Source organism: Quercus robur, chromosome 6 (assembly GCF_932294415.1).
Source record: "Quercus robur chromosome 6, dhQueRobu3.1, whole genome shotgun sequence".
NCBI classification, from domain to species: Eukaryota; Viridiplantae; Streptophyta; class Magnoliopsida; order Fagales; family Fagaceae; genus Quercus; species Quercus robur.
The window spans coordinates 11097164-11241342 of NC_065539.1; the positions used below are offsets into that span (position 1 = coordinate 11097164).

Here is a 144179-nt window from a genome sequence, read left to right on the forward strand (position 1 = left end):
CTTACCAATTGTATTCGTACTAAAGAATTTGAAATTGGTAGTAATAATATTTTAAAATTAAATTAGGCTGTAAACCACGATTAGTTAGTTGCAGAAACATTCAATAAAGTGATCTTATATAAGTAAACCGTGAATGAGGTGGTTATCTTAGCTGTTATACTAAGTAGTATGAATTGGTCATTTGACATTGAAATTAAAAAAAAAATTGAATTGGACACTGACACAATATTAATTTGTAATTAGAAGCTACACTATACTTCGACTCTGGTATATATGATTAATTTCAAGACTTTAAAAATGAAAAATAACACCTAAACATGTTTGTAATATACACAAGTCAGATTGCTTGATAAATAGGAAGCCTATTCCTTGTTAAAGAAGTAATCTATTATCTATCAAGAAAGGTATTTGTAGTGCACCAACAAATAAGTATTGAAATCTTCTATATGATGGTGTTGCAAAGGTTTGGTGGATTCAGCCCAAAGATCCTCTCCCACGTAGGGAGAGAAGACTTTCATATAAGAACATGAATGAGTTTCTTTCAAAAAATGAATTGGCAGTTTTTTTGGGGTTGACAGATATCCACGCGTGAGTTAGTGAGTTTGTTTATTGTATGAGTGTGAGAGATGTATTGGGATTTTGGGATTGTAAGTTTTTGTGTGTGAAGCTTGTGAGAGACTTTGAGAGTGCTTGTGTTTGTGAGTGTGTTAGATTGTTTGCATGGTTTGGTTAAGAGTGGTTTTAATTTATATTTTTGATAGTGGATTTTAGTTGACATTGCTCGTGCATGGATGTAGGTTTGAAGTTGGTTGAACCATGTTAAATATTGTTGTTTTATATGAGCTTTGTTAATGAGTTTGTTTTTTGAGAGTTTTTGTTTTTGTTTGTGTTTGTTTTTGCGTGTTTTGTAGGTATTGTCGTGATAATCTGTGATTTTGAATTGAGAAGTTTTATTGAAAGTAATTAGAATTCATATGATTGATAATGGGTTTTTTTTTTTTTTTTTTTTTTTTTTTTTGTGTTGCTTGTGGTCGTAACCTTGGACTCAGTTGATTCATGTTAAGTATTGTTGTCTTGTGTGGATACTTAGGGTATGTTTGGTAATTGTTTTTTCTCCTTATTTTCTGTTTTAAAAAACAATTTTCTATTTTTGAGACTAAAAAACTTGTTTGGCAACACAAAATGAAAAGAAAACAAAAACTGTTCTCAAAACTCAATTTGTAAAGGAAACTGAAAACATGCAAAACGCTGTTTTCAGTTTCTAATTTTCAAAAATTAATGAAAACACGCATTTAATTTAATGAATTTATCTCATTTAATGAGTTAACATTAGAGTTCAAATCCTAGTAATAACATATTTTAATATTTTCTATTTTTTTCTTCAAAATTTTTTTTTTCTTTAAATTCAACTAACCAAATATGTTTTTGATTTTAAAAATACAAGAAAATATTTTTTCTTTATATTTCCAAAAACCAGTTTTTAAAAATAGAAAACAAAAATTATTACCAAACATAACCTATACCTTTTATTTGTGTAAATGCACTTCCCCTATTCACAAATCACAACAATAACAATTTATATTATATTTGAGTTATAAGAGAAAAAAAAGGGTTTACAAATCACTTATATTATGAATTTGAATCTATAATCATTTGAAATTCACATATTGTTGATGCCTAAATAATTTGTTAATGAATTTTATGAATATAAATAATTTATGTATGTCAGTCTTCATTCAAGCCATGTGAACTGAAAATTAAAATATTTTTAAGTGCTTTCATCCAGTTTATGTAATTGTCTCATATGGTAACATATGGGAACTTGTTACTAGTAATTTTGGGGACCTCTAAAATACCCAAGCAACGTCAACATTGTATAACAGTTAACAACAAACAGCAAACAACAATGTGTTTTATTTACGTTTCTATCTTTCTCTGGTATGCTGACTGATTTGACAGTTAGAATTATTATTAAAAGGTTAAATTCATATTATCATGGTATCAGAGTCATTGATGCCTTGAACAAAGTAGTTGGCTTTTAAGTCAATATTGTTTCCTACAAGATCATGTAGAGAATAAATTGATTTTGTAATTAAGTCCTTAACTTGATTCTTTAGCCTGATTTTTTTCCCCACACGTATTAATTATGAATTATTCATAAAAACATATTTTATGATACTATAATATTGCTTCTTTATTTTGCATGGAAGTCATATATATGCCAGAGGTTTCATGATATCCTTTTGTTCAACTGGCTATGTATATCACTATATATAAAGCTACGAAAATGATGTGGGGGTTTAGCCAAATTTGGCCATATATGTGGAAATGTTCTCTACAAAGATATATCAATCTCAATATCTCATCAATGGCCTTTGGGTCAACGAGACATCCAAGCCCCATAAGTATTGGTAGGTGAGTGAAGCTGAGGGTTATGAAAGTAAATCTTTCAAATAAAAAAAAAGAGTTATAAATTTACCAAGTAAAAAAGAAGTGCATAAACCTTGAGAGAGTTGTGGAATACAGATAACATAGCAACAAAACAAACTATATATATAAGAGAACAAGCCTGAGTACAGCAAGAACTATTTAAATAAAAGGTCCAAATACAAGACGAAGAAAAAAAAAAAAAAACACGAAGTGCAAACATCTACTAGAAATCCAAATACAACACATTGATTATTAATGACCTGCAATACTACGTACAACTGTTACACCATGCTATCCAAATCTTGCAAATCAAATGCTTTAGTTTTGAATGGAATGACCAACTCCCGGACTATGCCCTGGGGTTGTGGGTCGGAAAGCATCAACGTAATCATTTGTGGTTTTCGCACTGCTTGGGCTTGCAGCAATTTTTCTTGGCTTCGTTGCAATGCCTTTAGTATTTGGACTCAAGCATTTTGCACATTTCAACTTCTTCCTTGGGTTCAAGTTCCTCCCTTCAATGCAGAGAAGTTCGTGGCATAAAATGATCAAAAGGAAAAATAAGCAAGTGCGAGTTGCATTGGCCATGAATTCAGAACTAGATGTATGAAAGTGAACTCAAGCTTAAAGATGAATGTGCGAGTGTGATAGGTAGGAGAAGGGCTGAGGGGTAATGTGTTTAGAAGGGAAGGAATGAATGCTGAAAACCCATCACTTACGTTGGTATTTATGGAGTTAAAAAGCTAGAGCATGCATGTGATATGAGGCCCCAAACTCTCTGAAGAATTAAAAAAAAAATTAAAAGTATAAAGAAAATAGTGAACCCAAGCATTAAGGAAGAATCCACATCTACAATTGGCTGCGCCTACATTGAAGGAAATAAATTTGAATTTGGACCACAAACCTTGATCATGGTCTTTTCCTTTGGAATCCGGATTCACCTTTGGAAAGTTTTTTTTTTTTTTTTTTTTTTAATTTTATTTTTTAAAATAGAATTTTTTCACTACAAAGTTCAAACCACAAAAGCTTAATTTATCTGGCCATTAACAATAATTTTTCTAACTACCTCTACAAACTCCCATATATAAGGTATTTATTATTTAGCACGACATAAAATCAGGTTAGTTAGGGCTTGTTTGGATCATTTTTTTTCATCACTCAATTTCCGTCACTCATCACTCATCACTCATCACTCAATTTCTGTCACTCATCACTCATTACTCATCATTCATCACTCATCACTTAAAACACCCCACCCCGTTTGACACCATCACTCACTTCTCATCACTCAATATTTTTCACACTATTTGTGGGTCTCATACCTGTTACTTGGTCAGAGCAAAACTGTTTTGTGGGCTCCACCATTTTCTCTTTTCTCATTTCCCCTCCTTCACCCCTATTACTCTCCCAAAACTCAAACCCGAACCCAGCTCCAACCACAATAACAAAAACAGCAACAACAACAACAACAACAACAACAAAATGCGGCCAATTAGACGGCTAATTCCACCTCCACCTCAGCCGGTGACAACGAGCCGATACAGAACTAATATAGCGATGGTCTTCGTCCACGGTCCACGGTCTTCATCCATCAACAGATACAGAATCGATGTGAGATCTTTGTCCACGGTCTCAACTGGCACACCACACCGAAACCCCAACTGCCGTGTTCAAGGAATGAGTATTTTGAAACCCATTTGTGTGGGTATTTTGAAACCCCAAATCCAAATCCAAACCTATCCATACCTGGTCATGGAGTGCAGCTTCAGACCAAAAAATTCTGTGATGAAGAACAAAAAAAAAAAAAAAAAAAAAAAGAAACCCAGAAACCAGAAGCTAGTGATAGAAGAAGGAAAAAAAGAAAAAGAAAAAGGAAGAACTGAAGACCGAACCCAGTGAAAGAAGAAGAAGAAGAAGAAAAAAAAAAGAAACCTAGAAACCCGAACCCAGTGAAAGAAGAAGGGAAAAAAAAAAAGGAAGAACAATGGAGACCAAACCCAAGAGAAGAAAGAGAGAGAAAAAGAAGGAGATAGTGTCAGGAGTTGAGTTGACAATACAACGTAATGGGTCCCACCATGTGTGTTTAATTACAAAAATGCCATTGAGTTATTAGTTATGGAAACTGAAAACATACTGTTTTCAGTTTCCATAACTCATAACTCAAAAATCAAAGAATTGAGCGATGGAAACAGAGTTATGGAAACAGAGTTATCATGCAGCCAAACGGATATTGAGCTATAGGTCCCACCATTTTTGAGTTATGAGTTATGGAAACTGAGAATTGAGTTACGGAAACAGGCCATCAAAACAGCCTCTTAATTTTATAAAAAACAAGACCTCAATAGCATTGTTTGGTCTTATTGAAAAAAAAGACTTAAGTTAGTAATAATATAACTAGTTTTACTTATATCCATCCCAATCAACTTCACTACTATATATAACTAGTTTTAATCATCGACTAAAACTAAAGGTGCTAAGAGTGGATTTTAATTAGTTTAATGGGTAAAATTTTTTGTCGTTAAAAATTTTTTTTGAATTTCAAACTCCGCCTATAATATTAAAAACCAATATTTTGTGTTTTAATGTAATAACTAAGATTAATTATTATAGAGTGGATGTCATTTGATAAAACTTCATTATATTTATAAAAAAAACTAAATAAAAAGCTACTAAGAATTTACTGATAAGTATTTTAAAAGGGCTCAAAGTTTGTTTTAATTCTTTGAAAAAAAAAAGTACTAAGAGTGTGTTTGACTTGAACTTATAAGCTTAGTTTTTAGTTTTTTTTTTTTTTTTTTTTTTTTTTTAATTTTTATATACAACTTTTTAAAACCTTATTAGTATACTTTAGTACGCTTTCAGTAAAAATTTTCAATTTTAGTTAAATAAGCTATTTGGACCTTATATATAGCCTATTTACTTTTTATTTTTAATATTTCCCTGTAGCAATCTCTTTTAGTAAAAAACAAAAGAAAAAAAAAAGTACTTGAGTCATTCGCACGTGACAACGAATTTTTTTTTAAATATTTATTTTAAATTTCATCCCAATTTTAGTGGACAAAATCTGACCAAAGCAAAGTTGTTAGGTAGGATTCATTTTAGGGCAATTATTCTGGTCAGATTTGGCATTATCACACAAGGGCCCAATTCCCTATGAGAGGGCGAGGTGTACCTCGACAAAATAGTTTCTTTTTATTTTGGCATTCCCGCTACCGATTTGCAGAAAATATAGGAAATTGCCGGGATTATAGAAAATATTACAACTTTGTGTCACATTTTGGCATGTAGTTACTTGTGATTGATAAAAATGTATCCTTACATGATCCACAGATACGTAATGAGTTGTGCCACAAAATTGTACACTTTTTAGGTCCTGTTTGGTGAGTAAGTTCTAACACATATTTTCACATTTTAAACAACTTTACACATATTTCAACACACTTTTTTACCTACATGTATATAAAAAACACTCAAACAACATTAGTGGTCCTAGCACAACTCGAAAATATAACCTACGGTATTATGGGAAAAAAATGGAAGGTATTGGTTAGAGCAATATAATTAAATAATTTAGAGCTCATTTGATAATGTTTTTCTAATAACATTATTTAATTTTTTTGAAAATACGTGTGGGTAAAAAAGTATTAAACGTTTTATGTTTTTGAAAATACTAATTTAAACGTTTTGTGTTTTTAATATTCCTAAATATGTGTCTATTTTCTAAAAGTGGAAGTTGTGCTTTTAATTTTTAACCTATTTGAAAGCAACAAAAAAATTTGTCAAAAGCTGTGTCATCTGCATGAACTAAAAGTATTTTTAAGAAAATCATATATTTTTACCTGTTTTTTTTTTATTTAAATTATTATAACTATGTCAGTTCAGATATATTAAGATATATAAATTAGAAGGGAGGGGTGTTGTTATTTAAAACTTTCAAGAATTTTTTCACAAATTTTCGTATATCTTATCCAAATTTTAAATTAAAAACACAAAGTTATAGTGGCTAAAGTTTTTACGAGAGTAAAAAAGAAAAAGTTTTTACGAGAGTCAACTTAGAATTTGTCATGACTTGTACTAGTACTAGGCTTAAAATTATACATGGTAAATGGGTCGGGTTTGATTATGATAGGTTCAAGTTAGAAATAAGCTGGATTAAACCAAGTTGCATAACTAATGACTCTTACCCTTTTGTTTTTTGATAGCTAAGTTGCAGAACTAATGACCCTTATACCCAGTTTTTTTTTGTCAGTTGAATCAATCTAGTATGTCCTATATATTTTCGCATAAATAAATAAAAGTTGATTATTTTATTTCTTTTCTTCTTTCTTTTGAATATAAAAAAATGATAACATTCACAAATAATTTTTTTTAAAAAAAATAATACATAAATTACAACTTAAATTTTTGGCATGGAATTTAGCCATCACAAAATATCTTAACAAAAATAAATTACTATCAAGGTTGACAGCCGAATGCAATGACAGATTGATAGTCAATGGGTAGTGGCCCTGGAAAAGAAAAGTTGGAGATCAACAAATTCATGGTTGCTAATCGAAATTGCAAGATTAAAGAGAAGAAGACTAGGCACGATGTTGGTAGAGGGAGATCAACCATCATCAAACTCGGAGAAAGGTAGATTAAAGAATGAAGAGAAGAATATGAGAAATTGAAGAGTGAAGAGAATAATCTGAAAAAAGTGAGAATAGAAGATAAAAACATTTGAGAGTCTAAAAGAGCCAGTGAAACAAATAAATTAAAGTTTATGTCAAACATAAGAAAAAAGACTTATTTTTCCTCACAAAAAAGGTCGATAGTGGTATGGATTTTAGTTGATCCATTTTTACGAGTTCAAAATACCTTATTCGTACCCATTTTTATCCTTCGAATTTAGACGGGTCAATAAGTACAGATCCAATTTTACCCAGTTTAGATATGCTAGGGTTAGATACTATGTACCCTAGCTGCCGGTTGTACTATATTCTTTGCATATATAAAATAACTATAGGGTTAAATAAAAATACAATAATAACTACATGGCCACCTTTACTTTTGAAGATTTAGGGCACACATAGAAAGACTGTTATGAGGACTGCACATGGTAGGATTTCCAAAACTCTCTCTCCCGCGATTCCCTTTGTCTTCGATTACCCCAAAAAAAAAAAAAAAAAAAAAAAGATTCCCTTTGTCTTCTGCAATTTTAAGCTGTACAGAACTAGAAGAAAAGTGGTATTGAGGAAAAAGTTAAAAATCTCTTAGCACACTCTCTCCCAGGAATCTAGCAAAGTACAGCAACTGTATTGATTCCAAAGGATATCCCATGCACCCTTCTCAATTTTGCGGCTGGAAATTTTATATACCCCAGCTGAACAGAGATCTAATTAGTTATGGAGGATGTCAGAAGTCACGCCTATTTTGTTTAATTGCTAAGATATATGGTGCTGCACATGGTTTCTGATTATCTTTCCAATTAAGTTTGATTAGTTACAACTTACAACTAAATTACAACGTACGTACCCCGAATATCCTTGCTTGGTAGTGTGCTTCATGCATCTGGTAAACAAGTACCCCCATAAAAAAAGATTGTTTCTATTTTGTTTTTTAATAGGATAAAAGAGTAGAAGAGGTGCTGGCACTGGCAATCTGGCATCCTCACATGCGGCTAGAGATGCTAATGGAGAGGAATTATATATTTTTCTATATAGGGTATCCATAATCCTCATGTCGTTTCTTCTTTAATTCATCTGAATACTTACATGTGATTTTAAAATCCATATCCCTGCACAGCTCTTCATGCACAAGCACAACAAAGCTTCCTGGTTTTGAAATCTAAGACTTTTTCCAAATTTTAAGTAGGAATTAATATTTTAGTGCAGTGTATGCCCTTCTTGGCCTTGTGTTTGCAAGCGAATTCTTTGAGTTGGGACTGAAATGTGTCGAGCTAGTCCTTTATTAAAAATAGTGCCATTCTTGGCCACATTTTCACTGCATGAGATTATGCGATTGTTTGGGTATGTGGGGGTGTTTAAATTTTGTTGTTTTTTTTGCCATTTTGAGTTGTTTGGATTTTAGGCTTTTGAGGGTTTCGACTGTGTGTGGGGATTGCTTTGTTACGATTAGTAGGTAAAACGCGATTGTTTGTGATTTAATTGACTCAGAGATCCAACTTTTATTTGCGCTAGCAAGTTAGTAGGGTTATTAGTTATTACCATGAATGGTAAGCAAAGTTTAATTAACCTAAGTTAAGGAAGATTTTCACTGTTTTCTCGAATTAGAAGCTTAAAAACCTTATCACCCTTTAAATTATGCTAGATTTAATTAGTTATTGAAGTGAAAAAAAAAAAAAAGAAAAAGGAAGAAGAAGAAGGGAAATGAAAAGAGAATTTTATTTGTATTGAGTCTATAAAAATTGGGTTTTCGAGGCTAGAATTTTACTGTCGATTGATTTTTTTTTTTTTTAAATAGAAATAAAAAATATGATATAAACGTCCTACCTCTCTTGCAAAGTCAATGTTGCAACTATTATTATGAAATTTTGTATAATCTATGTAAAGGCACTAGTTTAAGGGACAGAGTAATAAAATTCAAGAATACTGATGAAACTCTGAACGTACAATGAGGTGTATACTTATTGATGAAGTCGAAAATAATACCACCAGTGAGTCACACGTTCCTCGTACGATCGCAAATGGCACCTGCACAACGAAAATGAATAACCTAGCAGAGAGTACCGGTGTGGTACCGGCCAAACACCCTCCGAAGGTCAAGTTAGAACTATTCTCACTGCTCTAAAGTGCTAGAGAGGGTAAATTAGGCGTACCTTGGTTTGTGAGGGTGCTTGGGTTTTTATAGTAGCGAGGGCTGCCCCTCTTTTCCTTGGAGTAGAAGTCTTTTTCTTATAGGAGTCCTCTTGGGCGTATTTTGCGGGATTCTTTCCATATAGGAGTCCTCAGATTTCGTGAGGCGTGGGGAGCAAGTTGTTTATTTATACACGCAAACGTGGCGATCACGCATTCCATGGCTGACGCCGTCAGTATACGTTGTTTCGTCAGGTCCGGCACCGTCAGCTTCAGGATGTCCATCGTCACGGCACTTTACATGTGTAGTTTCTTCACTCTATTTCACCATCAGCCTTTCAGGAATGCTGACGGTAAAAACCATCCCGTCACCCATGTCCAAAACTTGTCCTGTCACTTTTGTCCACTTATTTTATCCTCATCACTTGCCCCCTACTCCATACCTCCGTCAGTATTCATACTGACGGGTTATGGAGTTGTTTTCCAGAGAGGCAGGGATATCGTTCACCTGGATCTGTATTTAATGCTTTGGACAGATGGCTCGTTCCTATTGGCTCTGCTTCTGTCGAGGCGTCGCTTCGTCTTCCGCGCCCTTTTTCCCCATATATAAACAGCATCTCCCCTTCATTTCCACTATTTCAAACCTGCTGATCTTTTGGAAAGAGAGAGACCGTCACTCACATCTCGTCAGTTTTTGGTCCGTTAGCTCAAACGTCGCTGTCATTAGAGCCATCCAGAAAGTCACCATACCGGTAAGTTTTCATCTCCACTTCTTTCTTCTCTCTTTTTTATTTCTGCTTCATTAGTGAGAACATCAGTCTAGGTACTTAGATTGGATCCGTCACTTATAAGTAGTCTGATGTCAAGTGACGCGTCTTGTGAGGAGTCGTCAGCCCGCGAAGGAGTGGGCTACGACGAGACCTATGGTTTTGGAGATGAGTCAGACTTTTCCCTTTTGTCAGAGAGAGAGACGTCGGTACAATCTCCTGACGTTGATGAGAGTTTGGCTGAGGGGGATAAGGATGAGGAGAGAGGGGATGGAACGGATGTTGACGGAGAGGAGAGCGACGGGGATGAGGGATCCAGTGAAGGAACCTCGGAGGGTACCGGAGATAACCGTCCCTTTATTCTTCCTGAGGATTGGGCCGTCAACAAATTTGTGCCTAGGATGAGTGGTAAAGTTTTTAGGGAGTTACGTGTTCGTTATCAAATCCCAGACCACATCCCAATCCATCTCCCTCGAGAGGACGAGAGGTGTTACTCTGGGAGGATAGCTGACGTTGGCATGTATGATGCCATGTTCGCTGCGGGACTTAGGCTACCATTGACGGCCCTACACCGTCAACTTGCAGACTTCCTAGGCATATCCGTCACCCAAATTGCCCCTAACGCCTGGAGGACTTTCATAGGAGCTGAAATCCTATGGGGCAATCTTAGTGGAGGACACCGTCAGCTTACGCTAGACGAATTCTTTTATTGCTATAGGCCCCATCATATTGCCTCGTCCAAGGGGACATACCATTTCAACGCCAGGGAGAAAGGGTTACAGCTTGTATCAGACATGTCAGATTCAAATAGGAACTGGAAGAGTAGGTACTTTTTTGTTGAAGGAACGGATTGGGTTTGCCGTCAGGAAGAGTGGGCGACGATGCCTCGCGGCTATTTTGACAACACCTGGGCCTTTGTCAAGGACTCAGGTTGACCCCGTCAGCTATGCTCTTTTTGTTTATTTCTGAGGTGACGTCATTAACACTGCTTTTTGTTTCTTTCAGCTTATACCCGTCCGCACGTAACTGACGAGCAAGAGGAGTTCATCCAACGGATTCTGGAAATCCCTTTGGAAGATCGTAAGTGCAGGGATTTGATCACCCTCAACACGCTCCATTTATATTGTAGGGGTCCAGAATCGTCAGCGGCAGCCTGAAGGTTGGAGCAATTTGCACGCCGACGTGAGTAAACTTTTATTAATCTCGTCAGTTTTATTCCTCTGTTACTTGTCCTAACGGTGTTCTTTGTATTGTAGAAATGGACTCTGCGAAGCAAAGGATAAGGGCTGCCGCAGCTCGTCAGAAGGAGGAGAGAAAAAATAAGGAGGCAGGAGGGGAGGCCTCATCAACCCCAAAGGCCGTCGCTAAGGTGACGAAGAGGAAGCCTGACGGGAGTGATAGCCGGCCCACAAAAAAGGCTGCCGTCACCCCTGGGGACGAACTGCTGAAGGAGAAATCCCCTCCTAAGTCTAGCCATGGCGCGGGCAAGGGGGTGATGACTTCTACTGGTCCCGTCAACGAAGGTCCCTGCCGTCTCCTAACCCATAAGGAATACGCCGTCGGGGAGGTTGAATCCCTGATAAAACCGACGGACATAGAGCCCTGTGACCAGGTGGGGATGGAGGATTTAGGGGCGTCGGCCCTCTTCGATCTCTCCAGGGTATGTTTATCACATTTTTTGGTTGAACAAGCTTTATCTTGTTTTGGTATACTTTTTGACTGACGGATATGTTCTTTTAGGCCTTGGTGCGCGTCAAGGCCCTTCGCGACCGTTGTGTGGCGAAGGAGGGGGTCGTCACCCGAGTTCGTAAGCATAATACGAACTTGTTGAATCAGCAAGCTCAATACAAGGAAGTCGTCCGTATCCTCAACAAGGAGCTGCAGGAGGTTAAGGAAAAACTGACGGAGGTCAGCGGTCAGAATGACAAGCTCCAGGGAGAGGTGATGGCTCTGGGGGAGAAGTTACAGACGGCGGAGACTGACGCGATTAGAGACTTCAAAGCGTCGTAGTCTTTTATTGACTCATGTGCTCAATATTACGGCACTGGGTTCGATGATTGCCTTCGGCAGGTCGCGTCGGCCTTCCCGGAACTGGACTTGTCTGGGATTACCATGGATGATGGAGACGACGGCTCTCCTCAGCCCGACCCTACTCCGGAGCATGACGGCAGTGTAGTCCTGGCACAGCCTGCTGCTAATCCTGCAGCTTCTGATTCTCCAGCCGTGATTGTGGAAGTTGAAGACCATCAGGCTGACGGCGACCCTGCTGACGTTCCTGCTGCTTAGTTTTTATGCTGCATTGTAGCTATGTACAAAACAGTTGCTTTTTAAATATTTGGAAAACAGTTGTAATTTTAAACAATGTTTAAGTGCCCTTTTGGTTTTCTTCGTTTATGTACAGTTGCGTATGTGTTTAATTTTCGTAGCTTTTATATCTCTCTATTGATGATGACCTTATACGAAATTTTGGTAAAAATTCTCGTCTGCTTGGAATACGTCAGTTTTTTGAACTGTTGGAAACCCTCGTTGGCACGACATCGTGCCTAGTCTCCGAGCCCCGTCAGCTTGGTGACCGTTGGTTTACAGCTCTTGGTTGGTCGCACCTTTTTAAAGTCGTCAATCTCTTCAGACCGTCAGTTTTTTTTAGCTTTAGCCTTTCCAGACCGTCATTTTCTCGGCCTTAGCCTTGATGTCTTTGACATCTTTTTTTGTCCGTCAGTTGTTCGGCTTTGATGTTTTTGACATCTTTGTTGGTCCGTCAGTTTTGAGGACCTTGTCCATATGATGGTTGCTTCATCTTATTGGACCGTCAGCTTTTTAGCTTTTAGCCTTTTCGGACCGTCATTTTCTCGGCCTTAGCCTTGATGTCTTTGACACCTTTTTTGGTCCGTCAGTTTTTAGGCGTTGATGTCTTTGACATCTTTGTTGGTCCGTCAGTTTTGAGGACCTTGTCCATATGATGGTTGCTTCATCTTATTGGACCGTCAGCTTTATAGCTTTTAGCCTTTTCGGACCGTCATTTTCTCGGCCTTAGCCTTGATGTCTTTGACACCTTTTTTGGTCCGTCAGTTTTTAGGCGTTGATGTCTTTGACATCTTTGTTGGTCCGTCAGTTTTAGTCCGTGTGTTATGGACTTAGTCGTTTTGGGATGTGAACTTAGTGGACCGTAGAAAAAATAGATACTCCAGCAATTTCTGAATAAACTCCTCTTATTGCCATGCATTTAAATAAAAAGTAATTAAAACCAAATCCTGCCCTTCGGGCTAAAAAGTATTTGTTGCAAAAAAAAAAAAAACTAAAGTAAATGATAAATCTGAGGAGTAAAACTAAAGTTTGCTGGAATAAAAAATAGGTTGGTATTCATGCTGCCGCTCCTATTGGTAATACTTTCGTAGGTGCTCGGTGTTCCATGGGTGTGGTAGCTTCTGTCCTTCCAATGTTTCTAGGTGGTAAGTACCTTTTCTCTGCCACGACGTAACTCGGTAAGGTCCTTCCCAATTGGGGCCGAGTTTCCCTTGAGTAGGGTCCTTAGCGGCGCCCATGACCTTTCTAAGAACAAGGTCTCCAACTTGGAAGTCTCTATGTCGAACTCGAGAGTTGTAGTGTTTGGCCATGCGGTTCTGGTACCTAACGAGCCTTTGTTCTGCTGCTGCTCTGATCTCGTCCACTAGGTCGAGCTGTAGTCGCATAGCCTCGTCGTTTTTGTTCTCATCATGGTTGTGCACCCTGTAGCTTGTGAGTCCAACTTCGGCCGGGATGACTGCTTCGCCTCCGTACGTCAGTCGGAACGGTGTCTCTCCTGTGGGTGTTCTTGCCGTCGTCCTGTATGCCAATAGTATACTTGGCAATTCTTCGGGCCATATACCCTTTGCCCCCTCGAGCCGAGTCTTGATAATCTTAAATAAGGATCGGTTCGTGACTTCGACCTGTCCATTAGCTTGAGGGTGGGCGGGGGAGGAGTAGTGGTTCTTTATTCCTAACTGTGAGCAAAAATCTCGGAAGGGATCGTTGTCGTATTGTCTCCCGTTGTTTGAGACAAAGACTCTAGGAATGCCAAACTTGCATATGATGCATCTCCAGACAAAGCTCCGCACGTTCTTCTCTGTAATCGTTGCCAAAGCTTCAGCTTCCACCCATTTTGTGAAATAGTCGATGCCTACTACCAGAAATTTCAGCTGTCGTACGGCTGTAGGGAATGGTCTCATAATATCTAATCCCCACTGTGCGAACGGCCATGGGGCCGTCATCGGGGTCAGCTCTTCCGTTGGTTGTCTAATAATATTGCTGAACCTTTGGCATTTGTCGTAGGCCCTGACATAGGCTTCGGCGTCCTTCTGCATGGTGGGCCAATAGTACCCTGCTCGCACAAGCTTGTGTACCAACGATCTAGACCCTGAGTGGTTTCCGCAGATTCCTTCATGTACCTTTCTCATGACGTAATCTGCCTCTTCCGTACCCAAGCATCTCAGATATGGTCGGGAGAAACCTCTTTTATACAGGACGTCTTTTATCAGGACGAACCTCGCCGCCTGGACTTTAAGTTTCCTTGCGGCTTCCTTTTCGTCTGGTAAGACCCCATTTTTTAGGTATGAAACTAACGGCGTTGTCCAGCTACTGTTGGAGCATATTTCCTGCATGTTGCTGAGATCTATTAGCGGGGAAAGCTGTACGAAAGAGAGTACATTACCAGGGATGACCATTTGTTCAGCTGAAGCGGCCTTTGCGAGACGGTCGGCTCGCTCGTTTTCTTCTCTAGGAATTTGGACAACTTTGGCTTCTAGGTCACCCACTCTCGCCCTTACTTCATCAAGGTACCTCTTCATCTTTTCGCCCTTGCACTCGTAGTCTCCATTTATTTGGTTAGTGATGACCTGTGAATCGCAGTAGATGACTACCCTCGCGGCTCCTGCTGCTTTGGCGAGGTCGAGCCCTGCTATTAGAGCCTCATACTCTGATTCATTGTTGGTGGTAGGGAAGTCGAGACGGACCATACATTCAATGGTGTCTCCTTCGGGCGATAGTAGCATAATGCCGGCCCCTGCGGCTTGCCTGTTGGACGATCCGTCCGTATATATGCTCCATTGAGGGGACTCTGCTGCCCCCTTGTCTTCGTCATGAGTGAACTCAGCTATAAAGTCGGCGACGATCTGTCCCTTGATGGTGGTCCGCGGGCGATACTGAATGTCAAATTCGCTCAGCTCTATTGCCCATAACGCCAATCGTCCCGTGGCCTCGGGGCTGCTCATTGCCCGCCGTAAGGGCTTGTCAGTCAGGACGTTTACCGTATGAGCTTGGAAGTACGATTTGAGCTTACGGGCTGCCGTAACTAATGCGAAGGCAAGTTTTTCCATGGGCGGGTATCTTTCTTCGGCACCGTGAAGCGCTCGGCTTGCGTAGTACACGGGTTTTTGCACTGTCTCTTCTTCTCTGACCAAGGCCGCGCTAACGGATGCAGGGGAGACGACTAGATAGAGAAAAAGCTCTTCTCCTGGCTGCGACGGGCTCAGCAATGGTGGGGAGGAGAGGTAAGTCTTTAATTCTTCGAAGGCTTGCTGGCATTCGCCAGTCCACTCGAAGGATTTCTTCAATGTTCGGAAGAAGGGAAAACATTTTTCCGTCGCCCTTGACACGAACCTATTCAGTGCCGCTATCTTTCCATTGAGGCTTTGCACCTCCTACACATTTCTTGGTGGTGCCATATCTATAATGGCCCGTATCTTGTCCGGGTTTACCTCGATTCCCCTTTGAGATACCATGAATCCCAAGAATTTTCCTACTGTTACTCCAAAGGCACATTTTCCTGGATTGAGCTTCATGTTGTAGGAGCGAAGTGTGTCGAATGTTTCTTTGAGATCTCCTAGATGATCTTCCTCCCTCCGGCTTTTGACTAGCATGTTGTCCACGTAGACCTGGACATTCCTCCCAATTTGTTGCACGAACATTTTGTTCATGAGCCTTTGGTACGTTGCGCTTGCGTTCTTCAGGCTGAAGGGCATGACCTTGTAATAGAAGAGGCCTTGGCTGGTCACGAACGACGTTTTCTCCTGGTCGGCTTCGTGCATTCGGATTTGGTTGTACCCTGAGAAAGCGTCCATGAAGCTCAGCAACTGGTGTCGGGCCGTAGAGTCTACTAGGACATCAACCTTCGGGAGGGGGTAGCTATCCTTGGGGCAGGCCTTGTTAAGGTCGGTGAAGTCCACATACATCCACCATTTCCCGCGAGCTTTTTTGACCATTACTACATTTGCTAACCAGTTGGGATAGTATACTTCCCTAATGAAGCTCGCTTCATGTAGCTTTCTGACTTCCTCTGCTATGGCTCGGTCTCACTCGGGGGCAAACACCCTCTTCTTTTGTCTGATAGGTGGAAAGGCGGGCGATACATTATACCTGTGCACCATGACTGAAGGATCTATTCCCGGCATATCTTCATGACCCCATGCGAATACGTCTCGATTGCGTTTGAGGAAGGTTATGAGCTCCTGACGGACCGTGGGGTTAGCGAGCGTTCCAATTTTGGTCGTCTGGCCAGGATCGGAACTGTCAAGGGGTATCTCTTCTAACTTCTCAACCGGCTCCGTTACCGTCCGGTGCTCTTCTATACTTAAGGCCTGAACCTGATCCTCCATTTCCATCATGGTTATGTAGCATTCGCGCGCGGCCATCTGACTCCCGCGCAGCTCCCTTACTCCGTAGTCAGTTGGGAACTTTATCATCAGGTGGTAGGTGGAAGTTACCGTCTTCCATGAGTTGAGCGTGGGTCGCCCGAGGATAGCGTTGTAGGCTGACGAGCAATCAACTACCAATAATGTCACGTCCCTGGCTATCTGTTGAGGGTAATCACCCACAATTACGGATAATGTGACCGCGCCCAGTGGGAATACTCGGCTCCCGCCGAAGCCAACAAGCAGGGCATTTGTTGGGATCAGTCGCTCCCTGTCGATCCTCATCTGCTGGAACGCTGTGTAGTACAAGACATCTGCTGAACTGCCATTGTCGATCAGCACCCGGTGCATATTGTAGTCTCCTACACGCAAGCTGACGACGAGTGCATCGTCATGTGGATGGTGAAGGCGTCGCGCGTCTTCTTCTGAGAATCCGATTACGGGACCTTCTCTCCGTGCTATCTTCGGCGCGACTCCCGTCAGCTGAACATTTTGTACCATTCGAAGATAGGTCTTGCGGGCCTTCTTGGATGACCCGGCGGCAGCCGTTCCTCCTACGATCATCCTTATATCCCCGATCGGGGGCCTCGGTCGCTCATTGTCCCGTCGGGGGTGTTGGTCTTGTGCGGGGGGATCCGCTTTCTCCTTGCTAACGAATCTCTGCAGCTTTCCTTGTTTGATAAGGGCCTCAATCTACTGCTTGAGGTCATAGCAATTAGCCGTGTCGTGGCCGTAGTTGCGGTGGAATGGCAATACTTGTCCCGGGGACGTTTGTTGGGGTCACTTTTCAGCTTTCCCGGGAACGTCAGAGCCTCTTCGTCCTTAATTTGCATAAGGACTTGATCTATCGGGGCTGTTAGTGGAGTGAAGCTCGTGAACCTTCCCCCCAGGGGCTTAGGGCGCCTTTCGTCCCTTTGGTCTCCTGTTCTTGCCTTCTTTCGGCCTTGGTCCTGCCGATTGTCTTCCTACCTTTCTCTTTTCCTGGGTCTCTCTTCCCGAGCTAACAGCGCATCTTCAGCGTTCATATACTTTGTGGCGCGATAAAGTACTTCCGACATGGTCTTTGGGTCGTTTTCGTATAGGGAAAACAGAAACTTGCCCTTCTTCAAGCCATTCGTGAATGCCGCAACAAGTATCTTATCGTCGGCTTCGTCTATCGAGAGTGCCTCTTTGTTGAAGCGGGAGATGTAGGCTCTTAAAGTTTCATCTTCTCGCTGCTTCATACTCATCAAGCAAGCCGTAGACTTCTTGTATCGATGGCCTCCGATGAAGTGTGCGGTAAACTGAGCGCTAAGTTCTTTGAAGGTGCTGATAGAGTTTGGTGTCAGTCGGCTGAACCAAATTCTCGCTGCGCCCTTCAGCGTTGTAGGGAAGGCCCTACACATGATGGCGTCCGCTACTCCTTGAAGGTGCATTAGGGTCTTGAAGGTCTCCAGGTGGTCCAGTGGGTCCTTGACCCCGTCATAACTGTCTATCTGTGGCATGCGGAACTTACTTGGTAAAGGGTAGGAGTTGACGGTGGCGGTGAACGGTGAGTCAGTTCGGTTGACAAGGTCATCAAGGTCGCTTGATACTCGTCCCTTGAGAGCATTCATCATAACCTCCATTTGTTCCTTCATGGCTTGCATCTCCGCGATAACAAGTGGCGGAGTGGTTTCTGCGAGGGAGGGGATGCTTGTGTTCTGTCGTTCTGGTTTGCTCGGGGCGTTGCTGGTCTGGGGTCCTTCCTGGTTTCTTCTGTCGGCACTGGTTCCTTCTTGATCTGCTCCTTGGTTGTTGGGAGCTGCATTTTTCTGTTTCAGTTGCTCTTCTAGGTCGTGGTTTTGTTTGGTGAGGCGCTCCACGGCAGTGGCGAGTGTCCTCACCTGTCTTTCAAACGCAGTCGTAGGGGCTTCTTCTTCTTGAACGTCGTTAGTGGTCGCCATTGAGCGAGTGAGTACCATGTAACTCTTTTGTCTAGGAAGCGAGAATGTGCTACGATTCCCACAGACGGCACCAACTGATGAAGCCGAAAATAATACCACCAGTGAGTCACACGTTCCTCGTATGATCGCAAATGGCACCTGCACAACGAAAAGGAATAACCTAGCAGAGAGTACCGGTGTGGTACCGGCCAAACACCCTCCGAAGGTCAAGTTAGAACTATTCTCACTGCTCTAAAGTGCTAGAGAGGGTAAATTAGGCGTAACTTGATTTGTGAGGGTGCTTGGGTTTTTATAGTAGCGAGGGCTGCCCCTCTTTTCCTTGGAGTAGAAGTCTTTTCCTTATAGGAGTCCTCTTGGGCGTATTTTGCGGGATTCTTTCCATATAGGAGTCCTCAGATTTTGTGAGGCGTGGGGAGCAAGTTGTTTATTTATACACGCAAACGTGGCGATCACGCATTCCATGGCTGACGCCGTCAGTATACGTTGTTTTGTCAGGTCCGGCACCGTCAGCTTCAGGATGTCCATCGTCACGGCACTTTACATGTGTAGTTTCTTCACTCTATTTCACCATCAGCCCTTCAGGAATGCTGACAGTAAAAACCATCCCATCACCCATGTCCAAAACTTGTCCCGTCACTTTTGTCCACTTATTTTATCCTCATCACTTATTATAAGTATCATGGTCTGGTTGCCTCTTAAAAGTATTTACATCAATCTCCTCACATTTTTTACTAAACTAATCCAAAAAATTCTATTTTCTTTTAGTTTAGCTATCTACTATTTTTCAACAAATACATCAGCCTCAATACTACTTCACTATTTCAATTAAATATTATATTAATTTTAAGAAAAAATCCTTTACATGTACAAACCCAAAAATATTTCACAGGCCACTCCAATTCACCACAATCGGTGGTCACCCAAGAAAGATCCAAATTTTAGACTTGTTCTTCTGGCTTCCCCAATTTTAGATCTCCTGATGAAACAAAACCCCAATTCAAAGTTCCAAATTCAAACCCAGATCAATTAAAACTCTCATGAGTCAACTGTAAACCAAACAAAAACCCAAATCAATGAAAATTCCCATAAGTTGAAAGAAAGAAAGAAAGAAAGAAAAAAGAAGTTAATAATTTTTTTTTTCTAATTCTTTTTGAATTAATGGGCAGAAATAATGGACTTCAGAGGTTAACTCGCTAATGCGTTTCCGAAATTGATCTCATCTGAAAAACGGAAATCGGTATCCTTGACTAATGACTATAGAAATGATGGTGCATCATTTTCATTCCTTTATAGGTAGAACTATTTGCTTTTCTTCTTTTTCAATTATTTAAGAAAGAAAGGCATAAAAGAGAATAATTTGTTTATATGCTTCTTTCTTATGAGGCTATTCTTTAACAAAGAAATCAAAAAGGGAAGTGATAACCGTTGGTTTTCATGTGCCTTCTATTGCCTTTGGGTATATGCTGTTCAATTCTTTGTCCCACTCTCAATATAGTAATGTGAAAAAGTGCTGGATTGGCTTTTCCTACCTGGGCACTTTTGCCTCCACTGCATAAAGTCTATATACTATAACCAAGCTTGGTAGGGTTCCTTGAAATACTATTTCTAGTTATGATTCGGATTGTCCCTTGACGCATATGAAGGGCTTACATTCTTCTGGTGCTAACTTTTTGCCAACTCTTTATTCCTTAAATGATGATATAGATGAACTCCTATCAACTTTGATAGAGCTATATTTATTTTTACGTAAAATGTTGGCTTTTGTAATTAACTACTTAGAGCATTTAGTCGTTGTGACTATTGTATAAGAGGTGATGATTGTCGTAATAAAAGTATAAATTATATATATGTTTTTTATAAATAAAAATGTTTTAGTTAATTTTTGGTTTGTGTATAATATACTTGTTAGTTATTGGTTAAATATAAATTAAGATATAACTCGTTTTACTTTATTAATTCATTTAAACAAAATGTGGAAGATATTTACTTTTATGATTTGGAAATTTATTTGAATCACTTGGATCAATAAATTTCCATTTGATATTAAAATGGATGACAAAAACTAGGCATCACCTACTGTAATTTATCCTTATATCTATATTATACAAATGTATGAATAGGTGTGAAGTTTTTTATTTTTATTTTAATTATCTAATATTTTTAAAAGATTACTAACACATCCAAGTAATACGTACCCCTATGCCTTTTTTATTAATTTCTAATTTAGCTAAATATTTCCCCTTTTTTTTGGCTCTTGTATTGCATCTAACTAAATTGATTAGAAATCGAAGGCAATGGATCAAGAATCCCGTGGCAATCATTTTTTGTTTATTTTTAATATATATATATATATATATATCCTTTTTTTTTTGGTTTAATACATAGATTTTTTTTCCCTTCCACTTTTGCTTTAAGGGGTTTGAAGGAATTTACAAAATTTTAAAAAGAGATTTTTTTATACCCAAAAATATTTTTCTCCCCATATATAGTTTGGCTCTGATACCCACATGCACCCAAACCCCTCCTTCCCCACCCCCAGCCCCCACCCCCTTTTTTTGGGTTTAATACATAGATTTTTTTCCCTTCCACTTTTGCTTTTAGGGGTTTGAAGGAATATTGATGCGTTATACTTATGGTATTATTCAAAGAAATATGACAAATTTTCAAAAGTTTTGTAGCTCAATTGACACTTTATGATATTTTTAAAAAAAATATTAAGGGTTCAAATTCTTTCCCTCAATTATGAAATCTATATATATATATATATATATATATATATTAAAAGCCAAACTTAGAGAATATCAAATTAGAATCCAAATTGAATTTCAATTGCAGTCCAATTGTACGCCATGTGTCCCATCTAATTTTTAATTTGTATGCTGAGTGAATTATTGAGTGCAAAAATAGAAAATTCCAAATCCAATTAGATTCTAAGTTGAATTTTAATTGGAGTCCAATTTTACACCACATGTTCATCTACTTTTTAAATTCTTGTGGCAAGTTGTGCAAAAATTGAAGAGTCTAAATTCAATTAAATTATAAATCACATATATACAAATAATGAGAAACCATTACATATTTTAGAAATCTATGGTTTAAAAAATGTGTAAACTAATACAATGTATAATTTCAATATTTTCTATAAAAAAATGTATAATTTAAACAGTGTAAATGTGATTGTTTTTAATTGTACCTGTATATACGCACAATATTACACACTTGTTATATATAAGAGCAAGGTGCAACTAGAGTATAAAGTAATTGGAAAGGAATTTTTTTACATGATTTAAATTGACTTTCTTTTTGTTAGAATTATGGTTAGGTATGTAATTAAATTCATCATTTTCAAATAGTATAAGTTTTTGGGAGAATAAGTAATTTATCATACTATCAGAGTAGGATGTTTTGAGTTTGATCATTGTCTTCACTCTCTCTCATTTAAAATGTTAAAACATCATGTGTTGGGCTTCACTTATTAAGGGGGATTTTGTTCTCAAACATGAAGGAGAGTGTTAGAATTGTGATTAAGCGACTAAATTCAGAATTTTATAATAGTTTAAGTTTTTGAGAGAATCGATAATTTATTATTTTTTCGTAAGTTTAAAAAATGGTATAAAATTTTTTCATTGGTTGTGCAACTCCTTGGGAGATAAGATAATGGTTTTAATACTTGCAAAGGGATATTCTTTTCATAGACCATAGTCCACAATTAATTACATGAACTCAAACTAAAGCTTAATGTCGTTTGAGGAAAATTATTGAATACTTTGGGAGTACAATAAATGCGTACTCTTCTCTCACATGAATTGTGGGTCCCACCATAAAATTAATTAGTAGGACTCACAATTATGTGAGAGGGGGGAGTATACATTTATGATACTCTGAGAGTATTCAATAATTATCCGTCGTTTGATAGAACAAATATCAAAATAACATTTAGCAAGAACATTTACAACCACAGCTAAAGAAAAATTCTTCAAAAAAAAAAAAATTCTTCAAAAAAAAAAAAAATTCTTTACGACGGACAATTAGCAATTCATACATTTAATTATCTTGAATTTACATTACATATTAGATGCGGTCTTTCACGAAAGAATAACAATCTTTTTCAAAGCATATTTCTTTCTTCTCGCTTGAAAATAAGTAATTTTTTTTGCTAATATTGAAAACTATTCATTTACTTATGTTTATATAATACAAATTGTAATTTTCCTCATTTCTCATGATTTGTTTTACATAAAACCATATATACCCACGTCACGTACGTGTCAGTTTATATGTTGAGGTGCAGGTGCGAAGATGTGACTGTAAACTTGTAAATGCATGCATATGTGGAAGTGTAAATATATTTACGCAATTGACCAATTTCATACACAAAAGGATACGATGTCATGAAATTGCTTTTATAGTTCTTTGTTTTTGCCACGATAATTAATTTTGTGACAATGATATATTTATGTAATGGTTTTCTTCACTTTTCGTCATGTGGTTTTCTCTCTTCATCACCTTGTATATATTTAGTACTCCATTGTCTTCTACTTTTTAGTTTTTATCCTTTTATACTGTCTATAATGTCATCATTGACTGACTGTCATTTTTTATTTATTTTTTTGATTTAGGGTGTGCTTGCGCACATGCACATAAATATGGAAAGATAGATATCGTTATGCAAAGATTTTTGTTGTTACATATTTATAAGAGAAATTTTAGGAACATGATTCTTTTTTAATAATAATAATAATAATAAACTTTAGGAATATAATTTTTCTTTAAAAATTTTAATATGATTAACTGTGAATGTCTAAATGATGAAGAAAAAATTATAGGTCATATGAAAGTAATTTTCCATCATTCGCAATCAACTACTTTAATAGTTATCCACTTTAGCAAATTTTAAAAAAAGTTATAATCATAGAGTGACTGTCACTGACTTAGTATATATCTTCATATTTGCAGTCATCCACTTTAATAAATGGTAACAAATGTTGCCATCGAAGAAGAACTGTCCTTAACTCATTATATATATTCATGTTTGCTTGAACTAAGTTATTGTGAAAGCTGTTATTTATTCATAACTTTTAGTTTCTTTTTTCTTTTTCCCTATCCAACTTGAGAGAGAGAGAGAGAGATTTATTTATTTATTTTATATATGACATATTTGCAAAAGAAGCCACATACAGTTGACAGCGATCACACGTAAATAGATAGTTTACAGTAAATACAAATTCCAGTCTCCATCAATGGCCAAATACAGTAGACAGTTTACTTGCAACTTGAAAGTACGAAACTAAGAAACAGCAATCTTGTGGTTTATACATATTTTTAAAACTAATATCAATGACCAAATATTAAAATCCTATATGTGTGCGTACATATATGTCTATGCATTTGGTTCTGCAGATTTATGCTGAAGAACATGGCCAATACCAGGGCTGTGTCCGGGCGATGTGGGCCTGAAATCATCTTTGAATTCTGTAAGGGAATGTGTAGTATTACCAGGGCTCTTATTACCTTTATTTACTACCTTTGATTCCATATCTGCTTCCTGATTTGGAAAAGAATGGCCAACACCGGGACTATTCCCTGGTGTTGTAGGTCGAAAATCTTTTCTGTAAGCTGCATCTGTGTCATGGAAATTAAAGCTGTATTTTTTGGGTGTCATGGGTGGGAACACTTCTTTCTTTCTTGCCTCAGTATTAGGAATGTGGCTTGGGCTTGTAGGCTGATCATGGTGCTGTGGGGTATTGTCAATGGAGTTGAGAGATTGGCTACCTTCTCTCTTTTCTGTTATGGACTTCAATTGCCTTCCCTCAATAGGCAGAATCTCGTGGAAAGCAACCAGTGCAAGAAGAATAAAAATTTTATGCACGGCTTTGAAGTTCTCCATTGGTGAAGAAGGAAAGTAATTGAATGGTTTAAGGTTTTTGTTGTATGATAGAAAGTGATAGCTAGCCCAGAGAAAATAAAGGGTGCTAGAGGGAGAAGGAGGAGGGATAAAGAGGTATAGAGGCAAACCCCACGATGACAATTAAGTTATGGTTTGCGTGGTATTTATAATGTTGGAGTGAGCCTTCTAATTAGAATCTTAACCGCTAGTTTATTCCATAACCTTGGTGGATTGATTTAAAATTTGAACGGTTTGTATGGAGATTATAGACTTTCGAAAGTGACCTTAGCATATTTTAATTCCAAAATCTTGCTCCATAATTGTTTTATATAAAAAATACTATCCTAACATTTGATCAAACTATTCTAGTTCCTGTTTCAAAAAAAATTCTGAAAACCCCATAAATCAACAGTGTCTTAGACTAATAAATCCACACCCAAGTACTCAATTCCGTGGGGTTCCCCCATAATTTATTTGGTTTTTCCTTGTTCTCTTTTGTTCTATACCTCTCCTATTTTTAAAATTATCTTTTCTTGATAATAATAATACTTATATATATATATATATATATATATGTGTGTGTGTCTAAGTGAAACGGTCACACACCCACACTGATGACATGCTGAACAATATATCATTTGAACATACGCATTGAAGTGTGAAGCTTAGTCCTTGACCTTATGATGACTTCTCCTCATACTATATTGTTGCTACTTGCTACATTGATTGTTTAAATGTTAGTGGGTTGGCAATCTATTTGATCAATTCTTCTTTGATAAGTGGGGCTTACCCACCACCGAAATGAATGCACCAAAAAGATAGGGATTCTCTGCATTCTCCACTACAGAGTACTAGTATTTTATGTGTATGGTTGGTTTACAAGCTTAAGATTTTCTTTGGTCAAATAAATTCAAAGCAAAAAAAAAAATCTGTCTTTTGTTACTAATAATAATAAAAAAAGCTTTCGGCACTCTGTACTATGAAATTCTTTGTTAATTGTATGTGCAAATGTTAAAACGGGTTGAATGATTAGTGGCGGCTAAATAGTTAAGATTCCTCGCTCGTTGTGTGAATAAACCATGCATAAGGAAAATCTCTCTTAAACTACATCGATCGGACTATAAAAATAGTGGAAACAAAGAGAGGAGAGAAAGAAAAGTAAAGAAATTAGAGATTAAATTTTATAAGAATACACTGTAAAACTCAAGTTTTACATCATCTAATCCCAACATGTTACGTCATCATATCACATATTAAAAAGAATAAACACAATTACGCCTAATCATTTCTAATAAGAATCTGAAAATAAAACACATCTAGAAGTTTATTGAGATATTATTAAGTTTGGTAGGATGTATTAAGTTTTAAATAAAAAAATAATTTTACACCTCATCTTTGAGAAATTTGAACTCAAGAAATGAACATGTAATATACATATATCACAATAAATATTTGTGCAGTACAAGTAATAGAAGTGCAGGACAAATAGAGTATATTGGACCTAAGCAGGTTAAGACTTATATCAATAAACTAATATACATACTAACAAAAATCTAGAACTAAACTAATTAATTAACTTGACAAAAGGAACCTAATTTAATTAAGGGTTCGACTGATAGCCTGGTTGTCGGAGACGGATCTACATTGAGACCAAGGGGGCCATGTCCCCTAGTCCCATCAACATTTAGTTATTTTATATATGTGTTATTTTTCAAAATAATATCTTTTGAAAGTTTGGCTTCCAAAAAATATGAATTGCCCTTCCCCCCTAAAAAAAAACTTTTCCTTTAAGGAACTTAAACAAAATATTTTTTAAAAACATTGTAGTATCTCGTAAAAAAAAAAAAAAAAAGATTGCAAATAGATTATACAAGTTTTACAATAACTCCACTCAAATTCATTACTTTTGTGAAAATAATACAAGAAATTTCTTTAGTGGTTCTAATACAATTTTTATTTAAGGCATGTGGCTAAAGAAATTCATTATCAAAACCAAAATAAAATACTTATTTAAATTGAGCAGTAAAATGTTATTTAAGAAGTTAGGTTTTGTCAACCCAGTTCCAATAGTGCAGTTTTTGGACTGAGTTCAATATACTTAGTTTTATAGTTTTATTGGCTTCTCAAATATTGTTTCTTCAATTGTTATTTATTTTTTGTAGTATTTTGTTGATTATTGTGACAATAAAGAGTGCACAATCACATTAGATGTTAGTTGAAAAGAAAGTCAATTTTTTTTAGAGATTGACTAGAATGATATTTTTCTAAAATGAATCTTTATTGGTGTATTGCTTAGCTTTGTCATTTGTAGGTAAAATAATTGTTATATAGGCTTAGCATCTAGTGTGTTCCAAAGTTTGTTAGTATTGTGAATGGTAAAAAAAGTTTTTTATTTTATTTTTTCGAAATAAACTTTCAAAAGTTAAAGAAGTTAAAAATTTCAAATAAAGAAAAAATTATCTTATAGCACATGAATAAAACTAAAAATATATTACAGTCACATAAAAAAAAAATTACAGATACCAAATAAATTACTAGATTTAAATACAATTTTTAATATAACACTTATAGATCTTTGAATTACTCAATATTGTATGATTTATTCAATTTTCTATCAAAGATAGTATTCAAACAAAATTTATATATGATATTAAAAAATTTAAAAAAAAATTGAAAAATTCCCTATAATTTTGTAGTTGAGATAAAGCTAATCTTAAAATTTGAACAAATACTTTTACTAATAATCTAGTTAATTCTGTTCTGGAAGACGGGTACAACTTACATAGAAAGTTTGATAATATGAATTTGCCGCAGTTGTAGAAAACATACGAATCCTTCAAGGAGAGTTTTGATCTCATCGACAAATATAAGAATAATCTAATATATGACCGGACATTTTACTATTTGGTCGAGAGGAAAGCCGATTCGTTGGGCGGAATAAGTAGAGGAAAGAAAGAGAACACTTACTTACTCTTACTGCTGATTTCATTCAAAAGCGAAAGAAGAAAGTTAGTCGACCAAAACATTTACTCACAATTTTAAGTAAATAGCAAACACATACATAACTACATATGAGCATGTGTGTGTGAATCTATTACAAAATCTTCAAGGTAATTTTGGGAAGGAATCTTAAGGCATTTAAACATAATTTTTCCTTTCAGTTAGAATTTATCTGACATTTGAATATTATAGAGAAGAGCAGAAAATGGAATAAAATTTATTTGTTCAAAGTTTTGTTGTCTATATTTTGGCTAGGGCAAAATTTCAGGTTTGTATTGTGGATAATTAACCTTTCGAAGTCATATATGTTTTGTTGATATTCTATTACTCCTTTCTATTTATATCACCCACATATTCTGTTTATCACATGAATTTCCATGTGCTGTTAATGATTAAAGACCTGAATTTTGTTAACTAAAACTTTGTTAGAGAAAAACATTACATCGCTAGGCGTGAATATGGAATTTTTTTTTTGGTTGCATTTTAGCTATACTTAAATATTTTCAAATTTTCCTATAAATTTTTTTTCAAATTTCAATATGTTGTTTCTTTACTCTTTGGGATATCTTCCACAAATTTAACTGATACTACTGGGAATCTGAAATATACATATTCTATGTAACAGTAAAAGCACTGTCGGCCTAGTGCAAATTTGAATGATTTCATATCGTAACACTAATGGAAAAGATTTATTGGTTACTGATGTATGGTTCATATCATTTTCGAAATTTGACCACTATCCTTAATTATTTGGATTTTGCCTTTTCAGATTTTTGGTTTGACTCTCACCAGAGCTGGGTTTGTCACCAATAACAGTGTGCCACATAAAGATCTATTGAAATGCTTACTTTCATTGTAAATTTAAGATTCTCTTGATAATCAAATTATATTCCAGTATTTGACGTTATAATAATAATAATAATAACAAGTCATTATGATGAAAGCCTGTTGCTAAAATCCTACTAAAGAGTATACACTGCAGATCATGATTTTGTTCGGAACTGCATCAATTCCAGTCTTGGTTTGGGTCTTTCCGCATAGTGAAATGAAAGTTTATTTCTTATTAAAGATGTAAAATGATATTCCCTATCTGCTACAGCATCTATTCCTAGTCCACAATTGAAACACAAATTGTTTTGAATGAATTATATCATTCTCACGAAAAGTAAAGTGCTGTATGTAACTCAATTAGTTAGAATTTTCTAGTATTTTCAACAGAGATATTTAGAATTTAAAATTTTCTAACTCTATTGTAACTATTAAATTATCAACAAAAGAAGAAGAAGAAAAAAAAAAGGTATTGTATATATTATATTTATATATTTAAGGTAACAAAATAGGTTTGACTGATAAAGATTATAAAAATTGTTTTATTTATTTATTTTTTTACTTCATCATCTAGTCTTTCACAATGTCGGCTTGAAACTTCTAGTTAGGGTTTCAACTTACCCAGAACGAACTTGTAGGTGCCTATCTTTTTCTTCTTGGACTTCTTGCTTCTCAAGTACTGTTGGGCGCCGGTCTGTTCCTCATTTTCTTCCAATTTCTCCTCCTTTTGAATCGATAGTGGGCAAACTTAAAACTACAACTATCTTCCACCTCCCATTTTGCCTACAACTCTAGCAATATTAGGCGCATTCCACATATGCGATCAAACGTCCAATATGTTTTTCCTTCCTCAATTCAGATTTTGCATGCTCCCTTCTCTTGTCTACCACAAAGTCGATTTGAAACTTTTAGTTAGGGTTTTAACTTATTTAGAAACAACTTTTCAGTGCCTATCTTCTTCTTCTTCTTGGTGTTCCTGATTGATACAAATTTATGGGTAGAACTCATTCTTGAAAATTGACTTATAAGGAGACGGTGTCCAAAAGCTTATATATATATATATATATATGGTTAAACTTACACTTAAATCATGTAGGACATAAGGATCATAACATTAATCCTCAAATTCTGTTGGCTCCACTTTTTTTTTCCATTATCTTTCTTCTCCTCTTGCATTACTAGTAGATAGAATCCACCTACTGCAAGTGTCTTCCATGTCTACCACAGTTGGGTATTTCACCTCCTGTTTCGCTTCCAGCTCCAGCAATGGGCACATTACACATGAGTGCTGAACATCCAATCCCTTTTCTGTCCTGTAATTCAATTTTTGTTCACTCCATCCTCTAGTCTACCAAAATGTTGAATTGAAACTTCTCATAAGAGTTTTCAACTCACTCAAAAATGACTTGCAAACTCCTTTTTTCCTCTTGCATTGGTAGTGGGTAGAACCCACAACTATAAGTGTCATTGAACTCTACGATAGTTTAGTATTCTACATCCAACTACAACACTGGGCACATTCCACATTGCAATTGAGTTTCCAATCTTGTGTCCTTTTCTTGATTTGAAGATCTGTTCATTACATCCTTGAGCCAACCACATTCTTAGCTTGAAACTTCTAGTTAGGGTTTCAACTAGGGGTGTGCCCCCTAACTCGCCAAAACCAACTTGATTTAACCCAACTTGCTAGGTTGGATTGGTTTTTAGGAGTTGGTGGGTTGGGTTGGGTTGTGAAATTTTTTTTAAAAAGTGGGTCGAGTTAGGTTTGAGTCATAAGATTCACAAATCTGCTTAACCCGACCCGACTCACCTATATTTAATATATATTTAAATTAAAAATATATATTTAAAAATATATTATACAATTTATTTATTTTTTTTACTTTTTTGTCCCTCTTCTTAAATAAAACTCAAACCCTAAGGTTTCCACATTTCAATCTCCTTCTTATCTCACATGTTGGCTTGAACTTTGAAGCACTATTAAAATTTAAAATAGTTCGTGGTGATGTTGTTCTAATGCTCAATTTAATAATAATAGTAGTAGTAGTAGTACCCAACCCAACCTAACCCGTGCACACCCCAAAAATTCATTGAGAAACTGCTTGTAAGTTTCTATTTTCTTCTTCTAGGTGTTTCTGCCCATTTGTGTTGGCTCAAGTTCCTCTTTTTCCTCCTCTTACTCCTTTTTCCCGCACTGACAATGGGTAAAAACCTCAAGTGCAAGTGTCTTCTACCTCTACCACATTTAAATATTGCACCTCTTGCTTTGCCTCCAGCTCTAGCAGTGGAACGTCCAATCCTTCCTCAATTTCAAATCTATTCGCTCCATCCTTTACGCTACCACAATGTTGGCTTGAAACTTTTAGTTTTGGGTTCATCTCACTTAGAAAAGACTTGTTGGTATCTATCTTCTTCGTCTTGGTATTCTTACTTATTAATTTTTGTTGGCTCCGGCTTATCTTCTTCTTCCTCTTTCTCCTCCTATTGCATCAACAATTGGTAGAACCCACAACCAATATTTTAAATCTCGATTAGTTCTAGCTTAACAATTGAAAATGTTTGCTTTGGAGCTTAGATCGGTGCAAAGGATCCCTTGTTCTATATCATTCCAAATGTTGGCCTAAATCAAGATTCCAGGAGAGATTTCACTGTTCCAGGAAAAATCAGTGTTTTACACTAAAACGAGTTTGTGGCAGACTGTCTCATTGTCTCTTGTCCTTTTACAAATCTCTCACACTTTTGTTTAGGTCCATTTAGGTTATATTGCTCTTTTCCATTATCTTCATCTCTACTCTCTTTTGGTAATCAAAGTCACCACAAGCCAACAATAATTGGATCTTGTTTCTTACATTAGCAGTGTTAGAGATATATTAGCCCATTAGTATAAGCCCAAGCCTAATTCTACTCTGTGTGCAAGCCAAATCTCTTACTTGTACGATAAGTCTATTAATCTAAGGTTTAGTCTACTATAGATACCCATGTTATGGTTCATTATAACACAGGTTTTGTACTACACTCTTATATAATAAAGATGTAGCCCTTAAGGGTTTTCTTCGCGGATGTAGGTCATAAGGCTGAACCACGTAACCGTCGTGTTCCTATTTTATGCTTCCCTCTTCCGCATCTATTCAAACATATTAAACATGGAATATATCATAACTAATATTTAACATGGTATCAGAGCCACCTTCTTGTGGCCATGGTTTTCTGTCCTTACAGTGTATTTAAAAGCAATCTTTGTCTTCCTCGATGTTTCTTTGCTGCGTTCATCTTCTTTGACTTCTCATTACTGCCATCAAAACTCTCCACTATAGTCATGCCATCGTTAGAAGTCACATTAACATTGCAAGACTATTGCCTTCCTCAAATCACCGTCATAGAGCCAAACTTCATTCAAGAGATGATCTTCTCAACTTAATCAATTCTCAAACTTTCGTCTTGAGTTTGAGAGAGGGTGTTAAAGATATATTAGCCCATTAGCATAGGCCCAAACCTAATTCTACTTTGTGTGCAAGCCAAATCTCTTACTTATACTAGAAGTCTATTAGTTTAGGGTTTAGTATACTATATATACTTATGTTATGGTTCATTGTAACACAGGTTTTGTACTACACTCTTATATAATAAAAATGTAACCCTAAAGGGTTTTTTCTGTAGACGTAGGTCGTAAGGCTAAACCATATAACCCTTGTATTCTTGTGTTCTTATTTTATGCTTCTCTCTTCTGCATCTATTCAAACATATTTAACATGGAATATATCGTAACTAATATTTAACAAGCAAATTAGTATAAGTTGATTTCTCAAAGGCGGGGCTTTTTTTTAGAAGGTAGAAAATGTATAGGCATGTATAAATCAATATAGAAGTAGGAGTCTTCTCCAACTAAATGTTGGAAACCTACCTGCCAAGCATGCAACAATTTCAACTTTTGTGTACTTTGGGCAGAGAAAATGACAAATACATCTCAAATTCAATACAAAATTAAAGTAAAAAAAAGGTTCTGCCGTTTATCCTAAAAAAAAATAGTAAAAAAAGGTTGGGCATTTTCTATGATTAAAATATTGAATTTACTTTATTTTTGGGTTCATGCATGGATAAGAAACATCGGACGGGGATACATCTAGAACTTGGTTTTCTTGGGTGGGTTTTATTTAAACTTTATTGTTTATTGCAATTTGGATGGTGTATAGTTGTTTAATTACAGAGAAAATGTGGGTGAATGAAAATGTTATTAGGAACACAATCTCTCCTTCAATGGGAGTATTTGTATGGCTGTAGACTTATATTATTGTTGCTTAGATTGTAAACGTATGAGGCAGAGTTAAGGGGGTGTCAAGGGGGGCCATGGCCCCATTTAGTTTTTGAAATTTTTCATTAATTTTCTTTTACATTTGGTAATAAATCTAAAAATTACACAAAAATATATTCACTGACCCCTTAAGAAAATTTTCTTACTCTGTCACGTCCCTATCAATACATCAGATATAAGCATTCATAATTTTGTGAATGTCTCTTCGTCGATTTCAAACTAGGACCAAGATCTCTTGATAGTTCATCAGCACTATCCGATTTCCCCACTTCAATCACTTCCTGATGGGCTCATCTAAACTCATTAGATATTGGTTCCTTTGCAATTAGGTTACAGTTGCCACAAATGGTTGCCCTCTTACCCTTTTTATAATAATAATAATAATAGAACAACAACAAGACTTAGTTTCAAAATTTTGGAGTTGTTTTTGAATTGTTAACAAATTAATTAGAATCGGCTCTTTTCCTTTATTCTATATTGTTTGAAATTATATTTTCTATTACTTTCTTAATTAATAAATATTATTCTATTACTTCTATTATTATTATTTTAATTTTAGAGTCTTCAACAAATAATAAGGGTTCGGTTAATGTGTATATTTAGAGTACACATTAATTATCCATTTTGAAATTTTTTTTATAGAAAATTAAAAAAACTATTAAAACAATGAATTACTTTTTTTATATTTTCATAAAAAATTTTCTAAAATAATTTACTAATAAATGTTTTAAAGACTGACGTTAATAAATCCCTAATAATAATAATAATAATAATAAATCCTTGTGTTAGGAAAGATGCATCGACCCTTTGTGTCAATGGATCCATACCTTTTTCGAACTGTGTAGTTGCCATTGTTTTAATTAGAAAATCATGGTCAAGAATCAAAAAAAGTCAAAGTCAAAAGCACCACAGCCACCAAACTCAAAGGAGGCCCCACCACTAGCCTTTGTCACAAAATAATTACGTTATTACTATTAATTTTTAGTCGAATATGTCAAATCAAAGCAATGATGGAGGCACCCAAAATGCTTGGCCTAAATCCACTCCAGTCCTCTCTCCATCTAGAATAAAATTCAAAATGGAAAATCTTCCAGAAAGTTGCTGCGTGGTTGCCTCCTCATACTAGGGAACCTTTTCTCGCCTGAAGTATATTAAATATTTAAAATAATTTTTTTTTTTTATGTTTATAATATTTTTATAATAAATTTTTAGATAATAATATTTTTTTTATTTTAACTGATGAGTAATAAATTAATTTTATAATAATAGCTTACTGTTTAAAATTATTGTGATAGCATTAGCCTTTAAATTAAATACAGTGATAATCATTTATTTATGTTTTATAGTACTTTTTTTTTTTTTTTTGAGCAATATGTTTTATAGTACTACAATAGAGAACAAAGGGAAATTGATTCTGTTGTGCTAGGCTGTAGTGCACGAGATTGAGCATTAACGTTCGTGGATCCGTAGTGGTTACTAGTTATTTTATTATAAAAATGCAACAAGAAGGTGCAATGGTCATTGTGCGATAGCGACAATGGCGGAAAGGCAGAGAATCTTCATGGTATCTTCGAATCCCAATCGTTTCAAGATCTTCTGTAATCATTCACTACGACTAGTTTTAATTTATTGCGCGGTTAATGCACCTATACTACTTTTTGTCTACGACTGTCATAGCTAGCCAAAGCTATACGTCTTGTTGATTTCCATAAAACTTCAATGAATCTATCAAGTATTTCATTGAACGTTTAAGCGTAAATAGTAATATGGTCGGCAGGGAGACAAAACCTCTGACCATAGCATTTCTACCACTAGGAATTTAAGACAAACATGTTCATGTCAGTCTCTCACAAGGAATTGACGATGTAATAAGAAGTCAGATGGCGTGCAAAATCTCGGCTCATGGAACTTGGAAGAGAGCATGTCATAGCAATAGAAAGTAGAAACCTTGGATTGAAAAGATTTAGTCTAGGTGAAAGTTATTGCAAGGTTTGAAGGAAAGCATCTTAGGTACTTGTTATTGCCTAGGTAACTGTGAGAGAGATTGTTACAATTCATTTTAGAAAAGTTTAGACATTACTTTTATGAAAAATGAAAAAAGTTGTTAAAGTATTAATTGTTTTTTTTTTTTTTTCCATAAAAACTTTCTTTAATTGGATTTTTAACCAGTACTTTAAGAACACCCATTAACATTTTCTTTTAAAATAATATCATTACATAATTTGAAGTAGAAGGTAGAAATTAATGACATGATTTTTTTGGGTAGAAAAAAAAAAAAAAAAATCATGTCATTAATTTCTACCTTCTACTTCAAATTATGTAATGATTTTCAATCATGACATGATTGAACAAATATAGTTGTACTCCAGTTCACATCAATTAGGAAAAAAAAAACTTATACTTTTGATTTGTAGTTTTTATTTTTTTGAAGTTTGTAACTTTATGCAATTGCTGAAACTGCACCTTAAATTAGGCTAACAAATAAGAAAGGGTAAACAAGTGATCTTGACATGACATATCTAAAGTCTAACCAGAGAAATCATCATATGAATGAAGCGATCATTATCATTTTATGAAGGTATATCGCTTGCTTTCAGAGACTAGTGTACAGCAAGTTAAATGCTTTCCTTATTGAAAGCGTTAGCCAATGGAATCTTTGGGCTTCTTTGGGGCCACGATTTTGGATACAGCTGATGGAAAATATTTCTCATTTCATAGTTCATATTAAATAATTATAAATTAAAAAATGTATTTATGTTATGTTATTTAAAATTTTAAATGATGTAATACAAAGTTAAATTTAAGAAATAAAATTTTATAGAGTAGTATAAATGTGATTTTTAAGATGAATTTTTTTTTCAAAATTTGGTAGTTGTTATAGAAAATGAGAAATTTGAAATCCTAACCAGAGACCATTAAGAAGTGTGAGTTATAAGGCTATTGACTGGAAAGCATTAGGTCTAATGTAAATGTGCAAATTTTGTGGTAGATCATGGGGAATATCAAAGAGTAATTGATTAGCATGGTGGGTGCTTCTCAACTACAACGTATATGGTTGCTTCAGTAATAGTGATTTCACAAATAATTACGCACGTCGTACGCTTGGTAATTCTCCATAGCTATATATATGGGTGGCCCACCACCAGGTTGGGTCATGTAAAACAAAGTTTCGCCTAGGAAACTTTTTTTTAGAGAAATAAACTTGTATAAACAGAAAAGCAAAAAAATGAAGGTCGGTTAGAAAATTTTTATGCTCAATCTGTTTCCCTTTAGTTGCTGAACTTGGATATATAAACTGGATGGTTTGGATGTTGAGTTGGTCACTAGTAGTTTCTAGAATTAATTTTCCACCATTAGTTTCATTTGCCACCTTTTTAATGGTGCCCTATTTATGTATTCACATTCACATCAATAAAGTTACGAACCCCACTCGTTCTAGGATGAATAAAAATCCGAAGCCATATATAATAATTTTGATTCCATAAATAGAGGGTAGATTATAAATGCAAACTTTTATTTATTTTCCTTGACACAACCAAGGCCATTAATACAGGAATGAGAAACAGACTGAACGTGCATGGAATGAGAAATTATATATATATGCATGAACATGCAGGAAGTCTAGGACATTAGTAGCCTTAGTTTTGAATGGAATGCCCAGCACCAGGGCTGTGACCTGGAGCTGTGGGTCTGAAGTCATCGACGCCACGATTGGGAGGAGGAGGCAGCTGAGATTCTCTGACGGTTGGTGGTGTAGGAGTAGACTCGCTAGTAATCTCTTCGTTTGATTTGTCATCACCATGCAACACATCGCCATGAATGATAGATTCTGTTTCATAGATTTTAGTTTGAGTTTGGAGGGTTTGGGATTCATTACTCTTCTTCCCTTCACGCAAATGCCTTCCCTCGATGGACTGAATTTGTTGGGAGAGAATGAAAACCAGGAAAAGAAAAGCAGAGATTAACTTGCTTTGGGCCATTTTGGTTTAGACTTGAGAGAGATTGAGAAGAGGGAGTTTTAATTAAATCAGCTAAGCAAGAGCAAAGAAGTTTCCTTGAGCTTAAAACAGCTAGTCAAGTAACTTGCTTAGTGCTTTAGAATCAGCTAAGTAAGCAAGAAATTTTCTTAGATCTTGACTCAACTAAGCATGTGTTGCATAAGCCCTTCCACCTGAGGATGTATTTATAGAAATGCCAGTCCATGTTGGAAGGGGCGGCGCTATTCTATATTCAAGGGGTTCAAATGAATTCCCTGACTTCCAAAAAAAAAAAAATTATATATATAAAATAATTATTTATTTTTGTTAGTTTAATACTTTAATTTATTTTTAAAAATATTTTTATACATCCTGACTTAAATTTTGCATATCTTTATTACAAGTATTTCTAACTCTAAAAATAAAGAGTAAGTGTTTGTGAATTGTAAGTATCACTCTTTTTTATAAATTTATATAATGTGTGTGAGTATGTCTAATATTGATAGTGTGTATTACTTTTTGTTATAATGCTATTTGTGTGAATTATGATGTGTGTGGACATTTGTGTGTACAATATAAATTTATATAATTTAATAATTAGGAAATAGAGATGATTTGTTACATATGTGTGTATTGTTATCATGTTATAATAACTTTTTTTTTTATATAAAATTAGTGAAATTTAAGAAAAAAATTGTAAAGTTAGTGATTATCCAAGCATTTGGCTCGTTAAGTAGACACAAAGTGTATAAGTTTATATATGAAGGAGTGTGGTTGTGTGACTCAATAATTAATACAAAGCTAATGAGTTTAGTTTAGTTATTTAGTTTAAAATATTTTATAAAAACAATAACAAATAGATAATAACAACTGCATAAAAATAAAAATGTTAGATAGATTTAACAAAATAAAATAGTCATAGCTTTATAGTCATAGCTACCCACATTGGGCATAGATACTCATAATGAACTATCATATAACAATTTAAAATTTGAAAACTTGTAGAAGAAAATTATAAAACTTCATGTATTAATTTTATTTTATCGATAATTCAATATATTCAAGTTCTTTTTTATTAAAATTTTTTAATGACCCCCTAAACAAAATTCATGGAGCCGCCACTATATGTTGGAATTCCATACCAGTGGGAAACGTTTTTTAAGTTATAATTAATATAAATTTCAAATCTTTCTCTCATATGGCTAGATTGTATATTGCATACCTTAGGTTAGGATGTCCTGTCAAAAGTGTGCATGGCCCCGTGCAAACCGTTCATTTGCACTCATTTTAACAATACAAGTGTAGTACAGAGCTAGCAGAACATCCAAGGATAATTCTCATGGATACCAATATTATAGGGTTTAATTTCTCTACTTTATAAATAAGGTAATGATTGTTAAAGCAGTTGAGCCGGTATTTGTATAGTCAAGTGTCACGCATCCTTTTTAAGGTGATTTGTTTAGGTCAAATTCTCTTATTTACACTGATCAAAAAATTTATTAAAAAAAAGAAGAATAAAAAAAAAATGCAATATTTATAACCTGGTGTGTGCAAAAATTGTTTTGAAGTCTTGTTTATTAATAAGATCAAAGTTTTGCATGGTAATATTAATTCATCTTATTTTCTACATATTTATACCATCATTTCTCACATAAAACACCTTAATTTATGCTCTTAGTATATTCCTTGACAAAACCCATATATAATCACTAAAACTTTTGTGGATGGCAAGTTGGGTGTTAGCCCCCACTATTCTCGTTTTAAACAAAAAATGTGCGTGCTTCACTCAAGATGTTAAGATTTTTAGCGAGACAAGGTCAGCTTTCCAGCCACATACATGCCTCCGAACTCTGATGAACCCCATTATATATTTTTGTACTTTGCAGACTTTTAATTCCCAATCTAGCGGCTCGACTTTCTTTGACTCTTCGATCACATGAGTCGGCACATGGCTTAATACAACTAACCCTATTTGTTAGGTTTTAGAAAGAGCCTCCTTTCACAAGAGGGAAGCATGTGCAGACACAAAGTGCAGAACTCACACTATTGGGACCCGACTGATACACCACAGTCTAAAACAATTCCTATATATGTACTATACAAAAGCCAAATCCTGAGAAGCTTAGTAAAATAAACTGTTGTAGGTGGCTATACTACAAGAAATTTGGTCTTTAGCGACGGCATATAGTCGTCACTAATGCTTTAAATGATGTCGTCGCTAACTTTCGTTAAACGAATTTGGTTACAAAAAAGTTTTTTAGCGATGATATTAATGTCGTCGCAAATACAATACTATTAACGACAACAAAGTTGTTGCTAATAGTGACAGTTGTCGTCATAAATAACTCGAGACCCCAAGATGAAATGTCGTCGCTACTATCTCATTAGTAGTGACAAATTTTTTTGTCGTCGCTAATAGATTATTATTAATGACGACATGTTTGTGGTCATTGATATATTTTTACTAGCGACAACGCTTGTTGTCATCACAGATAACGATATATAAGTGACCACAAACATGTCATCACTAAAAATTTCATATTAGCGATGATATTGTTTGTCATCACTAATGATATGATAAAATATTAATGATATGATAAAATATTAGTGATGACAATGTCGTCGCTAATAATATTTTACATTTTTTTTTCTTTAAAATTTTACATTCTGAAATTTACATGGGTACCTAATGAGAAATAAAAAAAAATCATAAACCACAATCCCACACATCACAAATCTTCAATCACAAATACTCATGTAAGCTTAACAATGGCTCAATCAATAACTACTAATAAGGAAAAACAATACCCAAGTTCAATATCATATACATAATTTAAATTCAAATCTACCATCTCAAATACAAATCAAATAATAATAAATTCTTCAAGAAGATATACAACCAAGCTTGCAATGAAATGTATCTCCCCTCAAAATCACCAATAGCCCAAGGCATGCGACATTTTAACCTGAAATAAAAGAATAAACAAATGTAAAGGTCAACTAAAGTAAATGACAAAAATGCATACAAAATAGTTTTAATATCCAAATAAAACTTTAACATTTTTATTTTTCAAAAATACCATAGCTAAGAAGATATGAAATCTTTATGTATTTAACAAAACTTAACTTGCATCAAAACTCAACTTAATCTTCATCCCAAAGATCTCCAATAGATTCATCATTGCTAGATAAATCTTTTTCCTGATTTGAGCTTAAAACATCATCATCACTATATATTTCTTCTTCATGGTTGGAGTTTGTATCTCATTCCTCATTAGACAAGTCATCATTGATGAACATACTTTCATCAAGTTGTACATATATATCATCAACAACTATTAAGGCCCCCAAATTTATTGCTGTCACATCATCTCTACGTAACAGAGTTGAGTCTTCATCATTTTCTTGTTGAATTATTACATTAACCCTAATAAATTCACTTTCTTGATATACCTCATCACAATTATCTTCTTTATTTTGTTCATGCATCCAACTTTATTTTATCCATTTTTATGTTCCTATCATAATTTCAACAAACACTTTTTTACTTGAGAAGAAGTGGGTCAATGAGTTAAACAAGTTCTCTAACAATTGAATTTAGTAAGTTATTCTAGAGAATTTTCCATCATTCAAGTATTATCAACAAGAGAGTTTACATGCATTAATATTTCATGTTGTAACAATTAAAACAACTAATAAGATTATTAAAAAGCTAAATGATAGTTCATAGATGCAATAGAAGTGAACTACTTACCAAGTATAACCCAACTTTCTTCACAAGGTTGCTACTTCTTGTAAACTAGCCCGCTTTATAGGAATACCAGCAATAGCTTTGAGTTGAATACAAATCCAAGCATCAAATGAAAAAGTGGGACAAAATAAAGGATAGAGAACTCTATGGTAGCTCCAAGAACCCAACAGTAAGTTAAAAATATAATATTTTTTAAAAGAAAAATTAAAATAATAAATGATCAAATGACTAAGCAATGAGAAGTGAAAATGAATGATGAAGTTTGGAATTTTTGGACCACAAGATTTTCAATTCAGACATACCCATTATTAAAAAAAAAAATGTCAAGGTAAATAAGCCAATGCCAAGCATCATAAGGTCTTATAATAACTACTGAGTATCCCAACCCCAGCGCATACGTGGATTTCAAACAAATTAAAATAAAATTATATACTAGTTACTATACAATGCTCTAGTTAATTAATTTATTTGAGACTTTCGATTATATTTTACACATCTAGGAACAAAGTTGTAACACCATAAAAATGACTTATTTTATAGAATTAATACACATGTAGTAACAAAGTTTTAACACCATGAAAATGATTTCTTTAATAAAATTAATTTTGAGAGAAACATGATCATACCAAATTGAGATAGTCAAGATGAAGGTAACGGCAAGAATGAGATTTAGCTATAGCTGAAAAATGGTGCAGATGTCAATGCCAAGCTCTTATAATGTATAAATTTCATAAAAAAAAAAATAAAAAATAAATAATGTATAAATTTTGAGCTTATAATCCCCTGCAATATTAGTATGTCACTATTTTAGATCCTCATGTAAGTGTGAATTAATTAGGGGAATCCATATAAAAAGAGGATGTATCCAATTACTACCTTAATAGTGCACACAAAGACAATTGGAAGAGTACTGCCCAGGTCAGCTATGGAATGCTTTTCCTGCCAATAGTCAAACTATATATTTATTGTTAGGTGCATCATAGCACCATGGGTCCAGCCCACACCTTATCAAAGCTCTAAATGAGCTTGTCTTGCAAGCTTGTAGAAAAGTCAGCCTTCATTAAATGAGACATGACTTGAGGTGGGACACGTTGGTTTTTGGCTGAAGCAAACAAAGGCCACTTGGCCAGAGTGTGAGAAGAAACACACTGTGAGAGAGAGAGAGCTGAAGTATTGTGAGTTCCACAGAGCAAGCAAGAAACACATAGAGATATTCAGCCATTTGAGGTGCAGTCTGAATGAAGAAATATAGAGATACACAGTGAGAATATGAGAGAGTGAAAAAGAAAAATGTGACATTTTTCTTTGCTCAAGCTACACACATAAGGAAGAAAAATTGGTAGAGTTTTCTTGGAGTTTTTGAGTGCTACAATTAGGGAGAGTGAGAGTATTCAAAGGAAGATTTGGCTATTGATTTTGTGGTGAGATTGTATTTATCCTTGAGATTATTTGTCATATATCCAATTTATTGTGGACTCAAGTTTAGCACAAACTTGAGAGTTGTAATTTCTATTTCACAATGAATATTTTTCAGAGTTGTCCCGTGATTTTTCCCTCCACACTAGGGTATTTCACGTAAAATTTGGTATTCTTTGGTGGATGTGTTTATGTGGTATTTGCTAGAATTTTTTTTGTTTCCATAATATTGCTATTACTTAATAGTCACTCATTTTCACACATAGACATTAAGGGGATTTAAAAAATTTTCCCCAACATTTACATTAAGGGTTTTAGATAGTACAAAGGCAGAAACTTTAGTCAAAAAATTGTGCCTTTTTTTATAAATAGTTATCAAATTCTGGAGTTTCTTGAAATTTCCACACAGTGATGAATACAAACACATTTTAAAGGACCCAAACACGTTTTAAATGACCCTGTCAAACAACTTTTTTTTCTTTTTTTTGGGGTGCAATTGTCAAATATATAAGCAATTGTTTTTTCAGAGTCAATGAAATATATAAGCAGAAGGATTCAGTGACTTGTCTAGGCTTAAGTTGGAATGAAGCACATATTCGTAGTACCATAAGCATTAATTACCAAAAAAAAAAAAAAAACCATTAGCAATTAAGACATGTAGTACGGTAGCTAAATCCCAACTCTATCTTTGATTTATTATATTATATATTTATTAATTTAATGACAAAAACAAAACAAAAAAAGAAAAGTCATACCTAAGGTCCCACTGATTGGAGCAAACTTTAATATGAAATTTGTAAAAAAATTGAAAAGCGAGCCAACATTACTAACACTAATACGAACAAGAAGTGAAGGAAAAAAAAAATGAAAACACAAATGAGAGAAGAGAGAAGAGAGAATAAGACAATACCTGGAAAGTGGCTAAGAGATGGTCAGCGGCAGTGGATCTACAGGTTCTGCAGGTGTTAAAGAGATGGTTCGCAGTAGGCCTACAGGTTCAGTGGGTGTGTGAGAGGGATGGAGAGAGATGATGAGTGATAAGTGGGTAATTGGGTACTGATCGAGAAAGAGTTGGAGATCATGGCTCATGGGACTTTAATTCAATTACTTTATTATTATTATTTTTATTTACATTTCATGAGTTATTGTGACAAAAAAAAACTATATCTTGTGACATTAACTTGTCACAATAGGCCATCTTTTTTTTTTTTTTTTGAGGAACTATCACAATAGGCCATCTATTGTGAGAGACTTAGGTTGCCTTTGTTAAAACACAATATTGTGACAAACTATTTTGTTTAGTCACAATATAGTTTTATATTTTACTAATAAAATTTTTGGTGGAGATACAATAATTTATAAATTGACAAAATTGTCCAAACTAATAAATTTTATTTTACTCTTGAAAATAACTTAAAATTTAAAAAACCAAGAAACCTCTAAAATACCCCGAAACTACTCAAATGAAAAAAAAAAAAAAAAAAAAAATTGGAACAACCAAAATGACTAAAATGTACTGCGAATGTCTAAAATACCCCTAAAACCTTCAAAATGACCACAATACCCCCAAATTTTTTTAAATGACCAAAAAAACCCAAAATCACTAAAATGACCAAAATACTACCAAAATTTCTAAAATGACCCAAAATACTCTTGAAATTTCTAAAATGACCAAAATACCCCTAAACCTCTAAAAGGACCAAAATACTCCTGAAACATAAAAAATAATCAAAATACCTCCGAAACCTCTAAAATAAGCAAAAATACATTGAAACTTCTAAATACCTCAAAACCACTAAAATGACCAAAATACCCTTGGAACCACAAAAATGACTAAAATGTACTGTGAATGTAAAAAAAAACTCCTAAAACCTCCAAAATGACCAAAATACTCTGGAAACAACTAGAATGACCAAAATGCACACAAAACTACTAGAATACCCCTAAACCTAAAAATTTACTAAAATAACCTCAAAACCTCTAAAATATCCAAAATACCCTAAAACCTCTAAAGTGACAAAAATGCCACTGAATCCTCTAAAATGAAAATTTTGGCCTTTTAAGAGTTTAAGGAGTATTTTGTTCATTTTAGTAAATTTTGGTCATTTTAGATATTTCAAGGTTTCAGGGTATTTCAGTCATTTTAAAGATTTCGAGAGTTTTTTTTTTTTTTTTTTGGTGTTAGTTTAGAGGTTTTAGGGTATTTTTAGTTATTTTAGATATTTCACGGGTATTTTTAGTCATTTTAGAGATATCAAGAGTATTTTGGTTATTTTAGAGGTTTGGGGGTATTTGGGTCATTTTAGATATTTTGAGAGTATTTTGGTCATTCTAGTTGTTTTGGGGGTATTTTGATCATTTTAGAATATACTTACATAGCCTTGGGGGCATATGTCTCATTATATCTTACATGCATCAAGAATAAGATGTGTTTAGATTGATGGTTTTGATTTTAGAGGAAAAAAACAAAAATAACTTTAGTTTGAAAACCATTTGAAGACCCCACAATTAGTAAGGGTTAAAGTCAAGATAAATTGGAAATCTCATGTTTGATCCAAGGGAGAACCTACTAGTATCTTCCCTTCAAAAATGAATTTTTGAAAATTAGTATTTTTTATGGAAAATATAATTTTAAAGGTAGTGCTTTGAACTAATACTTCTATCACTCCAATATGTGATTCAAGGGAAAACATAACTTTAAAGGAAGTAATTTGGGGAACATAATTTCAATCGGATGGTTAAATTATGAGAACAAGGATAACTGAATCTTCATAAGACCACATGGCATGTGACCATCATGCTCCAATTCATATTCAAATCTTGATCATTGGATTTCAAGAGTATGATGGTGGCAAATTGATGTTGGTGAAATTTGAGACCAATTGGATGGTCAGATTGAGATAACAGAGCCATACAAGTATGCAACACATGTCCATCATGCGCCATAATTAGATCTAGAATTTGATCATTGGATTTGAAAAGTGTAATGAAAGGTTAATTCTAGCAAATTATGGTCATAATCGAACAGTTGGATTTAGAGAAAGGTGCGGTCAAAGTTTAGTTAAAGTTGGTCAAACTTGGTCAAACTTGGTCAAACTTAATAGATGGTCTTGAGACTGTTGGAAATTTTGACAGTATTTTGGTCATTTTAGAGGTTTGGGGAACATAATTTTAATCGGATGGTTAAATTATGAGAACAAAGATAACTGAATCCTCATGGGGGCATGTGACCATCATGCTCCAATTCATATTCAAATCTTGATCAATGTATTTCAAGAGTATGGTGACATATTGGTGTTGATAAAATTTGAGAACAATTTGATGGTCAGATTGAGAGAACATAATCATACAAGTACACAACATATATCCATCACGCGCCATACTTAGATTTGAAATCTAACCGTTGGATTCGAAGAGTGCAATGAAAGGTTAATTCTAGTAAATTATGGTCACAATCAAATGGTTGGATTTAGAAAAATGTGTGGTCAAAGTTTAGTTAAAGTTTGTCAAACCCGGTCAAACTAAATAGATGGTCACGAGACCACTGGACTTAGTGAAATTCATATTCGAATCTTAATCATTGGGATTGTAGAGTATGGTGATATATTGGTGTTGGTGAAATTTGAGAACAATTAGATGGTAGATTGAGAGGTTATAGCCATATAGGTACACAACACATGTCCATCACAAGCCATCCTTAGATTTGAAATCTAACCGTTGGATTAGAAGAGTGCAATGAAAGGTTAATTCTAGTAAATTATGGTCACAATCAAACAGTTGGATTTAGAGAAATGCACGGTCAAAGTTTAGTTAAAGTTGGTCAAACCTGGTCAAACTTTATAGATGGTCCCGATACCACTGGACTTGGTGAAATTCATATTCAAATCTTGATCATTAGGATTGAAGAGTATGGTGACATGTTGATGTTGATGAAATTTGAGAACAATTGGATGGTCAAATTGAGAGATCATAGCCATAAATGTACACAACATATGTTCATCACATGCCATCCTTAGATTTGAAATCTAACCGGTGGATTCAAAGAGTGTAATGAAAGGTTAATTCTAGTAAATTATAATCACAATCAAACAGCTGGATTTAGAGAAAGAGGCAATAAAAGTTTAGTTAAAGTTGGTCAAACCCGATTAAACTTAATAGATGGTCCTGTGACCACTGGACTTGGTGAAATTTATATTCAAATCTTGATCATTAAGATTGAAGAGTATGGTGACATATTGGTGTTGGTGAAATTTGAGACCAATTGAATGGTCAGATTGAGATAACATAGCCATACAGATACATAATACATATCCATCTCACGCCATACTTAGATTTGAAATCTAACCGTTGGATTTGAAGAGTGCAATGAAAGGTTAATTCTAGTAAATTATGGCCACAATCAAACAGTTGGATTTAGAAAAATGTGCGGTCAAAGTTTAGTTAAAGTTGGTTAAACCCGGTCAAACTAAATAGATGGTCCCGAGACCACTGAACTTAGTGAAATTCATATTCGAATCTTAATCATTGGGATTGTAGAGTATGGTGACATATTGGTGTTGGTGAATTTGAGAACAATTAGATGGTAGATTGAGAGATTATAGCCATATAGGTACACAACACATGTTCATCACACACCATCCTTAGATTTGAAATTTAACTATTGGATTCGAAGAGTGCAATGAAAGGTTAATTTTAGTAAATTATGGTCACAATCAAACGGTTGGATTTAGAGAAATGCACGGTCAAAGTTTAGTTAAAGTTGGTCAAACCTGGTCAAACTTAATAGATGGTCCCAATACCACTGGACTTGGTGAAATTCATATTCAAATCTTGATCATTAGGATTAAAGAGTATGGTGACATATTGATGTTGATGAAATTTAAGAACAATTGGATGGTCAGATTGAGAGATCATAGCCATAAATGTACACAACATATGTTCATCACACGCCATCCTTAGATTTGAAATCTAACCGTTGAATTCAAAGAGTGTAATGAAAGGTTAATTCTAGTAAATTATAATCACAATCAAACGGCTGGATTTAGAGAAAAATGCGGTCAAAGTTTAGTTAAATTTGGTCAAACCCGGTTAAACTTAATAGATGGTTCTATGACCACTGGACTTGGTGAAATTTATATTCAAATCTTGATCATTAGGATTGAAGAGTATGATGACATATTGGTGTTGGTGAAATTTGAGACCAATTGAATGGTCAGATTAAGAGAACATAGCCATACAGATACACAACACATATCCATCTCACGCCATACTTAGATTTGAAATCTAACCGTTGGACTTGAAGAGTGTAATGAAAGGTTAATTCTAGTAAATTATGGTCACAATCAAACTATTAGATTTATAAAAAGGCATAGTTAAAGTTGGTCAAACTCAATCAAACTTAATAGATAGTCTCGAAACTACTAGACTTTGTGAAATTAGGTTTAGTGGGAAGGTTTTCAGTGGATTATTGGGTATTGGAGTAGTTGTTAGAAAATGTTAATAAAGAAATAATTTTGAAAATGATGAACATCTTGTTAACATTGACTTAGATAAAATTGATTAGGCAAAATGATGAAAAAATTTATTATTTTGGCTCATATATCATTTATTATCACTTCTGATTTTAATTAATATGAATATGTATGTTATAAATATATTTTAATTTGATTTATTTACTTACTTTTGGTAAATATCATTACATAATTGATGATTGAATTGGTTATTAGTTGAATATATTATGAATTTATAATGAATATACCTTTCATATATTTATAATGAATTTATTAGTTTGGTAAATATTGACTAATACCTTTCTTATGACACATGATATAGAAAAATAAAAAATTGATTCACGATACGATTCACATTTTGATAACTATGAGAATTAGTTAGTATTTTGAGTGGAATCAGAACTTAATTTTTATTATTTTTATCGACTTCAAGTTTCAAATGGGCAACATTATGATTTGAGAGTATATTGAAGCAACAAGCCCTCCGTTGTCTCATATTTTCTTCTTCTTTTTTTAACAGATTTGAAAGTTTTAAATTGCTTTGAAGGCTTCAAGTTTATTTTGGTCATTATATAAGTTTAGGGGTATTTTGGTCATTTTGACGAGGTTAATGGTATTTTAATCATTTCAAACATTTTAAAGGAATTTATGTCATTTTAAATATTTTAAGAGGCATTTGGAGGATTTGATTAAAAAAAAATCATATTATATCAAAATTGTTTTGGCCACATATTAGTGATGACAATCTTTGTCTTCATTAAAAGATCCCTTATAGCGACGACTTAATTCGTTGCTAATATAAAATTTGCTTCCCTCCAATAATTCCCACCACTTTTTAAGAGTGAAAATTTTACCCTCCATTATATTTAGGTAGATATATTTGCAATGACATGTTGTGTCATCGCTAATAGCCTTCTAATAGCGACCACCAATGTGTCATCACTGATAAATAAAGCATATATATAACATATTTACTATGAATTTTTGGCCACATAACTGTGACAAAACATAAGGTCGTCACTAAAGATTATTATTAGCGATGATAGATGTCGTCGTTAAAATAAACTTTATTTTAGCAGCGTAAATGTCGTCACAACAAAATTTATTGTCGTTGCTAAAAGTTTCCCTCCATTTTCCAAAAGTGAATAAAATTCCCTCCATGGCGTTAGCGACGACTTATTAGTGACTACCTTAGTGTTGTCGCTGCAATACACTTATTAGCGATGACCATATATTTTCGTCACTAATGTATGCCTAATAGTGACGATTTTTTGGTCGTCGCTAAAACATTGGTCGCAAAAGACCAAAATTCTTGTAGCTAATGGCTTGAATATTAACTTAATCTTTCCCCACTAGCCAGTAGCCGACTTTTTAGTTTATATATTAACGTTCTTGGATTTTGTTTTCTCTTCAAGTTGTAGCATTTGTTAATTAATAGAGTTTTTGGGGTGTATTTAGAATTTGGATTTTGTGAAAGTCCTTTTTGGGTTATTGTTTTTTTTTTTTTTTAATAGTGAAATTTCACTTAGACACCGTCCACGGATGTTGAGTGTGATTTTTGATTTATTTGTCCATATTTATTTCTTCTAAACTCATTATAATGAGTTACACTCACCATAGATTAATTAGTATTAAAGTTTGCGGTACCTAGCTAGGAATAAACATTAGGGTCTTAGCTAATGAAATCTAAAAAGTGTTGGGCTTTGTGGAGTGTAATTGTATTTAATTCAGTTTTGTGTTATTTTTTAGAGAAAAAATTGTATTATCGCATCTTGTATTTTTTTTCCTTGTGAATAGTGAAATCCTTGCAACTCTGTAGACGTAAGCAAATTACCGAACTATATAAATACTGTCTTGTGTGATTTTTTTTTTGTGCATATTTTTTCTCTGTTTTTGCATCTTATAGATCAAAGAATTTCGTATTTATTCCTTTCAAAAAGGTTCCCCAAGTATGTGGTGCTTTTGTTAATAAAATTTCAAGTAATGCCAGGGACACCATCTTTTTCACAATTTGTTACAAATTAGCATATTGTGATTGGAGCAACATTATTTTCATCATAGCTCATCACTAATTAATATTATTTTGATTATGTCATATTAAATGATATCAACAATTGTGGAAAAAGTGGGTTCCAATTAGTTCAACAAGTAAAGTTTCTGATAATTGAATAAGAAATTTAGGATTTAATCCCTGTCTATACCAAAAACTGATTAGTGTCTTGGTCTAATTGAAATTCTCTAAAAAAAAAAATTGTGGAAAAAATAATCCGAAAAAAAAAATTGTATCCTTATTCTAAAAGTTGTACCTTAAAATTCTCTTTTTAAAAGGCTAAGTAATGAATGACTAATTTAAAATTGCGAGACCAGCCAACTTTCTTAAAAGAGGAAGAAAACGTTAAACCTCAACCGTGCACTTAGAGCAGAGAAACCAGAAAGATTTTCATAGTGGCTTGACCGCTTGACCGTATTTCAATTCCAACCTTTAATTTAAATTCTAACCAGCCAACTATATAAGTACTCCCGATGTTTGTGAGAAAGGAAAAGGAGTATAGATTCCAGAGAAACCAATTTTTGGGGATTCTTTAGTAATTATCTTCTGTAGTTGTGCTTTTCTTTTTGGTTGTCAGTTGTCTTGTGCTGTATATATATGTAAGGAATATTTATCTTTAGGCCGGCCCAATGTTTTCTGATTTTTTGGATGGTGTAGTGCATCTACCAAATCTTGTAATATTGAGGTATTATCTATATATATATATATATATATATATAAAACCGAAGCCTCTGCTGGCACCACAATTTTCCACGTCAACACAATATTTAAAAAATAAAAAATAAAAATAAAAACATTATAACACCTTAAAACCCTAGCAACCTTACCCCTCTCTCAAGTTAAGAAATATAAAGCCACAGTTTCTGCTTCCACGTCAGTACAATATTTAAAAAATAAAAAATAAAAATAAAAACATTATAATACCTCAAAACCCTAGCAACCTTACCCCTCTCTCAAGTTAAGAAATATAAAGCCACAGTTTCTGCAAACTCTCTCTCTCCAAACGTAAAAATTCAACCCCTTTAATTTCTCTTTATATTTTTGAGGCTTATATAGAGTAATAGTGAGTTATGCTGATTTTGTTTTTTTTGTGTGTGTGTATAGATGGTCATAATACTCCGGTATTCCAAGAGAAGTTTGTGTTTTTGTTAATTGAAGGCTTTAGAGAGATAAGTGTTGCAATTTGGAACAGCAGTACAAAAGACGATTTCATTGGCAGCGGAAAGTAATTACTTTGTCTCATATTTTTGTTTTTTGAATTGATTTTGTGTGCTTTTTAGACCCTTTTGGATCAATTTTGTTAATTGTGTGTTTTTTTTTTTTTTTTTTTTTTTTGGATAGGGTCCAATTGGGGAAGGTTCTTTTAAAGGGTTACGACGACCGCAATTGGTGTCTGTATACTAATAGTAGGGGGTAAGTGCTATAAATTACTAACCATTTTAAGTGTATAATCTGTTTCTAAAATTATTTATAATATTTTGTCCTCCAAAAATTTTATCTCTTTAATTTTAGTATATTGTATTTCTTAAGCTATAGACAGATTTTCTTTGTTTCTTATTTTCAATAATAAATCATTTTATTGCAATACCGGTAATTGTTTGAGAAATCCAATATGTTCATATCTCTATAAAATAGAGAATAGTAGAAACCAATTTTATTACAACTACTTAAATTGAGTTGACTTAATTCCGTACAATTACAAAGTATAGCATGATAGATAATTAAATTAATTGTTGTAATTTTTATTTTCTTTCCATGTTTTAAATTTCCATGTTTTTATTGTTGATGAGAAATTAAGAGTCAGTTGCACAATATGTGTAAATTCTTCAGAAGACTACTTTAAATAGTAAGTCAATGTGTCTCTTACATTTAGGTATTAGTTAGAATTATTTTCAAATGATTGTACCAATAAAAGTAAATGTGTATAAATTTTGTTTAACTATCCCGTGCATCGCACGGGTTAACCATTCCTAACCCCAAATGCAATGAGAAGCAAAAACTTGGGGATACACATTCCACTCTTGGGATATGTGAAAAGGTAGTGAAATAAATTTTAGAATGTAATACGATACAATAATCTTATCAGGACTAAGATACATGACCTGTAAGAATAGGTTGGCTTTACGACATGTTTAGGCATAATGGGCTCAAGTGTATAGCTAACATCTCCTCTCAAACACAGTGTAGTAAATCTAAAAAAGTTTGAGTTTGGACAGAAGTGTAAGACTTGATAGGCCAAAAACGTATTGACCCATTGTGATAAATTAATTGATTAATTAGTCAAGTTAATTAATTAATCCAATTAACATGCAAAACGCGTGGTAGCATAAACAAATCACCAACCCAATTAATATGCAGCAGAAAATAAAGTTGACAGATGGAGAAAACTTACATGGCAAAAACCCCACTGGGTGAATTTAAGGTCATCACTCCCGATAATCCACTATTATCACAATAAGCAGTTACAAGTAAAGGAATCCCAATACCTTATACCAACCTACAGTTGAACTCTTACCCCAATACACAATTGAACTTGTTCTGTAGTAACAATCTCTCATTTTCAATGCATGGCTCCCAGTACGTGACTAACCAATCGATGCACGGATCCTAATACGCAGCTTACTCCTTTGCACGAATCCCAGTACGTGACTAACTCCATAGCAACCCTTTGATTGTTGTAGTTGATTTGCAGCAGCTTCACATAGAAATACCAATAAGATCTTCAATATTGGTGCAAGAGACTTTAGTTGGTTACAGAATCCAAAGGCGTACAAGAAACGCAACAAGAACTCTTTCTTCTATAGGAGGAGGCTAGGGTTTCAAAAAAAAAACCTTATGAAGCTCCCTAGGGTTAGATTTTTCTTTTTCTACCTCCTTTAAATAGGAGCTTAATGGGCTATCCTATTCCAAATAGATTTACACAAACCTTGAGCTTTCCTAGTCCAATAAGAATTATACAAACCCATAAACAAATAGCCTTTTAGAATAAAAACGTTGCTATAAACAAATAATTTTTTAGAATAAAAATATTACTGACTATAGTTTGAATCCCATAAGCTCGATAGATTGAGACATGTGTCGAGCTTTAATGAATCTCGACAGATCGAGCTTCTGTCAAGGAGCTATCAAGACCTGCAGATTGCACTTTTCTTGAGCAGTCAATTTGGTTCCTACATTTTAGTAGCAGTCAATTTGATTCATGTTATTTTCAACTTTTAGTCAATTTAGTCCCTACCATTGACTCACTAAAGGATGCTTACGTGACAAACAGTCTGGCTTGTTGGCGCACATGTGGCTAACATAATAAAATAAAATCAATTAATTAAATATTATAAAAGCCACATCAGCATTTTAATAATAAAAGAAATCCATGTCAAACAAAAAAAATCTGAAAAGATTAATTAAAAGAAAAAAATAAAGAAAATGAATTTTTAAAAGAATCCTCACTTTCTTTTATTTTATTTAGAATTCTTGCACTTTCTTATTTTCCAAACACAATATACCCAGCAACACCCAACACCCAGCAACACCACAATATGAAATCAAATCCCAATACCGAGTGTATAGCCAAAAAAATCCCACAATATGAAAGTGAGGATTCTTTCAACGTAATGAGATTTATTACAATGTATTTAGGTTGGAAAATACTTTCTTTCCTGAGTGCTAAATTTATTACTCTAACAAAACTTTTCAATAGCAAATCTCAACAAGTACACAGATGATAAGGGGAGAGAGACTTGATGAGGATACCAATGAATTGATCTATGGAAGAGATAGAGTCAAGGAGGAGAAGTCCATGAAAAGTATAATGATGAATGAAATGACAATCAATCTCAATGTTCTTTGTTTGTTCATGGAAAACTTCATCATGAGCAATCTTAATAGCATTTTTTATTATCACAATAAACCCATATTATAAATAACTGTTTTTTCCCCAATTTTTGGTTCATAAATACAATTTTCTTTTTTTAAGGTAAGAAATTTTTTTTAACCAAAAAAAAAAAAAAAAATCCAGATCTAAAAATGCAAAGAAAATTGAAAACAACTAAAAGGTTGTCCACAGTTTATGATTTTTAAAAAATGAATAAACTATAGAGAAAACAGTTTGGAAAGCCACACTTTAATGAACCTATGCTATAGTTCAATCTTCGAACCACTCTAACAATAGAATGGAGAGATGGGAGGTCGGTATCTTAAAATGGAGAGAACGGACTTGCTAAGATCCTTTGAGTTACACTTGTGTGTTTGGCACAAGCTTTTAGTATTAGCTTTTAATTTTTTGCTTTTATGTACAGCTTTTTAAAACCTTACTTTTTCCTGCATTTTTTCACTTTTTCATATTTTTTCAAGGTACAAGTATACTTTAATATATTTTCAGCAAAAAATTTTCAAAAAATATCTAGATAAGTTATTCCCAAACAGACACTTGAATGCCAACCTCTCATTTTCTACTTCCTCTTCGAATTAGATTCATCAAGTTTCTGGCTCTTGAAGTTAAACAAGGCATTATCTGCACACTTGGTTGCTTTTCAAAGTTTTGTTTGAGATTTGATTTCATGAACTCCTTCATTAAGCCCTAGCACCTGTGTGAAGATGATAGCTCGTTCTAGAATCAAGTCCTCTACATTGCAATCCAACGTTGTTTTCTTCAATATTGAGATTTTGACCTCATTTGGCTTCATTTTCTTCTCGCTTAATTTGGTCTCTATTATCCTCGAGTTTCATCTTTAACTCCCCTAGTTTCGTTCTCAACCTTCAGGTTCTCAATCTTCAAGAGGAGTCGACTCACTTTGAGGCTCTGCTGAGTTCTCGTTCTTTATGGAGAAGATGGTGACAGTTTTATATGAAGTTATGAACTAAATTTCACCAAGCGACTATTCTACTTCTTGGACAAAACTAGAGGATTAGTTCTTTTAGGCTCTGTTGAGTTCGAGTTCGAGTTCTTCTTGGACAAAATTGCATGTATATAATTGGCCATGTAAGGTAACATTTATTTTTTAAATTATTTTAAAAGGATTAGTTCTTTTATATGTTTCTAAATTACAAAAAATAATAGTATACTCGGTGTAATGTCTAAATTATTTAACAAAAAATCTTTATCTATTTTTTTACGATGATCTAAAATGTTTAAACAATAATAATTGTGATCAATATGATTTAAAATATATTTCACAATTTACAAATTTATTGGATGAAATGTTCACAAATCCACATTTAGAACATTCTTCTTATACCCTACATATTTGAAATATTTCAAAATGATTAGAAATAATCTATAATTTTGTCATTTATCAAATGTTTAAATTATACACTTCTATATTTCAAAATTATAAATAAAAGATTAGTTTTTAAATCTAATAGTAAATAACATATGTGACACAAAATTCAGCATGGGTGGTAAGAACATCATGCATATAATATCCAACAGTAAGATCATGCAAAATATTAATTCAAGAAAAAGTTATTAGAGAATATAAAACTACTTAAAGTTACATCAAATGTAATTTGATCTTGTCCCTTATATAATTTGGATTAAAAATATTTTTGATATATTTAGGTTGGTCTCCTGTAGGGCTGTAAACGAGCCGAGCTTTGTCGAGTAGTGAATGTTCAAGCTTGATTTAAGTTTGATACAAGCCTACAAATAATGTTTAAGCTTGAGCTCGTTATAAAGTATAAAAACTTGAACTCGGCTTGGTTTGGCTTGATTCATTAGTCAAGCCAAGCTCGAGCTCGATATCAAGCCCAAACTTAAGCTCAATATCATGCTTTTGAACTTGAAATCCAACATAAGTATATTATCAAGCCTATATCAAATTTATTATCTAGCCTATTTCGTTTGGATGAGTGGTCTCAACTTATAATTAATTAAAGTTTTAGAAAGATATGAGTTTACTTGTCAAGCTCATATCATTTTTATTACCAAACTCATAAATAAGCCTAAACTTAACTTGTTTTGTTACTTTTGTATCGAGTTTTGGTGTTCACAAGCTTGTTCATGAACAATATTTTTTATATGGGCTTGGCTCGTTTATTAAACAAGCCTAAAACTAAAGCTTAAACTTGGCTTGTTTATAAACAAACAAACATGAATGAACTTTTTATTAAATCAAGCCTGATCTATTTATGAATGACTTGGTTCATTTACAGCCCTAGACTCTCCTGAAAAAAAATTCTAGGTCTGGTCCTTGGACCCATGTCAAATTTCTTTTGTAAAGCCCCAAACATAAAACAAATTTTATGAACTCCAAAACATAAACGGTTATAGCTCCTGTCTATGGTCCAGTAAACACCCAGTTGAACTATGACAACATTTACCACAATATGTAACCACCAAGCAATAACACTAGTGACTAGACTTATACAAACAAACACAAACCAGAAAACGCAGAGCTACTTGCACTTTTTAAACAATTGCTGATCATTCAAACTGATTAGTTCACATGTACATGGTGTCTAGTGTGACAGCCAAACCTTTTCAACCATTCCAAAATTAGTTAGCGGACTTTTTTTTAGTAATCTGCATGGAAAAAGATCTCATAAGCTTTTGCTGTAAGTGTCTTGTTAACATCTTCCCAGTTCTTAATGTGGTCCAACAATGGCCCTTTGTGTATTTTAATTTTCCGGCTTGTCAATACCATCTGTGGAGGCTTTATAAACTTCATGAACATCTTTTATTTTCTGCAAGAAACATGGGGAATAAGGACCGCCTAGAACTAGAAGAGGCATAATTACAGACATCTTTACACTGAGCATGTAATAGAGAAATATTTATAGGTTTATGGTATTGGTATTATATAGCATATTTTAGAAATTATGAGATGAACGGATTGTGTGGTTTCTAGTGAAATAGAATTCTCTTAGATCTTATGAAAAAGTCCTTACAGTGCGGTTTATTCTAAAGCCTTGGCTATAGTCACTTCCATTTCCTCTTCAGATTAGTAATCAGCACCGTGGAGTTTATTGAAGGCTTGTACTTTGAAGTTATATCAGCCTAAATTAACTAACCAGCTATGAGTTCAAGATCATGAGAGAGAGAGAGAGAGAGAGAGAGAGAGAGAGAGAGAGCACTTTGGGTGTATGTACATACATGTAACTTGTGTGTTCCATTTAATACCTTCACATGCATGCATAGAGTACTAATTTTACATCCCACTTTTTGTGTTCCACTTTATACTCCACCAATTATAGTGTGTCATGTATATATTCACTTGAATTTTCTCATAAAATAATCAAAGTTTAACATGAAAAAGAAAAATTATCCATATGATACACCATAATTGGTAAAAAGAGAGATGATTTAATTAATTTTACTAACAATTATAAAAAACTTCAATTGTGACTAAACTAGTCATTTTGAGGTATAACGTAAATGTGGTTAGTGTTTTTTTCTTAAATTATTACAACTACCACATCAACCCTTACGGTAGCATGACATCATCATGCTACGTCATCTATAAAACACCTACCACATTGTAGTGTCTCTTTAGGATTGAATCTAGCTTGATTTGATTCATCAACGTGACTCAAATCCAACGCTCTGACCTGACCCGATTAAAAGATAGATATTGGGTTTATATTAATTTTATGTATTGGCACAAGAGACTCGATTATGCAATAAGTTCACATGCACTAACCCTAGTTATTATAGTTTGTATATATACCCTACTAGAGTTCATTGTACAACATAGAATGCTAATATCGAATATGTAACTGTCAAGGGCTTTACCCATGAACATAGACCATCAAGCCAAATCACATAACCTTTTGTGTTCTCTCTTTCTTTCTCTCATTGCTTATGCTTACTACAATTCTCTCTATATTTTTCTGTTTCTCCTTTAATTTTAACAACAAGAAATTTCCCCTCTTCCACTATAGTCACCATGAAACTATGCATTCTTATATATATTGTTAGGTTTTAAAGACTTAGGTTTTTATGTATTTAGAACTCTAATGTGTATTGTTGGCAAACCATGATCAAAACAATATGTTTAGTAGTGTTTAGACTTGCTCAAAGTTGTATCTTTTATGTAAAGTTGGAATCGAGCAAATGCAGAAGTTACTGTGCATTTCGGCTTGGCTCGATCGATCGAAACTTAGGCTCGATCGATCGAATCTCAGGCAGAATGCGTTTTTCTGCAGATTTCCAACTTAGCCCTAGTTTGTTTAAAACATTTAGGGTTTTCTAATTTCTAAGTATAAAAGGCAAACTCTATCCACATTTTAGTGTTGCTCATATTGCTGTTTGTGTAAATCTCTTGTGAGATCTAGAGGAGCTTTCCTTTACATAAACTTAGGGTTTTTAAGGAGGAGATATTATCTACACCTTGATGATCAACTCAGTTGCTGCTATTGAAGTTTAAAGAAACACAAGTGGGTGTGCTTGTATCTGGTGGTGAATCCAAGAAAGAAGGAGTCCGTGGATTCGGAGCTTGCACGTGGTCGTGTTAGTAAGTTCTACTGGTGGGTAGCAATAAAAAGTCAAGCGTGGGGGCTTGTAAATCTTATTACATGAACTTCGATTCTTTCAAGATAGTGGATTTAGGTTTACCTTGAGGATAGATAGGTTAAATCCTCCCCAGGTTTTTACCAGTTTGGTTTCCTGGGTGATCATATCTTTGTGTTTTTTATTTTCCGCTGCTATGCATGATATGATTGTTTGATTGTGATAACTTAAATTTGGAATTTGAACTAAGTAACAACTTGGCTAATTACTTAGGTTAATCCAATTGTGTTTTTAAGGGGTCTAAAAACCATCATATATTATACTAGAAGAAGTTTGCTAGTAAAAATTCGATAATCACAAAATATTACTATAGCCAGAATTGTAGAGAATCAATCTGATGATACATATAGATTCACATGTTCACCTACTCCATCTACAACTACTTAGTTCACTATGTTCAAGTGGAAAGTTGGTTCAAAAAATAATTTTGGGTATTCCACTACGAAGTAGGTTCATATATCAAATCAGACAGTTGAATGATTGAGAATTTTGAGATATACAGAAATAATTGATCAAAATTGTTGGACTGAGAAACGAATTTTCCCCAAAAGGTCATGGGAGCAGTAGATAAGGCTTCATAGAATACATATTTAACATTAGGGAACAAGAAACTGTTATAAATCAACAAGATAACTGACATGAGAAATCCTGTGGCTGTTATGATGTTTGGACCAATGGCTACGAATACTTGCACGTATCTATGATTTGTAATGACTTAAGTGTGGAATGATGGCTGCTTATGGTTTCACATTCAACATAAATAATTAATAACAGAAATCGGTGATTACTACAAGAGAATCGTCTATGTCGGACCGTATGTCTTACCGATCCATCTAATGACCAATTGATGAAGGATAAGGGGGCACAAATCTTTTATAGCATTCGATCGCAAACCAAGCCCATTGGTATTGGAGCGAATTGTGAAATCCCTCACAATCCCTCCCTCACAATGCGGCTCCAACGACTTGAACTTATGACCGGGCTCTGATACCACTTGTCGGACCATGTGCCTTACCGATCCATCTAATGACCAATTGGTGAAGGATGAGGGGGCACAAGTCTTTTATAGCATTTGATTGTAAATCAAGATCATTGATATTGGAGCAAATTGTGAAATCCCTCACGGTCTATTAGCTTGAATTCAAAAGCATTATTACCTGATATATTAAGCGTCCACTTGAAGCCAACAGCCGCAAAATATTGATTTTCGGAAGAACTACTAAACCAATCCAAATTGTAAACTTTATCTAGAGTCTGTATAATTGAAGAAATATTGTTTCTCCTATCCTCAACCGAGAATATTTCCCCATTAGAGCTTACATTAACATGACTATTTGATAAGATCACAAACTGCCCACTTCCTGGCCTCTGCATTGGTACAATGGCAAAGAATTGTACACGATTATGTTCACACTCAACCTTGTTTAACCACCCGAAGAAAAAAAAAAAAAAAAAAAAACACAAGCTTGTTTAACCACCCGAAGGAAAAAAAAAAAAAAAAAAAAAAAAACAATCAACTGAAGAAAAAAAAAAAAAAAAAAAGAAAGAAAAAAGAAAAAAAAAAAGAATGAACTAGTCAATTACCTGCTAAAAGTTTCAGATTTTGGGTGATGATGAAATATATTATCATTGCAAGGCCTTTCAATGAGTTGGATGATTAGGAAAGATTCATCAACCCTTCATGTCAATGGATCCGTACCTTTCTCGAACTGTGTAGTTGCCATTGTTTAATTAGGAAATCATGGTCAAGAATAAAAAAAGTCAAGTCAAACGCACCACAGCCCCAAACTCAAAGGAGGCCCGACCACTTCCCTTTGTCACAAAATAGTATTAATTTTTAGCCGAATAAGTCAAATCAAAGCAATGATGGTGACCCCCCAAAATGCTTTGCCTTAACCGCACTCCATTTCGAATAGAATTGAAAATAGAAAATGTTGCAGAAAGTTGCTGCGAGGTTGGCTCCTCATACCCGGGAAGCTTTTTTCTCACCGAAATACTAGACATTTAAAATACAGGGATAATCATTTTATGTTTTATAATACTACAATAGACTCAAAAGGAACAAAGGAAAATTGATTCTCTGTTGGGCTAGGCTGTAGTGCACGAGATTGAGCATTAACGTTTGTGGATCCTTAGTGGTTACTAGTTATTTTTATAAAATGCAACAAAGAACGTGCAATGGTCGGTGTGCCATAGTGACAATGGCGGAAAGTGAAAGAATCTTCGTGGTATCTTTGAATCTTAACGGCCCAACTGATCTTCTATAATCATTCACTGCGACTAGGTTTGTTGCACCTATACTACTATTTGTGTCTACGAATGCCATAGCTAGCCAAAGCTATACGTTTTCTTTCCAAAACACTTTGATGTATATCTCATTGAAAAATTAAGACAAAGTTTTCAAGTCACACAAGGAATTGACGATGTAAGAAGCCAGATGGCTTACGAACTATTAGCTCATGGAAGTGATTATGTCATAGCGAGTGTCACTGGATCTTCTAGAGTTAGATGCATGTATGAAACCTTAAATTTGCTTCATGCAATAGAAATTAAGGTTTTGCAAGGTGTAAAGGAAAGCATGTTTGGTAGTTATTATTGTGTCTTGGTAAAGAATAATATGAGAGAGAGAGAGAGAGAGAGAGAGAGAGAGAGAGAGAGAGTCTTCGTTCTCTGGTAGAGACTAGGTAGCTTCACTTGATTTCATATAAACTGGCCAGAGGCCTTGGCAAAATTTACTTTTAAAATAACAGCATTCCATAATTTGAATTAGAAGATTTAACAAAAATAGGTGTACAGTAATTCAAATCAATTTGTAAGAAAAAAAATTCTTTTTAAGCATTTGTTTTGAAGTTTTTAAATTTATAAGCTTGTAACTATATATATATATATATATATAGACACACACAATTGTTGAAACTGTACTCTAAATTAGACTAACAAATAAGAAAGGGCAAACAAGTAGTGGCCTTTACATGACATATATATCTAAAGTCTAACAAAAAAAATCAGTATATGAATGAAGAGTAACCATTATCATTTTAGACTACGGCCAGTCTACAGTAAGTTCAAGGCTTTCCTTACTATAAAGGTTAAAATTTTAACAAATGGAATCTTTGGGTTTCTTCTGGGACAATATTTTGTATATTCTTTTTGAAAAATGATTCTTAATTTCTAATTAAGAACAAATATTATAAATCTAAAAAAATATATGTCGTGTCATTTAAAATTTTAATGATGTAACCGTCATATATCATCTTAGATTTAATAAATAAAATTTTAGCCATGAAATTTACTCTTTTCATTTTACTTAAAATTTTACATTCTTCCAAGATGATATAAGTGATTTTTAAGGTGGAAAATGTTTGGTAAATGTGTAAATTCTGTGACAGATCATGGCGGCTGTCAAAGAGTAATTCCACAAAGCATGGTAGGTGCTTCTCCACTACCACGTACATGGTTGCTTCAGGAAGAGTGATTCCACAAGGCATTACGCCCGCGGTACGCTTGGTGATTCTCCCTAGCTAAATGGGGTCACGTAGAACATAGTTTTGCTTAGGGAAAATTTATCAACTTAAAAAGTCATATGAATGTGGGTCGGTGAGTTCATAGTCAATTATCTATGATTTGTCACGTAGAACCTAGTTTTTCTTAGGGAAAATTTATCAACTTAAAAAGTCATATGAATGTGGGTCGGTGAGTTCATAGTGCCACGTTTTTTTTAATGATGTGCTATTGTATTCACATTCACATCAATAACGTTACAAACCCGTTCGTTCTAAGATGAATGAAAATTCGATGCCATATATAATAGTTTGATTCCATAAATAGAGGGAAAAGTTTTTTTTTTTTTCTTTGCCATTAGTGCGGAAAATTTTTACCCTACATCTTGCATTTACGACTTACAGAAACTACTAGGAAACAAGGCCACTAATACATGTAAATACAGACAATAAACACAATTACTCCACGAGGAATCTGAACATATATATATATATATATATATGCATGGCCATTTAGGAAGGCTAGGAAATTGATAGCCCTAGTTTTGAATGGAATGCCCAACACCAGGGCTGTGACCGGGAGTGGTGGGTCTGAAGTCATCGACGCCACGGTTTGGAGGAGGAGGTGGCTGAGATACGTTGACAGTTGGTAGTGTAGGAGGAGACACGCTAGTAATCTCTTCGTTTGATTTGTCATCTGCATGCAACCGATCGTCGTGTTTGATAGTTTCTGTTTCATAGATTTTAGTTTGAGTTTGGATGGTTTTGGATTCGATACTCTTCTTCCCTTCACGCAAATGCCTTCCCTCAATGGACTGAATTTGTTGGGAGAGAATGAAAACCAGTAAAAGAAAAGCTGAAATTAACTTGCTTAGGGCCATTTTGGTTGGGACTTGAGAGAGATTGAAGGAGTAGGAGAGGGAGTTTTAATAAAATCAGCTAAGCAAGCAAGCAAAGAAGTTTCCTTGAGTTTAAAGCTGCTAGCCAAGTAACTTGCTTAGTGTTTTAGAATCAGCTAAGTAAGCAAGCAAATTTCTTAGAGCTTGACTCAACTTAGCATGTGTTGCATAAACCCCTCATCAGTGGGTGTATTTATAGAGGAATGAGAGTCCTAGTTAGCAATTCCATATCAGTGGGAGACTTCTTTTAGTTATAATAAATGAAATTTTTAATTCTTTCTGTCCTATTGCTAGATTGAATATGCATAGCTCAGGTTAGGATACCCTGTCAAAAGTTTGCACGGTCCCATGCAAACCGTTCATTTGCATAGCATACACATCTTAACAATACCAAGTGTAGTACAGAGCATTCAGCAAAAAATAAAAAAGAAAGTGTAATACAGAGCAGCACAAAATCCAAGGAGAATTCTCATGGACACCAATATTATAGGGTTTCACCACTCTATAAATAAAGTAATGATTATTAAAGCAGTTAGAGCCGGTGTTTTATCGTCAAGTGACGCCCATTTTTTTTTTTATGTTGTTTGGTTTTTAAGGCCAAATTCTCTTTTATATATATATATATATATATATATATATTTTTTTTTTAAAAAATAAGATCAAAGTTATGCACGGTAATATTATTTTGATTTATTTCCTACATTTTTATACCATCATTTTTCACATAGAATACCTTAATTTATGCTATTGGGCATTCATTAAGAAAACAAATGTAAAACCACTAAAAATTATATGGAGGGCAAGTTGGGTGTTAGTCCCCACTATTCTCTTTGTCAACCAAAAACAAATGTTCATGTTTTAAGCAAAACGTTAAGATTTTTAGTGAGACTCAGCTTTCCAGCCACATGCCTCCGAACTCTGATGAACCCCCATTCTTTTTGTACTTTGCAGTCTTTAAACTCCCAATCTAGCTGCTGGAAGTACACTATAAAAATATTTTTATTTGGCTCTTCGACCGTCTGACTTTAACGTCGGCACATGGGCTAATAAAACTAACCCTTCAAAGAGTGAAAGAGTCACTTTCGACCTTAGAATATTTGCCCAAGATTATTGAATTCGTCCAAAACGGTTTCATGTAATACTTTTTCTTTGTTTTTGTCACGCCCAAAATCCCAGTTTCTTTGGAGGACTTTTTTCTCATGCATTGGACTCTTTTAGATTTGAGGCGTGATATAGTTTAAAATGAGCTCTTTTACTATTATATATAGTTTACTTCACAAATCTTCAATTCATCTCGATTTCTATGATCTATCCCGCTTCTTATTTGCAGAAAGAGCCGACCTCCACTAGAGGGAACCATGTGCAGACACAGAGTGCAGAACTCACACTAGTGGACCCAACTGATACATGACAGTTCAAACCCTAAGAAGCTTAGTAAAATAAACTGTTATAGCTAGGTGGCTTGAAAATTAGCCTAGTGCCGTGAATCTTTCCCCACTAGCCGACTTTGTTAGTTTATTTATAAATAAACGTTCTTAGCTTTTGTTTTATCTTCAAGTTGTAGCATTTGTTAATTTATTGAGGTTTGGGTGTATTTAGAGTTTTACCAGTCGACTTTCTTAAAAGAGGAAGAAAAAGTTAAACCTCAACCATACCCTTATTAGAGCAGAGAAACCAGAATGCTTTTCAATTCCAAACTATAATTTAAATTGTTCTAACCAGCCTACCATATAACTCTCGGTGGTTGTGAGAAAGGAAATGGAGTGCAGATTCGAGAGAATCCCAACCCCTTTGGCATATATATATGTTCAATTTTTTAAGGGATTTTTTTTATCAATTATTTTCTATGATTGTCCTTTTCTTTTTTATTCTCAATTGTCCATTTCTTTTCATTTTTTCTCCTTCTATTTATAAATATAATTTTTATATAATGACTGATGGCTATTCTACTCCTTTGTCTTTATGCATAAGACACCTTTAAAATCTCATGAACTAACGTTGTAATCTAATGAATTAATAGTGTAATACATAAAATTTTGGGAGTTTACGTCGAAAAAATTTATTTGTAACTATATATAACATAATTGAAAAGTGTCATATTAAACAGTTATGATAAAGTTGATTTTTTTTAATACCAAAGTGAGTGATTAATTACAAGAAGGTAAAAATATAATTTTGGTGTCTGTACCAAGAAATAGATGCATTCTATCTTTCCAGGCTGAAGCCAAACCCAACATGTCTGCGTGACTATCTATCTTGAGGACGGCTTTTGGATTGGTTCAGTTCATCTACTAAAGCTTGTAAAATTGAACTACTATAAACTATACCTAACACCAAACGAAATGAAAAGTAAAATAGTAGAGATATATAAATTCCACTCTTGGGATATGTGAAGAAACGGGAGCGAAATAAATTGAATGTTTGCATGTAAAATTGTAAATAAAACAAATTTATAAGGAGTGAAACCTAAACCTCTTATAATCCTAGTAGGACTATAATACTTGACTTGCAAAAATAGGTTTGGGATTTACAACACGTTTAGGCCTAATGGGTTCTAATGTATACGAGTATATCTAATATTGCCCAGGAAATCAATATGTTAAATCCAAGTCGAGTTAGTAGACATAACAATCAGGAGAGAGAGAATAGAGAAATCTAAATAATACTTTGATTATGACAATAAATTGATGTGGCATTAAGAATAGAGACACCTTGTGGTTGGTAAATAGTTTTTTTTCCCAATGTTTTGTTATTAAAAACAGTTTTCTATTTTTAGGTAAGTTTGTTTGAAACTCAAACATATAAAAACAAAAATTATTTCTAAATCTCAAAATGCAAAGGAAATTGAAAATAACTAAAGCATTGTTTTCAATTTCTAGTTTTTAAAAGCCAATACAACTATGTAGAAAACAATTTGGTAAGACACATTTTAATGAACTCGTACTCTAGTTCAAACCACACTAATAATAAAAACAAGAGTTTTGTGATTTTTTTTCACCTCGCCTTCTATTGAACAAGAGCGCATTATCTATTTAAATTTTCTCAGCAAACTCGAAGATCCATGATTGCTAATATTCGAGATTGAAGGTCTAGATTTTAGAATGGAGAGTGCATGCTCTATGAGCTCCTTTGAGTTACCCTTGGAGTGCCTTCACCTCTCATTTTCAATTTCCTCTTTCTTTGAATTCGTTTTGTTAAGCTTATGGTTCTTGGAAGTTCAAATCAACATTGCTCACACACTTAATTGGCTTTTTCAAGTTCTTTTTGAGATTGGATTTCATGAACACCTTCATTAGGCATTGGAACCTTTGTGAAGACAATAGCTCATTCAAGAATCAAGTCCTCTCTGATGCAATTTGAAGTTTTCCTCAAGTCTGAGATTTCGGCCAACATTGGCTTCATTTTATTCTCCCTCCATTCCCTCTCATCCTTAAGTTTCATCTTCTCTCCTCCAAATCTGTTCTCAATCTCCAAGACGTCAACGCACTTTGAGGCTCTATGAACTTAATTTTGCTTCTTTTTTATTTTTTATTTTTTTAATTTTTTATAGAGTTCCAACCTATGGCGTCCAATTTTGATAATTGTGCTTTTTATCATCAGACCAAGACACCAAACAATTTTTGGTAAAAACAGAGATTGAACCTCAAATCTCTTATTTGACCATTGAAGACTTTACCAGTCACGCCAACCAAAACTCACAACTTTTGCTTTCTTGGTAGAGATTGATGGTGACAAACTCTTTTATGAAATTATGAAATAAATTTTACAAATGAGTTCTTTTGCTTCCATAAAAGAAAATTTCATTTTTTAGCTATTAATCCAAGAAATTTATAGTAGTTAGAAAATGTTCCTTTTTATCATTTACCAAATGTGTTTCTAGTCTCTTTTTTTTCTTTTTTTGAGATATTGTGTTTTTAAAAAGAAGATCATGTTTCTAACTTTAAATACTGAAGAAAACTATTTCTTATTTTCATTCTTAAAAACAAAAACTTGAAATAAAAAACAAAACAAATACCAAACATATATAAACAAAACAAATACCAAACATATATAGCCTTATTGTGTCCTTCAATTTGACCAAGAGTCTTACAACTCAACTATTAACACCTTTTGGAACTTTTAAGGAAGACATTCAAGGTTTAAATTCTTCCTCCTTCATTGTAATTATTAAATCATTATTATTATTTTATATATATATATATATGTGTACGCGTGAGCGCACGCATCAAATCATGTAACAACTTGAACATTGGACATTTGTACCCAATGGCGAAGGGAGGGGGCAGGGGGGCATGGCCCCCTTGGCTTTTATTTTATTTTCGGAGAATCAGGTAGATAATTTTATTTATATGAACTCCATAACATGCATAAACGGTTAGAACTTCGAACTCCTGTGCTTAGTCCAGTAAACACCCAATTAAACTATATATGACAACATTTACTGCACCATGTAACTATCAAGTAATTACACTAGACAACAAACAACACAAATCAGAAAACGCAGAGCTACTTGCACTTTTTAAACAATTGCTGATCATTTCATATTGATTAGTTCACATGTACATGGTGTCTATATGACCAAAAAGAAAATGATGACAAGGAATAGCCTCATCAACGGAGTGTTGATTAAGTCTTTGAAAGAAACAAGCATCAAAACTCCATGGTGGTGTTACAGCCAAAACTTTCTGCATGGAAAAAACTCTCATAAGCTGTTGCCGTAAGCGTCTTGTTATCTTCCCAGTTCTTAAATTGGTCTGACAATGGCCCTTTGTGTCACGCCCCAAACCCCAAAGGGTCCAAAACATGAGAGAGACGTCTCAAGTACCTGTAAATTTTTCCTTTTTGACAATTCAATCCACATAATTATTATCAAGTGCCAACAACAAGAATTATCATAATCATCCCATAGAATATACTTTTAGAGTAAGTCAGAGCTCTAAGCATTAATTACAAGGACCATAGGCCACAAAAGAATAGAGGTCTGAAAACAACAATTACACAACAACAGCTTGTCCCAACAGTGGAAATATAGTTATAACCACTATAATATATAAAAGAATGAGTCAAGCCTAGTCTAAGATGTACACCATCTAATATATCCATTACACAAAAATTCAGCCTCCATCAGTAGTAAGTTTAACTACTATTAGCCACCAAAAAGCTGTCTCAAAAGATTGTTGCCTACTCTGAAAAGTTATAAAAAATAATAGAATGAGACAAAGCCCAGTAAGTAGCATAATTAAAGGAGGTGAGGGAAATGCAAGTTTCATGATGGTAACAATTTACAAATCATGCTTTTAATTCGGGAGTTTCCAAATATTTTCTACAAAACCATTTCCCAAAAATAATATGACAAGAATGAATAAATTGACACAGCACAAAGCTTCTCAAAATGTTCTCATGAGATTACATACTATATATTCCTCAAAATATCTCAACATGAAACTACTTACTATACTGTGAGCAATAACAACACCGTTCCAAACCAGAAAATCTAACCCAAGGCCACATGATAATCGCCGACACAAAGCCGGAACTCATTGCCGACACAAAGCCGGAACTAAACTGCCGACACAAAGCCGGAACTCATCGCCGACACAAAGCCGGAACTAATAACCATCACAAAGACGGGTGCTAAGATACTAATGTCACACAGACTATAGTATCTAGCTAGGTAATCACCGAGTAACCACATGTCACAGCATATGGGTAGAACATAAAGAGCTCACATAACTTTAATTCAAAATACATAATTTCACTTCTAAGTAGTTTCATAAAACATTTGAATGCCCAAGATATTCACAAGGTTCTCTATGCCTTCAACTTATTTCTTGCCAAAGAGATTTTGTATTAACTTCCCAAATAACATAGGCCAAGATAAAGCATCTTTATATTTTTGCAAATAATGCAATAAATCCATAATACGCATTTTCTAGAATTTAATCAAAGATGCTAGTCTTTTCTTTGCTAACAAATCATGCAAATCCCCCATATGCAATAAGAATATGCATTTTCATATATAATCATATATATAGTAGGGTCATAACACAACACCTTTTAGAAAAACATAGTTCCACCATTAATTTTCCAAAATGTGTTTGACCCAAAAACAATATTTATAAGATATGGTTATTTTTCAAAAATACCCATTAAAAAGCTACTTACCTAGCAACCGCAAAATCCTAATTCTCCAAGCTCCAAGGGGAGATTAGCTAGAACCTAAACAATGTCAAGCAAATCTATCACAATGAGCACAAAGCTTGAAATTGTATCTAGCTACATATTAGGAATTGCCAAATAAGCACTAAATTAGGCAAGCCTAGATTTAGCCTCACAAATAATATTTTCCATCTCCAAAGTTTCTCAACCAATTACTTTACAAGACATAGACTCCCATTATACTTATGAATCATACAAGGTATTATTTCTAACATCAAAACCTCAATAATTTATAAATAGTTTCCACATGGTTTTCACAACATCATCAAGAGACCCATGACACCAAAATCACAATATCCTTTCAAACAAACAATTTAGATCTTAAACTAGCTCCAAATAAACCATAAAATTATATTCACAATTTATTTCACAAAATATACCTCAAAACCCCTAAATTTTCACCATAACAAGCCTTAGATACCCAACATTGTAAAAATCATGAACACACTCATCAAATACATCCACCAAGACCAAAACCCATATGTATAACACATGAATATCATTTCCAAAGCTCTTAAATCACATGAAAATCAATATTAAAGCTTGGGTAAAATAACCTCAAACAAGAACATAATACTCATCAAAAGAGATTAAAAATTCTACCTCAATTAACTTGTGTGAAGATGTGATGTTCTTGAGGATTTTCTAGTGATTTTGCTGGAAAAAATGGTAGGGGTGATGATGAGGAATGTACCGGTGGGAGGGTGAGGGAGAGGAGTGTGTGTATGTGTGTTGTGTTGACTGAAAAAGAAAAAGAAGAGGAGAACAAGAGTGGGAGTGACCGGCCAAAGAGAGAAAAGAGGGAGTGGATTGTGTGATGGGTAGTGGGGTTAGGTGGGGGCACATTTGGTCCACAAAAATTCTAACTTACCCTTTTAAAAAAAAAAAAAAAAAAAAAAAACAAACTCACGTGATGTTACAATCTTCCCCTCTTAAAAAAAATTTCGTCCTCGAAATTTTACGTACCTTGATCTTGAAAAAGGCTTGGGTATCTTGATAACATATCATCCTCACGCTCCCAAGATGCCTCTCTTTCGTCGAATGATTCTTCCAAAGCACCTTTACCCAAGGTATTGTTCTATTGCGTAACACTTGCTCCTTACGGTCCAAAATCTCTACCGGAACTTCTTCATATGATAAATCATATCTAATCTGAAGAGGCTCATTACTCAAAACATGTGAAGGGTTAGGAATGTATTTCCTCAACATAGACTCATGGAAAACATTATGAATTCCTGACAGGGCCGGTGGTAGGGCAATTCTATAAGCAATTTCACCCACTCTCTCCAAGACCTCAAAAGGCCCCACAAACCTAGGGCTTAACTTACCCTTTTTGCCAAATCTCATTACCCCTTTCATAGGTGCAACCCGTAGGAAAACTTTATCTCCAATCTCAAGATCCAAAGCCTTCCTTTTAATGTCATAATAGCTGTTTTGTCTACTTTGGGCTGCTCGAAGTCGATCATGGATCATACTTACCTTTTCACAAGTCCTTTGAATAATCTCTGGCCCCAAGATTTTTTGTTCTCCCACCTCATCCCAACAAATTGGGGATCTACACTTTCTCCCATAGAAAGCCTCATAAGGTGCAGCTTTAATACTTGAATGGTAACTATTATTGTAGGCAAACTCCACCAAAGGTAAGTGACTAGCCCAACTCCCTTTAAGATCCAAAACACATGCTCTCAACATATCTTCTAGAGTTTGAATAGTCCTTTCAGACTGTCCATCTGTCTGAGGGTGGAAAGCTGTGCTAAAATTCAATCTAGTACCCAAGGCCTTTTGCACACCACCCCAAAAATGAGAAGTAAACCTTGGATCTCTATCTGAAACAATACAAGCAGGCACTCCATGAAGTCTCACAATCTCATCAACATAGAGCTGAGCTAACTGATCAAGGGAGTAGTTCATCCGAATAGGGAGAAAATGAGCTGATTTTGTCATTCTATCAACAATCACCCAAATAGCATCATGACCCTTAGGAGATCTCGGCAATCCTGAAACAAAGTCCATAGTGATTTTCTCCCACTTTCATTGGGGAATAGGAAGTGGTTGCAACAAACCCGAGGGTCGTTGGTGCAACACCTTAACCTGCTGACAAGTTAAACATTGCTCTACAAAGTGGGCAATCTCCCTTTTCATATTATTCCACCAAAAGTTTTCTCGAAGATCATGGTACATCTTTGTACTACCTGGATGTATTGTATATGGGGAGTAGTGAGCCTCCTCTAGAATCTCATTTTTAATCAATGGATCATTTGGCACACAAAGCCTGCTCCCAAATCTCAAAGCACCATTCTCAGAGATAGAAAATTCGGATTTCTTTCCACTACGCACCTCATCCATGATTTTCTTTAGATGTGGGTCATTGGCCTGTGACAATTTAATTTTTTCAACCAAAATTGGTTGAACACTCAAACTAGCCAGGTAGGCCTCAGAATGGCCCATAACAACCTCAATCTTCATCCTTTCGAGATCCCGAATAATTTCTTTTCGAGTGGTTAGCAAAGCAGCTGAAAAACTTGAAGGCTTTCTACTAAGAGCATCAGCTACAACATTAGCCTTACCAAGATGATAGTTAATAGAGCAATCATAATCCTTAACCAATTCCAACCATCTCTGTTGCCTCATATTTAACTCCTTCTGGGTAAAGAAATACTTTAAACTTTTATGATCAGTGAAAATCTCGCATCTTTCCCCATACAAATAATGTCTCCAAATTTTCAAAGCAAAAACAACAGCAGCCAACTCCAAGTCATGAATGGGGTAATTTTTCTCATAATTTTTCAACTGACAAGAGGCATAAGCCACAACCTTCCCATTTTGCATCAACACACAACCAAGTCCCTTATGAGAAGCATCACTATAAATGACAAAACCCCCTGTACTTGAAGGGATAGTTAGCATTGGAGCTATGACCAATCTCTGCTTTAGCTCTTGGAAGCTTTCCTCACATTCTTCCTTCCACTCAAATTTAACATTCTTCCGAGTTAATTGTGTCAAAGGAGCCGCAATACGGGAAAATCCCTCTACAAATCTTCTGTAGTAACCAGCAAGACCCAAGAAACTTCTAACCTCACTCACATTTGTTGGCCTATCCCAATTAACCACCGCTTCTATTTTATTAGGATCCACTGTAATTCCATCCTTAGATATCACATGACCCAAGAACACTACTTGATTCAACCAAAATTCACACTTCTTCAGCTTAGCATACAACTTCCTTTCTCTTAGAATCTGTAAAACAATCCTCAAGTGTTCTTCATGCTCTTCTTGACTCTTAGAATAAATCAAAATATCATCAATGAACACAATGACAAATTGATCCAAGTACTCATGAAATACCCTATTCATCAAATCCATAAAAGCAGTAGGGGCATTTGTTAATCCAAATGGCATCACCAAAAATTCATAATGACCATATCTAGTCCGAAAGGCTGTCTTTGGTATGTCCTCACCCTTAATCTTCAACTGGTGGTAACCAGAACGAAGATCAATCTTAGAAAAGACTGGTGCTCCTTGCAACTGATCAAATAGGTCATCAATATGAGGCAAAGGATATTTATTCCTTATGGTGACTCTATTAAGCTCACGATAATCAATACATAATCTCATAGACCCATCCTTTTTCTTGACAAATAAAACTGGAGCTCCCCAAGGCGAGGCACTAGGGCGAATAAACCCTTTGTCCAACAATTCTACCAATTGCTCCTTAAGTTTTTTCAACTCTGTGGGTGCCATTCTATATGGTGCCTTAGAAATAGGTGCAGTGCCAGGAAGGAGATCAATAGAGAACTCAATCTCACGATCCGGGGGCAACCCAGGTAGATCATTAGGAAAAACATCTGAAAATTCCCTCACAATGGGAATGTCTCCTATCTCCGATTCTCCACTTTGTAACTCCACTACACTAGCAAGGAATCCTTGGCATCCCTTTCTAAGCAAGCGGTTTGCTTGTATGCATGATATCACACGAGGCATAAAAGGCAAATATGAAGCCTTAAATAGAAATTCTGATTCACCTGGAGGCGTAAACACCACCTCTTTCTCAAAACAATGCACACTAGCATGGTAAGAAGCCAACCAATCCATGCCTAAAATGACATCAAAATCATGCATATCTAACAACACCAAATCAGCCAATAACTCTCTACCCTCAATACAAATAATACAAGACTTAAGCACAAGATTAGTCAACAAAGTATCACCAACAGGGGTAGAAACCGATAACTCAAAGCCAAGTAGTTCGGGGCTCTTGTCATGATTTTTAGCAAATGCACAAGAAACAAAAGAATGTGTAGAACTAGGATCAAAAAGAACTTTAGCATGTGCAGAGAACAAAGGATTATGTGTTTTGCCGTGTGAAGTAGAGTTCTCCTAGGGTCCATTTGGTTAGGAGGATAGAAAATTAGAAGGATAGAAAATGCATAGAGAATAGAAAAGTGAAAGGATAAAAAATATTTTAATTTCTCTCATTTGTGTTTGGTTGAGAGGGTAGAAAAGTGGATGAATGGAAAACTTTTTTTGTTTTGTTGAAAATAAAGTTTGTATAAATTGACTATCATGTCTCTATTAAATAAAATAAAAAGTAACACATAATACTTAAAAAAAAAATTATGTATAGATAGGCACTAATTAAAGTATATATATATATATATATATAAAAATTAAAAAAAAAAGGCATAACAAAATGTTTTCAAAAAAAAAAAAAAACCAACCAAAATTAATGAGAAAATAAACATATGAGCACACAAAAAAAAGAAAAAGAAAGCTACACATCTAGAAAAATTCAAAGAAAATAAAAAGAAGAAAAAAATAATAAAAAATGAAAACCATCATGTCAATAACAAAGAAAAAAAAAATCAAGGAAAAAAAAAAAAGTCGACACGTTAATAACAAAGGAAGAAAAAATGAAAAGAAAAATAAAATAAAAAGCCAACACATTGGAGACTTGAAGGTGAATTTTAAGGGTATTTTTGAAAGTTTATTTCATGAGTTTCTTCCTCTCAGTTTTCTCTCCATTTTGGAGAAAAAAAAAATTTTGGTGGGTCAGAAGAGAAAACACCTAGGTCCCATCATTTATTTTCCTTCCTCCCCACCCAACCAAACACACTCTAAAAAAGTTTTCCTTCCTATTTTCTCTCCAAAGTTTTCCATCCTCCCTATTTCACCTCCAAACATACACATCCTTAGATCTTATCAACAAGTCCTTACAGTGAGGTTCATCATAAGATCCTCATGGTACAGAATGATGTGCCGAGTGCTATTGAAATATTCTAATGCCTTGGCTATTGTCACCTGCATGACCTCCAGATAAGCAATCAGCGCTGTGGAGTTTATTGAAGGCTTGTACTTTTCTTTTTTCTTTTTTTTTCTTTTTTTCTTTTTTTTTGAGAAGGAGAAGGCTTGTACTTTGAAAGTATATCAGCCTACATTAATTAAAAAGCTTTCAAGATTATCCATGAGAAAGAGAGAGAGAGATCTCTTCGGGTGTATGCACATGTGACTTGTGAGTTCCATTCAATAGCTTAGCTTATCAATCATAGGAATAGGCAAGCACTGAAACCATCCGATGCAATAAATTTCTTAGAAAGAGAAAGATTGCAGAAACACCTTTGCGACTGAAGTAATCAGCTATTTCTTTATGGTGCTCCATCAACCCCTGCATGAGCCATGGCAAGAAATGTTGGCTCCTTCACTATAGTCTCCATGAAACTATGCATTCATATATTATACTCAAAGAAGTGCAGTTATAAAACTTCAATATTCACAAAATAGTACCTTAGCCAGAATTGCAGAAACTCTGATGATACAAATATAAAACAGATTCACATGTTCAACTACTACATCTACTGCTACTCTGTTTACCACGTTCCAGGGGAAGTATGTTCATAAAATTTCCTAGGGTATTCTACTATGAAGTTAACATATGAGTGAAGGACAACACTACTCAATAGACTGTATATCCTCAATTTATCAAGTAGTTTTTGGAGTAAAACAACTTCCGCTGCACTTACATCCATTGTCCATGGATAATGAAGTTGAAAATGTACTGGCAGCAATTCTCAAAGAAAATTATTCCAGACCATATCAATACAGCAATCAGCAAAATCTACTGTCACTCAGGTAAGAATGCTATTATATGTAATTAACAAATCGTAAGTCCAATGGCCTTCTAGCCTATTGGCATGCTGCCCCCTTTGTTGGGTAATAATATACGGGGTTCAATCCCTCCTGTTTGCCCTTAGTTCAAAAGAAGAGAACATAAGTCCATGTAATGTATACTGATAATTTGCTCTAAACCATGTGCTGATAACTCAATTTTGGAGGATGATAATCACTGTTCCAAATTTAACATGGATTGGCTCATTGGCAAAAACATACTATTAAAGCAAGGACAGTAAAGGTACTCCAGTGTTCTCATTACGTTTTTTCATGCCGTATAAATGTTCAATGTTACTAGATTTTTAAAGCAGCGTAGCATCTAAGTCTTGTCGACACCAGAGTTTCCAACTGTTCTCCAAAAAATTTCATATATGCCTACATATTTCTCAAAAATCTTAAAAAGTGCATATTAGAGGACCTAGCTATCAGCAAGATTTTTTGAGCTTAAGGATGGAAGAACGATTCTGCCACCTTCTAACTAAATCTGTAAGGTTGAATTTATTCAACCATCTAATTGGCTTTATTCCGTGCCAAATTTGCTTGTAATTCAGCATTTAGTAACCCTGTATTTAGGTGGGATTGTTGTAAGGGTAGTGAGTGAGATAGTGTGAAGATTGCTCAAGAGTGTGCAAGAAAACAGAGTGTCGCGGCTGGGACTCGCGGCTGGACTCGCGGCTTCAACCCGCCAGAAGATGCACACGTGCCAAGCATGCTGGAAGATGAACAGTCATGCTAGCTGGAGCACTACAGGACAAAACAGGACAACTGGCCATACGGTTAACTCGCGACTGGAACTCGCGACTTAGTTAAGCCGCGAGGTCAAGCCGCGAGCCACCCCTGTTTTGGAAAAACCTGACGTTTCGCATTCCTCTTCACTCCAGTATAAATACCCTTTTAACCCACGATTGAAAGAGAGCTTCCAGAGAGAATTTTGAGAGAGAAACCCTAAAGAAAAACCAGATTGTTTCACCCACAATCTCTACCTTAGAGTCTCATCAAATTCCCTCACTCTCTTCCTCTCCATTGTCAAATCCTTGAGAGGCCTTTATACCAAACCTGGTTCTCACCATTATCATCCCTGTGAGACAGACGTTTGGAGTTCTGGGAAGCAGTTAGGAAGGAGCCAATATTCATTGGTTGATGCTACGGTGTAGTAGCGGAATCCGGAAAGCTAGAAAAGAAAAAGGTTCGGCGCAACCTCGTTGGAGCAAGAAGCTTGGAGGGCTTAGGTGCATTGGGTAGATTAGGCTTGGAGGGTCTATTGCTGTCCTTGTATCCCAACTGTATTTTCTAGTGGATTGATTACCGCTTGGAGGGCGGCGGAGAGGTTTTTCGCCGAGGTCTTCGGTTTCCTCTTCGATAACATATCTGGTGTTATCGCTGTGTTTGCATCTTCCTTCCTCTCTATCTCTGCCTTTACATTATCTGCTGTGGTTTATTTTGTTGTGGCTTAGATAGTTGTTTAATCAATTCCATGTTATAGCATATGTTAAGTTTCCGCACACTTGTTGTTTAACATATTGCTTGTGTTGATTAAATTGGTTTTTGGGGGTCTAAACGTTCAAAAGTGTTTTTGTACACGTTTTTTTGAACTTTCAATTGGTATCAGAGCGGGTACACATCTGTTTGGTTTCATTACCATTGTGTGATCCTTGACTCCCTTTCTTTTTGAGATAGATAGGTCTCAATCCCTTAATGCACCTCCATATTTTGATGGAAGTAATTATGCATTTTGGAAGGTTCGTATGAGAGCCTTTTTATGCTCTATTGATGAATCCGTGTGGGATGCTGTTGAGATGGGTTGGACCAAACCTGAAGCAGCAAAATCCACATGGGATAAGGCAGCACTTACTGCATCTAATGCTAACAGTAAAGCACTAAATGCTATTTTCTGTGGTGTGTCTCCAGATGAATTTCACAGGATTTCTCACATTATTATTGCCAAAGATGCATGGGAGATTCTGGAAACAACTTATGAAGGCACGAAGAAGGTGAAAGATACCAAGTTACAAATGCTGACCACTCGGTTTGAGGAGCTCAAGATGAGTGAGGATGAGTCTTTCGACTTGTTCTATGGGAAGTTAAATGAAGTGGTTGTCAGCAAGTTTAACTTGGGGGAGAAGATGGAGGACTCTAAGATTGTAAGGAAGATCCTTCGATCATTGCCGGAAAGCTTCCGTGCCAAAGTAACAGCCATTGAAGAGAGCAAGGATCTTGACGACATCAAGGTTCAGGAGCTGGTTGGTTCTCTACAAACCTATGAGATGTCGCTGCCAAATCAACGGAAGGGCAAATCCCTTGCTCTAAAGACCACTAATGAGAAGGTGGAAGATCAAGGCTCGTCGGGAGAAGATATGGTGGACAAGGATGTAGCCTATCTTGTTAAAAATTTCAAGAAGTTTTTGAAATTCAAAAACAATGGGAAATTTGATGATAAGAGAAATTTCCAAAATTCTGGAAGGGAGAAGAGGGATTTCAAAAGGAAAGATGGAAAAGAATCCCAATCCACACAAGGTGTTACTTGTTTTGAATGCAACGGGCATGGACACTTCAAGAAGGAATGTCCTAATTATTTGAAATCAAAAGGCAAGGTGTATGCCACGACCTTGAGTGATTCAGACTCATCCGACTCAGAATCTGAAGAGAGCTGTGATGGAGAAGGGAACTATTCAGCTTTCATGACTATTGCTCATGTTGAGTCTTCGGATGAATTGAATTTGCTTGTTCAAGACCTTGGAGAACATAGTGAGGATGACTCACTAGGAATTGTTGAAGAATCGGAAGCTGAAGAAGAAGAAAGCACAGCTACTCTTCAAGAAAATTACAACTCACTTTTGGAGAAATCTGGTGAATACACAAGGGTGGCCAAGGCTGCTGTGAGAAAGATGAAGAAGGCTGAGGAGGACTACAAAAGTCTCCTAATCCGGTATAGGGAGGCCAAATGCGAGATTGAAACTTTGAATGGTGAGCTCTCCGAAGCTTACACTAAAGTGAGTTTTCTTGAAAGTGAGGTTGTTCAAGCAAATGCAAAAATAGAGAGGGTCACCACCAAGAAGCTTGACGATGTTATATCTTCTCAAAAGAGCTTCTCAGACAAATCCGGACTGGGATATAGCGGAGGAAGTAGTTCAACTGGAAATGTCACCAAAGAAGTGAAGTTTGTCAAAGCCAAAGATCCAGTTGCAGCTGACCCTATTGGTGTGAAGCTCGAGGTGGAGGAGAAGAAGAATGTGGTGGACCATCGGATGCTGAATCATCGTAATCAGTATGTGGGCAGGTCTGAGTCTCGTGCCAAGTCACGACCTCGACCACAAAGAGGTCCTAGAGGAATGTATGTGTGCCATTACTGCGGACTTCAAGGGCACACTCGACCAAATTGCCAAAAGCTGAGAGCAAAGAACAGTGCTACTCCTCAAAGGTCAGGAGGACCAAGAATTGATAGGAGAACTTGGGCAGGGGATCAACCTAGAGAGCAAAATGGAGATCCCGGAATGATGGACGTGATGAAGATGATTGGTGCATTCACCAACTGCTTGGAAAGCTTCTCACGAAGGTTTGAAAGCCCTAACTCCCGTACCCAATCCTTTAAGGAAATCACCCCAAACGCAAGTGACGTGTGGGTGAAAAGGGGTACTCATGCATAAGCATTACAACATGTCCATGCATTAATACTTCCTATGCTTTGTGACTATGTTTGTTTGGTATGCTTGTTGTTTTTGATTTTGGTTGTTTGTTTGTGTATATTTCTTAATTGTGTTTTATCAATCTTTTTGTTTCTTGAGTCAAAAATCCAAAAATTACATAAAAATTTGAAAATCAAAAAGGCTTGTTTGACTTTGTTGAGTTTTGTCTTAAAACTCGTTTTGCCGTGTACCTTTGTGCTAATGGCTTTGTGCATTGTCGAGCATTGCTTGTCTTCATGCACTCATATCACTATGGGAAAAATCTTGAAATCTATGTGATTGTTGTAAATAGATCTTCAAACTTGTCATGAATGATTAGTGAATGGTTATGTTGATCTTGAAACATGCATAGACTTGTGTCTATATCTCTTCCCATTTTTTATTTTTTTTGCTAAAAAGAGCTCACTAAATGTAAATCTCCAAATGAAAAGAGATATTGAGCTGCAAAAGCCTGTCGCACATTCTAGTATTTGACTAGGAAAAAGGGTAAGCGACTTTATATTAAAAGTGAAATTTCTTTCAAAAAGGCCAAAGGCCTGTTCTTCAAAGAAAAGTGTTGTCTATCCCTCTCACAATGAGAGATGATTGCTTCAAAAGATCAATTGTTATGGCTGAAAGTGGAGTCAAATGAAAGGCTCCTAGTTATGTTATCAAGTTGTGTGGGAAGTCATATATTCATATTTCTATAATTGAGATTGGTCACATGATCTAGTGCTAATTGTGTATGCCTTGGTTGAATTGATCATTGAAGCTTTACATTAGACAAAGGACTATCTCATTGTTGATATCCACACACAACACACAAGTTTATGTTCGATAAATGTCATATTCATTTGTGTGATTGTACTTGATAAAATGTGTTTTCACATGCTTAATCTTTGTTAATTCAAGCACAAAAAGATTTTTGAGTGTTTTAGGTGTTTTTGGAAAGTGTTTTGCTGGAAAAATCTGAAAATTTCAAAAATACAGTTTTGCCCTGTTTTGGCGGCTCAGTCGCGGGTATGTCAAGTCGCGAGCTTCAGTCGCATCTTCGCTGGTCAGTTTTGGCGACTTGTTCGCGAGTGGAAGGTCCAGTCGCGAGATTCACTCAGAGATTTTCGCGGCTCAGCTCGCGACTCACTCGCGGGTAGACCTTCCAGTCGCGAAAAACACTTAGAAAAATTTTTCAAAATTTTCCTCTTGAGTGTTTTGGCGGCTTGAGCTGGCGACTGTGTGGCGACTTGAATCAGTCGCGAAAATCGCGTGTTTTGCAGAAACAGGAGCAGTTTTTAAACTTTTTCAGTTTTTTCCCTCGAATTTTTGTGACTGTTCATCTTCTCTCTAAACACTCTCCCTCCCAAACACTCCGTGCTCCCTTTTCCAATCTCTTGTGTTGCATTCTTACAGCCCAAAATCGTCGAGTTACAGGTATGGGTTTTCTGATTTTCACTCTTTTCTACTTGATTTTGTGCTTTTACCCTTGATTTTTCGCATTTGATTGTGTTTTTGAAATGGGTTTGTGGTTCGGTCTCTGCTCTTTGTTCTTGCTTAGCTTGTGGATGCTGTTGATATAGGTTGTGTTAATGATAGTCATTTTCCTATTGCTCTTGTGCTTAGCTAAGTATTCCTTTCATTTCAATCTGAACGTTGAGCTGTTGAGATGTTACTATTGGTTCTGTTTGAGGTTGTGAGTTTTCCTTTGCTAGATGTGCATGTCTTAGATTGTTAATCTGTGGGAAGATTCTGTTAGGTTCAATATACTGTTTGTATGTCATATCATTTTTTCATAATTTGCCTCAATGTCATTCATCTGCCTTCAGGATAGTTTCATCATGTTGTTCATGTGTTTCCTATCCTAGGCTTGGTTTATCCATATGTTTGAACTAAATAGCTTGCTGTTTAAGTGTTTGAAATTCATTTGTTTGGTTGATATCTCTCTCTGTTTACTACATGGTTCTGACTGGTTCTGCACATATATTGCTATATGTTGTTGTGGCCTTTTCTGATTGTTCACAGATGGCTCCTTCACCTCAGAAGAAGAAATCTACTGCGAAGAAGGCTGACAAAAGACTTAAGATGGATCCTAGATTGTTTAGGTCAGTTCACCATTTTGAGAGATACAAGGATAACTTCTTGAATGCAGGAATCATTCAAGAGAGATTTGTGGATTTGGAAGATTTAAGGCAAACTTTTATTCCCAGTTGTTTTGAAGGAAGAGGATGGGAAAAACTTCTGAGTGGTTTTCCTGTTGTGTGTGAACCCTTAATTAGGGAATTCTACTCAAATGCTGTGATAAAGGATAATGAATTGAGTTGCTGGGTAAGGGGTAAAGAGTTTGTCTTAGATGCTCATGTCATAGATGATGCATTAGGGCTTGAAGGATTAGATGATGAAGAATTTATCAATTACAAGGATAGGAGTGTGTCTATTGAAACAATTCAACAAAGGATAGGTGGGCAGAGAGAAGAGAAATGTTTGAATACCACTGCCTTTCCAGTGGACATGAGGTGCCTTACCATAATCATGATGTTTAACCTCTATCCCATTAGGAAATTGACTACAATCAACTGTGCTAGAGCAGTCTTTCTGATGGATCTCAAGGAAAAGAACTTCATAGACATAAGTTCTCACATTTATGACACCATTGTGGATGAGACTAGAACAACCTCTAGGCCTAAATTGATCTTTCCAAGTTTGCTAATGAGGATTTTTAGGAGTAAAGGAGTTCCAATCCCTCAAGACATCAGTCCAATGTCTACACCCTCTGCAATCAACAAGCTCACCTGTAAAAGGATAAGTGTCAGGCTTCCAGGAGAAGAAGATGAAGGTGATGAAGGAGAGGCTGCTCCAATGGAGACTGAAGCAGAAGCAGCTGGACTTGCATCAACTTCAACACCTAGGAGAAGTGGCAAAAGACACAGAGCTTCAACCTCTGCAGACACACCTCCAGATGCTTTCCAGATCATTCTGGAAAGGCTTGATGGGATCAGGGCAGTCCAGACTGAGCATTCTGACAGGATGAGAGCCATGCAAGACCAGATTGATGTCTTGGCTGCTACACTCGACAACTTCACAACTCAGCATGACAAGTGACCCTTTGGCCATTCCATGTCAAAAAGGGGGAGAAGTTCATTGATAATTGAGAAGCAGAAAAGCAGCTCTTAAGGGGGAGTAATTTGTTGAGGGGGAGTAATTAGTGTTTTTATGGTTTTTATGGTTTTAATACACTGGGTTTTGGTGTATAACTGTTCCTAACTCATTTCATATACTTTTGGTTTAATCTTTAATATATGATTGATGATGTTATTCAGATATTTGTTGGTTTGTACCCATATGCTTTTGTAAGCTTTCAGGGTTATTGTTTTATGCATAGTTTGTAGGCCTTGTGGTATGTACCATGCTTAAGTGCAGCCTTTATGCTATGTTGAAATCAGTACTTTAATCTAAATGTTCTGCATTGTGATTGTTGTACTGTCACTCTTGTGCCCTTGTAGGATTGTTCCTAGATGCATATGCCTTGTGTGCTATGCATTGGTTGAGTGTTGTGCATACAAGTGTCTTGCCTTGTGCTTGTTAACTTGTATGTCCTTGTGTTCATTCCAAGTGTGAATGAGCACTGTGATCACTACCTTGTGGTGTTCACTTGGTTGATCAAGCCATGGTTTGTTTATTAACTCCATCTTTGCTTGATCACATATTGCCTGTTTCATATGCATTTATAATTTTCTGCTTACAATGATCATGGTGTATTGTTGTGTTTCAGGAGTTTATGTTCATATGATTCAAGTGCTTCACAGCTTCTAGAATTAGGTGTGAGTGAGTTTTGATCAACTGTTCCCAACTCACATGTTAAGTCTAGAGTCTGTTTTAGGGTTTTGTCACGGAATAGCCAAAGGGGGAGATTGTAAGGTTGAATTTATTCAACCATCTAATTGGCTTTATTCCGTGCCAAATTTGCTTGTAATTCAGCATTTAGTAACCCTGTATTTAGGTGGGATTGTTGTAAGGGTAGTGAGTGAGATAGTGTGAAGATTGCTCAAGAGTGTGCAAGAAAACAGAGTGTCGCGGCTGGGACTCGCGGCTGGACTCGCGGCTTCAACCCGCCAGAAGATGCACACGTGCCAAGCATGCTGGAAGATGAACAGTCATGCTAGCTGGAGCACTACAGGACAAAACAGGACAACTGGCCATACGGTTAACTCGCGACTTAGTTAAGCCGCGAGGTCAAGCCGCGAGCCACCCCTGTTTTGGAAAAACCTGACGTTTCGCATTCCTCTTCACTCCAGTATAAATACCCTTTTAACCCACGATTGAAAGAGAGCTTCCAGAGAGAATTTTGAGAGAGAAACCCTAAAGAAAAACCAGATTGTTTCACCCACAATCTCTACCTTAGAGTCTCATCAAATTCCCTCACTCTCTTCCTCTCCATTGTCAAATCCTTGAGAGGCCTTTATACCAAACCTGGTTCTCACCATTATCATCCCTGTGAGACAGACGTTTGGAGTTCTGGGAAGCAGTTAGGAAGGAGCCAATATTCATTGGTTGATGCTACGGTGTAGTAGCGGAATCCGGAAAGCTAGAAAAGAAAAAGTTTCGGCGCAACCTCGTTGGAGCAAGAAGCTTGGAGGGCTTAGGTGCATTGGGTAGATTAGGCTTGGAGGGTCTATTGCTGTCCTTGTATCCCAACTGTATTTTCTAGTGGATTGATTACCGCTTGGAGGGCGGCGGAGAGGTTTTTCGCCGAGGTCTTCGGTTTCCTCTTCGATAACATATCTGGTGTTATCGCTGTGTTTGCATCTTCCTTCCTCTCTATCTCTGCCTTTACATTATCTGCTGTGGTTTATTTTGTTGTGGCTTAGATAGCTGTTTAATCAATTCCATGTTATAGCATATGTTAAGTTTCCGCACACTTGTTGTTTAACATATTGCTTGTGTTGATTAAATTGGTTTTTGGGGGTCTAAACGTTCAAAAGTGTTTTTGTACACGTTTTTTTGAACTTTCAAAATCTCTTACTACCCAATGCTCCATTATAATCCAACCTAGAGACCCTAACTCTCCAACAAAGCCTTCTGAGTTCTCTGTTCTTGAGCTAGGAAAAAAATAAAACTAGAAGCTGCACCCTACAACTTGCACTTGCATCTCAAAGGTCGTAGCAATGATGTTTGGTCCAAACATCTCACAGCAGCAGCTCAATTGATCGGTCTTCTATTGAGCTTGTTGTTTGTCGAGGTTTAAGTGACTTGATAGATTGGCTACTATCAATTAATCAGTTGAGACAGCAGTTGCAGAACTGAATTGAGCAGGCTTTGAGCTTGCTTTGATTAGTGCAAAGTTCTTTGCAGCAACATGCTTCAACGATGAACCAGAAGTAGCTCAGTACAATACCCTAGGAGCACAAAGGTTGTAGCAATTTCTTATTGATGTGTATCTGTATTGTGTATGATGATGACTCTGAGAAATGGTATTTAAGTCGTCCTGGAACCCTAGTGCATGAATTCCAAGGTTGCCATTAAGAAGCTCAATTGATCGGTCTTCTATTGAGCTTGTTGTCGAGGTTTAAGTGACCTCAGTAGATCAGCTGCTATCAAGCAATCAGTTGAGACAGCAGTTGCAGCACTGAATTGAGTAGGCTTTGAGCTTGTTTTGAATGTGTCTTTGAAAGATACCACTTGCAGATGTTCTAGACATACTAAACTAAGACTCAAATACATTAAAGATGCGTTTTGACTCAGAGTTGCACACAGTTATTTTCCTGATTATTTCTACATAGTTAACTTATTTAAAGTTAGCGGTCGGGTACCACTGTCAGTTTTGATAAAATCAAGGTGACAACTTTTTGTTACAATCAACAGCATCAATTCTAAGTCCTATTTGAGGGAAAAATACCAACACACCCATTCATGAAACAATTATTGCAAAAAATGAAAGATTCATATAGTAAAAGTGCAGTTTTCTTTTTATTAAATAAAGGAAAAGTACATCATATATAAAATGGCTTAGGCAAGCCTGTTTCAAAAGCTAACTATAAAAAAGAAAGCTTATAGGAATGGTAGATCCACAATCTTGTTCTAACAGCAATCGAGCCAGTATGGATGGTACCGGCGATGAGAAAGAAGAAGAGGCGGGAATGCTTAATGGACCCCTCTTCTCCTAACTACAAGATGTTCTGCTATCAAGGTTGAGAAATAGGAAACCTGTCCATCCATGTCCTTGTTGATTTGCTTGATCAACCTTGGGTCATCTTCACATCTGCGCACACATGATATATGTCGCCAGGTGAGACCCAGATTTTGTCGCACCAAAAATCTGATGCGATCTACATCTGCTTTGGGTCTTGGCTGAAGGAGGAGGGACTTTTTTCTTGCTCGGTTGAAAGGAAGAAACATCTTTGGCCTTCGCTTCCCTTGTCTTAACTGCGTCATCCTGGATCTTGGCGGCATCCTTGGTTTCTGAGGAGGGCTTGGTTTCCTTGCCCTCACCTTTATCCTTGGCCACCTCATTCCCTAGACTTCGATCACCATCTTGGTAGGGTTCCTGAGAATGCCTGAAGAGTTAAGAACTTGAAATTCCCACAGAAATCAAGGATCTATAAATAAGGAAGGACAACTCCCCCAAAGGTGTCTTATATAGAAGGCAAAATCTAGTGGAAATTAATTCGCCTGAATCTCAAAGAAAGAGTTACGAGTGAGATGAATCCCACTCAATTTCCAAAGAAGTTTTCAACCGTTGGATCTATGTCACTTCGTAAAGACCTTAATGAAGGCACGCCTCATGTACCGAAACGTCAGGAACGCGACTTAGATAAACTAAAAAATATCTTGCAATCAGAGATAGTGTAAAATGGGTGCGAAGGGGCTATTATCACATCGAGATCCTCTTTTCCTCCCATGGAGAAGAAAAGAAGAATCCGAAGGGGCTATTGTGGGGGTGACAAACTAAGGAGCTCATACCAATGTATATGTTGGGCCAAGGGCCCAATCTAAGGAAGAACTCTTCCTCGGCCAAGCAAGGCCGAGGACAAAGGGAACAGCCTGCTATTGAGAGTGACACTCCGGACCATTCCATGGAAAAGGATAAGTATTAAGAAAGAAAAGGACAAAGGAAGGCATGGAAATATCTGAGAGAAAACTGCTACTATTGCATTAAGTGCTCTGCAACTAACTAAACCATGCTTTTTCAGCCTTTACAACCACTCCCAACAACCTTGGGGAGGGGCTGATGGGACAAGTATCAGCACTATCAATTTAAATCTACACGTGGACGGTGGAAATGAGAAGAACATAGTATAAAATAGAGGGGAAGGGGAGAACAAAAAGGGGGACGGGACTTGTAACAAAGGATTAGAACAATATATTAAGAATCAACCTCCTCAGATAAAATCCAAGGACGTCTCTCCCTAGTAAACCTATGTTATCTTTCTTTCTTTATCATTTATACCTATTGGTCGATCGTCTGATTCGCTAAGGTCCAAGTTTCCAACCTATTCTCTACAAATTCATTGTATTGGACTTATTGGACCAAGACTCCATACACCTTGGACTTGGGCCCTAAAATTGTGACCCTACAACCATTTTGGTCTTTACATTTTTAGGTCACAGTTAATTTGGTCCTTACATTTTGGTAGTAGTCAATTTGGCCTCTACTATTTTCAACTTGTAGTCAATTTGATCCCTACCATTAACTCACTAATGAAAAATGCTTACGTGACTAACAGTGTGCACATTTGGCACATTTGATACTGACGTGGCAAATAAAATGATAAAAATAATGTTTAATAAATATTTTAAAATGCCACGTTGGCATTTCCCCAATTTTAATAAAATAAAAATCATTTCAATTTTAAAAATTAAAATTAAAATCTTAGATTTTCTTTGTGTCTTCGTGCACTTTCTTGGCAACCAAAAACAAAAATACAAATATCAAATTAGTAAATCAACACAAATACTCAGTTCATTTGAGACACCACAACATTCATAACCTTTTAACGTAGTTTATCCCTCACAATCTCAATTACAAATGTAAACAACCAAAACTACAGCCAATAGACCCACTTTGTTATCACCAAACAAACTTTGAGACCAAAAAACCCCCACACGCCAGATAGAGCCATTTTCTGTAATGGCTATGATAGGAATAGTTTTCTAGGTTACCAGATAATCAATGAGAAAGCATGGACGACAATATTTTTCATTGTAAGCGGTTTTCCTGAAGAAATGTATCTTTCGGTAAGAAAAACTAGGTGTGCATCGGCACCTTTTGCGAAATTATCGAACTGACAAAACATGGTGGCTAAGATAAATCCCTTATCATCACTATGCCCAATCAATGAGAAACGCTCTGTCATTCGATATGAATTTGTTATCTAGGTTTGCATCAGGCTGCCACTATTGTATATATAGGTATATACATGGATAGGTTGTAATAATGATGTTTGAGTTTGGAGAGTGTTGTTTCATAAAGTGAAAATTCAAGTTCTGGAATTTTCTAAATGAAATTCGAACTAAAGGATTTTCGATTGGTCGAAGCTTTTGCTTGATCGATCAAAATGATGAAGAAAATAATCCTAGAGTCTTTGGATGATTCAATCGCTATTAAATTCCTGTTCAATCAATCGAAAAGAGCATTTAATCGATCGAAATGAACTCTCGATCGATCGAAACTCGTAAAATTGAGTTTTCTGCAGAATTTTCTTGTAACTGTTTTTAATGTTTGAAGAGGTTTCAAGCCTTATGAATGGTTTTATGAAACATTTTGACTCTCCATATATGTCTTTTGATGAAATATAACTCTATGGGTATAAATAAAGGCTTAACCCTATGGGTATAAGTTAGAGAAAAACAAAAGAAATTCTGCAGTTATTATCCAGAATTGTTATCTGTAGAACCCAACAATTTAGTTATATCTTGGGGACAAATTTGCGATAACCCTTTCGCAACAAAAGTGTGGGGGCAAATATTGTCTAAGGATAATAATTTTGTGCCTCCGAGTTATCTATTTATGTTTGTCTTTTTTGTTATTCTTGTTCTTCCTTTATTATTTTGTGTATTATTCCCAACAGCCACAAACCACGCCGTGACACCACCAAAGCCCCACGCGTGCTCCAACCCAAGATGATTCGATTGTTCCTACCTTATGCCACCGTCGCCGTTCGTGCCTTGTGTCATCACCAGCCATCAAATCCTAGCACCAAATGGAGATCTCATTGCTTTCCTTTGTAATGGATTTTCTTCTATGTGTTAGGGTTTGGAAAATGGGGTTTTGAGGTTGATTTTAGATTCGTGGATTTGGTGTTTTGATTTGGTTTTTTGAGATTTTTGGTTTGGTTTTTATATATCTATTATTAATTATAATAATATAATAAAGCAAGCGGCCCTTTCACGACTCAAACTACCAGTACGCTTTCTGGCTCGCAACGACTCAAACAGGCAGGGGCTCTCTATTTGCTTGCAATGCCGGCTGTCCGCATTTAGTTAGAAGTAGAAATAGAGGGCGCCCTTTGCCCCACACTTCAAAAAAAGTACATAAGTAGTGAGAAAGAAAAACTTGGTTACGGGAACTGAAGGTTAGGCCGACTACTTACTTTAGTATAGCTGCACTTAAAAAAGTGTATTCCTACCTCCTTTTCTTCCCCTTTCTGTCAATGTTGCCAATTCCCAGAATACTAATAATGTACCCTCACGCATACAGTTGCCCAACAACTTTCTTCGTCCGACTTCTTTAGCCACTTCCGCATCTGTCGTATTCAGGAGAGCTTGCTTTGTGGCGAAGCATTTAGCAATGCCACTAGATTATTTGAGTTTTGTGTAAACAAATTTAGTTGGATTTGTCCCTAACAAAGCCACTGGATTTGATTCAACACAAAGATTCCAACCCGAAATAAGAAGGTCTCCTTCTGGGTTTGTTCTTGTTCTTTTTATTTTTTGGTTTCTATTTGGTTACCAAGAAAGTTTGCTAGAGAAAATTTGTTGAGCTTTTTTGTATTCTAAAATTTCAATTTCTTATTGGTTATTTCTGATGAGGATTTTTCTCAATTGTATAGAGGTGAGATGCTATGGAATATATTTATGAATTCAAGGATTTAAGATAGAAAAATCAAGTAGGTGATTTTGTGTTTGGTAGCCATGAAAATGGAAGAAAATCAAAGAAAATTTGGGATTCCTAATTTTGTATTCCACCTTTAAAATTGCAAAATTAAAATTAAAATTATTTTTATTTGTATTAAAATTGAAGAAATGCCAACGTGGTATTTTAAAATATTTATTAAACATTATTTTTATTATTTTATTTGCCATGTTAGTATCAAATGTGCCAACTATGCAAATTGTTAGCCACGTAAGCATTTTCCATTAGTGAGTTAACAGTAGGGATCAAATTGACTGCGAGTTGAAAATAGCAAGGATCAAATTGACTATTACCAAAATGTAGGGACCAAATTGACTATAACCCCAAAATATAGGGACTAAAATGATGTTTTCGCCTTTTTTTTAATTATTTCTTTTTCTTCAAACACAACAACTATCATCCACTCTCTTCATTATTCTTGAGATACAAAATTAAATGCAAAGTGAATAGTGTCAGTACACTGTTATTATAATAATCATGTATTTTTATACAACTTTACATGTATTCCTAATATGGTTTATCAACAATTGCCCTAAGGGCACTCATTAATATAACTCTTTCTCTTATTAACACTAGTTATCTTACCATTCTTCTGCGTACCCATATCTTTAATGCCCTTTTTTCCATTTTGATTCCCAAGCCACCAAGCGTACCACAACCACCAAACTCAAAGGATGCTCGACCACTTTCCCTTTTCAGGAAAAAAAAATCATTATTACTATTAATTTTTAAGGCAGTTAATATACACATTTTTTTTAACTAAAATCGTGACTCAAAGTAGGATTTCAATTTAAAATGTTTTAAATTAAAATTGAAGTTACAATCTCAATTAAAAATTATGTATGCTTACTATGTATGTGTTAGTATGTGTAAGATTTAGGTTGTGTTTGGTTTAATGATGACTCAAAACTTAGTTCTCAATATTTATTTCTCATCACTTAAAACTCTAACCCATATCTCATATCTTTATCACTATTTTTCTCTTAAATCTAACCCAGTTGTGTTTGGCTCTTATTCTCGGGTGAAGTTCTCAACTAAAAAACTCAAATTTTATTGAAATTAGTGGAGCCCACGTGCTAACTGAAGTTAGAACGGTACTCTTTCCTTACCGCCATGACTTTTCTCTCTTCCCCCATTCCTTAGTTTTCTATCTCCCTCTCTCACTCTCCTCCTCTTCAACCTTCTCTCTTCCCTTTTTCTTCCTTTTTTTTTATTTTTATTTTTTTTCCAGTTTTATGCCTTTCACTCTCCTCTTTCTCTTTAATTTTCTCTCTTCAAAAGTCATCAGATCGCCTAAACAACAAAACAAAATAGAAGTGGCAAGAAACAAAAATTTTTAAAACTAAACCAACTGGATATCACCATTCATTTTTATATTGAAAAAACCTCAAACCTAGCACCCAACTAAAAAATATCCAGTCATACCACCTCCTACCACCACCAACAATCCACAAATCCACCAATCTCAACCCTCAAAAACCCAACCCACCATCGTTGTTTTCCATTTACCACAACACAAATCACAAAAAATAACCCATCCACCATAGCAGATCCATTCACACCACCGACACCTTCAACACCACAAAAAATTACCTCATAAAACCCACAAACTCTAAACATCAAATTCCAAGCCCAAAAAGAGAAAAAGCTAAGAAAGAAAGAAAAGAAGGGGGAAAAAAGCTGAGAAAAGAAGAAAGAAAGAAAGAAAGAAAAAGAAGAAGAAGAGAGAAACCAAGCCTAGAAACCTAGCGTGAAAGGGAAAGAAGAGAGAAAAAAACGAAAGAGAAGAAGAGATGAGCGCGGAGAAACCAACGTAAAGAAGAAAGAAAGAAAGAAAGAAAAGAGAAAAGAAGAAAGAGAAGAGCGGCTTGGGAAGGTGAGATCAGAGAAACCAACATGAAGAAGATAGAGAGAAAGAGAGAAAAGAAGAAAGAGAAAAGCGGCTTAGGAAGAGAAATGGAAGAAAGAAAACTAAGAACAAAGAAAAGAGATAGTCTAGTATGAGAGATAGTTTGGTATGAAAGTCGTTGGGGAGACTAATTTGGGCTGGCAAGGATTAGACAACTCACAAACTATGGGCCCCACAAATTGAGTGGAATTACAAAATTGTTATCATAACTCTATTTTCATCACTCAAAAACACCAAGATATTGTTTTCGTTTTGACTCGCTCATTACTCATTTTGTTGAGTTATGAGTGATGAGAACTGAAAATGAAAACCTAACAAACACATTTCTTAGGCATGGGACCCACCAAATTTGAGTAATGAGTGATGAAAATTGATGAAACTCAATAGTCTCTTATTATCTTAATTTTTAGTTGAATAAGTCAAATCAAAGACTCCCAAAATGCTTTGCCTTAACCCACTCCGAGCCTCCTATTTAGAATAGAATTAAAAATAAAAAATCTTGTAGAAAGTTGCTCCTCAAACCAAGGAAACTTTTCTTGCACTGAAGTAATACTAGAGATATTTAAAATACAGTGATAATCATTTATTTATGTTTTATAATACTACTAGGCTCTAAGCATGTGCTTAGAGGCTCTTCAATCTATTTTTTTTTAAGATTAATAATTTCCATTCATCATAATTAGGGGGTTGCTGAATTTTTTAATTACAAAATACCTAGGGATGTGATGAGATTTATATACAAACAAATTATTTTACCCATAAAAAATTAACTTTGGAGCAGTTTTTTTTTTTTTTTTTTAAAAAAATTTAAAAAATAACGTGAAATTAGGAGTAAAGAAACCGCAATTTAAAAAAAAAATTGTTAATACTTTTTTTTTTTTATGTGAAACGGTTAAGACTTATCAAAGGTTTAAAAAAAATGTGAATTTTTTTTTTAAACATGAGTTTAGATAGTTGAAGCATTTCAAATTTTTGAATAAAGAGGGTTCCTATTTTATAAGTAATGTTTTAGTGCAAATTAGACATGTATTTTTATTTGTCTATCCTTTAGTTTTATCTCTACTTAAACTTAGAAGTATTGGGTGTATTTTAGAACCAAAAAAAAAACAAAAAAACAAAAAAACAAAAACGTAGCGTCCAAATAGAAGAAACCCTTAAATAGTAATATAGATAACTAACCTCTAAACATGTGTGTTGCGTGTGCTCAAATGTTTTTTTTTTTTTTTTTTTTTTTGTTTTGTAAAGGCTAATAATTTGAATCTATTATAATTTGAAAATTTTTTTTTTCAAACAAATAAAAAAGATAAACTTTAGAGATAAGTGATAACTATAATTTTTTTTTAAACATGTGTTTGAAAGTGGTGTAGTGATGGAGAAAAAAGTTTGAGTAACAAAAATAAGATGAACGTTAGGGAAAAAAATGCAACACACCACCATATTTAAACACGTTAGTAATTGAGTTGATTTGTCATCACAATGCAACACATCGCCATGTTTGATAGTTTTTGTTTCATAGATTTTATAGTCAATTCGTTTCCTTTAGTTGCTGAGCTTGGGTAAACCGGTTTGGATGTGAGTTAGTCACTCGTAGTTTCAGTTGCCACCTTTTTTTTGGGTGATCTCCTGTTGTATTCACATCAATACAAAGATACAAACCCAACTGGTTTTATAAGATAAATAAAAAGTAGAACCCATAATAATTTGATTCCATAAGTAGAGAGTAGATTATAAATACAAACGTCTTATTTCTTTTTTTCTTGACAAGCAATTAGTTGGGAAAAGTTTAACCCTACGTACGTCTTGCATTCACGACTAATTGCACATAAACTACTAGGCAAAAAGGCCGCCATTAATACATATAAATACATACAATAAACACATTTACTGCGCGAGCAATGAGAACATATATATCTCTGTGTGTGTGGGTGTTGGGGGGGGGGGGGGGGGGGGGGGGGGTGTGTTGGGACATCCAAGAAGGCTAGGAAATTAATTCCCTAGTTTTGAATGGAATGCCCAAGACCACCAGGGCTCTGACCAGATGCTGTGGGATGAAAGAAGTCATCGACACCACGATTTGTAGGAGGCGGCGGCTGAGTTACACTCACGGTTGGTGGTGCAGGAGGAGACTCACTGGTTATCTCTAGGTTTGATTTGTCATCACCAAGCAACACACCATCGTGTTTGATAGTTTCTGTTTCATAGATTTTAGTTTGAGTTTGGAGGGTTTGGGGTTTGTTACTCTTCTTCCCTTCACGCAAATGCCTTCCCTCAATGGAATGAATTTGTTGGGAGAGAATGCATACCAAGAAAAGAAAAGCTGAGATTAACTTGCTTTGGGCCATTTTGGATGAGAGAGATTGAGGGAGTAGGAGAGGGAGTTTTAACTAAATCAGCTCAGTAAGCAAGCAAAGAAATTTTCTTAGAGCTTGACTCAACTAAGATTGTGTTGCATAAACCCTTCCATCTGTGGGTGTATTTATAGAGCCGTGAGAGTCATTGTTGGCATTTGGCAATACGCCAATACCATTAGTAGTACTGCAGAGAAGATCTAGAACATCGAAGGAGAATTCTCGTTGATACCAATATTTTAGGGTTTCACTATTTTATAGATAAAGTAATGATTATTAAAGCAGCTAAGCCGGCGCTTTTATCGTCTAGTGACGCCTATCCTTTTTATGTTTTTTGGTTTTTAAGGTCAAATTCTCTTATTTACAATAAAAAAAAAAATTCAAAAAATCTACAATATAACCTGGTGTGTGGAAAAATTGTTTTGAAGGCTTGTTTAACAGTAATTAAAGTCATGCATGGAAATATTATTTTAACTTATTTTCTACATTTTTATACATTCATTTTTCACATAGAATACCTTAATTTATGCTAGTTCTTGGGCATTCATTAATTAAGAAAACACATACAAAACCAATAAAAATTATGTGGACGGCAAGTTGGTGTTAGTCCCCACTATTCTGGTATTTAACCAAAAAAAAAAGTTCATGATTCACGCAAAACGTTAAGATTTTTAGTGAAACAAGGTCAGCTTTCAAGCCATGTGCAGACACAACTGAACCGATACATGACAGTCCAAAGTAATTCCTATGTACCATATCAAAGCCAAACCCTAAGAAGCTTAGTAAAATAAACTGTTATGGGTGGCCTGTACATGAATCTTTCCTCACTAGCCGACAATTTGTTAGTTTATAAATAAACGTTCTTAGCTTTTGTTTTCTCTTCAAGTCGTAGCATTTGTAATAAGTTCATGTACACCTAACCCCACTTAATGAAATTTGTATATATACACTATCAAAGTTGATTGTACAACAGTGTGTTAATATCAAATATGTAGTTGTAAAGGGCTTTACCCATGAACATAAAATCAGGCCAATTCAAATAATCTTCTGTATTCTCTCTTTCTTTTTCTCATTGCTTGTGTTTACTACAATTCTCTCTATATTTTTCTATTTTTTCTTTAATTTGAACAAGAAGAAATTTCAGCTCTTCCACGATAGTCAACATGAAACTATGCATTATTATATTATACTAGAAGAAGTTTGCTAGTAAAAATTCGACAATCACAAAATATTACTATAGCCAGAATTGTAGAGAATTAATCAACCTGATGATACATATAGATTCACATGTTCATCTACTCCATCTACAACTACTTAGTTCACTATGTTCAAGGGGAAGTTGGTTCAAAAAATAACCTTGGGTATTCGACTACGAGAAACTGTTATAAATCCTGCGGCTGTTATGATGTTTGGACCATTGGCTACGAATACTTGCACTTATCTATGATTTGTAAAAACTTAAGTGCGGAATGATGGCTGCTTTTGGTTTCACACACAACATAAATAATGAATAGCAGAAATCGTTGATTACTACAAGAGAATCGTCTATTAGCCTAAATTCAAACACCTTATTACCTGATAAATTAAGCATCCACTTGAAGCCAACAGCCGCAGAGTATTGATTTTCGGAAGCACTACCGAACCAATCCAAATTGTAAACTTTATCTAGAGTCTGTATAATTGAAGAAATATTGTTTCTCCTATCCTCAACAGAGAATATTTCCCCATTAGAGCTTACATTAACATGACTATTCAATAGGATCACAAACCTCCCACTTCCTGGTCTCTGCATTCATACAAGAATTGTACATGATTATGTTCACACTCAGCCTCGTTTAACAACCCGAGGGGAAAAAAATGAGTAAAGAATGAACTTGTCAATTACATGATAAAACTTTCAGATTTTGGGTAATGCACATAAGGAATTTCTGATAGCATAATGAAATACATTATCATGGCAAGGCCTTTCAATGAGTTGGTCGTTGAGGAAAGATTCATCAACACTTCATGTCAATGGATCCGTAACTTTTTCGAACTGTGTAGTTGCAATTGTTTAATTGGGAAATCATGGTCAAGAATCAAAAAAAGCCAAGTCAAACGCACCACAGCCACCAAACTAAAAGGAGGCCCGACCACTTCCCTTTGTCACAAAATAATTAGTTATTACTACTAATTTTTATTCGAATAAGTCAAATCAAAGCAATGATGGTGACTCCTAAAATGCTTTGCCTTAACCCCACTCCATTTAGAATAGAATTGAAAATAGAAAATGCTGCAGAAAGTTGCTGCGTGGTTGGCTCCTCATACCAGGGAAGCTTTTTTCGCACTGCAGTAACATTTAAAATACAGTGATAATCATTTTATGTTTTATAATACTACAATAGACTCATAGGAACAAAGGGAAATTGATTCTCTGTTGGGCTAGGCTGTAGTGCACGAGATTGAGCATTAGCGTTCGTGGATCCTTAGTGGTTACTAGTTATTTTTATAAAATGCAACAAAGAACGTGCAATGGTCGTTGTGCGATAGTGATAATGGCGGAAAAAGAAAGAATCTTGGTGGTATATTTGAATCTTAGCAACCCAAGAGATCTTCTATAATCATTCACTACGACAAGGTTTGTTGCACCTATACTACTTTTTGTGTCTACGACTGTCATATCTAGCCAAAGCTATACGTCTTGTTTCCATAACAGCTCGATGTATCTATCAAGTACCTCATTGAAAAATTAAGCGTAAATGCTATATTGTTAATATGGTCGTGCAGGAGACACAAAATCGGCCATTAGCATTTCTTCCATTAAGACAGAGTATTCAAGTCACACATGGAATTGACGATGTAAGAAGTAAGAAGTCAGATGGCTTACGAACTATTGGCTCATAGAAGAGATTATGTCATTGCAAGTGTGAGAAACTTTATCACTGGGTCCAGGTTGAGAGAGTTAGATGCATGTATGAAACCTTAAATTTGCTTCATGCAATAGAAAGGTTTTGCAAGGGGTGAAGGAAAGCATGTTTGGTAGTTATTACTGTGTCTTGGTAAAGAATAATATGAGAGAGAGAGAGAGAGTTATCTGGTAGTGACTATGTAGCTGCAGTTGACTTTATATAAAATGGCCGGAGACCGTGTCAAATTTTGCTTTTAAAATAACAGCTTCCATGATTTGAATTAGAAGGTAGAAATTAATGACAAATATACGTGCACACTAATTCAAATCAATTTGTGTGTTTATGTGTGTATATATATATATATATATATAACTGCTAAAACTGCACTCTCAATTAGACTAACAAATAAGAAAGGGCAAACAAGTAGTGGTCTTTATATGACATAAATATCTAAAGTCTAACCAAAAAAATTAGTATATGAATGAAGAGTGATCACTATCATTTTATGAAGGTATGTCGCAGGACTGCGGCCAGTCTATTGTAAGCTCAAGACTTTTCTTATTAAAAACGTTAAAATTTTAACAAATAGAATTTTGGATTTTTTCTAGGACAAGATTTTGTATATTCTTTACGAAAAATGATTCTTAGTTTATAATTCAAAATAAACATTATAAATCTATAAATATATATATATATATATATCAAGTCATTTAAAATTGTAATGATGTAGTACTATACACACACTTTTAAATTTAATAAATAAAATTCTAGAGGTGAAATTGACTCTTTACATTTTACTTGAAATTTTACCGTTAAAATATTAGAGAGGATCTTATTCATCCAAGAAACGTGACTTTTAAGGTCGAAACTGTTAGGTAAATGTGCAAATTCTGTGATGGGGTGCTGTTAACAAAGTCCTTCTGTGATAGATCATGGCGGCTGTCAAAGAGTAATTTATTATTTTAAGAGGATCTTTAGTCTTCCAAGAAACGTGACTTTTAAGGTGGAAACTGTTAGGTAAATGTGCAAATTCTGTGATAGATCATGGCAGCTGTCAAAGAGTAAATGATTAACTAGCATGGTTGGTGCTCTCAGCTGCAGCGTATAGAATTATGCGAAAGGCACTCTTTTTAGCATAATTTTTTACTATAATTTATTATATAGTGAGTTTTGATTAGTAAGAGAATGTTTTCTTAGAATTCACTAATATATTTTTATAAATCACAATTCGTTATACATGATAAATTGTGACACAAAATTATGTTAAAAATTGCATTCTTAATATAATTCACGTACGTAATTAGTATATGGGGTCATGTCAAACATAGTTGGAAAATTTATCAACTTAAAAAGTCATATGACTCATATGAATGTGGGTCGGTGAGTTTATAGTCAATTTGTTTCCTTTAGTTGCTGAGGGTAAACTGGTTTGGATGTGAGTTAGCAGCTAGTAGTTTTTAAAGAATTAATTTACCACATTTTTAATGGGCCCTATTCAATTCACATCAATAAAGTTACAAACCCCACTCGTTCTAAGATGAATAAAAATCCGAAGCAATATATAATAATTTGATTACATAAATAGAGAGTAGATTATAAATACAAACGTCTTACTACTTCTTTTTCTTGACTAGCAATCAGTAGGGAAAAGTTTAACCCGTAGTACATCTTGCATTCACGACTAATGGAACATAAACAACTAGGATACAAGGCCATTAATACACATAAATACAGATAATAAACACATTTACTGTGCGAGCAATGAGAACACATATATATGCATGGACATGCAGGAAGGCTAGGAAATTCATAGCCCTAGTTTTGAATGGAATGCCCAACACCAAGGCTGTGACCTGGACTGGTGGGTCTGAAGTCATCAACGCCACGATTTGGAGGAGGAGGTGGCTGAGATACATTGACAGTTGGTGGAGACACGCTAGTAATCTCTTCGTTTGATTTGTCATCACCATGCAACACCCTGCCGTGTTTGATAGTTTCTGTTTCATAGATTTTAGTTTGAGTTTGGATGGTTTTGGATTCGATACTCTTCTTCCCTTCACGCAAATGCCTTCCCTCGATGGACTGAATTTGTTGGGAGAGAATGAAAACTAGGAAAAGAAAAGCAGAGATTAACTTGCTTTGGGCCATTTTGGTTGAAACTTGCGAGAGGAGAAGGAGAGAATTTTAATTAAATCAGCTAAGCAAGCAAGCAAAGAAGTTTCCTTGAGTTTAAAACAGCTAGCCAAGTAACTTGCTTAGTGTTTTAGAATCAGCTAAGTAAGCAAGCAAATTTCTTAGAGCTTGACTCAACTAAGCATGTGTTGCATAAACTCTTCCATCTGTGGGTGTATTTATAGAGCCGTAAGGGTCCTAGCTAGTTGGCAATTCCATATCAGTGGGAGACTTTTTTTTAGTTATAATTAATGAAAATTTTAATTCTTTCTATTCTTTTTTTTTTTCGTTGTATATTGCATAGCTTAGGTTAGGATACCCTGTCAAAAGTTTGCAAGGCCCCATGCAAACCGTTCACTGATGTGCATACTCATCATTTTAACAATACCAAGTGTAGTACGGAGCATTCGGCAAAAAAGAAAAAAAGTGTAGTACACAGCAGAACTACATCCAAGGAGAATTCTCATATTGTAGGGTTTTACTACTCTAAATAAAGTAATGATTATTAAAGCAGTTGAGCCAGTGTTTTTATAGTCAAGTGACGCCCATCCTTTTTATGTAGTTTGGTTTTTAAGTTCAACTTTTCTTATTTATATCAAAAAATTTATTTTTAAAAATCTACAATATATAACCTGCTGTGTGCAAAAAATTGTTTTGAAGGCTTGTTTAATAATAAGATCAAAGTTATGCATGGTAATATTATTTTAGCTTATTTTCTACATTTTTGTACCATCATTTTTTCACATAGAATACCTTAATTTATGCCCTTGGGCCTTTATTAAGAAAATAAATATATAACCACTAAAAATTATGTGGAGGGCAAGTTGGGTGTTAGTCCCCACTATTCTGGTTTTCAACCAAAAAGAAATGTTCATGTTTCAAGCAAAACGTTAAGATTTTTAGTGAGACAACAGGGTCAGCTTTCCAGCCATGCCTCCGAACTCTGATGAACCCCATTATTTTTGTATTTGGCAGCCTTTTACCTCCCAATCTAGCTGCTGGAAGTACACTATAAAAATATTTATTTGGCTCTGCCTCTTCGATCGTATGACTTTTCAGTCGGCACATGGGCATATAAAACTAACCCTTCAAAGAGTGGAAGAGTCACTTTCGACCTTAGAATATTTGCCCAAGATTACTGAACTCGTCTCCGGTATCATGTAATACTTTTTCTTTGTTTTTGTCACGCCCCAAGTCCCAGTTTCTTTGGATGGTCTTTTTTCTCATGATCTAGACTCTTTTGGATTTGGAGCGAGAAGCAATGGGGTGGAGAAGGTTCAAAAGATGGGGTTTTCGCTCCTGCCTCACATGGTTTAGTCTTACCCCATTCCTATCTTGCCCCGCATGATGGGAAAAATTTTCTTGCCCCATTCCCACCCACCCACCCCTTAGAGCCTCTTGAAGCCCCATTCTACCTCGTAAAACTCTACGTCTTGTTAATTTGCCCACAATTATTGCAGTAATTTTTAAGAAAACCTATTTTGTTAGTATAAATATACTTGAAATTAAGAATAAATTTATCCCATTAAATCAAACCAATTTTTGGCAAAAATTGAATAATATTATTAAAGTGTTTAACAAGATAATATCACAACAAAAATAAAAATCTCATAATACAAAATAAATAATTCAATAGTATAGAAATTTTGTTTATAATAAAGACAAAAAATGTTAAAATTGGTACCTTATTTCCAGCCTTGCTAGAGAAAAAAAAAAAGGCAAAAATTCTTGTTGGGTAGAATAAAATATGTTGATGATATGTTTGTTTAAATGGTAGGATTTTAGGGTATGAAAATTTACAATCTAACCCTTATCAATGCGGGGCAAGGCATGTTGGATCTAAAAAATCTAAATCTATCTCCTCGCCCCGCCTTGTGGTGCGGGGCTAAAATCTCTCTCCATCCCCGCCCCATCACCTTTGTGGGGCGAGGAAAACCCGCATGAGGGGGAAGCAGGGAGAGACGGGTCAAGCGGGGCAGGACAAAATTGTCATCCCTAGGCGCGATATAGTTTAAAATGTGTTAAGCTTTAGACCCCTATAAACTAGATTGTTTAACCTAATTAATTAACCAAGTGAATACTTAGGTTTATTATTCAAATCTAGGTTAAAACATTAAAGTCATATCATGTAAAGCAGCGGAAAATAAAGAACACAATGATATGATCACCTAGAAAAACCAAACCGGTAAAAAAACCTGGGGAAGATTTAACCTAGCTATCCTCAAGGTAAAAAGCAAATCCATTAGAAAGAATTGAAATTTACAATAAGACTTAGACCACTAACATCCTATTACTACCACATGTAGAACTCACTGATACAACCACATGCAAGCTACGAATCCACAGACTCCTCTCTTTGGACTTTGCACCAACACAAGCTCACCTGCTTGTGACTTTGAGACTTCACTCAAAAGTTTTGGATCTCTTTAGACGTTGATCTTGTATATAGCAACTTCTATAAAAACGGATCTTAAGATTCTTCAAGGAATAACATTGGTAGAAGACTTTAGAGAGCTTTTGGGTACAAAATCCTAGATTTACAAAAGAGGCATACTCTTTTCTCTCTAAAAAGCCTTATAAAAACCTGTTTAGGATTTCCTTTATATACTAGGATAAGTAAATCTAAAACCCTAATTCTTTTTGGGCTTGAACTGCTATTGGGCTGAACTTAAAATTCTACAGACCCGTATTTCAATCAGTAAAGTCTGTTCTTCGATCGATCGAACCAGACAGATTCTGAAATCTTCTTTCTACAGCTTGTATGTTCTTGAATCTTGACTTGAGTCACGTTGAGCATTGTTTAGTAATACCTATAGGCTCTAGGATTTATATCTAGACAAGTTTGTGTTCACGGTTTGCCAATTATTCTAAACTTTTAGAACCTAACAAAATGAGCTCTCTTACTACTCTTGTATATAAAAAGTTTTACTTCACAAATCTTCAGCTCGATTTCTATTATCTATCCCACCTCCTATTTGTAGAAAGAGCCGACCTTCACTAGAGGGAAGCATGTGCAGACTAGTGCAGAACTCACGCTAGTGGACCCAACTGAACTGATACATGACAGTCCAAAAGTAATTTCTATGTACCATACAAAAGCCAAACCCTAAGAAGCTTACTAAAATAAACTGTTATAGGTGGCCTGAATATTAACTTAGTGCCGTGAATCTTTCCCCACTAGCCGTCTTTGTTAGTTTATTTATAAATAAACGTTCTTAGCTTTTGTTTTGTTTTCTCTTCAAGTTGTAGCATTTGTTAATTAATTGAGGTTTGGGTGAATTTAGAGTATAAAATCATCATTGTAAAATGATGAGGATAAAATAAATGAAGGACAAGGGTGACGGGACATGTTTTGCCCTCAGCATTTCTAAAGAGCTAACGGCGATATGGTGTGAAGGAACTCCGCGTATAGAGTACCATAAAGCTGGACATCCTGAAATTGACGGTGCTTAATCTGACGGAACAACATAGACTGACGACGTCAGTCATTGAACACTTGATCACCACTTTTGCGTGTATAAGTAAATAACTTACTCTCCATGCTTCATGAAACCTAAGGACTCCTATATGGAAAGAATCCCGCAAAATACGCCCAAGGAGACTCTTATAAGGAAAAGACTTCTACTCCAAGGAAAAGGAGGCAAGCCTTACTACTATAAAAACCATGCTCCCTCACAAACCAAGGTATGCATAATTGACCCTCTCTAGCACTCTAGAGCAGTGAGAATAATTCTGACTTGACTTTCGGAGGGTGTTTGGCCGGTACCACACCGGTACTCTCTGCTAGGTCCTTTCTTTTCATTGTGCAGGTGCCGTTTGTAGTGCGTGAGGACTGTGTGGCTTACTGGTGGTATTTTCGACATCATCAGTTGGCGCCGTCTGTGGGGAACGCGTAGTGTAAAGTCATATTACCGCTTCCCGCACAAAAGTCGCATGGTGCTCATCCGCTCAATGGCAACCACTAACGACATTCAAGAAGAAGAACCACCCATGACCGCCCTCGAGAAGCAAGTCAAGACTCTCGCCGCGGCCGTGGAACGCCTCACCCGACAAAACCACGACCTAGAAGAGCAATTGCGCCAAAAGAACGCTGCACCAGACAACCAAGGAGCAGATCAAGAAGGAACCAGCGCTGACAGAAGAAACCATGAGGGACCCCAGGCCAGCAATGCCCCGAGCAAACCAGAACGACAGAACATAAGCATCCCCTCCCTCGCAGAAACCACTCCGCCACTTATTATCGCGGAGATGCAGGCCATGAAGGAACAAATGGAGGTTATGATGAACGCTCTCAAGGGGCGGGTATCAAGCGATCTTGACGACCTTGTCAACCGAACTGACTCGCCGTTCACCGCCACCGTCAACTCCTACCCTTTACCGAGTAAGTTCTGCATGCCGCAGATAAACAGTTATGACTAAGTTAAGGACCCACTGGACCACCTGGAGACCTTCAAGACCCTAATACACCTTCAAGGAGTAGCGGACGCCATCATGTGTAGGGTCTTCCCTACAACGCTGAAGGGCTCAGCGAGAATTTGGTTCAGCCGACTGACACCAAACTCCATCAGCACCTTCAAAGAGCTCAGCGCTCAGTTTACCGCACACTTCATTGGAGGCCATCAATACAAGAAGTCTACGGCTTGCTTGATGAGCATGAAGCAGCGAGAGGATGAAACTCTAAGAGCCCACATATCCCGATTCAACAAGGAGGCGCTCTCGATCGACGAAACCGACGATAAGATACTTGTTGCGGCATTCACGAATGGCTTGAAGAAGGGTAAGTTTTTGTTCTCCCTATACAAAAACGACCCAAAAACCATGTCAGAAGTACTTTATCGTGCCACAAAGTATATGAACGCTGAAGACGCGCTCTTAGCTCGAGAAGAGAGGCCTAGGAAAAGAGAAAGGCAAGAAGACACTCGGCAGGACCAAGGCCGAAAGAAGACAAGAACAGGAGACCGAAGGGACGAGAGGCGCCCTAAGCCCCTGGGAGGAAGATTCACGAGCTTCACTCCGTTGACAGCCCCGGGAAAGCTAAAAAGTGATCCCAACAAACGTTCCAGGGATAAGTATTGCCGTTTCCACCGCGACCATGGTCATGATACGGCTAATTGCTATGACCTCAAGCAACAGATTGAGGTCCTTATCAGACAAGGAAAATTGCAGAAATTCGTTAGCAAGGAGAAGGTGGATCCTCCCACACAAGACCAACACCCTCGACGGGATAACGAGCGACCGAGGCCCCCGATAGGGGACATAAGGATGATCGTAAGAGGAACGACTGTCACCAGGTCATCCAAGAAGGCCCGCAAGACCTACCTTCGGATGGTACAAAATGTTCAGTTGACAGGAGTCGTACCGAAGATAGCACGAAGAGAACGCCCCATAATCGGGTTCTCAGAAGAAGACGCACGACGACTTCACCATCCACACGACGATGCGCTAGTCGTCAGCTTGCAGGTGGAAGAATACAACATGCACCGAGTGCTGGTCGACAACGGCAGTTCAGCAGATATTTTATACTACCCAGCATTCCAACAGATGAGGATCAACAGGGAGCGGTTGGTTCCGACAAATGCCCTACTCGTTGGCTTCGGAGGGAGCCGGATATTCCCCTTAGGGGCGGTCACGTTGTCCGTAATAGTAGGTGATTACCCTCGACAGATAAACGTTCTTAGCTTTTGTTTTGTTTTCTCTTCAAGTTGTAGCATTTGTTAATTAATTGAGGTTTGGGTGAATTTAGAGTATAAAATCATCATTGTAAAAGGCTATGCTCTGAATGAATAAATAATAAAATTTCCATACCAGTCGACTTTCTTAAAAAAGGAAGAAAAAGTTAAACCTCAACCGTACCCTTAGAGCAGAGAAACCAGAATGCTTTTCATAGTGGCTTGACCGTATTCATTTCTAAACTTTAAATTAAATTATATTCTGAGTTCTAACCAGCCAACTTTATAACCCCCGATGGTTGTGAGAAAGGAAAAGGAGTGGAGATTCGAGAGAATCCCAACCCTTTGGCATATGTTCAATTTTTTAAGGGATTTATTTATTAATTATTTTCTATGATTGTCCTTTTCTTTTCATTCTTCCTCTATATATAAATAACTATTAATTTTTATTAGTGGCGGCTCCAAAAAATTTCTTGAGGGGGTCGTTAAGAAACTTAAATTAAACAATTTTTTTTAATAAAAAGTGAACTTAATATATTGTGTTATTGACAAAAAAACAAAAATATATGAAATTTAACAATTTTTTTTTTTAGAAGTTTTCATATTTTGAAATCATCACATTATAATTTATTATCAATTGTCATTATCTATTGTCAATGTAGATGTGATTGTTTTATTTTGTTAAGTTTGTATAACATTTTTATCTTTATGTAGTTGTCATTATTTATTTATTATTATTTTTTATTAATTATTGATCCACATAACCACACTCATTCATACATAAATAATACATTTAACAATCACTAACTTTACTGTTTTTTTTCTTTTCTTGGATCAATAGTTTTATAACAAAAATTTATTATAACATGATAACAATATACACATGTAACAAATCCTCAGTTGGTTAGTAAATTATATAAAGTTATATTATATTTATACCATGTACATATTCATAGACTTCATAATTCACACAAATAACATTATATCAAAAAATAAAAAATGTAATGCACATAATTAGTATCACACAAACACAATAAATTTATAATAAAGAGAGAAATTCAGAACTCAGAAACACTCATATTTTACTCTTAGAGTCGGAGATACATAGAAAGTCAGATAGAGAACAAAGATGAGATGAGATTCATGAGAGAAATAGAGAGTGATTTGTGTTGTTAATTAGTTTTGGGATGAGCTAATCTATGTTGTTTGATTTTTAGTATTTATATGTGATTAGGGTGCGCAAGATTTAAGCCAAATTGTGCAAAAATATTTTTAAGGGTAATTAAATTAATAAAAAAATATTTTATATATATAAATATTTATTTCTTTTCAAGTCAGGGGGTTCATTTGAACCCCTTGAATTACAAGTGCAGCCGCCCCTGATTTTTATATAATGGATCTCAACCTTAATTTAATTAGACTATATTTCTACTCTTTACCCATGAGATACCTTAAAAGTTAAAAATCTCATAAATTGATAATGTAGTATATTGAATTTGGGACTTCGTATTTATGATACATCTTTCATATCAATTGATCAAGAGAATCATTTTCTACATATTAGGTCACATATTGATCTCATAAAATCAAAATATATACCTTTTAAAAATAAATATATAAGATCAAAATATATGCGTACACATGAATTTAATATTCAAAAAATAAAATAAATAGAAATCATATATGCTCCCTAAACATTGATTTTATGAAGCCAGCATGTCATATCATGTGTGTGTATATTTTTTCTTTCTATCTCTAAAAAATCAGAAAAATATTAATGGCAAGATAAAAATAAATAAATAAATAATCTTGCAGCTTGGATATATAACACAAGCCAGACTATTAAAACAAACCAAAAAAACTTCCAATGTAATTAGATTTGACCCTTCACTTTTCTTTTTGGAGGGTAACGTGAGAATTCAGAATTTTTTAAGTATCTAACTATTCCTTTAGCTATATATAGCAGGGTAGTCGATATCATACCGGCACCGGCCGTACCGGCCGGTATATACCGTATTTGTACATATACTAGTATTGAAATGCCAACATTTCATACCAGTTTAAATACCAGCTGTATTGGTCATATTGTTCGGTACCAGGCGTACTGGCCGTTACAGGAAAAAAGCTTTATTCATTTTTATTTTAGTTTTGTAATTTTTGAATTTTTGTAAGGACAGAATGATAACTTACTTGCATTAACTTATTAGTATTATTTGTTTTCTTAGTATGCAATGAAAAATTAAGCTTTCTATTTTTTATATTGTGTTTTTTTTTTTTTAATTGATGCTAAAGTCTAAAATCATGAATAATTTATTCTGAATTGAGGTAATATTTTATGGTAAACTTTTATATTTATTATAATACACACACACACACATACATATATATATATATATATATATTTATAAATATAAAAAATAACGGTAAATCCAAAACGGTACACCGGTATTGACCGGTACCAAAATATATCATTCCACTGATCAAACCGGTACAGCCTCCGGTACGAGATTGACTTCCTTGATATATAGTTTCTTGTTTCACACACATCAGATAATTACCACCAAAAAAAAAAATTTGAAGATGGCCTCAAGATGCTATCTAAGAATTTTAAACCTAAACTACATAATGGCACCAGGCTTTAAGAACCACTTAATTAATCCCTCGTACTTGGTCACCCACTTCATGTCACATTACGATGACTTGTGCATTAAAACATGTCACCACAACTATTATCGTTAACATAGTGACAAAAAAATAAGATAAGGGTAACATTGAGTCATTAAAAATTTGAAGTTCTAAATTGAATTAACTGATAATTCATCAATGAAATCAAAACCTAACACATAGTTTGAGGATCAAAATTATATTTGACCATGTTTTAACTTTCTAAGTTAAATTGTGTTCTATATATAACATGTTAAACTAATATTTTGGCCATAACCCACATACTTCACTCACAATAGGTGAGTCATATAAGTTAGACCCATCGGGTTGGGATCTTGCTTTGAATATTAAGCATATCTGTATATGCCCAATCCTTGAGGTCGGCCCAATGCTTTCTGAGTTTTTAGATGGTTCAGTTCATTTACCTAACTATACCTTAAATTGAGCTACTATACCTAACCCCAAATGAAATGAAAAGAAAAAAAAATGTGGGGATATATAAAGTCATTTTTGGAGAGTAAACACACACAAAACAGCCTCAACAACCTTTCCAACTCTAAAATTCTTTTTAGAGTTGCTATAGTAGCTCTCTTGAAGAAGAGAGCACTGTAGCAATTACTGTAGCAACTCTAAACATTATTATCCCTTAAAATAATCACCCAGTTGAATAAAAATTATTTTTTCCTCTTTCCTCCATTTCTCTTTCTTCCTCACTCTCTTTCTCTATTCTTTATCTCAACGGCTACAAAACGCAGAACACAATCCAAATACAAAAACAATTTTTCTCATAAACCAAATGAAATCAGGAAAAAAAAAAAAGAAAAAGGAAAAAAAGAGAGAGAGACCCATATGATTTACTATGTATTGTCAGAAGTACAAGAAATAGAAAAACAAGAACAAAAGTGAAGATAGAAAGAGGAGAAAGAGAAAGAGAGAGAGTTGTTGGGTGTTATGGAGTGAAATAGAAAAAAAAAAAAAAACAAAAAAAAAATGAAAAAGTTGAAGATAAAGAGGAGAGTGTGTAATAAATGTGTGGAGGAGTAAAAAAAAAAAGCGTATGGATGAAAAAAATAAAATAAAATAAAAGAGAGAAAAAGGAAAAATAAAATAAAGAATAAGAAATCAAAATTGAGAAATGTTACCACAATATTTCGCAATAAATTGTAAGTGACAAATTGTTATTAGTTAATATTGGTGAGTAAAAAAATAATTTCAATAGTGGGTTCAAATTAAAAGTAGTAACAACTTATCACATATAATTCTTTTGTGAAATTATTGCAAAAATGTTGTAAATGTAACTGTGAGGGCCAATTAATTAGAAAGTACTGTTAAGACATTGTTAACTGGGCCTATGGCCCGATCTGAGGACGTTAGACCATCCAAGGAGGTCTAGATAAGATTATAAGGAGAACAGAATGAAGAGAGGATTAAAGACAGTATGAGATAGGTCAAACAAGTGTCCGAGGACAAAAGCCCTCTCGGCAACATGTGTTCGAGGTCAATCTGAGTGTCATATCATCATGGACTTACTTCGAAATCACATCATCACTAAGGGTTAGACGTCGGACAAAGGATAAGAAAGGAGAAGGGCAACAAATATCTGCAAAAAGCTGCTACCTCCGCATTAAATGACTCCCAACCAACTCTCTGGCTGCATTAATGTAGAAGTGACGCCTGAACAGTGATCAAACAGCCTTACAGCTGTTAGTTGATAGTTCTGGGAATGCTAGATGGGACAAGAACGAGTTCTCTGAATCTGACCTACACGTGTGTGGTAGGGACTGCACCAAGGCTGGAATATATAACATGGAGAGATGTACTAAAGAAGGGGACTCTGGTACAACTTGATTTTTCAACAAAACCATATGATACGTACTATTTAGACCATTCCGAGAATAGATTTTCTAATCTGAATTGTGTCTTACAGTCTGAAACCATTAAATCTAATCGTTTTTCTTATGGGATAGATCTAGTTCTTCCATCCACGCTCTACAAATTTATTGTTTGGGCCGTTTGGGTTTGAGCTCAATCCTATTTTGGAATCAATCCAATTTCTGTCCCTACAGTAACATTTCTTATTAAAATTAGATAATCTTATAACTCAGTATATCGTTGTAACAAGTGCTCAATGATAAATGATAAATGAAACTTTGATCAATCTTAATATGTTTTGTCTATTTATAGAAGATCTCGTTATAAGGGAGCTAAATAATACTTTGATTGTCACAATAAATTGATGTAACATTAAGAATATAGAAACCCATTTCGTTGGTAACTATTTTTTTTTTCTTTCCAATTTTTTGTTTTTAAAAACAATTTCCTATTTTTTATGTAAGAAAATTTGTTTGGTAACTCAAAAAATAAAAACAAAAATTATTTCCAAATCTCAAAAATTATTTTCAATTTTTGGTTTTTAAAAACCAATAAAACTAGGAAGAAAACAGTTCAAAAAAGAAACACTCTTAATGGACTCATGCTCTAGCCATATTAACAACAAAACAGAATTTAGTAATTTTTTTTTTTCCTTCTCTTTCTCTTAAACAAGAAGGCATTATCTATTTTTACTTTCTCATCAAACTCGAAAATCCATGATTACTAGCATTCGAGATTGGAGGTCTAGATCTTAGGATGGAGAGTGTAGACTCTGTGAGTTCCTCTTAAGTTACTCTTAGAGTGCCTTCACCTCTCATTTTCAATTTCCTCTTTCTTTGAATTGGTTTTGTTAAGTTTCTGGTTCTTGAAGTTCGAATCAACATCGTTCATACACTTGATTGGCTTTTTCAAGTTCTTTTGAGATTGGATTTCACAAACACCTTCATTAGGCCTTGGAACCTTTGTGAAGACCATAGGTCGTTCAAGAATCAAATCCTCTTTGTTGTGATTCAATGTTTTGCTCAAGTCTAAGATTTTGACCAGCATTGGCTTCATATTCTTCTCGCCTTATTTCCTCTCATTCTCAAGTTTTATCTTCAACTCCTCCAATCCCGTTCTCATCCTTTAGTTCTCAATCTCCTAGTTTCATCTTCAACTCCTCAAATCCTGTTCTCAACCTTCGGTTCTCAATCTCCACTGCTTCGATGCTCTTCAAGACTATGTTCTTGGTGGAGACGATGGTGACAAACTCTTTTATGAAATTATGAAATAAATTTTACAAATAATTACTTTGCTTCTAGGATAAGAAAGCTACATTTTTTTTTTTTTTTTTTTGAGATATCATTTTTTTTTTTTAATTTATTGTCTTTTAAAAAGACATATCATGTTTCTAACTTTAAAAACAAAAGGAAACTATTTCTTATTTTTATTCTAAAAAACAAAAATTTGAAAATAAAAAAACTGTACTATTACCAAAGATATATTGCCTTATTATGTCTGTGAATCCAGCCTAGAGTTTTGTAACTCAATTGTTAACACTTCCTAGAGTTTTCAAGAAAGATATCTAAGGTCCAAATTCTGCCTCTCCATTGTAACTATTTTTTTTTTTTTTTAAATGTCCATCAATCAGGTAGATAATTTTATTTAACCAGTCCTGGGGATTTATTATTATTATTATTATTATTTAACTAGGTCCCTGAAAAAAAAAAAATAAATAAATTCTATCTCCGACATTATTTGGACCGAAGACAAATGCCTTTTATAAAGCCCGAAAGTTAATACGGACTCCAAAACATAAACAGTTAGAGCTCCTGTCCATAGTCCAGAAAGCAACCAGTTAAACTATGACAACATTTACCGCACCATGTAACTATCAAGCAATGACACTAGTTACCAGACTACAAGTACAAACACAAACCAGAAAATGCAGAGCTACTTGCACTTTTTAAACAGTTGCTGATCATTCAGACTGATTAGTTCACATGTACGTGGCGTCTGTATGACCAACAAGAAAATGATGAAAAGGAATATACTCATCAACGGAGTGTTGATTTAGACTTTGAAAGAAACAAGCATCAAAACTCCATGGTGGTGTTACAGCCGAAACTTTTCAATCAGGGCTGGTATCCTGTCAGCTTATGTTATAAGAATTAGTTAAAGTGGTATATAATCCATTTCAAAAGTTAGCGGACTTTGTCCAATAGTCTGCATGGAGAAAACTCTCATAAGCTGTTGCTGTAGCCTGTAAGCGTCTTGTAAACATCTTCCCAGTTGTCTGACAATGGCCATTTGTGTATTTTAATTTGCCAGCTTGTCAATACCATCTGTGGAAGCTTTAAGAATCTTGAACATCTTTTAGTTTCTGCAAGAAAAATGGACAATATGGACCACCTAGAACAAGAGGCATAATTACAGACATCTTTACACTGAACATGTAACAAACAAATATTTATAGGATTATGGTTTTGGTATTATATAGCATCTTTTAGAAATTATGAGATGAATGGATTATGCGTTTTTCATATGAAATAGAATTCTCTTAGTTCTTATGAGCAAGTCCTTACAGTGCGGTTCATGATAAGATCCTCATAGTTCAGAATGATGTGCTATGTGTTATTGCAGTATTCTAAAGCCTTGGCTATTGTCACCTCCATGTCCTCCAGTTCAGTAATCAGCGTTGTGGAGTTTATTGAAGTTTTGTACTTTGAAAGTATACCAGCCAACACTAATTAAAACGCTATGAGTTCAAGATCATCCATACCTTTGATCCTTGATAATACCTTGCAAGCACCCAAGCAAGATATGCTAATGAATGCACCTGTGTATGATCAAAATGAAGAAGAAGAAGTGAGTCATAGCATATTGCCAATTGAAAACAATAAAGAGGAGGAATGCATTCAAGAACCCATGTATGCTTGACTTGTGAAAGAAGAAATAGATGCTAATATAGGAGGAGGTGAAGTTAGAGCCTCAAGAGGGTGCTTAGGGTTCTTATGAACCAATAGCTTTCAAGATTGTATTCTTTATGGCAAGCCATGAATGTTTGTCATTCCTTACTTGCAGGTGGAAGACCATGTCAACATGATAGGCAAACCATCCATGGTAGAAGGTGTAGCACACACATTATGTACAAGATGGTACAGCCCTACTATTTGCAACTAAATAAGGGCAAAGTAGACCCCAAGCCTATGATCAAAATGAAGGTTGATTCAGTTTTGTGGGAATAAGCTGTACCAAAGCAGCTGCCTTTGGTATGCTGTGACAGCAGCAAACTCATTACACAAGGCAATTGTATCATCCTAGAAGGCTAGAACTTCATACAAATCTAGTGGCAAATAAGAGCACTTGAGGTCAAGTGCTTCTTAAGAGGGAGAGTCCTGATGCAGGGCATTTCAAGTAGTTGCATCCTAATCCTCTTGTAACTAATTAGTTAGTTAGATGGTTGCTTAAGCATTGGCCAACAGGATTTAGACACACTTGTCAAGAATCTAGAAGGCTGTCAATGACAAACAACTAGTATAAGTACCAGATTGTAATTACTTTGTGATCAGTTTTTTAATACATTTACACAGATTAGGCTAGTGCTATTTTCAAAAAATGAATTTCTCTTAAGAAGATTTTGTCACACCTTGTTCCTTGATCTAAGCAACTCTCATTTCCCTTAATCAATTCTAAGCCTAAACAGCAGCCCCCTTAAAATCCCTGCATCATATTCACAAAATATTACTATAGCCAGAATTGCAGAGATATGATACAAATATAAAACAGATTCACATTTTCAATTACTCCATCTACTGCTACTTAGTACACTATGTTCAAGGGGAAGTAGGTTCATAAAATGTCCTATTCCAGTATGAAGTTACCATATGAGTGAAGGATAACGCTACTCAATAGCTTCCAAGAACACTGTATATCTTTAATTAATCAAGTAGCTTTTGGAGTAAAACAACTTCCGCTACACATACATCTGCTGTCCATGGATAACGAAGTTGAAAATGTACTGGCAGCAATACTCAAAGAAAATTGTTCCAGACCATATCAAAAGCAATCAGCAAAATCTACTGTCACTCAGGTAAGAATGCTATTATATGTAATTAACACATGGTAAGTCCAATGACCTTCTGGCCTATTGGCATGCTGCCCCCCTTTGTGGGGGTAATATATGGGGTTCAATCCCTCCTGTTTGACCTTAGTTCAAAAGAAGAGAGCATAAGTCCATGTAATGTATACTGATAATTTTCTGTAAACCATGTGCTGATTACTCAATTTTGGAGGATGATGATCACTGTTCCCAATTGAACATGAATTGGCAAAAACATACTATTAAAGCAAGGAAGTAAAGATACTCCAATGTTCTCATTACATTTCTTCATGCTGTATAAATGCTCAGTGTTACTAGATTTTCAAAGCAACGCAGCATCTAAGTCTTGTAGACGCCAGAGTTTCCAACTATGCTCCTTAAAATTTCATATATGCCTACATATTTCTCAAAATCTCTAAAAAGTGCATATTAGAGGACCTAGCTATCAGTAAGATTTTCTGAGCTGAAGGATGGAAGAACCATTTTGCCACCTTCTAAATAAATCTCTTACTACCCAATGCTCCATTATAATCCAACCTAGAGATCCTAACTCTCCCAACAATGCCTTCTGTGTTCTCTACTCTTGAGCTAGGGAAAAACTAGAAGCTGCACCCTGCAACTTGCACTAGCATCTCAAAGAACAAATTTAGAAAGCTTGCGAATACATGACAGCCACAAGACTTCTACTTCATTATACTAAACAAAATTTCTCCAATCCAATCGTAATTAGTGCAATCAAGATTCATTGATTTACATGCATAACCTTCATAAAATATTTAAAAATCATGACCAAAAGATTCTTTCTCATTTTGAAGTTCAAAGAAAATGAGGCAAGCTGACCCAGCTCCAATCATTGCAAACCCATATGTGAGTCATTAAGGAATTAAAAATTTCATCCGTACAAATTTTGTGCAAATAAATCTTTTCAAAATTTCTCCACTGGGCTATAAATAGGCTGGAAAAGGGGTGGATTGGAATAGGTTTTCGATTCAAATCTTGCACCAAGATAAACGTAGTCATTGTACAACTTAGCGGAGAATAATTGCAGCTAATAATTATAAATTGGTGTATTTTCATTACAGATGTAAGCCCAATCAGACAGTTAAATGATTGAGAATTTTGAAGTATAAATAATTAATTAATCAAAAGTGTCGGGATGAGAAATGACTTTTCCCCCCAAAAGTCTTGGGAGCAAAAGGTTACACAGATTCATATTATTTTCTGTTAGACAGTTCGGAGTGTAGAGACTATAATAGATACAATACATCATTAAAATTGGAAAACAAGAAACTCTGTGTTGGGTTGTAATTTGACCCCAATGAATAAATCAATTATCCAAGTTGATTAATTAGTCCAATTTCATGTAAAGTTCAATTACAATGTGATGGGCACAACCATATTGTAAAAACTAAGTGCAGTAGAAAATAAATTTGTCAAGCGATATGGTTACAATGGGGAAAACCTTCGCAAGAAAAACCCTAACAAGCCATTATATAGGTCACCACTCCTGAATAATCAACTAATCAAAACTAGAGATACAAGTACAGAGATTACCCAATCCCAAGTACCTACAAACTATAGAACCTATTGAACCTAGCTCAGCTCCCTCCAAATAGATTTTGATTGATAATAGACTTCTTTGGTTAGCACTTAGCACAGATTTTCTTCAACATAGCTAACAGTTGCACATATCTCCTATCAACATGACTGACTCCCTACAGGAATTCTGGATTATTTTAGTTGACTTGTGCAAAGTTCTTTGCAGCAAGACGCTTCAACAATGAACCAAAAGTAGCTCAGTACAATACCCTAGGCACGCAGCAATTTCTCAATGATGCGTGTCTGTGCTGTGTATGATGACGACCCGAAAAAATGGTATTTAAGTTGTCCTGAAATCCTAGTGCAAGAATTCCAAGGTTGCCACATCATCTGAAACAGAATTGGAATCCTTTTTATACAAAGCTCAATTGATTGGTCGTCTATCGCGCTTGTTGTCAAGGTTAAGTGATCTCAATAGATCGGCTGCTATCAAGCAATTAGACCAGACAGCAATTGCAGCACTGATTGAGCAGACTTTGAACTTGTTTTGAATGTGTCTTCAAAAGATACCACTTGTTGATGTTCTAGACATGCTAAAATAAGACTCAAATACATCAAAAGTGCATTTTGACTCAGATTTTCCAACACATACAAAATATGACCCTAACACTTAAAATTGTGATAAATCAACCAGTTAATCTAACCTGAGAAACCCTGCTGCTGTAATGATGTTTGGACCAATGGCTATGAATGAATACTTTGCTTATCTATGACTTATAATGACTTAAGTGTGGAATGATGGCTGCTTATGCTTTCACATTTAAAATAAATAGTGAATAGCAGAAATGTTTGCTTTCTACAAGAGAATCATCTATTAACCTGAATTCAAACACATTATTACCTGATTAAGCATCCACTTGAAGTCAACAGCCACTGAGCATTGATTTTTCAAAGCACTACTGAACCAATCCAAATTGTAAACTTTATCTAGAGTTTGTATAATTGAAGAAATATTGCTCCTCCTATCCTTAATAGAGAATATTTCCCCATTAGAGCTTGCATTAAAATGACCATTTAATAGGGCCTCAAACCACCCACTTCCTGATCTCTTCATTGATACAATGCAAATAATTGTACAGGATTATGTTCACACTCAGCCCTGATGTACAAACAAGCAGAAATTAGCAAGTTTGGATGAAACCATCACCCCTCTCCCCCCCCCCCCCCCCCCCCCCCTCCCCCTCTCAAAAAAAAAGAAAAAGAAAGCATAGAATGAATTGGATGAGTTGGATTTTAGAAATTTAGTTTTGGTGTGGATGCTTAACTTTTTGAGACAGATTGAGTAGATATAAATGCCACAGACCATTGCAAACAATAAGATCACCATCCTTAATAATAATAACAACGGAGATTTCTTTGGAGGCTTTATTATGAGAGTATCCTGTGACCAAAATGAATGGCTTCCTTCTTACGCTTTTTCTTTCTTTAAAAACTAGTTTTAGTGCCACCAGCAATGCCCGTGCTTTCTATTAAGCTTCTAATGTAAAAGACAACAATACAATAGAAAATTTAACATGAAATTAACATAGAAATTTTCTACACAAATTTAAATAATACTCATCTCAACATAAGATATAATAACATAACTGCACATACTGAGAGCAACCAAAACATAGACGCATTATTGACTTAAAGCAACCAAATTAAGATTACTCAAAGAAATGGGGTGAGAGTGGGTTTGAGGAAGATGAGTGCGAGCGCTGTCCAGTCTCCAATGCTCCCCTTCCTCTCTGATTCTACTGCCCATTCTTTCCCTGTGCAATTTTCGACAGCTGAGTTGTTAGCACCTGGATTTTCGCAGTCAATCTTCTCCCTATTCATCTTCACTTTCTATCAGTTCTTCTCTCTTCCCCTCTCTATCTCTGTCTGTCTATTTCTCTTTCTATGACTCAGTGGGAGTGTTGCACAGAACACAACCCATGATTTTTGTCTCAAGTACATGGGATAAACTTAAATATAAAAAAGTAGTTGCGACTTACGACTTGCGACTTGCGAAAGAAAATAGTAAAATAGTAAAATTCACATTTAAAGATTAATAGATATGTCATCAATAAATTGTTTAAATGGTAAGTTTTTATAGTTTAAAATTATGTATAAAATATAAGCTGTAAGGATTGAATTTGGATTGGACCCAGTGTAGAATTGGGTTTAAGCCCAACAAACCGAAATAATGAATTTATAGAGTGTGGGTGAAAGAACTAGTTATACTCCAAAAGATGGACAATAAAAGTTGCTCAATTGAGATTATTGAACATAAGTAAAATAAGAAAATCTATTCTCGGCACGGCCTGAGGAGCTTATGTTATAATATTTAGTACTTGGAAAAAGCTATAAGAGTTCACTATATTCTTACAAAGATTTCTTGATTTTTTTCCGATCCCCCTTTTAGATCACCTTCCCGTGCTATATATTACAATCTTGGTGTTTTCCCTACCATACATGTGTAGGTTGGATTCTAGGAGCTCCTTCTTATCCCATCAAATACCTCCCAGAACCATCAAATAGTAGCTGTAAGGCTGTTTGGTCACTGTTCAGATATCACCTCTACATTAATGCGGTCAGAGAGTTAGTTGGGAGATATTTAATGTGGAGGTAACAGCTTTTGAAGTTATTTGTTACCTCCCTTAACTTACCCCTTGTCCAGCGTCCAACTCCTAGTTGTGATGTAATTTTGAAGAAGGTCAAGGGTGATGTGACACTCTTACTGACCTCGGATCTTTATTCCCGAGATGGCTCTTCTCCTCAGACATGTGTTAGACGTATCTCGTACTATCTTTATTTTTCTTTTTATACCATTCCCCTTATAACCTCATTTGGTCATTCTCGGATTAGTTAATGTCCTCGGCCTGGGCCATAAGCCTAATTCGTACAACCTTAACAATACCTCTTGATTAACTGGCCCCCACATAAGCTTATAGGTCATATATTAAATAATATTCAATTGAAACAAAATTTAACATGTGTATTATGAGCGTAAAGAATATACAATTCAACGGTTGGATTTTAAAAATATACAGTAATATTTATTTTATTGAAGAAGGTCATTGTAACCTTAAACTACAACTAATTTTGCAACTAAATTTTATTTCAAATTAATTACAAAGTAAATAGTACCAGTATACGATTATTGTAATAATCATGTATTTTTACACAACTTTACATGGTTATAGGAAAATAATAAAGTAATTAATTTTTTGAGTAAACTACATTTTTTGTTTCTATCCTATACACCATATTTAACACTGTCCAAGTAACAAATACATAGATTAGGTCGTGGTTGATGTGTTAGTCACCACTACAATATTTTTTATAATAAAATATTACTATAACTTTACTAAAGAGAGAGAGAAAAAGATGGAACATTACCAACACTCAGGTGGCCCAGTTGATAATTAAGATATTGGGCTAATAAGTCTCAGGACCTAGGTTTGAACCTCAACAACTAACTGTGTGTTGGTGCTCCTTATATCCTATCTTCGTCTCAAACGATCCAAAAATAATAAGTGAGTTTCTCATGGACCAGGAGTATGAGATCTCGCCCGAAGCAGGTAGGTTGTTACTATAGTCATGCTCAGGTAAGGAAGTCACACTAGTCACCTCTCTCTACCTTTTTTTTTTTTTTAATCCAAAAAAAAAAAAAAGATGGAGCATTAGATGCTCTCTGCCTCCTCTCTCTCTCTCTCTCTCTCTCTCTCTCTTCTATTTTCCGTGAGTGTAAATTGTGGAGAGAGTTCTCTCATCTCTGCCTCTCTTTTTATTTTCTTCACAACTCAGATAATCAAATTAAATCAAGCTAATCAACCAACAAAACTTTAGTAATTTTTGGCACTAGAGATTCAGATATGACAGATAAGATATTCAAATCCCAAAAAGATGAGAGATTAGATATAATACCAAATTTGAGGAAGGTGGATTGGTGGTGGTGTGGTGCTGGTCTTTACGGCTACTGCTGTGTTGTATTGCGCAACCTGTGCTGCTGTTGCCCAATTGCCCAGGCCTAGCGCCTCCCTCTCCTTGCCTCCCAGTTCCAGGACACACTTAGTTTAGGTTTTCTTTTATTAATTAATTAATTTATTTTTATTCTTCTTTTTAGTGTCTTGTGTGTTGGGTGTCTTTTTCTTTAAAAAGACCAATAATATTGTTGAGGGTGCAAAATGCAATTTCATCGAAATAATTTAGGGCGATCAAGCCCTTTTTTAGGGCGATGTACTACTATTTTTTTTTTTTTTTAAATTTAGGGCGATCAAGCCCTTTAGTCCAAGAATAGCTCCGTCGCTGGTGTCTATGACTGTCATAGCTAGCCAAAGCTGTATGTCTTGTTTCCATAACAGCTCGATGTATCTATCAAGTATCTCATTGAAAAATTAAGCGTAAATGCTATATTGTTAATGTGGTCGTGCAGGAGACACAAAACCTCTGACCATTAGCATTTCTTCCATTAAGACAAAGTATTCAGTTCACACGTGGAATTGACGATGTAAGAAGTCAGGTGGCTTACGAACTATTGGCTCATGGAAGAGATTATGTCAGAGCGAGTGTGAGAAATTATGTATTACTGGGTCCACAAAGAATTACGCACGAGGTACGCTTGGTGATTCTCCGTAGCTATAGGGGGTCATGTCGAACATAGTTGGAAAGTTTATCAACTTAAAAGTCATATGAATGTGGGTCGGTGAGTTTATAGTCAATTTGTTTCCTTTAGTTGCTGAGCTTGGGTAAACCGGTTTGGATGTGAGTTAGTCACTGGTAGTTTTTAAGGAATTAATTTACCACCTTTTTTAATGGTGCCCTAATGTATTCACATCAATAAAGTAACAAACCCCTCTCATTCTAAGATGAATAAAAATCCGGAGCAATATATAATATTTTGATTCATAAATAGAAAGTAGATTATAAATACAAACGTCTTATTTCTCCTTCTTGTTTTTTCCTTGACTAGCAATTAGTAGGGAAAAGTTTGACCCATTGTACCATTAATACACATAAATACAGATCACAATAAACACATTTATTGTGGATCAATGAAAACATACATACATACATATATATATATATATATATATATATACATGCAGGAAGGTTAAGAAATTAATAGCCCCAGTTTTGAACGGAATGCCCAGCACCAAGGCTGTGAGTCTGTGACCTGGAGCTGTGGGTCTGAAGCATGACGCCATTAACTACTAGGATACAGGGCCATTAATACATATAAATACAGATCACAATAAAGACATTTACTGTGGAGCAATGAGAACATATATATATATGCATGAACATGCAGGAAGGCTAGGAAATTAATAGCCCCAGTTTTGAATGGAATGCCCAACACCAGGGCTGTGGGTCTGAAGCATGACGCCACGATTTGGAGGAGGAGCTGGCTGAGATACATTGACAGTTGGTGGTGTAGTAGTAGACACTAGTCATGCTAGTAATCTCTTCGTTTGATTTGTCATCACCATGCAACACACCGCTGTGTTTGATAGTTTCTATTTCATAGATTTGACTTTGAGTTTGGATGGTTTTGGATTCGAAACTCTTCTTCCCTTCGCGTAAATGCTTTCCCTCGATGGACTGAATTTGTTGGGAGAGAATGAAAACTAGGAAAAGAAAAGCAGAGATTAACTTGCTTTGGGCCATTTTGGTTGAAACTTGAGAGAGGAGAAGGAGATAGAGTTTTAATTAAATCAGCTAAGCAAGCAAGCAAAGAAGTTTCCTTGAGCTTAAAACAGCTAGTCAAGTAACTTGCTTTAGAATCAGCTATGTAAGCAAGAGATTTTCTTAGATCTTGACTCAACTAAGCGTGTGTTGCATAAACCCTTCCATCTGAGGATGTATTTATAGAAATGCCAGAGTCCATGTTGGAATTCTATATCAGTGGGAGACGTTTTTTAAGTTATTATTAATGAAAACTTCAAATCTTTCTCTTGTGGAGTTTGATGGACAAAACTTAGTTACAGTATCGTAGATGCAATTCTTATCAGGTTTTAAGACTTTAAGAACTAAATGTATTAGAACTTTATTTTGTATATATTGGCAAACCATGATCAAAACAATGAGTCTAGGTTTAGGCTTGCTCAAAATTTGTTTAAGTGTAAGTTTGAACCGAGTGTTCTGCAGAAATTTATTGTGTAAAACTGCAAGGTCCGATTGATCAAAAATCGCAGCACAGAAAATTCTGCAAAAGTTTCAAACGCAGCCCAAGCTCATATGACATATAGGGTTAAGTGTTTTACTCCTAATATAAAAGGAAAAACCCTAACTACGTTTTAGAAGTGGTTGTTGAGTTGTGTGTTGAGTCTTTTCTGAGATCTGAGAGGTTTGTACCTTCAAACACACACATAGAGCTATCAAGATAAAGATTCACATCAAGAACTTGATGGTTGTTTCAGTTGCTGCATAAAGAACATTCAAGGAATAACAAAACCTTTGAGCAAAGTCTCAAAGTCATCAGTAGGAGAACTTGTGTTTGTTGCAGATTCAAGGAAATAAGTAGTTCGTGGAGTTGGAGCTATCACATAGTCGTGGTAGTAAGTTTTTTACATGAGGTAGCATTAAGATGTTAGTGGTCTAAGTCCTTTTGTAAAACTTCAATTCTTTCATAGTAGATCTGTTTTTACCTTGAGGATAGTTAGACTAAATCCTCCCCAAGTTTTTTATCAGTTTGGTTTTCTTGGATCATCAGCTCTTTATGTTCTTTACTTTCCGCATTATATTTGTTTTACTCACAATTGTTTAACTTAGACTTGAATAACAAACTTGTCAATTAACTTGGCTTAATATTAAGTTAAATATATTGTGTTAAGGGGTTTAAAAACCTAACAGTTTTTTAAATTCCTCTCTTAAGATTCGGCCATGTGGTTACTTAACTAAAAAATACATTTCCTTCCCATGAGAAAAAATCTACATGACAAAATCTTAAAATGAGAACTTAAGGAACAACATCTAAGTACTGTATCTAAGTTTTGCTCTAACTAAATTGTATATTGCATACCTTAGGTTAGGATGCCCTGTCAAAAGTGTGCATGGCCCCATGCAAATCGTTCATTTGCATACTTATTTTAACAATAGTGTAGTACAGAGCTAGCAGAACATTCAAGGATAATTATCATGGATACCAATATTATAGGGTTTAATTTCACTACTTTATAAATAAGGTAATCCTTTTTAAGGTGATTTGTTTTAAGGTTAATTCTACCGTAACTCCCTTTTTTTTGGTATGGTACCCACTAATAGGCAACCTGCTATACCAAGTTACCAAATCCTCACATTTGACGATTCCATCCTCTTATTGTACAGTTCCAACATCATATGTGACAGTTTTTTTGTTACATTTGGTGGTTCCCTTTTTTTTTTTCTCACATTTGACAGTTTCATCCTCACATTGTGCAGTTCCAACATCACATACGACAGTTCTTTTGTCACATTTAATGGTTCACTTAATTTTTTCACATTTGACGATTTTATCCTTAAATTGTACAGTTTCAACCTCACATTTGATAGTACTTTTGTCACATTTGATAGTTCTCTTATATTTTTTTATGGCAGTGTTCTATCTCTACCCCAACAAGAAAATTGTATTTGGCTTTAAAAGCATGCCTCATCTCAGGCGTATTAACTAAACTAAAGAATCTACCCATTTCACTAAGAAAGGTAAAAAAAATATAAATAAATAAAAATAAAAAGAAAGAAAGAAAGAAAGAAAGGACTCTAAGTGTTGCACGAAAACCAAGAGACACTTACAAAGTCAGAGATTGGGGCACTTAGGACCGCTTCTCGAAAAATCGAAGGAGACTGGTAAAACAAAACCCCATCTTCCATAAAATAGGAATGAGTGAAGTTTTGAGGGGCTATTGGTGGAGCAAATGATTTGAGGACACCCAAAAGCTCCTAGGCCTTGACCGAGGATGATCAAAGGCCCACACATGTGTTAACCCAAGTTTGACATGTGGGCCTAGACCGAAAATAGAGGGCATCAAGTCCACGTGAAACCGAGCTAAAATTTAAGGTTAGAGGCCTAAGGAAAAAGACTAGATGACTCGTCATCTGAGAAGCCCGAGGAGTAAGTGCACCTCGGGAGAACCTTGTTTGGTTCCTTGCACCAGAAAATGAAGTACCACTGAAGGAATTAGAATCATGCAAGCAACGGAAAAAGGGAAAAATCTGGGAAGGTGACCATCACCTCCACATTCAATGTTTTGTACCAACTGTGTTGGCTGCATTTATGAGGAAAAGACACCTAAATAGTAACTCAACAGCTCACAAATCTCTTAGCTACCTCCAAAATGGTCTTGATGGGACAAGCATCCAAACTATTCTCCCTGAAACGTACAAATGGATGGCTGAGATGCAGTGGGAGGGGCTATATAAAGCAAGAAACTCCCCTAAAAAAGGGGATGCACATTCAACACAACGAAAGAGAAAAGAAGAGAAAACTGAAGCTTATTGTAGAAGGATCAGTATTGACTTTTAATGAACAACTCCTCCTCGGACTTGCCCGAGGAAGATTTTTATGCTAAATTTGTGTCTCTTGCACTTATAATAATCGCACCAGCCCAATTATCTCAAGTCTAGAATTCATTCTTTTACAAATCTATTGTTTTGGGCTTGTTGTAGGTGTACTGGGTCACACTGGTCTAAGTGGGCCTAGGCCACGATCATAGTCCTTATAGTACCCATGCATATACACGAGGTTATACATTTGTTATATATAAGAGCTAGGTGCAACTAGAGTATAAGTAATTGGAAAGGCTTTAACGGTTTCAGCCATTCATACTTTCTCCTTCTTTAGCACTCCTCCGGTTGCTACATTTGAGAAATCAAATCAAGGTTAGGCCTTTTCTATTTGCCAAATTTTTCTATTTGGATATAATATATTCAATCAAAACTCTATCTCCTAATTGTATCCTTTTGTGAGGATATAACCAAGTAGGTTGTTCATAAATTACTGTTGTGTGTGTGTGTGTGTGTGTGTGTTTTTTTTTTTTTTTTTTAATGTTAAGATAGTCTTAAATTTGTGGTTGAAATTAGTTTTTCTTTCTTCTTCTTCTAATCTATGTGGGAGTATCTTCAAAGGGTAGATTTCCTTAAAAGCTAGCTCGGTTCTTAAAAACCAACTGATTATACTAAATTACAAAAAAACAACGTTTTGATTCGATGGGTAGTCATAATTTTTTCCTATTTGCAAAAATACTGAAAACCCCTAAAATTAATTTGGGGTTTAGGCTTTTGTTGATATTCCATGTTAATTAGAATTTAGAGGTGCATGATGTTTAAAAAGTAGTCACACATTTGTTTTATTTCTTTTACTAGAAATATGTATGATTTTAAATTTAACTATCCCTTGCATCACACGAGTTAGCAACTAGTTTATAATAATACCTCAATATTACAAGATTTGGTTGATGCACTAAACCATCCAAAAAATCAAAAAACATTGGGCTGGCCTAAAGATAAATATTCCTTACATATATATACTGCACAAGACAACTTTTTTTTTTTTTTTTTTTATGAACACTACACAAGACAATTTACAACCAAAAAGAAAAGCACAACTATAGAAGATAATTACTAGAATCCCCAAAAATTGGACATATGCTGAAGGGTTTGTTTTCTCTCTGTCAGGGGCGGTTTTTTGTGCATAGCCACGTGTCTTCTGCTGGAAGTGTGACTTTGCTAAGCCCAGATTTGTTTTGGGGAGTTCAACCCGGAACTCAACATTGGGCCGCATAGACCAATGGCTTCCGGTGTATTTTTAAGTTTACAAAATAGATAAAACCCAAAGTCTTAGAATCATGATAATTGTTGAAATAAATAAGTAATATGCTTAGCATCATAGCTCTGATTAAATGGTGAGTTGATATGTTATTATTATGTATATTAAGTGATGTCCAATATTAGAAAATAATTAATTAGGTATCAAATGTCCAATAACGGGATAAGTCCAATAGTCCATATCCAGCTGTAGTTTATGGTTCATGTTCAACATAATAAGGTATGTCCATAAATGGTCCATGTCCAAATAATATATGTCTAATGGTAGTTCATTCCCAAAAAATATGTGTCCAGTGGTGGTTCATGTCCAAATAATATATGTGCAACGGTGGTAGATCGATTTATTAATATGTATGTTCATTAATGAAGTATTAGTGATATTATGTTTATTAAATGATGAGATAATATTAAAGTAATTTGCATTCAACGGTAAAATGATAATGGGTTAACACATACTTATAGGGTCAGGGTTCGTACCATTGGGCTGGGGTCAAAGGCTCAATGGGCTCGGGGATCCCGTACCGTACAAGTGCAATAAATATTTTAAGTATTTTTAAGAGTAATGTTAGTATCACAATATTTCACACAATTTTTTGCTATAATTTTGCCACATGGCAAAGGGTGAGTAATGAAAAAAAAATATTTGTGGGCCTACATCTCTACTACTCACATCTCGTCGCGTGGTAAATTGTGGCAAAATTTGTATAAAATGTTATGTTACTATTATTGCTCTAATTTTAATTAATATTTACAGTTAAGTATATAATAACTATTAAATAATTATTTCAATTTAAAATTATTAAATAATTTAAATATTTTATTTGAGTGTCTTTCTAATTCTTATATTATTATTATTATTGTTATCACAAGTTTAATTAATCAATATATAAATAAATAAATATTATATTTAAATTTGCTTAGGATTTGATATTTCTTATTTGTCTTGTGAAAGTTATGATATGAAAATATATATTTGAAATATAGATATTTATATTTAATTGGATTATTTTAGTTAAATTTTCTATTTATACTAATTTAATATATTTATTTATATTTAAATAATTATTAAATTAATTATGATGTCATCACAGTTCAACCTCAGTTTGACTTTAAAAACCTTGAACCTCTTTCTTTTATGGTTCATTGAATGATTCGGGTATGAAAACCAAGGAAATTAGGAGTAAGGAAACTGCAATTTATAAAAAAAAAAAAAATTGTTAAGACTTTTTTTTTAAATGTGAAATAGTTAAGACTTATCAAAGGTTAAAAAAAAAAAATGTGAAATTTTTTTTGAAAACATGAGTTTAGATAGTTGGAGTATTTCAAATACCTGAATAAAGAGTGTTCTTATTTTATAAGCAATGTTTCAGTGCAAATTAGTCATGTATTTTTACTTGTCTATCCTGTGGTTTTATCTTTACTTAAACCTAGAAGTACTGTTGGGTGTATTTTAGAACAAAAAAAATGTACAGTCCAAACAAGAGAAGCCCTTTAAATAGTAGTATAAATAATTAGCCTCTAAGCATGCACGTTGTGCGCACTCAAAGGTTCTTTTTTTTTTCTTTTTTTTGTAAAGGCTAATAATTTGCATCTATTATAATTTGAAATTTTTTTTTAAACAAATAAAAAAGATAAACTTTAGAGATAAGTGATAACTATAATTTTTTTTTAAACATGTGTTTGAAAGTGGTGTAGTAATAGAGAGAAGTTCGAGTAAAAAAGTAAGATGTACGTGAGGGAAAAAAAAATGCAACACACCGCCATTTTTAAACACGCTAGTAATCGCTTCAGTTGATTTGTCATCACAATGCAACACACCGCCATGTTTGGTAGTTTTTGTTTCATAGATTTTATAGTCAATTCGTTTCCTTTAGTTGCTGAGCTTGGGTAAACCGGTTTGGATGTGAGTTAGAGTCACTCGTAGTTTCAGTTGCCACCTTTTTTTTTTGGGTGATCTCCTGTTGTATTCACGTCAATACAAAGATACAAACCTAACTGGTTTTATAAGATAAATAAAAAGTAGAACCCATAATAATTTGATTCCATAAGTAGAGAGTAGATTACAAATACAAACGTCTTATTTCTTTTTTTCTTGACAAGCAATTAGTTGGGAAAAGTTTAACCCTACGTCTTGCATTCACGACTAATTGCACATAAACTACTAGGAAAAACGGCCATTAATACATATAAATACATACAATAAACACATTTACTGCACGAGCAATGAGAACATATGTGTGTGTGTGTGTGTGGGGGGGGGGGGGGGGGGGGAACATCCAGGAAGGCTAGGAAATTAATTCCCTAGTTTTGGAGAAATTATACAGTTCTTTGGTTACTTGTCCATCATTCCATTAAAAGACTTCCACTTGTTTAAAATTGATGAGTCAGTAATCTGTTTCTGTTTAAAAAAAATTTCTGACTCAGCAATTTTAAACAAGTGAAAATATTTTAATGGAATGGTGGACTATGTCACTTGTCCACCATGAAAACCTTATAATTTCTCCTAGTTTTGAATAGAATGCCAAGACCACCAAGGCTCTGACCAGATGCTGTGGGATGAAAGAAGTCATTGACACCACGATTTGTAGGAGGTGGCGGCTGAGTTACACTCACAGTCGGTGGTGCAGGAGGAGACTCTCTGGTTATCTCTTGGTTTGATTTGTCATCACCAAGCAACACATCATCGTGTTTGATAGTTTCTGTTTCAGAGATTTTAGTTTGAGTTTGAAGGATTTGGGGTTTATTACTCTTCTTCCCTTCACGCAAATGCCTTCCCTCAATGGAATGAATTTGTTGGGAGAGAATGAATACCAAGAAAAGAAAAGCTGAGATAAACTTGCTTTGGGCCATTTTGGTTGAGAGAGATTGAGGGAGTAGGAGAGGGAGTTTTAACTAAATCAGCTCAGAAAGCAAGCAAAGAAATTTTCTTAGAGCTTGACTCAACTAAGATTGTGTTGCATAAACCCTTCCATCTGTGGGTGCATTTATAGAGCCGTGAGAGTCATTGTTGGCATTTGGCAATACGCCAATACCATTAGTAGTACTGCAGAGAAGAACTAGAACATCGAAGGAGAATTCTTATGGATACCAATATTTTAGGGTTTCACTATTTTATAGATATAGTAATGATTATTAAAGCAGTTAAGCCGGGGTTTTTATCATCTAGCGACGCCTATCCTTTTTATGTTTTTTGGTTTTTAAGGTCAAATTCTCTTATTTACATAAAAAAATTATTAAAAAAAAAACTACAATATAACCTGGTGTGTGGAAAATTTGTTTTGAAGGCTTAGTTTAACAGTAAGATCAAAGTCATGCATGGAAATATTATTTTACTTATTTTCTACATTTTTTTCAGTGGCGGCGCCACGTTATGGTCAGGGTGTTCCCAGGAACACCCTGACCTGAAAAAAAAAAATTATATATAATAATTAATTTTTTTATTTGTTCATCCTTAAAAAAAAAATTAGGAACACCCTGATAAAAATTAGGAACACTCTCCAATTAAAAAAAAAAAATTTATTTCTTCTCCTTTCAAAGGAAAAAAATTTTGTAACAGATCAAATGGCAAGCCCATGGATTCTAAAAAAAAAAAAAACGGACGGCAAGCCCAACCAACATCAAGCCCACGGCAAGCCCAACAGTAGCAAACCCACGGATTCTCAAAAAAAAAAAAAAAAAAAAAAAAAAAAACCAAACCCCAATAAAGGCTAAAGCAAACCCTAAGCTCCAGAATCTCCTTCAGTCCACTAAGATCCTTCGCCATACTTGTCAAAAAAAAAAAACAAATCCTTCGCCATAGACCTAGGCTTCATCACCTTAGCGATCTCGATGACATCGTCGAGCGAGATGTTACCGTTGTGCTTGATGTTCTTCGACTTCTTCCGGTCGCGCTCCGGCTCCTTCACCGCCTTGATGACTAGTGCTGCGGCGGCGGAGGGCACCACGGACACCTCACACCTTGGCCTGACGGTTCTAGACCGTTAGCTTGATCATTACGCGGAGATCGGCGACGGCATAAGCGAGATCGACGACAGTCTTTCAATTCTCTTTCCTTTTCCGGTTTTCCCTATCTCATCTCTGCTCGGACTCTCACTCTCACTCTCTCATGCTCGATTCTCAGTCTGAGTGTCTGACTTGTGTGTTTGGTCCGTTTGGAGTTTAGACTTATCTTTTCACGATATAATTATATAAATTGCTTAACTTTTTTGCTTTTGTCTTTGTTTGACCATATAAATTGCTTAGTTTTTTACTGTTTGTCTTCTTTTTGACAATATAAATTGCTTAGTTTTTTACTGTTTGTCTTCTTTTTGACAATATAAATTGATTAGTTTTTTACTGTTTGGGTAAGTGTATATAAATATAAAAATATGTAATTTTGTTGACATTGCTGTTCGGCTCTTGTCTTTTAGTATAGAGGTGGATGGGGCCGTGGCATTGAATTGGAGTTGTGGTATATGGTCCCTTAAAAAGTAAGTGAATACACATTATAAAAGACAAATAAAATAAAATAAAAAAATAAAAAACAATGTTAAGTTGATACTTGATATATATATATATATATACACTTTTATTGTACTATTTTTAGTTGTTGTTTTTTATTATTTAATTACATATTTATGTTTTAATATTCTAAAATGGTAATTGTTATGTAATAACTAAATGATTTGAGTGTCAAAGAAGAAAAACTAAATGATTTGTTTTATTTGAGGATTACTTATTTTGATCAATAATTTTATGTTGTATAAGAAAATATAAATATATATTATTTTTAATTTTTTTTAGAAACCCCGAAACACTCTGAAACTGTACATCGAAATAGATCGATACCAAAATATTTCATTCCACAAAACAAACCGAAACAGGGTCTAAAACGGTATTCATAACATTGTTTTCAAGCAAAAAAAAAAATTTTCAACTAAAATCTAAAAAAGAAAAAATTGTAACTGGGCAACCCCACCCAGAAACACCCTGAGAAAAATTCCTGGAGTTGCCACTGATTTTTATACTACCATTTTTCACATAGAATACCTTAATTTATGCTAGTTCTTGGGCATTCATTAATTAAGAAAACACATACAAAACCAATAAAAATTATGTGGACGGCAAGTTGGTTGTTAGTCCCCACTATTCTGGTATTTAACCAAAAAAAAAAGTTCATGATTCACGCAAAACGTTAAGATTTTTAGTGAAACAAGGTCAGCTTTCAAGCCATGTGCAGACACAACTGAACCGATACAGGACAGTCCAAAGTAATTCCTATGTACCATATCAAAGCCAAACCCTAAGAAGCTTAGTAAAATAAACTGTTATAGGTGGCCTGTACATGAATCTTTCCTCACTAGCCGACAATTTGTTAGTTTAAAAATAAACGTTCTTTGCTTTTGTTTTCTCCTCAAGTCGTAGCATTTGTAATAAGTTCATGTACACCTAACCCCACTTAATGAAATTTGCATATATACACTATCAAAGTTGACTATACAACGTAGTTGTCAAGGGCTTTACCCATAAACATAAAATCAAGCCAATTCAAATAACCTTATGTATTCTCTCTTTCTTTTTCTCATTGCTTGTGTTTACTACTATTCTCTCTATGTTTTTCTATTTTTTTCTTTAATTTGAACAACAAGAAATTTCCGCTCTACCACGATAGTCACCATGAAACTATGCATTCTTATATTATACTAGAAGAAGTTTGCTAGTAAAAATTCGATAATCACAAAATATTTCTATAGCCAGAATTGTAGAGAATCAACCTGATGGTACATATAGATTCACATGTTCATCTACTCCATCTACAACTACTTAGTTCACTATGTTCAAGGGGAAGTTGGTTCAAAAAATAACCTTGGGTATTCCACTACGAGAAACTGTTATAAATCAACAAGATAACTGACATGAGAAACCCTGCGGCTGTTATGATGTTTGGACCAATGGCTACGAATACTTGCACTTATCTATGATTTGTAACAACTTAAGTGCAGAATGATGGCTGCTTTTGGTTTCACATTCAACATAAATAATGAATAGCAGAAATCGTTGATTACTTCAAGAGAATCGTCTATTAGCCTGTATTCAAACACCTTATTACCTGATAAATTAAGCATCCACTTGAAGCCAACAGCCGCAGAGTATTGATTTTCGGAAGCACTACTGAACCAATCCCAATTGTAAACTTTATCTAGAGTCTGTATAATTGAAGAAATATTGTTTCTCCTATCCTCAACAGAGAATATTTCCCCATTAGAGCTTACACTAACATGACTATTCAATAGGATCACAAACCTCCCACTTCCTGGTCTCTGCATTCATACAATGGCAAAGAATTGTACATGATTATGTTCACACTCAGCCTCGTTTAACAACCCGAGGAAAAAAAAAAGGGTAAAGAATGAACTTGTCAATTACCTAATAAAAGTTTCAGATTTTGGGTAATGCACATAAGGAATTTCTGATAGCATAATGAAATACATTATAATGGCAAGGCCTTTCAATGAGTTGGTTGTTGAGGAAAGATTCATCAACACTTCATGTCAATGGATCCGTAACTTTTTCGAACTGTGTAGTTGCAATTGTTTAATTGGGAAATCATGGTCAAGAATCAAAAAAAGCCAAGTCAAACGCACCACAGCCACCAAACTAAAAGGAGGCCCGACCACTTCCCTTTGTCACAAAATAATTAGTTATAACTACTAATTTTTTTTCGAATAAGTCAAATCAAAGCGATGATGGTGACTCCCAAAATGCTTTACCTTAACCACACTCCATTTAGAATAGAATTGAAAATAGAAAATGCTGCAGAAAGTTGCTGCGTGGTTGGCTCCTCATACCAGGGAAGCTTTTTTCGCACTGCAGTAACATTTAAAATACAGTGATAATCATTTTATGTTTTATAATACTACAATAGACTCATAGGAACAAAGGGAAATTGATTCTCTGTTGGGCTAGGCTGTAGTGCACTAGATTGAGCATTAGCGTTCGTGGATCCTTAGTGGTTACTAGTTATTTTTATAAAATGCAACAAAGAACGTGCAATGGTCGTTGTGCGATAGTGATAATGGCGGAAAAAGAAAGAATCTTCGTGGTATATTTGAATCTTAACAACCCAAGAGATCTTCTATAATCATTCACTACGACCAGGTTTGTTGCACCTATACTACTTTTTGTGTCTACGACTGTCATATCTAGCCAAAGCTATACGTCTTGTTTCCATAACAGCTCGATGTATCTATCAAGTACCTCATTGAAAAATTAAGCGTAAATGCTATATTGTTAATATGGTCGTGCAGGAGACACAAAATCTATGACCATTAGCATTTCTTCCATTAAGACAAAGTATTCAAGTCACACATGGAATTGACGATGTAAGAAGTAAGAAGTCAGATGGCTTACGAACTATTGGCTCATAGAAGAGATTATATCATAGCGAGTGTGAGAAACTATATCACTGGGTCCAGGTTGAGAGAGTTAGATGCATGTATGAAACCTTAAATTTGCTTCATGCAATAGAAAGGTTTTGCAAGGTGTGAAGGAAAGCATGTTTGGTAGTTATACTGTGTCTTGGTAAAGAATAATATGAGAGAGAGAGAGAAAGAGATCTGGTAGTGACTATGTAGCTGCACTTGACTTTATATAAACTGGCCGGAGACCTTGGCAAATTTTGCTTTTAAAATAACAGCTTTCCATGATTTGAATTAGAAGGTAGAAATTAATGACAAATATACGTGCACACTAATTCAAATCAATTTGTGTGTTTGTGTGTATATATATATATATATATATAACTGCTGAAACTGCACTTTCAATTAGACTAACAAATAAGAAAGGGCAAACAAGTAATGGTCTTTACATGACATATATATCTAAAGTCTAAACAAAAAAATTAGTATATGAATGAAGAGTGACCATTATCATTTTATGAAGGTATGTCGCAGGACTACGGCCAGTCTACTGTAAGCTCAAGGCTTTCCTTATTAAAATCGTTAAAATTTTAACAAATAGAATTTTGGATTTCTTTTGGGACAAGATTTTGTATATTCTTCACGAAAAATGATTCTCAGTTTATAATTCAAAATAAATATTATAAATCTATAAATATATATATCAAGTCATTTAAAATTGTAATGATGTAGTACTATACACACTCTTAAATTTAATAAATAAAATTTTAGAGGTGAAATTAACTCTTTACATTTTACTTAAAATTTTACCGGTAAAATATTAGAGAGGATCTTATTCTTCCAAGAATCGTGACTTTTAAGGTCGAAACTGTTAGGTAAATGTGCAAATTCTGTGATAGATCATGGCGGCTGTCAAAGAGTAATTTATTATTTTAAGAGGATCTTAGTCTTCCAAGAAACGTGACTTTTAAGGTGGAAACTGTTAGGTAAATGTGCAAATTCTGTGATAGATCATGGCGGCTGTCAAAGAGGAATTGATTAACTGGCATAGTAGGTGCTCTCAACTGCAACGTATAGAATTATGCAAGGAATATAATTTTTGACACAATTTGGTATTATAATTTGTTATATGGGCGAGTTGTGATTAGTAAGAATGTATTCTCACATGACCCACTGGCATATTCTTACTAATCACAACTCACCATGTGGTGAGTTGTGATACAAAATTGTATTAAGGGTCCGTTTGGATACAATTGAAAACTGAAAACTGAAATTGAAAACTGAAAAATACTGTAGCAAAATAATTTTTAAATGTATGAATAGTACCGTGAGACCCATTTTTAATGAAAAAGTTGCTGAAAAGTGTAGTTTGTGGAACCCATAAACAGTGCACGAGAGCACTATTTACAAAAAAAAAAAAAAAAAAGTCAAAATGTTACGGCTTGGAAAAAAAAAAAATCTGAAACGCAAATGTGTGTCTGGGAAGCGCAAAACGCGCTTCCCAAACGCACTCTAGAAATTGTGTTTCTAGCATAGTTCACAACGTACATGGTTGCTATATGGGGTAATGTCGAACATAGTTGGAAAATTTATCAACTTAAAAAGTCATATGAATGTGGGTCGGTGAGTTTATAGTCAATTTGTTTCCTTTAGTTGCTGAGTTTGGGTAAACCGGTTTGGATGTGAGTTAGTTGCTAGTAGTTTTTAAGGAATTAATTTACCACATTTTGAATGGGGGCCTATTCTATTCACATCAATAAAGTTACAAACCCCACTCGTTCTAAGATGAATAAAAATCCGAAGCAATATATAATAATTTGATTACATAAATAGAGAGTAGATTATAAATACAAACGTCTTACTACTTCTTTTTCTTGACTAGCAATCAGTAGGGAAAAGTTTAACCCGTAGTACATCTTGCATTCACGACTAATTGAACATAAACAACTAGGATACAAAGCCATTAATACATATAAATACAGATAATAAACACATTTACTGTGCGAGCAATGAGAACACACACACACATATATATATATATATATATACATGCATGGACATGCAGGAAGGCTAGGAAATTAATAGCCCTAGTTTTGAATGGAATGCCCAACACCAGGGCTGTGACCTGGAGTGGTGGGTCTGAAGTCATCGACGCCACGGTTTGGAGGAGGAGGTGGCTGAGATACATTGACAGTTGGTGGAGACACGCTAGTAATCTCTTTGTTTGATTTGTCATCACCATGCAACACCCTGCCGTGTTTGATTGTTCCTGTTTCATAGATTTTAGTTTGAGTTTGGATGGTTTTGGATTCGATACTCTTCTTCCCTTCACGCAAATGCCTTCCCTCGATGGACTGAATTTGTTGGGAGAGAATGAAAACTAGGAATAGAAAAGCAGAGATTAACTTGCTTTGGGCCATTTTGGTTGAAACTTGAGAGAGGAGAAGGAGAGAGAGTTTTAATTAAATCAGCTAAGCAAGCAAGCAAAGAAGTTTCCTTGAGTTTAAAACAGCTAGCCAAGTAACTTGCTTAGTGTTTTAGAATCAGCTAAGTAAGCAAGCAAATTTCTTAGAGCTTGACTCAACTAAGCATGTGTTGCATAAACTCTTCCATCTGTGGGTGTATTTATAGAGCCGTGAGGGTCCTAGTTGGCAATTCCATATCAGTGGGAGACTTTTTTTTTAGTTATAATTAATGAAAATTTTAATTGTTTCTCTCCTATTTCTTGATTGTATATTGCATAGCTTAGGTTAGGATACCCTGTCAAAAGTTTGCATGGCCCCATGCAAACCGTTCATTGATGTGCATACCCATTTTAACAATACCAAAATGTATTTAAATACTATTTATTTTGGTGAAATTAAAAAATTATTATTAAAAATATTATAAATAAATATAAAAATTAGTTGAAATAATATATGAAGACTCATAAATAGTACTAAAAATATAATAAAATTTATAAATAATAACAAAAATAAATTAAATAATAAAATAACTTCTTTATCCAAACCTACAGCAAGCGTAGTACAGAGCATTCGGCAAAAAAGAAAAAAAAAAGGTGTGGGACAGAGCAGCACTACATCCAGGAAGAATTCACATATTATAGGGTTTTACTATATAAATAAAGTAATGATTATTAAAGCAGTTGAGCCAGTGTTTTTATAGTCAAGTGACGTCCATCCTTTTTATGTAGTTTGGTTTTTAAGGTCAACTTTTCTTATTTATATCAAAAAAATTATTAAAAAAAATCTACAATATATAACCTACTGTGTGCAAAAAATTGTTTTGAAGGCTTGTTTAATAATAAGATCAAAGCTATATGCATGGTAATATTATTTTAGCTTATTTTCTACATTTTTGTGAGACAACAAGGTCAGCTTTCCAGCCATGCCTCCGAACTCTGATGAACCCCATTATTTTTGTATTTTGCAGCCTTTTTACTCCCAATCTAGCTGCTGGAAGTACACTATAAAAATATTATTTGGCTCTGCCTCTTCGATCGTATGACTTTTCAGTCGGCACATGGGCATATAAAACTAACCCTTCAAAGAGTGGAAGAGTCACTTTCGACCTTAGAATATTTGCCCAAGATTACTGAATTCGTCTCCAGTATCATGTAATACTTTTTCTTTGTTTTTGTCACACCCCCAGTCCCAGTATCTTTGGATGGTCTTTTTTCTCATGCTCTAGACTCTTTTGAATTTGGAGCGAGAAGCAATGGGTTGGAGCAGGTTCGAAGGATGGGGTCTTCGCCCCCGCCTCACATAATTTAGTCTTACCCCATTACTGTCCTGCCCCGCATGACAGGGAAAATTTTCTTACCCCATCCCCGCTCCGTAGGGCCTCCGGAAGCCCCGCTTCACCTCGTAAAACTCTACATCTTGTTAATTTGCCCACAATTATTGTAATTGTTTTTAAGAAAACCTATTTCGTTAGTCTAAATATACTTGAAATTAAAAATAAATTTATCCCATCAAATCAAACTAGTTTTTGGCAAAAATTGAATAATATTATTAAAGTGTTTAACAAGACAATATCACAACCAAAAAAAAAAAAAAAATCTCATAATACAAAATAAATTATTCAATAGTATAGAAATTTTGTTTATAATAAAGACAAAAAATGTTAAAATTGGTATCTTTTTCCAATCTTGCTAGAGAAAAAAAAAAAAAAAAAAGAGGCAGAAATTCTTGTTGGGTAGAATAAAATATGTTTATGATATGTTTGTTTAAATGGTAGGATTTTAGGGTATGAAAATTCACAATCTAACCCTTATCAATGCGGGGCAAGGCAGGTTGGATCTAAAAAGTCTAAATTCATCTCCCCAGCCTGCCCTGTGATGCAGGGCTAAAATCTCTTTCCATCCCCGCCCCATCACCTTTTTGGGGTGAGGAAAACCCACATGGGGCGAAACAAGGAGAGACGGGTCAAGCGGGGCAAGGCAAAATTGTCATCTCTAGGCGCGATATAGTTTAAAATGTGTTAGGTTTTAGACCCTTGTAAACTAAATTGTTTAGCCTAATTAATTAACCAAGTGCAAGGCAGGTTGGATCTAAAAAGTCTAAATTCATCTCCCCAGCCTACCCTATGGTACAGGGCTAAAATCTCTCTCCATCCCTGCCTCATCACCTTTTTGGGGTGAGGAAAACCCACATGGGGCGAAACAAGAAGAGACGGGTCAAGCGGGACAAGGCAAAATTGTCATCTCTAGGCGCGATATAGTTTAAAATGTGTTAGGTTTTAGACCCTTGTAAACTAAATTGTTTAACCTAATTAATTAACCAAGTGAATACTTACGTTTATTATTCAAATCTAGGTTAAAACATTAAAGTCATATCATGTAAAACAGTGAAAAATAAAGAATACAATGATATGATCACCTAGAAAAACCAAACCGATAAAAAAACCTAGGAAGGATTTAACCTAGATATCCTCAAGGTAAAAAGCAAATCTATTAGAAAGAATTGAAATTTACAATAAGACTTAAACCATTAACATCCTATTACTACCACATGTAGAACTTACTGACACAACCACGTATAAATTACGAATCCACAAACTCCTTCTCTCTATGGACTTTGCACTAACACAAGCTCATCTGCTTATGACTTTGAGACTTCACTCAAAAGTTTTGGATCTCCGTAGACGTTGATATTGTATGCAGCAACTTTTACAATAACGGATCTTGAGATTTTTCAAGGAATAACACCGGTAGAAGACTTTAGAGAGCTTTTGGGTACAAAACCCTAGATCTACAAAAGAGGCACACTCTTCTCTCTCTAAAAAGTCTTATAAAAACGTGCTTAGGGTTTCCTTTATATACTAAGATAAGTAAATCTGAAATCTTAATCCTTTTTGGGCTTAAACTGCTGTTGGGCCGAACTTAAAATTCTACAAACTCGTATTTCGATTGGTCAAGCCTGTTCTTCAATAGATTGAACCAGACAAATTCTGAAATCTTCTTTTTGCAGCTTGTATGTTTTTAAATCTTGACTTGAATCACGTTGAACATTGTCTAATAATACCTATAGACTCTAGGATCTATATCTAGACAAGTTTGTATTCACGATTTGCCAATTGTTCTAAACTTTTAGAACCTAACAAAATAAGCTCTCTTACTACTCTTGTATATAAAAAGTTTTACTTCACAAATCTTCAGCTCGATTTCTATTATCTATCCCACCTCCTACTTGTAGAAAGAGCCGACCTTCACTAGAGGGAAGCATGTGCAGACTAGTGCAGAACTCACACTAGTGGACCCAACTGAACTGATACATGACAGTCCAAAAGTAATTCCTATGTACCGTACAAAAGCCAAACCCTTAGAAGCTTACTAAAATAAACTGTTATAGGTGGCCTGAATATTAACTTAGTGCCGTGAATCTTTCCCCACTAGCCGTCTTTGTTAGTTTATTTATAAATAAACGTTCTTAGCTTTTGTTTTGTTCTCTCTTCAAGTTGTAGCATTTGTTAATTAATTGAGGTTTGGGTGAATTTAGAGTATAAAATCATCATTGTAAAAGGCTATGCTCTGAATGAATAAGTTTTAAAATTTCCATACCAGTCGACTTTCTTAAAAAAGGAAGAAAAAGTTAAGCCTCAACCGTACCCTTAGAGCAGAGAAACCAGAATGCTTTTCATAGTGGCTTGACCGTATTCAATTCTAAACTTTAAATTAAATTATATTCTGAGTTCTAACCAGCCAACTCTATAACCCCCGATGGTTGTGAGAAAGGAAAAGGAGTGGAGATTCGAGAGAATCTCAACCCTTTGGCATATGTTCAATTTTTTAAGGGATTTATTTATTAGTTATTTTCTATGATTGTCCTTTTCTTTTCATTCTTCCTCTCTCCATATAACTATTAATTTAGTTAGACTATTCTACTCTTTATACATGAGAATACCTTAAAAGTTAAAAATCTCATAAACTGATACATCTTATGGGACCTTCGTATTTATGATACATCTTTTATATCAATTGAACTCATCATCATCTGGGTGTCCCCAAAAGGATTTAAGTCTTTCCCTATACTTGAGTGATGAGTTGGTGAAAAAATTTACTTGTGAGTAACTATATATAACAGAGTTGATAAGTGTCATATTATGATAAAGAGATGATTTTTTTTTTAATGCCAGAGTGATTTATTACAAGGTTAAAATATTAATTTTGAGTGATCTGTACCAATAAATAGATGCATTCCAAATGATCAAGAGAATCATTTTCTACATATTAGGTCACATATTGATCTCATAAAATCAAAATATATACCTTTTAAAAACAAATAAATTAAATCAAAATATATGCGTACACATGAATTTAATATTCAAAAAATAAAATAAATAGAAATCATATATGCTCCCTAAACATTGATTTTATGAAGAGAGCATGTAGTAATTTTTTCCCTCTATTGAAAGTCAGAAAAATATTAATGGTAAGGTGAACAGAAAGTATTAGATATTGTAGCTTTGATATATAAGACAAGCCAAACAAGTAAAACAAACCAAAAAAAACTTCCAAAGCAAAAAAATTACTTAAAGGTGGCCTCAAGATGCTAATTAAAAGTTTTAAACCTAAAACTTATTAATCTCACAAAGGCTTTAAAAACCATTAAACCAATCCCCTGTACTTGGCCAGCCACTTCATGTCAACATTATGATGACATTTGTATAAAAACATGTCAGTAGAACAACTATCATATTAACATATTGATAGAAAAATAAGGGTACAGTGGTACACTAAGTCGTATTAAAATTTTGAAGTGCTAATTGAAATAACTGATAATTCATGGATAAAATCAAAACCTAACACATAATTTCAAGGATCGAAATTATATTTGACCATGGTTTAATTTTCTAAGTTAAACTGTGTTATATAACATGTTAGTTAAAGATCTCTTACGGCTCACAGGAAAAAATCTCAACGGCATTAAATTAACATTTGGGCCTCAACCCACTTACTTCACTCACAATAGGTGAGTCATGTAACAAATTACATAAGTTGGACCCTATGTGGATATTGGGATGGGATCTTGCTTTGAATATTAAGCACATCTGCATATGCCCAATCCTATCTCTCCAGGCTGAAGCCAAACCCAACATGCGTCCGTGACTATCTAGCTGGAGGCCGGCATAATGCTTTCTGAGTTTTTGGATGGTTCATTCATCTACCAAATCATGTTAAAATGAGCTATTAAGATATACCTAACCCCAAACGAAATGAAAAGTAAAATAGTGGGAATATATATAAATTCCACTATTGGGATCTGTGAAAAAAAATGAAGCGAAACAAATTTAATTTTTGAATGTAAAATTGTACAATAAAACAAATTTATAAGGAGCAAAACCTAACCTATTATAATCCTAGTAGGGCCAGAATACTTGACTTGCAAAAATAGGTTTGGGCTTTACAGCACGTTTAGGCCTAATGGGTTCTAATGTTATCTAATATTGCTCTGGAAATCAATATATTAAATCAAGCCAAGCTAGTTGACATAAACGATCAGGAAAGAGAGACTTCATAAAATTATCAATGAACTAATCCTCGAAAGAGACAGTGAAGATGGGGAAGTCCGTGAAGAAGATAATGACAAAAATGAAATGAAGATCAATCTTAATATGTTTTGTTCGTTCATGGAATATTTTATTGTGAACAATCTAAATAGTACTTTGATTATCACAATAAACTAATGTGGCATTAGGAATAGAGACACCTATGTCAAAGTACTATTTAGATTGTTAACTGATTATCATGATAAACTAATCAATGTACTATTTAGGTTGTTAACTGATTTTTTTTCCCAATGTTCTGTTCTTAAAAACAGTTTTTGATTTTTTAGTAAGAAAATTTGTTTGATTGTTTTCAATTTCTAATGTTCTGTTCTTAAAAACAGTTTTCGATTTTTTAGTAAGAAAATTTGTTTGGTTGTTTTCAATTTCTAGTTTCTAAAAAGCCAATTAAACTACAAAGAAAACAATTTGGAAACACACTTTAATGAACTCTTGATCTAGTTCAAACCACACTAACAACAAAACACGAGTTTAGTGATTTTCCCCCCTCTTTCTCTTAAACAAAAGTGCATTATACCATTATCTATTTTAACTTTCTCAACAAACTCGACAATCCATGATTACTGGTATTCGAAATTGGGGGTCTAGATCTTAGAATGGAGAGTACAGACTCTGTGAGTTCCCTTTAAGTTACCCTTGGAGTGCCTTCACCTCTTCATTTTCAAATTTCTCTTTCTTTGAACTCATTTTGTTAAGTTTTTGGTTCTTGAAGTTTAAATCAACATCGTTCACACACTTGGTTGACTTTTTCTAAGTTCTTTTTGAGATTGGATCTCACGAAAACCTTCATTAGGCCCTAGAACCTTTGTGAAGACGATAGCTCATTCAAGAATCAAACCCTCTTTGATGCGATTCGATATTTTCCTCAAGTCTGAGATTTCGACCAACATTGGCTTTATTTTCTTCTCACTCTGTTCCCTCTCATCCTTGAGTTTCATCTTCAGCTCCTCCAAATCCGTTCTCAATCTCCAAGGCGTCAACGCACTTCGAGGCTTTATCTACTTTTGCGTTCTTGATAGAGATGATGGTGACAAACTCTTTTATGAAATTATGAAATAAACTTTACAAATGAGTATTCTGCTTCTAGAATAAGAAAACTACACTTTTTAGCTATTAATCCAAACAAATTTGCAGTAGTTAGAAAAAAAAAATATTTTATAATTTACCAAACATGTTTCTAACTTCTATTTTTTTTTTTTTTTTTGGGTTGAGATATCATGTTTCTTACTTTAAAAAATAATAATAATAATAATAATAATAAATAAATAAATAAATAAATAAAACTAGTAACAAACATATATAGTTTTATTATGTCCATCGATCCCGTCAAGAACTTTCTATAACTCAACTATTAACCCCTTTGGAGTTTTCAAGGAAGACATCCAGATTCTAATTCTCTCTCCCTTATTGTAAATATGTGTGCACACGCACATGTTAATTTATGTAACAACTTGGAACATTGGAAATTTGGACCCAATGGCAAAAGGAGGGGGCTGGGGGGGCATGGCACCTTGGATTTTTTTTTTTTTTTGGAGAATCAGGTACATAATTTTATTTAACCAGATCTGGGATTTTTTTTTTTTTTTTTTTTTATATATGTTTTACTTGGTCCATGTTTATATATGCGGACAGTGTGGTCGTAAAACTTCAATATTCACATTCCAGACCATATCAATAAAGCAATCAGCAAAATCTATTGTCACTCAGGTAAGAATGCTATTATATGTAATTAACAAATCGTAAGTCTAATGGCCTTCTGGCCAATTGGCATGCTGCCCCCTTTGTGGGTATTATATGGCATACGTGGTTCAATCCCTCCTGTTTGCCCTTAGTTCAAAAGAAGAGAACACAAGTCCGTGTAATGTATACTTACAATTTGCTCTAAACCATGTGCTGATAACTCAATTTTGGAGGATGATAATCACTGTTCCTAGTTGAGCATGGATTGGCAAAAACATACTATTAAAGCAAGGACAGTAAAGGTACTACAATGTTCCCATTACACTTTTTTCATGCCGTATAAATGCTCAACGTCACTAGATTTTTAAAGCAACGCAGCTTCTAAGTCTTGTAGACACCAGAGTTTCCAACTGTTCTCAAAAAATTTTCATATATGCCTACATATTTCTCAAAAATCTTAAAAAGTGCATATTAGAGGACCTAGCTATCAGCAAGATTTTCTGAGCTTAAGGATGGAAGAACGATTCTGCCACCTTCTAACTAAATCTCTTACTACACAATGCTCCATTATAATCCAACCTACAGACCCCTCGCCCTTCGCCCAACGTCGTGCCACCATCAATTTCACTTCCCTTCGCCGAGCTTCTCCCCTTCGCCGAGCTTCATGTCTTCTTTCCCCTACACCCAGACTGAAACCTCTTTTGTTGGGTCCATGGATTTATTTGGGTAATGTTTTGGTTTGGGTTAGATTTGGGTGAAGGTTTGGTTTTGGGTCACGGTTTGGTTTTGGGTATTGCGTATTAATTGGAGAAGGGAGTGCTCCTCACAGGATCGGCGACGAAGCGTTTTGATTCATCGACTGGCAGGTCCATTTCTTAATTTTTCTTTCGTTTTGAATTCACAAATAGTTGCATACTTGCGATTGTTTCTTCTTGTTCTTTAGGCTTTAACCCCATGCCTGATCATATTTATCAAAAGAAAAAAAAGAAGGAAAAGATTGGTGATAGTGCAACACAAAGCTGTTAATTTTGATTTGTTGTGTTATAAGAAGTTTATTCGATTTGCTGTTAATTTTGCATTTAAGAAACCGATTTTGATTTGTTGTGTTAAGAAGTTTATTTGATTTGCTGTTAATTTTGCACTTAAGAAACGAACCAATTGTTTATACACTTATGAAATTAGTTCTCTCAATGAGCATTTTCTTTTTTTCAAGTGAAGGAATGGATAACAAAGTGATCAGATTTTCTTATGTACTTAGAAAACTCATTGTCTCATTTTATAATCTCATATTCTTGGTGATTTGGGTGCTTTGTAGGAGTGTCTTTAATAAGTAGGTTGTCTCATTATTTAGTTATGGACTCACAAAGTGTCTTACCGTTGTACGCTAGTATCATAGAAGGGGACATTGATATTGACTCACCTTTGTTGGGTGTATCCCAAAATAATCCAATGCTTGTTTCTAACTCTTCACTTGAAATTAAGACCATCACCACTAATAAAGGGAAACGGGGTGTCAACTTTAGTGTAGATGAAGATAAATTACTAGTATTAGCATGGCTCAATACTAGTCTCGATCCCATGCATGGTAATGAGTTGAAACAAGAAACTTTTCGTCAAAAAATTTGGCAATACTTTTGCAATCATAGTGCAGCCGGCACCACACGCACTCCTATCTCCCTATCAAGTCGATGAAGAATGATTAATAAGGAGACAAGTAGATTTTGTGGGTTCTTGGCTTCACTTGAAGGTTTGCATCAAAGTGGCACAACTGAACAAGATAAGGTAAATGTTAGGGACATATTTTATGTAATTGGCTAATCCTTTGACAAAACGCACTTTACTTGTAATTTGGTAGATCTAAGATGTGTTTAGTACTTCAAGAAACAAGTGTTCAAGTTAAGTATTGAAGCCATGTAAATCTAACCAAGAAACAAGTGAAGAAAGTGCTATTCTTTAATGCTCGACAGAAGTCTCGACAAAATCCTTTCTATCAAGAATTAATGTTGAAGCTCGACAGATTCTCGACACAAGCTGTATCTATTGAGAATTACGAAATCAGACTTTTTAGATTTGATTACACGCATATTCCTATGTATGTATAGGGTTTTTTTTTCTCACAACTCTAGACATATATAAGACTTATTTTAAAAGCTGTCACACATACATTGTGTGACCGAATGCAGAAAAGTAACATAATTCATTATTCTTTCTGAAGAAGACACTACGTCTTTACGCCAAGGGTTTTATGACCAAGGAGCTTTCTGGTCTTCATTGTTGATGAACTGAAGAGCTTTGCAGCTAACAATCTCTTCAAGTTGCTGGAGTTAGTCACGTACTGGGATCCATGCATCATATTAATTAGTCACGTACTAGGATTCGTGCATTGAACGGAAAGATTGCTGCTACAATACAAGTCCAATTGGGTATTGGGATAAGGGTTCAACTGTAAGTTGGTATTTCGAGATAGGCCAAAGGGTTTGGTAAAATTCCTTATACTTGTAACCACTTGTGATTGATAATAATGGATTCTTGGGAGTAGTGACTTTAAATTCACCCGATAGAGTTTTGTCTCGGTGGTTTTTCCCATTCGTAAACAAATCACCCATGTTAAATTTATTTTCTACTGCATTCAGTATAATTTGTGATTTGTTTGTGCTACCACACTATTGCATGTAATTTGACTAATTAATTAATTTGCAAGGGGTCAATTCATTTTAACCCAACAGTAAAAAATTTATTGCAATAGTATGCCTTGTTAGACATTCACCAATACTTTATGTAGATACTAATTATGTTCTATTTCTTTGGATTTTTTTAGATTGAAAATGCAAAGGCTATGTATAGGAGGACTTACAAAAGATATTTTAATTTTGAGCATTGTTGGCTCATGTCGAGGAACCAACCAAAATGGAGTATGCTTAAGGAAAAATCGAGAATAGTATTACCTCCAACTCCAGATTCAATACCTATTGCCAATGGGGATGACGTGTCCTTACTTGATGACACTACCACCTTTGAGAGACCAATAGGTAGGAAGGCCGAAAAGGCCAATCGAAAGAAAAAAAGCTAGTGAGAAAGATGTTGAATATTTGGCAAAGAAGATGAAATGTATTAAGGAGTCCCAAGAACAAGAAAAAGAAAGTCTTCACATCAAAGTGGAAAGGGTTCGCTTGGAAGAGTTAAGGGATAAGGAGAGAATTCAATTGGAAGAATTGAGGGATAAGGAGAGGGTTCGATTGGAGGAGAGAAGAATTGTAATGGAGGAGGAACAAATTAGTATTGAATGGGAAAAGCTCTGTATCCAAAGTATGGTAGAGGATGAGAGAATTATGAATAAAGATACAAGTGGCATGTCCGAAGCACAAAAACTTTATTATGAACAACGCCAAGGGGGAATCCTTGCAAGACAATCTCAAAGTAAATAGTTTGGTTTGCCATATGTAAATGATGTCTTTGATAGGCCTTATTTTGGTAGTAGTTTATTTATAAGCATTGGTGTATTTGTTATGTTATATGAACTTTTCTATGTTAGAAAATAGTTAATGTATTTTGTTGTGGTAAATCAACCTCAATTATGTTAGAAAATGGTTGATGTATTTTGTTGGGGAATATCAACTTTGTTATGTTAGAAAAGGGTTGACGTATTTTGTTGGGGAATAGAAACTTTTTTATGTTAGAAAAAGTT

General features: G+C 35.0%; 2 protein-coding genes, 1 long non-coding RNA gene and 1 pseudogene across 11 annotated transcripts; all 4 read right to left on the reverse strand.

The window, feature by feature from the left end:
• Nucleotides 1-36240: 36240 nt before the first annotated feature.
• LOC126689846 (precursor of CEP3-like) lies at nucleotides 36241-36582 on the reverse strand. Its single transcript, XM_050385018.1, has one exon. It carries the CDS (start codon nucleotides 36580-36582, stop codon nucleotides 36241-36243), a length of 342 nt encoding a protein of 113 aa, XP_050240975.1.
• Nucleotides 36583-55818: 19236 nt separating this feature from the next.
• On the reverse strand, nucleotides 55819-97673 carry LOC126689847 (uncharacterized; annotated as a pseudogene).
• LOC126732737 (uncharacterized) lies at nucleotides 67259-69183 on the reverse strand. The gene is made up of 3 exons (XR_007659542.1): nucleotides 69034-69183; nucleotides 68377-68430; nucleotides 67259-67397 (listed from the first exon to the last, which is right to left on the reverse strand). It is a non-coding gene; the product is annotated as an uncharacterized LOC126732737 (long non-coding RNA).
• A 12144-nt stretch (nucleotides 97674-109817) lies between the features above and the next one.
• Nucleotides 109818-115563, reverse strand: LOC126732736 (uncharacterized). 9 transcript variants are annotated; one of them, XR_007659539.1, is made up of 4 exons: nucleotides 115236-115518; nucleotides 111531-114681; nucleotides 110664-110720; nucleotides 109818-110264 (listed from the first exon to the last, which is right to left on the reverse strand). XR_007659539.1 is itself a non-coding variant. In XM_050435731.1 (4 exons), exons 2-4 carry the CDS (start codon nucleotides 114634-114636, stop codon nucleotides 110238-110240), a joined length of 297 nt encoding a protein of 98 aa, XP_050291688.1. In that variant the 5' UTR covers nucleotides 114637-114681; nucleotides 115236-115518; the 3' UTR covers nucleotides 109818-110237. The 9 variants fall into 9 exon arrangements, 3 of the variants coding, with proteins under 3 accessions (XP_050291688.1, XP_050291687.1, XP_050291689.1); XM_050435731.1 differs by having other exon boundaries at nucleotides 114424-114681; XM_050435730.1 differs by having other exon boundaries at nucleotides 109818-110293; nucleotides 114424-114681.
• Between the last annotated feature and the right edge of the window lie 28616 nt (nucleotides 115564-144179).

Excerpts from the sequence above, each read along its gene's own strand:
- LOC126689846 (XM_050385018.1), bottom strand. The coding sequence starts at position 36,582 with ATGGCCCAAAGCAAGTTAATCTCTGCTTTTCTTTTCCTGGTTTTCATT.
- LOC126732736 (XM_050435730.1), bottom strand. The coding sequence starts at position 114,636 with ATGAAGAGATCAGGAAGTGGGTGGTTTGAGGCCCTATTAAATGGTCAT. Across the intron at positions 110,721-114,423 it reads TCAAGTGGATGCTTAATCAG|GTGCATTCATTAGCATATCT; the intron begins GTAATAATGTGT and ends GATCATACACAG. Across the intron at positions 110,294-110,663 it reads GGTATTATCAAGGATCAAAG|GTGGTCCATATTGTCCATTT; the intron begins GTATGGATGATC and ends CTCTTGTTCTAG.